The sequence below is a fragment of the Hetaerina americana genome, unplaced genomic scaffold, assembly GCF_022747635.1.
Source record: "Hetaerina americana unplaced genomic scaffold, ioHetAmer1.1.p SCAF_3, whole genome shotgun sequence".
Lineage (NCBI taxonomy): Eukaryota > Metazoa > Arthropoda > Insecta > Odonata > Calopterygidae > Hetaerina > Hetaerina americana.
The window spans coordinates 43,441,323-43,585,501 of NW_027286874.1; the positions used below are offsets into that span (position 1 = coordinate 43,441,323).

Genomic DNA, 144,179 nt, shown 5'->3' on the forward strand with positions numbered 1-144,179 from the left:
GATGAGTGAATATCACCGATTATGTAGGGCTTAGTACATAAAAGGTGACCTCCACTCTCAACTATAAAACTAGTACTGTATTTTCCATAAGATGCACTTTTTTCACTCCAAAATCTGACAACTGTGGACTAAAATCAGCCTGCAGCTAATGGGCCTGGGGGTATACAGGTTGGAGTGACTTACTCCAGAGTAACTTTGACAGAAAAATACTATATATCATGTTTTCTATATCATGCATAGAAAATGGTCTTTATTACGAATTTTACTAATATCACTGTCTTGAGTAAATAGTAAGCAACAGATTTTCAATATTTTGTTTGAATGTACTGCCTGAAAAAATTCCCAAATATATCAAAAATATATTGTTTAGTTGCATCTTACATGTGGTGCTGCTGTGAATATTAATATGTGCTGGGCTAACAGCGATGTAGCCCCTCTGCTAATACATACATTGTATCTCTCCTAAAACTCAGAGACCACAGGTATTCAAACTTAAGTAGTATTACAGTGTCATCAAGGAATAAAAAATGATTACTTCTAATAAAAATTTTGATGATTTCAAAACAATAACAGAAATTAAGCATTGCACAAAAAGTTCAAATGACAATGACTGCATGTGAGCTAAAGGTAGGAGATTGTCACACAGTATTGTTTGAACTTGAAGTCATGAATTTGTAAAAAATCATTGCGGTAAAGTAATCTTCATCTGGGTAAATTGGAGAGTGAACAGAGCCACCCCGGAGTTGAACCCTTGAACTCTGTGTTCGAGCAGTACAAGATCACCAGATGATGGTGTGAATATTAGATAATGGAAAGCAATAAATAGATAACATTGTTAAAAATGAAAGAATAAGTCCAACTTTGCAACAATTAATTTGAAAAGCTCAGTGTGATTCACCTTGGCGATCAAGTTTGCTATGAAATGATAGGAGCGCAATAACTGCATATCAGAGTAGTTCTCTGGTTTTAATTAATAAATGAATAGTATCTAAAAATGTACATGTGTATAGACGGTAAATCAAGGAAACTATAGTAAAGATTATTTAAAACTTTTAAGCATTGCCATACATGTATATTGTGAATAAATGAAAACATTTTTTTGAAAAGTTAGTTCTCGCTAGGTGGTTTGCTGGTGGTTGGTGTGAAAGCCTACCAGTTTTGCCTTGCTAATTTAACCTGACAGACAGAGCAACATTGGCTTGCATTTCGGCACAGTTTCCATCATCCCAGGGTGGCTGAAAGGCTCGTGAATGTCCAAAGGTCTGTGTGGTGGATCGTGTGGCAAATGCTGTTGGGTGTATATCCTTGACATCATCTGTTTGCCCAGGTGGTTGCATATACACAGTAACTGGTGAAGCAAGTAGAGGCATGGCTCAAGTGGCTAAGAGGTGGTCGTTGTTCTGTGAGGGGAGACAGGGGAGGTGATGAGGGGGATAGGGACCAGCTGTGGTGATGGTGGGTCTTCATGGGAGGGAGGGGAGGGCAAAAGGGTGGTGATCGCCTGAAGGGGTGGCTCTCTCCAACAGAGGAGAGGGAAGGTATGCTGCCCTAAGGGGTGGCTACCCCTCTTTGGGGGTGGGGGGATTTACTATAAGGGGAGACTCTATATTCTTCTATAAAATTAGAATTATCTGTTCTTACTCTCTTAATATGTCAAAACTATATCTATAATTTAGGATTTATGACAGTCTGGTAGAAAAGAAGGTTGGAGAATGAATAAATAGTTGGTGAAGGGTCCATCCCCTGAGCCATGTTGGCCATTTTTTATTTAATCTTCTATAGTGTTAAGATGCCAGCCTGATAGATTAAGTATTTTGGTTCTGAGGTTGTCTAAGAATTGAGAAAGTGAATATTGAGTAAAACGTCCGGAAATACAATGAGCACCAAAGAGAAGCAGAAGTTTCTATAGAATTTTTAAACCATCTTACCTAAATGGTCTTCTGCATGTTTGTCTTGGAAGTTCTAGCATACATGCATAATACAAAATGTACTAACACTTAATTTTTTTAGAGCTGAGTGGTGAGACACACTGAAGCACCAAAGAGAGACTCAGAGGATGAATGCAGGAAAAAATATTTAATGATAAGTTTCCTAGTGACGAGAAATTTTCTAATTTAAAGATCCTTTATTCAGCACATTGCAAAAATAGGCTCCTCGAAAACAATTACCATTGAGGTAAAATACAGACATTCATTATTTTTAAATAAATGCATTTTCCAGCATGAAAGATATCCCCATGCAACACCCCACAGTCACAAACTGACTAAAATGATCTATAAACATTCCAAGATAGATTTCACCATGCAAAAAATGCACATTTTCTGAAATGATGCATACCTTTTTAAGTTTTGTGATACTGAAGACTAGTAAGTAATAATGTATAGGTGACATAAATACACATGAGATCACATATGACACAACTAAAGGAATAAGAAGTCATAAAGAAAAAAAACTATCATCGCAACAAGTACAACATTAACTTTGATATGTTGAAAATAATAACAGCAACAGTAATCATCTAACAGAAAGAGGCTTTCATAAAATACATTTCAAGATTTGTATCACAGATTACTCAAACTTGTGAGCAAAATCACCCTTTAATAAGACCATATAAACATGGCAATTTTATTATCAATAGAAAGAGAAAATGAGAAAAAAATATGCACACCAATAAATGAAAATATCAGGCCTAGCTAATTCAGAGGAGATTCACCAACAGATTTTATACCAGCCAAAATTGGTACTGTCATATGGCCAGTGAAATCAGCCATGACAGCAGCAGCTTTCAGTAACTGTGCCAGTGATGGAATACAATTTCCATCATCACTCTCCGCAGCTGGAAATTTAGAAAATATTTGTAATTAGGGTTTTGCTAAAATTTTAATTGCCACAAATGACATATTATTAAAAAAACCTGCATTTTTGTGAATCCAAGTATATTTTGATAACGTTCATTTTTTTGGGAAAAATAAATAGGATATATAATAAAAACTCAAGAAATTTACAAAACAGGCCAACAACCTCTCTGTGTGCTTTTTTTATAGTTGAGACTACATATACAGTCACAATAATTATAATTCATAATCAATCCAAAGACATAATATGTTTTGTTCTTTTTTACCAAAAATCACAGGCTCAAAATAACGCACCTTTTTTCTACCTCATTTCCAACTAAGGAGTAGTAAATTATCAATCAGAAGGTGCACATGAATAAGAAGTCATCTGTTAACATTAAAAACCTCCCCTATGGGACTCAACCTTAATGTGGTGAGAAAGATAGTGTATTTCTGTGGCCCTGAGAGCTACGTTGGCAGGAGCTTAGGCAGTAGACAGCTCCTGGGATAGGTTTTATTATCAAAGCTAAAATGAAACAAGGCTACCTTGGGTTTGAGCCACTGGGAGATAGAATGGGTAGGTTAAGGCTCAAAGGACAATTTAGAAACATATCTATTACCTTGGCTTTTGCACCCACAGACGATACCGATGATGAAGAAAAGAAGGATTTCTAAGATAAGTTAGAAAGAGAATGTAGCAAGATACCTAAATATGATGTGTTAATTCTCCTTGGAGACTTAAATGCAAAAATAGATAAAGAAGATTTTGTACAAAATATAGCTGGAAAACACATTACATGGTGAAACAAATGAAAACTGAAAGATGCTATGTCAGATGGCAGAAACTAATAGGCTGATAATTGAAGGTACCTCTTTTGAACATAAGGATATACTCCAAGGGACCTGGAGAATGCCAAACACAGGAGTAGTCAATTAAATCAACAATGTTCTGCTGTCCTGAAGGCATGCATCCTCAATCATTAATGGTCTAAGGTAAGCCCCTAACTACAACTCAGGTCATTACTTAATAAAGATTTGGTTTAATCAGGGACTTGCAAATATAAAATGATTAAACTTTGTCACCCAATGTCAGGAGATACTGAGTGAGAAGGTAGCAGAAAGCACAGAGGGTATGGCAGAAAATTCAGTAAGACAAAGTAATCAGGAATAAAATAAAAGGCCATAGAAGTGGCTGCAAAAGAGATCGTAAGCAATAATTAGAAAAGGTTGAGGAATGAAGAATGATTTGATGATGAGTGTAGAAAAACCATTGAAAATAAGAATAAAGACAGAGTGAGCATGATTCAGAGAAGGACAAGACGGAACAGTGAGAAGTATAAAGAAAGCAGAAGAATAGCAAATAGAACATTGAAAAAGAAGAAGAAAAAATATTTAAAGAGTTATATGAAAAATTTCAAAGGGCAAAACACCCAGAATAAAATTAGAAAGCTATACCAGGAGAGCTAAAAGGATGAAAGAGTTTCAGCTAAGGACTAGAGCCTGTATTGCATAAGTAAATAAGACTGAACAGCTAAATACTGTGGAGGAAGAAGTTCTGGGAAGGTGGATTGAGTATTTCACAGAACTGTTGAATTGGATAAAAGGTGATGATGAGATTAAAGGGCCAATGTATATGAATGTAGACCCAAGAGTTGATACACTATTATTAGAGGAGGTAGAGATAGCAGTGAAGTGACAGAGAAATGTGAGAGGATCAAATCATCGGTGAACTGATCAAGTGTGGAGGAAATGAGTTAATCAGAAGCCTTGACAGACTGGTATGTGAAATATGAAAGAGAAAAGAAATGCCAGCGGAATGGAGGAAGGGTCTCTTATCTGTCCTACGTACAAGAAGGAAAATAAACAGCAATGCAGCAACTACTGGGGGGTCATATTATTAAACGTCATTCTCAAGATCTTCTCTAGAATACAGAAGAGACTGAACATATATGCAGAGGAACTTCTTGGAGAGAACCAATGTGGCTTCAGATCAGAAAGAGGCACAACTGACAAAATCTTTGTAATTAGCTATAAATGGAGAAATGTTATGAATATAATATTGACCTACACATGCTATTTAAGGACTTTCAGCAAGCATTTGATATTAATATGAAAAAAATGTTGAATGCCATCGAGGGCTTTGGAGTACCAAAGAAACTAATTAAACTGTTAGATATAACTATGAAAGGATCCCAGATGAACGCCTTCATTGGAGGGAGGAAAGACTGCTAAAGCCTTTGAGGTAACAACAGGTATGCCACAAGGGGGTTCTCTTATGGCTGGATTATTTAATTTGATGATACATGAAACAATAAAGGAACTGAGATTAGGATGAACAATAATATACGTCCTCCCACGCTTATGCTGCTAATATGGCACTGATGACAAGGAATATCAGTCCCCTCAAAGAAAAATATGAGATACTAGAAGAGAAGAATTGACAGATGGAACTCAGAATTGAAGGAAATACATAATAGTATACGAATATTCCTCCATTGGAATACATGAGAAGAAGCCAAAATATAACATTAGGAAAACACAATTTTGAAAGGGCAAGATGTTTCAGTTACCATGGCACTGTTCTAAATAGTGAAACCATAATGACAGAGGAGATTAATGAAAGGACCATGGCTAGGAATAGAGCTTACTTCACTAACATTAAGTTACTGAAATCAATACTCCTATCAAGGGACTTGAAAGTTAAGATCTATAAAATGCTAATTAGACCACCATGGCCAAGATTAGATCACCGATGAATCTGAAGCTTGGACTTGAGTCAGCTAAGAGTGAAAATTCTTTATATGCATTTGAAATAAAAGCCCTACAGATGATCTTTAGACCAATGAGAGAGGGGGAAAGATGGAGAATATGACCTAATATAGAAATAGAAATAACTCACAGGCAAGTCAATAAGAGGAGGAGAAGCAGTAGACATGTGAAGCTCCAATGACTGGCTTGGCTAGGTCATGTGGAAAGAATGCTGAAGAGGTTGCAACATGGGAGCATTGAGGAAAAGAGGAGGATCAAGGAAATGATGAGTAGAGGACAGAAAAGGATTTGAAGATCACGAGAGTTACAAGATGGCGGGAGAAGGCTCAAAATAGAGGAGAATGGATATGCATCTTGAGGGAGGTCACAGCCAACACCAGGCTACAGTGCCAAGGAATAAAAACAAGAAGTATTTAAAAGCAATTAAAAAATAATCACAAGATCAGTGGTGCACAACCTGTGGTCCACATGCAGGTCAATATTGCTTTTTATACAGCCTGCAATCAATGATGTTGATTTTCCACAAAACAACATTTGACATCTCACATTATAACTTATTTTCCTGGAGTTTTGTTGTAGAATATCATTTAAAATCCCAGTACCATAGTTATTTCATTTATTAACTGAAGTAATAAGCTAATTCAAATGCATGAAGTAATTTCTCTATTTATTACAATTTTACTAATGCCAATGGCAAGCTTGAAAATTATAAAATTGTGCAGCCCATTGAGAGACAGAGGCTGTGCATCCCTGCCTTACACTTACGCTAAATGAGAGGTGAAACCAATATTTTAGTTGAGATAATACATGAATTACTCTGATACTTCGTGTAGTCTAAAGAATGTATTTACTTACTTGGCTTATCTGAATCCAAAGAGTCTAACACTTCTGTGATAATTGGATGAACATTTTGCAGTAACTTCAGTTGAATGAAGTACTCATGAAGCTCAAGAACAGCATTTTGAAACGATATCCATTCACAAGTTTTGTTGTAGTAGAGAAATGGGGGCATTTCCACTCCTGAGAATTTTTTATTTCTGTGTCAATGTATGTTTAGGCATTGAAAAATATACAATACACGTGACACAGACATGCAATACAAATAAATTATGAGTTTCTTACCTTAAACTGCCATTAATGATAACATAGTTACACAAACACTTCCTAAATAAATTACCACCTCAAGGCAAAAAATTTTCTATACACTAACGAAAAATATTGTGATTTGTAGCCTGATGGGCATACTACGATGTTTAGCAATCTCACAATGCTGGTGGTTTTAAATACAAATATCAAGGCTTCCAATATCATTAATTATTCAGAAATAAAAATGTAAATATATAAACTTGTTAAATCAATAAACATGACCATTATACCCGAGGACAAAAAGAGCAGTTTGAATAAATCTATTATTATCATTGATATTTTACCAGTTAAGGTAGGTATTCGATGGACACAGCATATAAAACAGTACATGATACATACACTTACCTCTCCTGACAAAACACAACCTGACATCTGACAATACAATAAACACCTCATCATTCATTTCCACTTACTTCCTTCATTACATTCAACATGCCTATCCTGTTTCTATACCTCTCTCATTTGTCTAATATTCTTCCCCTCTATCACAGTCTTCAACATCCCATGGCCAATCCAAATGCTCTGCATCCCTGGCTCCTCTGGTTTTCTCCCAAAACTCTCCTCTCCTCCCTCACAATGCCATTTACTTGTTTGTTCTCCTTTGTGTCCATTTCACTTTTTACATGCCGACATTTAACAGGCCTCCAAATCTATGCCTATTGTCTTGCTTCAATGAGCCTTTCTTAAAACCATTACCCTATGTCCCTTACATCAATTCCCTCCTACTTGTAAAATCTCTTGGCCCATATATATTTCTTCTGCTTATGTTCCGGCTACTTTGAACAAATTGGTCCAAAACACTTCCAAGATACTTCCGATGCCTGGTTAAACTTTTCCACCAACCCTAGTTTATGAACTCCTATTTTAATATTTGACTAAGTTTTCTCTCACTCAAAATCCACAAACCTTTGTTGTGTTCACATTTATTTTCATCCCATACATTCTTATTAAACTAACTTTCCAATGCACTCAGATATACTTGCGACCCCTTGGCTGAAAGGCAAACTAAGCTTAATCATCTGCAAACCTAACTGATTTTATTCACTGTCCACTGTCTTTCACTCTTATCTCCAGCTCTTCCCAAGCCTCTTACACCATTTCCTTCACATATACATTGTAAATCATGGGTGATAATGGAAATTCCTGTTGGACCCCATCCCACTTCTCCATCTGTCCCTTCCAACTGAGCAGCCTGAGAAATACAGGGTTCGTCCAGAAAATAAGTGTACTGATTTTTTCCCGCCGCTCCAGGCGCGCCCAGCACCGCTCTGACGGGCTGCGATTGGAGGGGGGTTTGTTGGCAAGCGACGCTGAAAAAGGCAGTCGGCTCTGAGCTGTGGTGTAGTGAGGAGCTCTGTTAACGCGAACCTCCACGCTCGACCCACGTCACGGAACGCGATGCCGAAGTTTTTGGAGCAGCGTTATTCCATCAAATTTGCGGTAAAGCTTGGGAAATCGTCTACCGAAACTGTCGGTATGATTAACCAGGCTTACGGGGAGTCAGCCATGTCCAGAAACATGATCTTTCGGTGGCACAAGATGTTCGTGGAGGGCAGAGAAGAGGTCGACGACGAACCACGGCCTGGACGCCCATCAACGACACTCACCGACGAAAATGTGCCAAAAGTTCGCGATGTACTGAACTCTGATCGTCGTCTTAGTGTTCGGATGATAGCAGAGCAGTGTAATGTGCCAAAAACAATAGTGCACGAGATTATTAGGCACCAATTACAGATGCGAAAAATTTGTGCAAAGTTGGTGCCGAAAGTGCTCAGTGATGATCAAAGACTCAATCGTTAGGAAATCGCGACACAACTTGCGGATCACTGCAAAAATGATCCACATTTTTTAGAGAACGTTGTTTCGGGTGACGAGACGTGGATCTTTGAGTACGACCCGGAGTCGAAGAGACAAAGTGCGGAGTGGCACACCCCATCATCACCCCGTCAAAAGAAAGCTCGCATGAGCAAATCTCGGATCAAGGCGACGCTCATTGTATTTTTTGACAAAAGGGGAGTCGTCCACTACGAATTTGTACCTGAACGACAAACTGTAAATGCTGCATTTTACGTCCAAATGCTCGACAGGCTTCGAAAACGAGTCGCCCGCGTCCGGCCAGCGATCAAAAACATCTGGCGGCTGCATCACGACAATGCGCCGTCTCACACCGCGCTTGTCGTGTCGGACTTCTTGGCCAAGCACGCCGTGGCAACGCTGCCGCACCCGCCCTACAGCCCGGACTTGGCACCACCGGACTTCTTTCTGTTCCCGAAGATAAAGAGGAGTTTGAAAGGAACGCGATACGGGACTTTGGACGCCGTCAAAGAGGCCGTGACGACGTGTCTTCGAGAGGTTCCCGATGATGCCTTCGCGGGAGCGTTCCAGGAATGGGAACGCCGCTGGAACAAGTGTATCGACTCACAAGGGTCCTATTTTGAGGAATATTAGCTTAAGATATGTAAAAGTGTAATAAATTTTTTTTTCCTGAGCTCAGTACACTTATTTTCCGGACGAACCCTGTATATAAGTTAAGGATAAGTCTCCTATCCCTTCAATCAACTCATATTTTCTGCAATACAATCATTAATTGTACGCAATCCAATTGATCAAATCCTTCTCAAAATCTATGGAAGAAACAAATGCATCCTGGTTGTATTCTATGTTCCTCTCCATTCCACTGACCTCATAGCATCAAGACACATATATGTGCCTTTCTCCTTTCAGAAACTGAACTCATCACCCCCTAGGTAATCATTTACCCTTCTCTCCATCCTCTTTATTGATGATCATGAGAATCACTATTACTACATGTGAAATCAAACTTATTATTCCATAACCCTTACATATGGTTGCCTTTCCCTTTTCTGGAATAAGAATTAACCCTGACCTGATGAAATCTTCCAGCCAAATTCTTCCCTCACGAACATTAGGAATGTTTCATAAATAATAAACTAATTGTTTTAATTCTTTTGTGCTTTGATAAATCAAATTTATATTGCATGTAGGTTCATTCTGAGATAGAAGAAAATATGAAGGTAATTCATGATCCTCAACAATTTATGCATAATTTCCTTTGAATAAACATTGTATATAATCTATTAAGGCATGGAATTCACTATCATAATTTACATTAATTTAAAGGGGAAAAATTGTTTTGCTTAATGTGTGTTTTGTTTTATGAGAAAGATTCTGGAATGAATTATTCTCACTGTGCAATGTTCCCTTGTATATTAACTTTCATCATATCATTATGAGAAGAACCTTTATCAAAAGATTACAGAAAAATCATTACACACCTAGAAAAACTGAAGACATGACTAAAGGATGCCAGCATGGAGACTCTTTCCAATTAAATTTTTTTTGCATCGTTAATTTCTTTTGCACATAACTAAGTTTTGGCTGATCGAGTTCATTTTTCAGATTGAACTTGGAAGAACACTGTATGGAATGGAAATTTTCCTCCAGCTTGTTGATGGTATCTTTTATGTTGCTCATTTCCTTTGCTGTTATTGTCTCATTCTTTCCATATACCCATCCACAATATGGTAGTAAACTGGTCAAAATACCATGCATGTCTGGTTCCAAGTCACACCTTGAGGTCTAAAAGAAAAAACCTATATATGACTTAAGGCCTTCTTCAATATTCACATACTAATGCCCCATTCAAGAAAATACTTACTGAAGAATTACACCTTTCAAGGAAGTTTTCCTTAAGCATCAGTTCCTTTTTACCAGCTTTCCTATTTGAACCAGCTAAAAAATGATAAACCTCCCGCAATACCATTAAAATTTCTCTGTGCCTGAAAAATAAAAGAATATACCAATTTGAATTTTGTCATTAAAAAATACTAATATAATGACTGAAATATGAGAAAAAATTTTCCACTGATGAAATGAAGGAAGAGGAGCTTTGCATATTCACTTATAAAAAGTAACTTAGTTCATTTTAACATTCATAACAGTTCATTTTAAGTTTTACATATTCATTTACAAAAATTAACTTAGAGGGTAAAACAGTGTGTGTCTTTATGGAGTCATTAGAAAATTTTATGAAAAGGTATGGACAACCAAAAGAAGGTAAAAATAGATATTTAAGGGAGAGATAAAGGGAGAAAATCAAAGAAACGAAATTCACCATGTTTCCACACTGTAATTCTAATATATTATCTCCCATGCCACATTAATTGTATATTAACTTTATATTCCCCAATAAATTTAGCAGCTCATTAAAATCATATTAAAATCAATATAAATCATGGGCTGACTGACTACACTATGCAAAATTGGGCATGCAAAGTTCACATATCAGTGTCAGGGGGACCTGTTCCTTTCACTATACTGCCAGCAGTTTTTCAGAAAATTTCAGAACTTGGGCTAGGGCATGTACAAAGTTATTTCTTGGGCTTGAACCCAGGGCCATTCAGTCAGAAGCCAAATTATTTACCCACAACTGTAATGCACTACCAATTAAAGATGCAATCATGAATAATCTACCATACACTATAACCTAACTCAAGAGAGTGTCTGAGCATACAAAAGAACCAGTTGATGTGCATAGTAATTCAATCTCACTCTCACTTAGCCAGAGGTGAGCCTGGATGGTGACATGATATTTCCTCAGATGATAGATAACAGTAATGGTTAAGAGTGCTATTTAAGACATTGCCTTATTTTAAAGACAGTTCTCCCTGACATGCTATTGTACAAAAATGAAGGATCGCTTTAATCAATACCAAGGGCAATGAGCATGAATTGAACAACTGATATTTTAAATAAGCATGTATCAACAATTTTTTTTATCAAGAAAAATACTTGCTACCACATGAAGTTGCCATACATTTATCCTATGACACAATACACAAAAGTGTTGTACGTAACTCAGGATAAATTTTGATAAAAAATATCCAGCTGGCAGACCCACCCAGAGGGAATTTATCCTTTTGAAGTTAAAAATAAGTATCCAAGAATTATAGCTGTTTCTACATTATTCACAAAATAGATTTATTTTAAGAGTTATGACAAATCATCAGCACACTGTGTAAAAATTAATTATTACCAACTCATTTTTTTGCACTTGATCATTTTAATTTTTCAAGAGTTCAACTTCTAACTTAACTCAATATCTCAAAAGACTGGGTGGAAGTCTAAATAGAAAAATGCAAGATAACTATGAAGTATTATTAAAAAAACAGACTCTTACTTCGGAAGTTGTGACCTTAAAGTTAATGCTTCACACAGCATTGACTCATGATCTTTGGAGCTTTGAAGAAGTCTAGTTGCCAATGCTGAACCTTCTTTATTATTATAAGCCTCTCTTGTGGTGTCCTTTTTCTCCAAACCAAGATTTTGTTTATTTATCTTTATGAAGTCCTTATTATTCCTAGCAGCACATTGCCTACTATTAAGTCCAACAGACTTACATTGCATAGGACCCTGTAGAATAAATGTTTTTGGTCAGCACTCATTGGTAAAAATAAAGTATGATACCACAGTAATCATTACACTCCTAATCACCAGGATGAAGATTGCCTAAGTTATGGATTAACCAAGTATTATACCTGAAGTGCTGTTGCAAATCAAAAGATTTTTGAAATGATTCATTACCGTACTTAATGGAAGAATTAATACAGTCAATCAAAAAGTGAATTCAAGGAATTTCCATTACGCACTTGGCAATTCAACACTCATGTTCAATTCAGGATTTAAACACATGACCTTAGGGTTTGATGGCACAAATATTAACAATCAAGTTATAATGTTACATTCCCCTAATTATACTAAATGGCTGATGCACTGCACCAAGCGTAACATAATCATTCAAGGAGAAAGGCAAAATAATTTGATTTTGTTACAAAAATATATTTCCATACACCTATGCCAAGGACCCAAATGATGGTTTGAAAGATGAGGGTACAGCTCTCCTGACCCTAGAAAAAGTAAACTTCACATATTCAGACCATATGGCCGGCCAGTTCATTTCTTCTTCACATGACACTAAAAATGTTTTGGATCTCAGAAAATCACCCAGCTTGGGACTAGGTGAGGACGTGTGCTAGGGAGGTTATCATTGGATATCAGTAATGAATCAGTGAAGCAGAATCATTTGAAATTTAATGAAAACATTTATCTAAAGCCGATGAATTCCAAACATATGCGTCATTCTAAAGAAAATAAAAATTATGCAATTGATGAATATTAGCTCAAAAAATTCAATGGTATGAATAATTGTCAAAGTTTTCTCTCGTATGATTCACTAGCAAATACATGTTTGTCTATCATGAGCTATTATAGTTCATGCACTGACAATATAACATTGTACCAGGCCTGTCCAATTCAAGCACTATGGGAGCTCGGTGTGGAAAAGATATATATATGTTGATATGCTCAAACAATAGCATATGTAAATGTGTTATTCTTTCGTTAAGTACATAGCACTCCTTTTCATTTTACTTTTGCTGCCTTCCAGTCTTATTTGACATCATTGATGGAGCATTATAAATGTATGATCTTCTAAATGGCCATTTCTATCATTTATTGTTATTTCACACAACTGTCCACAAACTGTAACAGATTATAGGCATTGATATATGAATAACAATGTGTCGAGGAATTAAACTATGTGAGGTAATTTCTCACGATACAACCACTGAACAATGACTAACTCATTATGACTCACTGAACAAAGTATTATTAACTGAATAAGATGAAACAAAAATCACACAGTTTTATGAAGTCACCTTTGTGCTTGATTTAATATAAGATGACACGTAAAGGATGAGTGAAAAACAAAGCAGTTTGCAAAATCACCTCACTCTAATCATGCTTCATTTGCTAAAAAAACAATAGGCAGATGGCAGTAATCTGTAGTAAAAGAGAATGCTAATTTTGAAGAATGACAACTATGCCATTTGGGTAGTTTGGGCAAGGAGACACCATGGCAATCAGGAGTGCTTGTTGGCAAGCCATCTGCCCAAGCTTTCTCAGGAGTGGATCCCCAAAATGAGAAGCAGCAAGATATGAATCTGAAGGAAATTTGAAAAATATATTAGAAATTTACCTAGAGACTTTGTCATAATGAACATAAAACATTTTCACTTAATTAGAGTAATGCCATATATAATTTCTTATAATTCACCTATGCAGGTCAAAGAACCCTACACTCCTCACTGTCACTCTCAACTTTCTTTTCCCAATGATTTCATCATTATATTTACTCTACTAGCACTGTAAGAAGTCATGCATTATACTGATGAAAACCAATGTGAGTAGCAGACCTTGAGGTCTGTAGCATCAGTGTGCTTTGGAGTCATCTCAACAGTCAAATACCATCGAAAATACTATATGTCTATGATTAAAAGTCTTGATTTAACTCATTTTTGGACTTATTTAAAATTACAGATCATATTATGAAATGTAAGATTTTAAATTTAGAAATGTTACTCATACAGCACATAATATGCTAGACTTATTTAGTGCTGAAAAATTAGATAACATCCTTCGCTTTTATTTATTTAAACTTTATAGGAAAATGACAATATTATATGAATATTGAACAATGCAACATCTTAAACAAGAATGTCAAGTAAAAAATTATAAATTTTATACCATTTTCTTGTCCAGGTGACAGTGGTTCCTTTCAAGTGTCCTACACTTCTTAACTTCACTGTTCTTAGATGCATCAACCAGAGATGGCATACTTTTAGATTTAGACAGGGAAAAATCTTTTTGATAAACAGTTTTTATATCACTTTTTGTCACAGCTTTCTTTGCAGATTTCACACCAGAAGAAATATACCTACTTTTAGGTGCTGGGCCTATGAAAAGATTCTCTTATTACTCAATGATATGCCTTGAGCAGCAGACAATGTGAGAAATTAGTACCATAATGACATGTTAAAAAATATATTAATATACAAATTGTGAAAGTAAAATAGCAAAAATAAGAAAATCATAAGTACGGATGATATGTACTCTGAAAATAATTGCTGGGGAAAATGGCAGAGGGTGCTGTACCGGTATTGTATACAATTGAATACTGGGACATTATTTAGTTCTCACTCACATGCTTATCCCAGCATCTCTTTTACTCTTCAAAACAATAAGCAAAGTGCTTTTATGGAGTGGTCATATCAGCTGCCTCATTGCATTCTCCTTTATCTCATCAACTGACCATTGGGAAGACTAAGCTTTTATTTCAGGGTCATAGCTGTAGACCCATGACTCATCTCCCGTAATGTCTTATTTTAGAAAACCAGGGTCCAAGTCCCTTGCAACCGCAGTACAAATTCTTGACATTGGTTACAAAAAAGAGGATGTGATGAGACAGCCGATGACCATTTCGGAGAAGGACTTATCTGGTTGTTTTGAAAAGTGGAAGAGATATTGGGATAAGTGCATGAGGCACAAAGGGGAGTACTTTGAAGAGGACTAAGGACTCATCGTTCTAAGTAGGCTATTTTTCTCCAAATATTGCATGGCTGAATCTTTCAGAACAGACCTCATATCCGCACTGTTAATGTAATCAGTCTAAAAAGCTTTTTGACAAAAGCTCACATGACACTCATTGCTGGCCTCATCCACACTTTTCCATGTTAAGGCTTAGCCTAGTTGTAAGTTTAACTACACCATGTGCTAAGACTAATTTGTCTAATCCACTATTCAATTACATCACCAACATAATGTTTACTTTTTAGGGAAATGTTATTTCCAAATACCTATCTCATTGTTGGACTCTAATAACCAGGATAACATCATGTCACTTAAACGACAGCACCCTCAATTACACCATTTATTACAGATTATACAGTTCTAACTAAGTAAAGTAAAAAAATTAAATTATTTCAAATACCCTTGACTCCAGATGGGTTAGTGGTTTTGGTAATTCTTGTCATTTTATTGTCCATAAATGAAAAAACTTTTGACTTGTGACTCTGTTTATTCACAGCTTTGTCTCTAACATTTTCAGCAATCTGAAAGGAAAAACTAGGGTAAAACCTTAACTCTTGTTGTTTTATTAATTATTAAATAAAACTGCATCATTTCAGCCTGTGTGAACTGTGAACTGATTTTTTATATTACAAGCTGTTTGAAAGGTCTAAATTTCTATAATCAATATATAACTGATCACCATTGGGATTATTTCAAATTTAATGAACACTCCTGATATATGTCACCATGAGCAGGGTGCATTTCTCATAAGACATTATAAATGACAATGCAACAATCTAATACGGCTTTATGTTTTCAACTAATGACCACCATTTAAAACACTACACTCACAGGAAATTTAATGGGGCAAGAATGATCTCTGAGACCTTTATATGCTAACAGATGGCTTCAATGACAATAAAATATTGGATGCTAGTTGAATGGGTACAACAGGTAGAATTGCAAAGTAGCATGAAATGCTGAAGGTATAGTTTTCTAATGAAAATAATGATTCAGCACTGTTTGTCATTGGTTAATTAAACTATACAAAGAGATTATGGGGCAACTGGAATCCTTAGAGCGAGGAACATCTTTTTTCCATAAGATTTTCTAGTACTTCCTCAACACTTTTCACATTTTGGATAGTAAGTGACATAAAATACAACTTATTACTTGAATAGCCCTTTAACATTCTTCTCAGTTTAAATGCAATTCCTCAATGGATTAAATTTTGCAACCTGCAGAAACAGATCACAATAAATGAATTACAGGCTGAAAATGCCCTTACACAGTTTGGAGAAAAACATTTAGCCAGCTACTTTTCTGTTAGTAACTGGTTAGTGCTGCTAGGAATATTTAACCCAGTTTAACATTCACCATTTTAATTTTATTTATACACCAATGCCATGACATAGCCATATGGTGGGTGATGTCCAACTATTGAGGGGAAGGTCCCAGGCTAAAATCTGGTAATATCTCTCACTACCCCAGCTTCACTCAGCCTTTGTGGTTTTACTGGGCATCAGATCTTCCTGGGAAACCAAAGGTAAAGGAAATGTCCCTTATGCACTCTGTGTCAATTTCATTAGTCAACTTTATGGTCCATATATATTTTTATAGGGTAACCCTGGAGTGTGATGGTCCAACAGGAAGAGCACTGGGTTATTGATTGGAGAGAGCGGGTTGCATTCTGGGAGGTACCTCTGGGCAACCTCTCCTACATCTAAGCCGTGCGATATTTTGGGTACCAGATCTTCCGGGGGACTCACAGGTGCCCCAGGAAAGGAACTGCCTACCTTATCTTGATATGCGAATTCATTTACTGTATAGGGTTAAGTATAAGGTGAGCTCTACCTTTACTTATCAAACCAATCTTTGGGTTAATTACTGTGGCTTTTATAAAACAACCCTATGGGCTTTATCACTTTCCTCATCTATTAAAATAACCTCCTAGTTGATTATTGTGGTTCTTACTTAAGCCATGTCATGAAAGTTTTATACAGACAAATATTTGGTGCTCTGATAGTCATGGAGATAGAGCTTTTAAATGCCTCTCCATGAGAGTTGAATGACCAAAATATGTTTTGGAAATATATCATAGATGTAACAGCATATCTTATTAGCCATTAATTGTTTTTTGAGTAGATACTTATACATGTAGAAATGATAGATATAAATAGGGAAAAAACTCAAATCAGTGGTCAACAAAATTATTTTTCCAAATGGTTATCCACAAGATATACTTAAATAACTTCTGAATGGATTACAACCTTGATGTGGTAGAAGGCTTGCATGATCTTATGACCAATAGAGCTGTGCTGATGGGAGCAATTATCATTGCTCCTAGTCGGATCACCTATGCTAGAAAGGTCGAAGGGTATGAGGTGGTCAAAAGGTAGTCTAGGCAGCATCTGTTCCTCAGTGAGGTGGCTGCAAAGGTGCCAGACCCCAGTGGGCTGGCTACATCAATGATGGTGTCACATTAAAAACACTATTGAGGAAAGCAACATGAAGCCACCTCAAATATTTATCCTGAGAAATGATAATGGACACAAACAAGGAAATGAGTCCTAGCAGCTTAGTGACTCAGCCCACAGGGATGATACAAGGGATGGATAAAGGAAATATAGACATGTCAGGTCTGTGTGAGGTGAGATAGAAATATATCAGAGATTATTGGAGTGATAGTTGCAGAGTAATATAGTTGAGGGGGAGAGGATCAGTGTGAGATAGCATGGTACTGAATAGGAAACTGAGAAGGGTAGTGAACATGGAACAGGTGAATGATAGAATATTATTAGTATACATAAGAAGAGACTGGATCAGTAGTGGTAATCTGGGTGTACATGCTGAAACGCAGTGAAAGGAAGGAAAAGAAGATTTTATGATCAGTTAAATGAAATGATTGCAAATGTACCTTGAAGAAAAACCTGATAACTATGTAGGATTGGAGAGTGGTGCTAGGTGAAGGAAGAGTTGGGGAAGAAGTAGGAGAGAACAGCTTAGAAGAAAACGATGACTGAAGGGATATAACCGTAGATTTTTGTAGGCATAATAGGTTAATTAAAAAAAAATAAAACATGGCTTAAACACCACAGTACGGTAGATACACGTGGAAAATGCCAGGAGATACAAGAGATATCCCTTGGGTAATATTATGGTTTCGCACATATGTATTTAGGTATTTTTAAGAAGAAAACTTTTAAGAGTTTTCCAGGAGCAGATGTGGATTCAGATCACAAATTGTTCAAGAAGGGTAATGTTAAATTTAAAAAATGAGGAAGAGAAGGAGTATTAAAAAATGGAATGTAGAACACTTAATGGGGCTAAAAGAAAAGTGAGCCAGGAGGCAGTTGATGAAATACAAAGTTAGGATAGGGGGATGGGAAAAGTAGAAGAAAGATGGGATTATCCCCAACAAAAAATAAAGAAACAGCATACAAAACCAAAGAAATGAACACAATTGGGTAGAAGAAAGCACAAAAAGCTAAAAAAATTGTGGCAAGAAACTAATATGGGAAAGTAAACATGATGGAAAGAGTGGTACAAGGATTTGGAGACTTTACAGAGAGAGAGAGATAAAATGAGTGTGCTATACAAAAAGATGAAGGAAATGCCAGGATGTAAGAAAGAATATTCCATCTATGCTATTAAAGCTGTCAAAGGTAAAATATCAATCGAAAAAGATGAGGTTCTGACCAGTTGGATTGAATTTATAGAGGAATTATAAGATAAAAATAACAGCTCAGGAAGTTTGGATATGAAAAGGGAATAAGATTAAATTAAGGATATCTAAGAACCAGGAATACTTGATTGCAAAATAGAAAAGGCATTTCAGGAGACAAAATTGAAGGCTATGGGAATAAAAACATCCCCACAGTACTACTAAAGAATTTAGGAAAGTGAGGAAGGAAGAATTTTTAAGGGCTCATTTTTACCATTCATAAGGGAGGCATTCGACCAGAGGAAATTGTTAAATCAAAACTCATATTCAACCCAATAAAGGAAGAGCAGCAGTATGTAAAGACTGTGGGACCATACATTTGATTTCACTAGAACAAGACCAAGATTTTAGACACTTACGAAATGTTTTGGAGTGTTTGGGTGGGCAGAGTAGTAGGGAAATAATATAACTGAATTAGATAAGGAAGCACTTACAAATATGCAGTAGCTGATAATATGCACCTTAAGTAAAGACAAGGAATAAACAAGTGACAACTTAAATATGAAGCATAATGATTTCTTTGTGTCACCTTTGTCAAGGCTGGGGAGTAACATGCTTTGTATTAACATAACTATAACTTTAAAAAATAATTTGACAAGGAATATATACATACATAGCAGCTATACTATAGTTAATTTAATCTTCCTTGCCTGAAAGATTAAAACAATGGATTGTGATTCTCTTCAGGCGACTAAAACAACACAAATCACAATCCTAAAATGATCTCAATGAAATAATTTTTCTTTAAAAACCAGTAGAATTAGAAAAAATGTTGCAACAATGAAAAATTCTGCTTTTAACTGTCCATAACCCTCCAATATGCTCGAAAAATGTTCATGCATATAATACTGTCCATCTATTGCGGCAAATATTTCACTCATTAATGAAAATTACTCGGAACAAAGGCATTACTATACGATACGAATCGCATAACTCCTATTTTGAATGTTTTCCAAATTATGCAAATTCAACTTGACAAGTTTTTGGGGTATTTTATCGCATAGAATAAATTAATATTAAGTGTATACCTGCAATATCTTTTTAATTTCTTCTTCGAGCAACATTTCTTCATCTTGGTCAGAGGCCTGTCCTTCACCATCCACTAAATTTTGATGAGTGTCGTTTGACTGCTTTGTCGTATTTCTCCTGAGCAAATGTGATGACGGTACATTTATAACATCTTTTGCAACACAAATGCTTTTCATTGATGTATGGTCATAGTTGGAAGACATCTCAATCAGATTCTCCAACTCCTGAATTAGGCTATTATGAAAAGAACCACAGAAATAAGGTATAAAACATGATTTAGTTCATGGTTTTGTATATGATCTCTGTAGAATAACAAAAAGAAATTGGGAGAATAAAAAAAATCGCCGAATTCTATACCGGTAAAAGTAATGAAAATGAATCAAATTTTTTAACTATAACTATACACTTATTTCAGAGAGATGTTGAAATTAGAGACTACTGAAATTTACCATAAGATGAATGTCTTACCGTTGTAGCGCTTGACTTTCAGCCATGAAGTACCAAAGTTTACCTTTCCTACAGCTACTGGTAACTCACCAAAGGTACTAAATGACACGTGAGAATATATTAGTAACTATGAGCATTACATGCTTTTTTGATTTCTATTCCATTCCTGCATTTATTCGGTGTCTTCCTCGACGCTATAATAGTCTAATTCAAAAGATTACAGAGGTTTCGGATTCTGTTCGTCATTTTATAGTATATATTTTTCAAATACCGAAAGCATGTTTCACGATTTAAATTTTCCAAAAAAGACTAAGAAAGGAGTGGAAGAAAAGGTCTTGTGATCAATAGCTAATAGGAATAATTAGTTATATCATATCAAATTTCTCAAAATTCCCGGTACTTCATTGGCATGTCTTACCGATTATCATTCAATTCTTAGAAAAACAAACTAGTTACGGAAATGAAGAGACGGCCATTTAAATATGATTCTTAAACAAAAACGAATATGATATTTTTCCCCTGTTCGTGGAAATGATTTCCCTTCTTCTTGATTACTACTTTTGAGTGAATCATATTGCTTAGTTTTCAAGTTTACTGTTGGATGTATCCTGCTTTATCTTGCTAGCAGTATACGTTCGTACGGTAGTGCCTGATGTAGAGACCAACCTGAGTAGTATGCAGGCGTCGTGTGGAAAATAAACGTTTGACATGCTATTTCGGACTATATATTTTTGGAATTGTGTCGGAATTTCCTACGTTAATATATTAAAATAAAAATTTAAAACTAACGTGCAGTAGTGATTGTAATTGAAAATTGTTCCTATGTTTAAGAGCGATGGTTAGCAGAGTAGGCAAGTGTCTGCTTGGAAAATATCTTTGGGTTACGAATACATTAAGTAGCGGTGTATTGCTCTCATTCGGGGACAGTATTCAACAATGGCTCGAGAAAGTATCAAATGAGGGAAAAGAGAGACCTTACGACTGGAAGAGAACAGGTTAGACATTTATTTACATGAATCCCCTCGTAATTGATAAAGCCACACAGTTATACTTGTCATTGTGTTCAATTACAAGTATGAAAGGTTATTGCATGTAAAAGTTGAATCAAGTTATTTATTCAAGATTCATCTACTTTACAGGACGTATGTTTGTCGTAGGTTTATCCCAGGGTCCTCCACATCATATTTGGTATACACGGTTGGACCGTGTATTTCCAAAAAAAAATTTATCATCAGTGAGCTATAAAATCTTAGCTGATCAAATATTTGCTGCTCCATTTTTTGCTTTTACATTTTTCCTTGGAATGGGCATAATGGAAGGAAAAAACATCCGTGCAGCAATAGATGAATTCAAGAGAAAATTTATTTCTCTGTACTTGGTAAGTTTGAACATATATACGCATTTGTTGAAAATATTCATGTCAAGTGGGAAATTAAAAATTTTACACCCATCCCATTATCTAAAATTATGCAGTACCTAACGAGTGTATCAATCACATCACATAGCTGCTAAATAATCATGGTATTTCTGGTCAGGGGTAGGGTCTTTGATGGACCCAAAAACTATTCCAGTACCAGTCTCATGGGGACTATTGTTGGTGTGGAGGGGCTTTGGTAAGGCCTACTTTGTCCTTACGGTTTGTTTTCCAAACCATGTTAAATTTGCCTGCCACATATAAGTGGGAGTAATGTCCCACGGTACTGGTATTGAGGTCAACACATCCACCCTCTGTCCACTCACGTTACTTAACTTTGGTAATCTTACAGGAACTGGAGTGTCAATGTGGCTAAGACCTCATGGGAAACTTTAAAAACTTGCCTTTTACAACAGTTAACATCCTGCTCCATGTCCAATTCTTTAATTGCACCCACTTTCTACCTTACTTCATACCATCTAATAAGCCTAATTTTTTCCTCCCTCCACCTCTCGTACCTCTTTTCTTCAGCATCCAATTACTGCTCAGCACCACCTCCATCCAGTTTTCCCATTTTTGTCGATTGGATTTTTCAAATAAAGTAAATATACTACCTACTAATTTGGGCTCACCCATTTTGCCATTATATTTAACTTAGATTTCCGATTTCTGCGAGGTACTTTTTTTATGCTTAATTTTCATATCTAACTCTCATATTGATTTTGTAATGCACTCTGCAGTGATTGCTCTACTTCTTTCATTGAGTGGCTAACTGAAAATTTATCACTGATAAATGACTTCAATTTGCCCTTGGCTTACTTTCATTCATACCTTTGATCCATGGCATGCGTCTCTTACTATTACTTGTATATATCAAGTACATTTGAAAAAGCTCTAGGAAAATGGACATCCCTACCTTACCATCTATCTTTGCCCCTCATAGTTCTCAATCTGATAATCTTACCTAACAGTTTAGGGTTTAAGCCACCTATTCTTGTATTCTTTCCCTGTCTCCTGTAATATGTTAATTGAGTTTGCCTACTGTTCACTTCTTAAAAACCATGAAGTAAGCAAAAATTCTTGATATTCTCTAACCTCTTCACTTTCATGGTTTTATTTGTGTGCCATCGATTTCTAAACCTAATGACATTCATCACAAGTTGTAATATCTTTCCATCCATCCTTTTGTTGATTATCCCTAATACTTCCCCCACTGCATGCAAAAACTCCAATAGTAATTACATACTGCTACTTTTCCATTCCCTGAGAAGGAAATTAATGGCATTGATAGTTCTTCAGTTCTAACTCCTCCTCTATAAACCTATGAACAAGCCCTTAAAACCTTTCATTCAATATTTCCTCAACACTGGAGTAGTTCCACAGAGAAATGATCTATTCCCACTACTTCGTTTATTTTTATTTCCCTATACATGCGGGGGTTATTTGAAAATTTCTTGGGATGGAATAGAAATAAGCGACTTAACTCATTGTAATAGTGTAACTATTATATTTTTCTTTGTAATCTCCCTGTACACTAATGCCCTTGGTCCAGCAATGTTCCAATGCCTTGATCCCATCTCAAAAATTAAATTCTTTCAGGCTTGCAAAATACCCATCTACTTCGGCTATTAGTCCTTTGTTTTAAGATTATCTCCATCCATTGAGGAAAATTTTGAGCTTGGGGAAGAGATAGAAATTGGATGGAACCTATTCAGCCAAATTAGGTGGGTGTGGCAACAATTCATACCTTACATCACGTATTTTCGCCATGGCAATGACACTTGCGCTTGGGCATGCATTGTCTTGATGAAAAATGACTTCCTTCTTTGCCAAACCTGGCCTTTTTCGTGTATCTTTTGCAATATAGTTGGCTAGAAAGGTGATTGCTTCAGTTTTCTGGGATGCGAAAGTGATTCTGTTGATAGATTATCTTCCCACCAGTGAAACAATTACTGGACAATACTACGCTAACCTCCTGGAGTTGGTCTCTGGGGTGTAGTAGAGGACCCAAGTGTCATCTGTGGTCAAAAACAGATTCAGAATATCTTGTTGGTTGCTCTTGAAATGGGTCAATTGTTTGAAAATTTCCATTCTGATGCATTTTTTATCCTGCGTCAAGAGCGGCACTCATCTAGCAGATAAGTTACTCATATCCAATTCCATTGATAAAATGTGATATGGCCATTCAGATGACATCACTACAGCTTCAGCAATTTCTCACACTTTCAATCAGCGACCCTCCATACCCATTTTATGCACTTAAGCAATAATTTCTGGAATATTGGCATATTTTGGCCAACCACTACGTGGAGCATCATCTAAGCTGTCTCAACCAAATTTAAACATGCTCGTCCACTTGGAAACAGTTGAATATGAAGGAGCAGTCTCCCAGAGTATTCTGAAAGTTGGCATGAATTTCCTTTGCTCTCATATCTTTTTTTATCAAGTATTTAATCAATGCTCGAATCTCAATTTTGTCCATTTTCACAAATGATTACATGGGCACAACAAGAGAGTCTTCTGCACCATAGATATCTTCCGATAGCACTGATGCATTATGTGCTTACTCCTAAAGAATAACTTATTGCTACGCAGGAAACTCATGTTGCTAGCACACGCATCTATTGGTGATTCTGAGAACCTATCACATTGCCCTCTTATTTCTACTCAACTATAAAGCGTGCCTGGGCTATGTATGTTAATTTATTTCACATTTTTTGTCTATACTCTTTGGCCTCTGGGGTCATATTAAATATATTAGGGTAACATTCTGAGAAGGCATATTTTAGGTTAATAGAGAAGGAATTAAGCACAAGTAGTGATTGGTCCTCTTGTTTCCAAGGTGATGATTATTCTAAGAAGTTTTTTTTCAGGGTGCTAGTAATGCTTCTTTTACAATATTGTTGACTTCTAAGATGAGTTGGTGGTACAATATTGGAGCTTATGAAATGTTTCAGTACTTGGGGTATCCAAGAGGGTGCACCCAAGTTAAGTACTATTTTGCAATTTAGTGACATATTATTAACGGCATTTCCCATAATTCAACCAAACTAAAACCATGAGGGTCATTGTGCCTAATTTATTGGTGTGATTTTTTGCCAAAAAACTATGACCAGAGGTAAAATTAATTTAGCTCCAGAACTTTTTCCTTTTAGAATTCTTGCACCCTAAGGTAAGATGTTCACATAATTGATGAATTTTAGTTCTGAGTTTTTCTATGCCACTTGGGATAGATTCTTATGCAAATCACTAAACAAACTATAGCTGCTCATGGAGAATCGTGCATATAGGAAACAGACTTGATACTTGAATGGCACAATGTAGGAAAAATGTGATCTAAAAGCAGAATTATAAATTTCTAGAACTTCTACAGGGGTATCTTTCTTATTATGAAAGCTTTCCCCAGTATCAGTCAAACCCAGAGTAATAAATTGAGTTCAGAAAATCATTTATTTGGAATTGGTCATGTGTGAACTATATACTTGGGTCTGGGCAATGAGTAATATTATTCTGTGAAACTAATGTAATTCATAAAACAATTGTATGAACTTTTCATGAATTTTTTACTCTATTAAGAATATCAAATGTTTTGTAATATAATATTTTCTCATGGGGAACTTTTGTTATGGGTAAGGGAACTTCCTGTTGCCTAGTATTTTGTATTAAAATTTGTATTATGGCAGTGTGCACTGATCATTGGTTTTTACCAGCAGTGCTTCAGATGCAGCTGTTATCTAATATATTTTCTATTTAAAATGAAAACTCCTCCACAATTTACATTGTTATCACAATGATGATGTTGAATTTTGGGCATTCACAATTTCAGAAAATAGTATGAAGGAGAATAAGTCTTGAAAAGGTGTGATTTTGCACAAGTGGTATTTGGCAGTACCATCTCAAGTTATCCAACTAATATTCTTTAACAGCATCCAAATATGATATTGCAGCAACACTTTTCTACATTTTTGAGTGTGTGAAAGTCTATTGAATAGCAACACTTAATGAATTACAGATCATAGCACTTTTCCACTTGATAAAATTTATTTTTACAAAAAAATAAATTTTATCAAGTGGATAAGTGCTACGATCTGTTATCCATTGTCTGACTTCCACCACATCACGCCTGAAGCTACTCAATGTGAACACTTAACTTGTTCTTACTTTATGTTGTGATTTACAGTTTGATTGGTGCTTTTGGCCTCCAGTGCAGTTCATAAACTTTGTGTGGATTCCTACTACATACAGGGTCATCTATGTCAATGCAGCCACTGTAGTGTGGGATGTTTTTCTGTCTTACATAAAGCATTATGTGAGTGTGGCTACTATGCATAATCTAATTACTGTAATATTGTTTCTTTAATTATTTATATTTTGTGGAAATAAGGAGCCAGTGATTGTTGACTGAATCTGCATCACAATCTCATGAAAGTGGGCTATTTAGCTTATCACTGAGTCAGGAATGGCGGGAGGCAAGGGACCTTAATAGGATTCTATAATGTTTCTTTGGACAAACAAAATTTTTGTATGAAATCATCACTGCCAATTATCATATCCATGGAAATCATATATCACTAAATACATAGTTATTTTTCTAAACAAATATATCATCCCCACTTGAAATGTGATGTTCAATTGTAACTTCAACTCCTTACAAATTCAGGCATTGAAATGGTCAAACTTATGATGTATTTAATATTTAATGTAATTAAGGGGATTTGGAGAAGTCAAGAATTAGAATTAACTGAAAACCATGTGATGTACCTAATCAAAGTTATTTCATGCAACAAAAACAATAATTTACCTCTTTAAAAACTATTTTCAGGATCAATATGGATAGATTCACCTGAATGGCTGGCTTAAGGAACTAGAGCCAAAATAAAATAAGGAAATAATATATATGTAATTACAAGATGGTATTTATTTTGTATCAAAGTTTGATAAAACATCAACATTTGATTAAAAAGATGGGTAATATTGTTAGTAACAATTTATACAGTTTATAAAGCTCTGCTGTATCTACAATTATCTCATTTAAATAAATGGATAAACCACAATCTTGATCTTACCAAAACGAACCAATCACATTATCACTAAATAAGAGGTGTAGAACTTTGTTTAGAGCTCTCTCTTGTAAAAAATAGTGTTTCACATTCTGTGACAGACTTTTTTTTTAATTGTTGGTTTTGAATTTCATTAAGCAGTTAAAGAGCTCCTATTGAGATTCAGCTTATTCGATAACTCATGTTGCAAACAAGAGTCATCTAAAAGCAATGTAACTTTATAGGAACGTATACTGATTTCCCTAAAAATTTCAGTAGTCAATCATCCTTACACAAAAATATGGCATTATTACTCATTTTCTTTCTTAAGATGCATATTCCCATTATTTTAAAAAGGAATTTGAAAACACTGCAAAAATTACGTGATTTTCTTGTGAAGACAGACAAGCAAATTTCAAAAGCTGTACAAATAAGCTAATTAAAATATTTGAAAACTATAATGCCATTTTGTTTAGGAAACCACTTTAAAGATATTCATTAGGATCTGTAACGACCCTGATTACCTATCTGCATCAAGCCATGACTGTACTGACTATTCCCTCTATACAAGTAATAAATTATTATGGAAATGAATGACATCCAATCAAAAAAACTTACATGATTAAAAACATTTCTTTAATCACTTGGAATCTGGCAAGTGAGATAAGAATTTGATTGCATTATGTCTTTTCACTGGAATTTTTAAAAAATATTTGAAGTTTAAATTTTAAGTGTAAACCAACTAGATACCTTATTGCTTTATCATAGGTAAAAACTTCCAGAAAATCTTATACAATAAATAACGCTGCTACCCACAACAAAATTATGAACATGAAGCGGGGAAAGGGATTTTCCTCCGTCAAGCAGTAAGTAAGAAATTCGAACTGATAAGTCAGAGAAATATAAATGAATAACATTCTGATGGGAATAATCGTGTAATAATACAAAGTGACTGTATGGTTTTATGACTATACATAACAGTGCTTGATTTTCTAAAAATCAAGAGAAAGCATGTAAATAACATGAGCAAATTTCACAAAATACTCGGCCACATTTAAATAGTTTTTAAGACTTACCAACTACCGCATAAAGATGGTGAGAATGGGATATTTTACAGAAGTAGTGGCTACTAAATAGGCTATATTACATGGGAGTTAACACACAAGTGAAATACCATACAAGCCAACCCAAAAAAAAGTATTCATTAAAATTTTCCAAAAAATAGCATATATGTATATAGGAAAACATTTTATAACTGAATGGCCACTAAATTAACTGTTTTAAGGAAAATTTGTCAAATAAGACTTAAATAGACTCCTTGAAGAACTGTACATAGTAAATGATCAAGTCTATTTGGAATAAACATTCTCCACCAACACCATTATATACATCTGCAGAGGTTCAAGGTTATTTGACACTCTGATTCAAACTTTTCCTATCACCAAATTCATTTGCATCATTACAAAAAATAACAAAAATAATTACAAAATTTCATTTTCAGTTCAATCCAGGACATTCAGTGATAAAAATTACTGGGTCATAATCATCCTGCCCTTTAAAGGCCAATCGTACTGCCACCACAGTTGAGGCACATGCTGTGAGTCACTCTAAGACTTTTCCATGATTCTTAGCATATCGGATATAAAAAATTAAATTCACAGCATTCAATGGTGTGGTAATGTCCTTACTGAAAAAAACTAATTAAAAACCAATATGATAGTTACACTTTGATACAAAAAAAAAGAAGATGGGAAGAGGAAAGCACATTTTTATCACTTAAAGAAGTACAAAAACGTAGATGTAGTAATCTTTTAAGGCGCTGTAGAGAGGGACGGATGGGAAGTGAGCCAAAAGACCACAATACTTGGGAAAGCACTCCAGTCCTCTGCCTTTACACCTCCCCTCCCCAACACACTATTGACCAAAAAGTGTTAAAGAAGGGCTCCCACAAAAAAGCTGCCCCACATCCCACCCGTTTTTATCCTCTTCCCCCCTGCTGTCTCGCAGCAAATCTCTACAACAAAGGGGGAGAGTCAACATCATGAAAGGAATGGGTTTGGCCTCTGACTCTCTCCTATTACACGACTTCCACCGCCTGATGAATTGGGAAGAATGGGGGTTGGCAGCACTGGATTACCCCATGGTCTTGGTTCCACTGTTGGCAATGGTACAAAGGCATCCTCAGGTCCCATGAATGGACTCTTTCTGGAAATTTGCTGAGGGTGAAAAATGGCTGATTGCACAGTTGATGAGGGTGGAATCACTGGTGTGGGTGAAAACGGATTGGATGTGGCAGCAGGAACTGAAACATAAGAGGAATAAAAAATGTTTAGCTGAACTGATGATGTAACGCCTCAGTTTGATGTAAAAGGGATGAAATTACTCATACCACTGGGAGCTGGAAGTTGATGTGGTTTAGATGTTCCAGGAGGTACAGGCACAAGGTTGTCAAGATTGACTAAGGATGAGTTCTCTCCAAGGAAGCTAGCTGGTGTCTTTTTCTGGTTAGTACTAACTTTATCTTTCCCTCCAGCAGGTAAGCTGTCATCCAAAGAAGACAAGTCGAATGGGTCAGGTGATGACATACCTGAAGTGCAGAATTAGAGACTGTTTATAGCACAGTATTTTTCATAATGAACAAACAATCAATAAACTTGAAAGAATTCTAGGAAACTATTTCTAGAAATACAATTAATCCAATTAATGTTTGGAATAAATTCTTTTAAAAAAAATCTCCCTTACTCTTTTATGTTATCTTTAGATCTCTTCTTGACATTATCCTATCAAAATATTTTATGAATCATACCAATAATAGAATATGGCTACAAATCTTTCACATACTTGGACTAATTTGGAGATAATAACATTATAAAATTAATAATTTATTTATTAATTCTTCTAAATTATAATTGATCAAAGCACAAAATGATGGAAGAAGTAGGAAATAAAATGCTATAAGAGTACAATTTTTCCAAAATTCACAGGAACAGAATGAATTTTCAAGCAAAATTCATTCCATTAGAAGTCATTATATTTATATATACTACTTTGGCAAGAATAAACATAAACCAAACTTATGCCTGGTAAGTTATATAATACTCTTAGAGTTATATTCCCTAGTACTAGAGCTACAAGGTCGTACCAATTTAACTAACAAATCCTGGTCACTTTGGTCAATGACAAGCCATTAAGATGATAATCATCACTGAGAACAGTATAATTGGGAATTTCTGCATCATGCCCTATACTGTAAGGCAACAACTACAGATAATTTTTAATGTGTTCTTGGAATGATTCCTAATGGATGGCCATGTTGTGACTTACCTAGCTTTTCACAAAAATGGCAAAAATTATCCTTACCTCCTCTATTACATTTGTATTCATATTTACCTACTACTTACTTACTACGTTATAATTATTCAACGTCCATTTTAAGTTTAATTTGCAAAAGGTCTTGGCCTCTTTTATTAGATGTCCACATCTTCATATAAAATTTAGAAATTACATTTAATTCTCCACAGTAAACTTTCCGTACGAAGTGAAACTTTGCTTAAAAAACACCTCTAATTGCGAGTAATCCGCATCACGAACAAAATTGTTGGCCTCAAAAATGACTTGCTTTATGAGTGAATTTTCAAATAACATGTGATGAGGACAGAGGAATTCCCAGAATGATTACATGCCAGCTACTTCAGTTTGTGTTTACCACTTGTTCTGCTCGCATCTTGGTGTTGTTAGTGATCACACATTTTACCAAACTTCAGTTCAGATTGATTATTAGTTATTCTTTGGCAAAAAGTTTAATAATATTTTTTGGATAGTTTCACAAATGACCCCAAAGAAAAATTCATAAGAAGAAAAGCCTCAAAAGAATAAAAATAACAGCAGAAATGAAAAATAAGGTAATTGAAAATCAGGTACAAGGCATGACAATGACTGATTTAGTACACACATCAGCAATCAATTGACATCAATGAGTTGCATTTTCTTCAAGATAAAGACAAAATTAAGGAGGTAGATGCTTCAATGAGGGTGAAAAAAAAATTGCAGCATAATGGGTATGTATTCTCAACGATGTTCAAAGGTTGCTTCTCACATGGATTAAGGAAAGGCCATTGCAATTCGACACTATTAACATGAATATCATTTGTGAGAAGTGGAAAGTGATTTTTGCTGACTTTGTCATTAGATGTCAGGATCATCAATGGCTGAAGAAATATTATTAAGGAGCTGTGCATGGTCTGAGAAGTTTACGAAAAGAAGCGGCATCCACAACATTGTGAAGCAGCAAGCTCTGAGTCAAAGGCAGCAGAGAACTTCATCCGTGATTTCAAGAAACTCATTAATTCTGAGGGTTATCATCCCAAAAAGGTTTTTAATTGTGATGAGAGGGGTCTCTTTTGGAAGAAGATGCATAAGCAAACCTATTTCTACCCATAACAGCAGAAGAAAATGCACTGCCAAACCACAAGCCAATGAAAGGCCATCTCATAGTGCTATTTTGCACAAATACAAGGTGTTATCAAAAAAAGACAGGACTGATTTTATAACTTGTTTATTTCGACGGATACAGCTTAATTGAACTTGTCACCCTCAAAGTGCATGCCTTGGCTGATGACACACCTTTGCCAATGTTTCTTCCTGTTTTAAGAAACTCTGGGTTGGCATTGGTTCAATCCAGGAGTTCTTGACAAATGTCCACACGTTTTTGTCTCTGTTCATCAGTCAACACCCATGGGATGAATTTTGATGCAATGCACGTCGTGCCAAAAATGTCTGTCAAAATTGTCTGACAGGATCCAAAACTAATGTTCACTTCCTCGGCTATCTCCCTAACAGGTAACAGGTTTTGCCAGCACCAAATCGTTCACCAAATTGACATGGTGGAAGTCTGTCCAAGTGGAAGGCCACAGTTAGCGAATCTTCATCTGTCGAGGTTCTACCCGATTTAAAATGACTGTACCACTCAAAACACTACCTTCAACTCATAGCTTCATTTACAAAGCCTTGCCGAATCATTCCAAATGTCTCCGTAGCACTTTTGTCAAGTTTGAAACAAAATTTCACGCACACATGCTGTCCCTCTAGGTCCTTCATCACTGCTGCTGCATAACGACTAGACACAAACAAACGCAACACCTCTCGTTTTAGTCACCAGATGTGTCGCTAGATGGTGCACGGTGTCTCATTTCGATCCGTAGACCGGTTTGCAAAGAATAAAATCAGTCCGGTCTTTTTTTGTTCACACCTTGTATAAGTGGTAAATTGGAAATTAAACCCATGCTTGTTTACCATTGAGAAAGTCCACGACCTTGCAAGAAGTATTAAGTCCAAAACAGCAAGCCAAGTATGATGTGGAGATCACAGGCAACTATTGCATCATACCAAACATATAAGGCATCGCCCTAATTAGGCAATGATAATTCTTGCGTCACATTTTTACAAAATTTGCAGTGCTGGCAAAAACAAATGTCTTTAGACAGCTTTCTAGTAAAAAGGTATTGAGCGCATATCATAAATAATAAATTAGTTATTTTGATTTGGTTTGCTTTTACAAATCAAGTTTACATACCTGGTTGCTTCATTCCACGATAGAAGAAAAGGCAAATATGATCTATGATCAATAGAACACAAATAAAATAGATAACTCTTAAAAGGACACTCACATTGTGGATTGTTTGAGCTTTCGGTTTTCTTCAAATAAGACAACATTTTTGGAGAGAAGTTAGGGGTCTGGGGCGGGGATGGTGCAACGAATGCTAGGAGGAGAATTAAAGATGGCGGTTAAGGGTGGGAATTTTAGAAGATTGGACAGCGATATGTGAATGTACGTATGTATATATATGATATGGTATATAAGTGGATTCACGAGTTCTCACCTCTATATTGGTGGCTGAAAATTCCCTCACTCCCTGATACCTTCTCTGTTTTACATCCTTCTTAATTTGTCCTATGAACATGTCTCTTGGTCTTCCTTGTGGAATCTTCCCTTCTTTTTTTCCTTCTATTATATTCTTAATCAATACATTGTGCCTTAGTGTGTGTCCAATCCATCTATTTCTTCTTTGCCATAGAGTTCTCCATATGGTCCTATTCTGTTCTGCTCTTCTATGCACTTCCTGGTTCCTTCTTTGTCCATTTAGTCTTTAGCATTCTCCTCTAGCACCATGTTTCAATGGCTTCTATTCTTCGCTGGTCCACTTTTTTTAATGTTCCCGGTCTTGGAACCATATAAGCGTCATGCTCCACACTTAAGTCTTGACGAGTTGTTTCCTTGTTTACAGCCTTAGGTTCTTTGAGCATAGTAATTGCCTCTTCTACTTGAATGCGTTCTTAGCTCAGGCTAATCTTCACACGCGGTTGTGGTAGCGACCACAAGCGAAGAATAGCATATAACTAATAAATTAGTTTATACGCAAAAATTTATTTCAATAAACGAGTGTTATGCTGTATGAGAAATATAGTGGAATGAATAATGCTTGTTGTATGAGGTTCCACTATACTTTTCTCAACAGCCCTATGAATCAAAACTTTTTTCCTACCACGGTTCAAAAATACTAATTATGTAATCTGTGGCAACACAAATTTGGCCCAAAACAATACTTGAAATGGACAGTGGACAATGCTGAAATTGATCATTTTGTTATTTACCATTATTGTTATTGTTGTTGTTAACAACTCCATTGGTGTTGATAGGTTTCTCTCTCTGGTAAATTGCATCAAACTCATCTAACAGCTCATTTCCACCTTGTGTAGGAGCACCGGCCCCATTACTCGCAGGGGATGCAAGCGGCGATGGCGTGGTTCCCGAGTAGTATTCTGATGTGTCTGCACCTCCTGTTGGAGACCACGGACTTTGATGCGGCTTGGGTTGAGAGGGAGTGGGAGTACCTCCAAGTGATCTAGGGGCAGGCTCAGCTGGCTTCCACGGATCAACTGGTGGAAGACAAATGTAAAATTCAATTTCACGCCTAAATAAAGCATTAGTGTCATTTAATGTTTTATTCTCATTAACATCAATTCCTTTCCTTTAAAAAATGCTAATAATTACACAAATTTAGTGTGACGTCAGCCAGTATTGTTATGATCAAGCACTATTTGCTAACAAAGAAAATTAAATGAAAAATTCAAGTCAATTTGCAAAGCAATATAACTTTGGTAAACTATAAATGTAAATTTTGCCACCACCAACATTATCATTCACTGCTGTATTTGACAAGTTTTGAGAAAAATGTATACAAGAATAGCCATATGTCAACCAAGAATATTAAGTAAGAACTTCTGTTCAGAAGAAAGTGGATATTGCTGAATATGCAAATATTGAGAATAACATGACATTTTAGGTATTTAAGGAAAAATTAACCAGCCGAGAATAATGCAGAAATTATGGCAAAAATGATTTTTGAAATTTTTGTGGGAATTGCCTTTATAAGCAGCTATACAGATGTTCAAAGATGGACTTCAATGCCAGAATTTTTTATATTATCCTAGCAACCAATTATAAATATTTTTTGTACATCTTCATATCTAATGAAATCAAAAGAAATTACTTGAGTCACGAAGTAAAATTTTCTGATACTGTTTATTAATCTAGCTGCCATTACCTTTTGCCATCAGATGATTTCAATCAATTCAAACCTTTACTAAAAGTATGTATTCATAGAAAAATGCATGTTAGGATGAACAAAATATGTACTGGAAATTTGTGCACAGAACTGGAGGAAAAAAATTGCCGCACTTCTTGGCACAAATAACAACCGAGTGGCTTGTCAGGGAAAATTGGTCCGTTTTCCAATCATTACACAAGGATAGCCTGAGTACCAAAAGGATAGATACTTATTTGATTATGCAGTGTGTGTTGATTCAAATGGATGTGATAAGACTGTGTATATGATTTTGCTACCAGCCTGCCATTTTTAAAGTTGAAGTGATTGATAAAAGCTTATATTTAACACTTTTTTCTAGACATGTTAAAAGCAAATATTTTCAAATCCAAAAAAGTTTACTTTGTAAATTATGCCAAATTTTTAGGTGCAGTGCAAATCATACAAAGATTTATACACTATACAATACAAAATAAATGTACAAGTAATTTAGAAAGAACTGATTTTCTGAGAGACAGAAGGAATTTGGGCAACTGAAAGGTTGAGCATTAATGTAAATATAAAAATAATGACTATCATTCACCAAATTCCACGAGAGCATTGTTTAAGTGACTCCTGAACTTGGACATGAAACATGACTGCATGATACACATTTGCAGCAAAATCGTCGGTAACTAATGCCGACTAAAATTCCTCCATATTAAGAGAACACTAATGCACAAAATGGAAAACAGAAAAAAAATTAATGGTATGATGATTACCTGTGTAATGGCAAAGAAAACCACAATTTTTGCACAGTAAATGGCTAATTAGACAATATAAGGATTCCCAGATAACAATACAAAATATAACAATATAAATACATAACAATAATGTGTCAACAACATATGTAGAAAAAATATTGGAGGAAGTCTTGTTATGAGGAGAAGATCCATTAAACTAATAGATAGAATGAACGAATATTTAAGTGGAACGGCATATGCTAAGAAAGGGCGAGTTAGTGATGACACAAATATTTTTTCTCAGTTGAAATTTGAGATTTTTCCCCTGAATGCCTTCCCAAAAATCTGAGTGAGCCACACAAGGGTGTGGTTGAAAAGAGTCAATTTGATATCAATACCAGTAATTGTGAAATTCAAATATTAAAGCTCTTCTACAAATCTTTCAGAAAAATTACACTTTATTAATACATTACTTTCCAAATGTCAATACCTGGAGGAGTGGGAGTATCCACTGGTGCCCATGGATCCACAATGGAAGTAGATGCTGAACCAGTTGCAGGGCTACTACTCCAAGGATCATTCTGAAAATTAAATTTTACATTTAACAAAACAGTGATTACCTCCATTGACATAAATTTAAGAATAAAAGTATTGCATGGGAAATCTCTTTCAAAAAGATCTTGAAATCACATTAAAATGATGGTTACCACCAGAGTTGGGGATGTTACTTTTTTAGTAGTATTACCTCAGCTATTTCTACTCAAAACACATCTAAGAAAACTACAGCAACTGCTAAAATATGTGAAACTGTTGTTCCCGACATAGAGTACCACATTCCATTCCATTGCAAACTTATTATGTTATCCAAAAACATCAATTCCCATCACTCTAGGGAAAATTGATCCATTGAAGAGGAGTAAAGGAAAAATTCTTAAGAAATCAGTATGAGGGTTGGACAACAAAAAGGCCACGATAAACAAGACATTTCTTCAAATAGTGCAATTCAAATTAAAATTACATAAAATCAGAAAGATTTTTCACATTAGTAATTGTGATGAATAAGATAACAATATTCTACGAGGGTAATCCCAAAAGTACCCGACCCAACAGAGAAAACAAAAATTTTGGAATAAAATGTATTTATTTTTCAACATAATCTCCTTTCAGCTCTATAAACTTTCCCCAGTGATGTCCAATAAGTTTGATACCCTTTTCATATTAAGAACTGTCTTGCCCCTCAAAATAGCCATTAACTGCCGACATCACTTCTTCATGGTTGGAAAATCTTTGACCACCGAGCCATTTTTTTAAGTTTGCGAACAGAAAATAATGCGAGGGGGCTAAATCTGACGAATAGGGTATATGAGGTAGCAATTCAAACTTTAATTCATGAATTTTGACCATTGCATTAACGGATTTGTTAGCTGGTGCATTGTCTTGATGAAACAACACTTTCTTCTTAGCCAAATGCTGCCGCTTTTGCTTGATTTCTTCACTCAAACGTTGCAATAAGTTCGCATATTACTGGCCGTAGATAGTTTTTCCTTTTTCAAGAATGTCAATGAAAATTATCCCACGCTCATCCCAAAAAACCAAAACCATGACCTAGCCTGCAGATGAAACGGTGTTTGCCTTCTTTGGAGCCAGTTCTCCCTTTTGAATCCATTGTTTTGATTGTTCTTTTGCCTCAGGTGTGAAGTAATAGACCCATGTATCATCCATGGTTATGAAACTGCACAAAAAATCTGCTTTGTTGCTGTGAAACTTTGCTAAAAACTCAATTGAAACATTTTCACGACACTGGTTTTACTCAAGTCTGAGCAAATGCGGCACCCATCTTGCACACAGCTTTCTCATGTCCAAATTTTCAGTTAATACGCAATGTACCGCACGTTTTGAAATGCCTACTATGTCTGTTATCTCGCAAACTTTCAGTCAACGATCATCCAGTATCACTTCGTGGATTTTCTTCAGAGTTTCTGGAGCCATCAATTAATTTGGTTGACCAATGCGATGCTCATCTTGACAGCTCGTATGGCCTCGTTTTAACTCTCCTACCCAATATTTTACTGTGGTAAATGAAGGAGCAGACTCACCCAGAGTAAAATCTAGTTCAGCTTTTATATTGGTTGGGCTGAGGTCTTTCAAATTAAAGTATTGTATCACATTACGAGGACCAATATTCTTCATTTTCACAAATTCTCTGAAAATGTTCAGTATTGATGGCTGCCAAACAAATACTACACAACGTGGCATCTTCAAACTTGAAACATATGATTTATAGATTGGATACTTTCTAATACAGTGATATTTTGAAACAACTACCGCCATCTTTAGATCAGGCCGGGTACTTCTGGGTCCATCCATTTTGGGTTATCAATACAAAGCTGGTTGTACAATAACACTGGAGCACATTTACACTTTACATTTCTGGCATCACTCATTTCAAGTTGGCTAAGAAAGTACTGGACGACGGATTCTATCTATATATGTTAACCAACACACACACACACACACACACCCACACACTAAATATTCCACTCTAGCAGATATTAAGAAATTTTAAATCAAACCAAAAAGCAGTAACTCGCAATAACAATGATTAATTTCTTACCACAACATTCCAACTATGGTTTGAGATGTCCAGAGTCTTGGCAAAGGATTAAAACATAAGATGAAAATGGGAATAAAGAAATTTAAACAAATGTAATGGCCAGTAAAAAGAAGTAAATAAATAATACTTTGCTAAATATAAAAAAAATTAATGATTACATCTGACAACTTTACAAACAAACATAAAAAGGACTCAAATTCAGCTTGACCTCTACTTTTATCACACTGAACAGACTATATTTTTTAACAAGTCCTTAGTTGCCTTTATGCATCCAAATCATACATATTTTAAGCTAATGAAATTTAATATAACTGATTTTAATCATACAAAGAAAACTACCATTAACTTAAAACCATAAATAATCAACAATAAACTTTAATATTATTCTCAGAAAAATTTTAATTCAGTTTTTGAATACAATTAATTCTTTAAAAAATAAAAAAATATATACTTGATACACAAGTGTGGAACGAAGTAAATCAAATCTCAAGAAATACTAGAGTAACTTCATGCAATAATTATAATATTTTTCAGCACATTCATTTTTACTTTAAACTAGTTTACATCTTGTTGGCTAGAGTTAAACCAACAGCTGGAATTGAACCAAAATGGAAAAAGAGAGCTTTTGCTTACAATAATATCTTTGATTTAACTTGTTATGCATTTGTAAAGGTTTTTACTCCACCATCTACCACATGACCTTGATGCACAAATACCCAAAGCAGCACCCACGTAATTTACATGAAAACTGCATTGAATCTTTCTTCTTCCACCCTCCTCAATCCCCTCCTATCTTCCTTGATACATAATAATTAATAAATAAAATTATATCTAGCAAGCTTAATTGAAGTTTCTGCCAAACCAATTAATTATACCGAAGATGTTTTCCTGAAGCCTTAAAGTATTGTTTTCAGTAACTATGGTAAAACTGCAACATTACTTGACCATATACTACCTTGATCAAAAATTTCCCGGAATTTATTCAGAAAATTAAAAATACAAGTTTATTCATCTAAATCTATATTGTCCCCTTCAAAGTAATCCCCATCGACTGCAACACACTTATGCCAGCGCTTGATCCAATCCTCGAAACATTTTTTATATTCGGTTTTCGGTATGTCCATCAGTGCTTCCTGCGATTTTTCCATTACTTCCTCTCGGCTGCTAAAACGCGTTCCCCGTAATGGTTTTTTAACTCGATTGAACAGAAAGAAGTCACAGGGAGCCAAATCAGGTGAATTCGGTGGCTGTTGGATGGTATTTGTTGCATTTTTCGTCAAAAAATTACGAATAATGATAGCACTGTGCGACGGTGCGTTATCATGGTGCAAAATCCACGAGTTTTCTGCCCACATTTCTGGTCTCTTTCGGCGAATTGCTTCACGCAAACGTCTCATAACGCCCAAATAATACTCTTTGTTTACTGTCTGGCCTTCTGGCAAAAATTCATGATGCACTACACCGTTGTAATCCATGAAAACCGTCAGCATTGCCTTCTTTTTTGACTGAAAACGACGTGGTTTTTTTGGTCTCGGCTCATTTGGTGAACGCCATTCACTTGCCTGATGTCTGGATTGCGTGTCGTACTCATAAACCCACGTCTCGTCTCCAGTAATGATCCTTTTGATGAATGTGGGATCGGATTCAGCCTCGCAAATCATGTCTTTTGCGATGTCAACACGGTCTCTTTTTTGCATGAAATTGAGGTCTTTTGGCACCAACTTTGCTGCTACACGACGGAAACCCAAATCATTAACCACAATGTCTTGGGCGGATCCATAGGCAATGTTCAAGTCCTCCGCTATTTCTCTGATGGTTAATTTGCGGTTATTGACCAACATTTCTTTTACTTTATCAATTTTTTCACCGACTTTCGATGTCGATGGTCTGCCACTGCGTTCATCATCTTTGATTGACTCACGACCACTTCTGAACCGCTCGTGCCACTGGTAAACGACCGTTTTTTTTAGAGAATCGTTGCCAAAACACTTTTCCAACATTTCCAACGTCCGTGCGCCACTAAATCCATTTCTGAAATTGTAAAAAATCGCCAACACACACAGAGATAGATGTACTCTTGGCTACGTAACTTTTGCAAATGTCAAGTTATGACACTAAGATTTAAAGGGAATATCAACAACAGATGTACCAATTTAACAAAAAAAACAGAACTCAAATCGGAACGATGGGAGCGCCACACGGTGGTTATTCCGGGAACTTTTTGATCAAGGTAGTATTCTCCAAATTCTCACTTAATATACACCAAAATTTTGACTCGTTAAATCAGTCACTCAACTGAAAAACCCTAGATGAATAGTAGGGAAAAATTAGGCTTTTTGCTCATTCATTACATTTTGCTGCTGTGAGCAAAGAACAGGAACTTTGGACAGTCAAAACTTTTCTTATTTTGCAGAAAGGTGATCATTAACTTTAGAAATGAAATGTGATATGTTTTGCATATTTTACAGAAGTATAAATAACTGTCGGTCACCAAACATTTTCCACTATCCATTTTGAAAAGTTAACCAACATCCAGCAATACACTTGGCAATGTGGATGAATATCACAATCGTTTTTCATTTCAACAACGAGTTCAGCCTCATTGATATTTGGCATTAGATTGATATACATAAAAAAATTGATGTATCGCAGATATATGAAGATGCAGGCAAACCTTACATATTCCAAAGAGCATGGTGAAACACCAGAGAATTAGTTTTAACAATGATATAATTAGAAATTTTTATTGCATATTGCATTTGCACTTTTATCATGTTACTGCTCATATAGTTTATTGTTGCTAATTACTAATTTGGTCTTGAAGAGGGTGATCAACGAAAAGTGGTCCGAGCTATGCATTGAATTTTGGATAATGAACAAATTACAGTGGAAAGCCTTTCGTAGAAGAAAAGGTGAACATAAAAGATGATCCTAAATTAACTCTATACAATTTTCTTTGAATAAAATTTATACAAAAATTATTTTTTTCAGCATGGAATGCATAAATGTATCTTAAATTACCTTATATTGAAAAAATGATTAATTAAAGAGTGTTTCGTTCTACAAGATAGGTCGCGGAACAGATCACGCTTATACTACAAGGTTTCACCATCCATTTTAAAGCCACCACAAACTAAACTCTGCAGTGCATGTATATATTTTTTGTATGGAGAATATATTAATTGATTAACTGGGATTTACATTGAGAATGATGCTTTCCCTTTCACCCAAGATAACTTGAGAGTCTAATACATGCAAATCAACACATTTGAAGCTACTTTCTTCACGAATGTCCTCATTTTTTTTAACCTAAACACAACATGTTTTTTTAGCAGGATGAAAATTCACTTGAATGTCAAGTGCCAAATGTTTTCCAAAACTACGTCAGTTCCTTGGATTTATCCTGGTGCTCAAAACAGCAAACCCTTTCAATTCTAGCTTCAATCCAGTTTTTATTGAAGTTATCAATGGTAATTTTATCACATACCATTAACTAATTTTCTTTTATATTTTCATTGTAGAACTTAAGTTTTTTAGGTGCCTTGCTGGCTAAGGATGGATGGCTATGGATATGATATTCATCATATTTTCATGCTTGATACATTCATAACAGTGTACAAATTAATATATCTTCTTCCTTTTACTCTGTTGCATTACTTTATTCTAGCTTTTTGAATACGGAGCTAAATTAAATTACAGACATCTTTTCATTATACTATCTCTGGATTACTTTTGTGCAATTATTTGACACTACGAAAACCATCAATTAACGTTATTTTGTGGATAACATCATCAAAAGAGTTATATGCTTTGAATATTTAAAAAATTGAAAAAAATATGTACATATTAGGGCAATCTTTTCATGGAGTCAACAGCAAATTTAAAATTTTGAATTGGTCTGAAACTGTCTCAAGACCTTACCTTCAACACCAATGATTTTCAAAGCAACCTGCCCTAATTGATGACCTGACAACTGGAGGATGTTTACAGAGGATAGCTGTGCTAGAGTGATTAATTTTTACCTGTACTATTATACAATTACCATCTAGATAAGTTAACAAAAAATACAAATGAGAATTGCTTAAGCAAATCATTATTTAAGTTAACATAGTATAGGCATCACTGTTTAAAAAATAAATATTTTTTTAATATTTTAAGAAACATATCTCCATACAAATGCTTTTCCTTGCTTCATTATCACATGTTTTAAAGTAGTAGCGTTTACTCAGTATTCACTGCCCTACTACAAGTAGTAAATCTAAAATATCATCACTGGTTACCTGCGGTCTGGCTACAGGTGATCCAAGAGGTGATGGATGCTGCAGGACCCTCTGATGTGATGGAGGATGTGCCACTGGAGGAGGAGGTACTGCAGCTGTGGGCATTCCCCAAGGATCAAGGCTGACAGCAGGTACAGCACCACTCAGACCATGCAGGCCACTGGATGCATGATGCTGCGGCTGCTGGACGGTTGGCGGAGTCATACTACCAAGGTTAACATCCAAAAGGTCAAGCATGTGACTTTGCTTCTCTGGTGGCTCGTCCTGTGCATGTCTGTTTTAAAATCGAGGAAGATGAAGCAACTAGATAAAGGATCCTCCCTCCAGATAACCACAGGGGCAATGAAGCTGAAATGTTTCTGAAATTATGTTGTTTGGAAAGAATTGGTGAAAATGGAATGAAAATAAAAGAAAAGACAGTGAAACCTTGCTTTTACACCTAGGTAATGTTTGCTCATCATTTAATAATGTTTTCTTTGAGAAATTAGAATACAGTGGACTTTTATTAGTACATTAACAATGGACCTCAAAGTCTGACTGTACAATGTTTTTATAAAAAGTATCGGGGAAATTTTAGGAAGAATAGGTTTATTTCAGATATTGCTGCAATGCCTCAAAATTATTTCATGTACATCCCTTGATCATTGACGGACATTAGTCTAACGTTAGACGTTAGGTTTTTCTATGACTCAAAGGCTCCCTGGTAGGTGGAAGCCGAAAGTTGCTTAAGGGTATGCATGCAAGCCTCTTTGACTTCTTCTAGGGTCTGATAGTGGTTTCCTTTGGGGGAGGATTTCACTTTTGGGAATAGGAAATAAGACTGCTGGTTCTGGTTACAAGGATGCAAAAAGTGATGGATCGTCAAGGCGACCATGTAGAAAAATAGCTAAATTCTCATCCTTTCCTCCCATGTACACAAAGTTGAGAATAAATTTGATTTTCCATGAAAAAACAATTGGAGACCTTACTTTTTGAATCGCCCTTGTAGTATTCAAAATAATAGTGAAAAAATTCAGTAGATGTTCAAAAAACATCACTAACTACTATTTACATTGGAATCACACATTTGGAATTGACAGGCACTTTAAAGGAACAACAAAACTTTCCAAAGCCCTGTGTTTATATTTAAAATTAAACAAAAATGAAATATTACCATACTGAAACATTTACAGTGTTATAATGCCTGTAGGGTAAATTCTCTACTGTTACTGTAAGTTACTTTTCTGTGAAGATTTTCATTCAATTCAGTCGAAATTTATCTGTAACCACTAATGTACCAGTTTGATATTAATGTATTTGCCTTGCTTCTATTAACATAAAATACTTCAACTCAATCTATTTTGTTGACACAAACAACAAATTTCTCAAACCAAAAATTATTATAAATGAGTGTTGAGATGAGATCATAAAAATAAAATAGGGTGTTCAAATGTTGATGAACATAACTTACTACACTTTATGTAGTTACTACAATAATTTCTCAAAAACACTTTAACAAAATATTATTTGAAGTAATTTTGATCATTTTAATTAAGGATCTTTTAAGATACAATTTTGCCGATTTTACCAATGGTTGTCCTACTTATATATGGACAAATTTTAACATTGTTCTTTCATTGAACATACAAAAGAAGCGACTAAAATCTCTTTATGATAATTATCTACATGGTCTAGAGCTGGGGCCTGATGGATTGGATGTGCTAATGACAGAAATGTACTAACAATGAACATACTAATGCAAGTCCACTATATCATCAAATATTATCCAGTTACACTTCTGAAATTTGTAACTTCCCCAATTTATGCCAAAAATGGCAAACTACTAAGGCATGTTTCAAATAAGATATGACAAAATGAACGGACACAAATCTGATTTGATTTCATAAGTAAACAATGTTACTTTGTGATTTAACGCCAATAATATTTACAAATGGAATATGGCAACCAATAATTCCATCTGAGATATTTTTTTAATCATACATCACTAAAAGTGCTATTTTAAAACTTTAAAATACAAAATGAATGCATTAATTAGAAGCGATTTGCCAAGCAATGTACATAAATTAATAACTGAATATATAATTGTCAAAAAATTGATTTCCACAACAGAGTTGAATACCATAAATGTCATTAATATGCTATGAAAGCAGCAGGGCTAAGCATTTAAGCAGATTACAAACTTAATATACTTTTAAAGACTTACATACCAACATACACCAACAGAGGGAAAATATTTTCTTGAAAATTATCTGAGGTTAGTTTAACTGGCAGGAAAAATTGTATGATGATATAATTTCAGGAATTTTTAGTGCAGATAAGAGATTTTTCTTTCAATGCACCATCTCACAAATTCTAGGGTTTCAAAAGAGAACTTAAACATGAGGTAAAATCAGCAAGGCTAGCATCTTGTATCACCTTAAGGAAGTTCATCCATCACTGTACTAGTCAGTTACTCATAAGAACACTATCTTATTCAATCAATAGAGACACGATATCCAAATATTCTTTCATTCTGTGGCAAGAAGAAAAATATGCAACTCCAAATGCTTCATCAATTTTGAGCACATCTTAAATTCAGCAAGTTATTTTTATAAGACATGAGTAAATGCAACGCAAGCTCTAGTGATAATCACATGTGGAATTATACCAGACTAAAATAGTCACTTTTCAATATTTCGATTGGAAAATGCTAAAATAAGATGTTTTATTATATCTTGTGTCACTCTTTAAAACATAAAGTCAATGATTTATTAATTAACATGTAATTTTTTTACATAAAATCTCCTGGCCAATGTCTTAATCAGCAGATTACCTGCCAGTGTAATTTTATATAACACCATAGAAATAACGATATTTTGATGTCTGTTTTTGGACATGCTAGTGGTCCAAAAATTTTACAGACTTAGTTTCACAGATGATTCTAATAAAATAACCATCAACTAACATTGCAGTTAGCATGTTTGTTTACTAATATATGTGATTCATATAAGCGTGGTTACCAGTTCATATAATGAGAAAAATTCCACTAGGATTGAAATAACCCAATATTTAAAAAAAATTCAGCAATATTTGCGTGGCAATTCATAAATTACATTGGCGACCTACATGAAATTTTCAATCCATTGACATGCCTTTACGTTTCTGTAAATGTCATACAACTACCTTATATTTTGGTGAAACAGACATATACTTGAGATAACAGAAGAACCACCTTGAAAGACCATTTGTTTCTTGGAACAGCCAATTACTTCCCTAACTTCATACTTTTCTGTTCCATAAATTTTTCCTTTGTCCCTCAAAAAAAGCATAAAAGAGAGGTTTCACTGCACTGAATATTGTTATCAACAATGTAAACTTAAGAGCAAATATTTTTTGAAAGCAAATACAATTCAATGTATTTGTAGCACTGTTGTATTTGTGCATTGAAATAAATGTTGAATAAGATAATATAAATGAATATTCTTTAAATGAAAATTTGATAAAATACTTTGGGATTGGATTAGATGATAATATTCTGGGAATATATAATTAATTTTCTTACAATAAAATCCATACCAAATTAAAATGGTGGTAAAAATATGAGTGGAGAAAGAGTGGAATTCGTGAGATGAAATTCTATTAGTTTGCATGATTTGTGTTAGAGTAGTTTAAAATGTATGCTTATGCAGTGTAAACGTGATAAGGAAAGAGTTGTTTATGTTCGGACTATGATATGTCTTATTGTTTACTTTATTTCCTCTTGTAAGAAAAATAATTTCTATTAGCTTATTAATTTTCATGCAATACACACTTTCATGCAGGAACAGAATACCTGAATGCACAGCCTGAATTATTTCAATTGCTAAACAATAGATCAAATGCTTATCTACAACATTTAGCAAATTTATATTGAACTTAAGCCATCAAATATTACAAAAACAATGATTTTTAATTCTATCTTTTATAAAAAAAAGTTGTCTGTTTAAAATACAACTTGAAATTTTCATTTCATATGCCATCATACTAACTTCTTGGCAGATAACACTGAAAGTAATAAATAAATCAATTTCTCAAAATGCATGATAAAAATTATATTTTGAAGGTATCTAAATAGCTTGGAAGCATGTTCGAAATACATATAGATAAGAGAAAATATTTGGAAAATCTAGAAGAAAGATCTACATAGTGGAAAAATTAATCTATGTAAAACTGGAATTTTTCATAAAAGGAATAATACTAAAGCTGATGAGGCCCAAAAATTGTCATATTGCTGGAAAACATTTTGTCTGATCGCCGAACAATGTTATTTTACACTTGCAATTTCCACTATACTTTTTTGATGAATATTATTCTGTTGCACTATTTTAGATGAAGATTACACAAAATGTCAAAAATCAGGTCATATGATTAAAATTGTATCGCGGAAATCACAAGTGTTAAATATCATTGCTCTCTAATATGAACAGTTTCCACAAAGTTAAGCCTGAAACTAAACAGTTTAATAATTCTGATAATGGAAACATATAATTTTATTGCAACTGTCATCACTCTCTAAAATATTGATATCATTAATCACCTACAAGTTAAACAAGGCTAAAATCAAGTCTGTAGAAAGTTACACTACCTTAAATTACTATTTGTTTGGATTTTGCTGGCTTTTTCTTCTTTGTGAAACCATGGCAAGTAGCTAAGTATCTCAAATAGTAGAACAGTTTAGTAACTGAAAGTCTATAAAACTGAAGGCTGTGGTTCACACTCAGCTAATGCCTCGGGAAATCACAAGTCATATTGGGAAAGAAATTTCCCTAGCTGAATTTGTGAATTTTGCATTTTTCAATTTTAATTCAACCTTAGTAACAGTTGAGCTAGGGTTGAAGAGCAATTTTAAGCTATGAATTAAGCAGGTTTTGAACAAGTGTACACAAAACTGCATGCAAGAAATGAGAAATTCCACATAAAAGAGATGGAATTATCCTAAAACACTGTTAGGTATCTTCAAATTATTTCAAAAGAAGTGAAAGCATTTCAAGGGATTCACGTTAAAGAGCTAAATTACCATGCGGCAAAGTCCTCAGTTCAGTGATTCTTACGCAGCTTCAACATGAGTATCCTACACTCTCTTATCCCCAGCCAACATTAACACCAAGACAACATAGAGCATACAAAATGGTCTGGACTCGGCAAACTCAAGAAAGATAATAATCTTCTAAAAAAGAGTTAAATGGTGAAAGTAATATTGAAGATACATAGTATTACAAAAGGTAATTGGTTTTTTTTAACTCTCTAGAAGAAGCACCTACTTTCATGGCTTGAAGATTTGGAGTTCAGAGTATTTTAACTTTTAACTGACTAAATTCCATAAATTGTGTGCATACAAGAACACTGAATAAGTAAATACATAACATTATTATCTATCATGAAAAATGAAAAAAATGAAACATTAATGGTAGCTTCCAAATTAAAATTTGTCCAACATATAGGTACAACTGCCCCGTTTATGGTGAGATTTTCTTCTTATGTTTCCTATGCATTGGTATGTATGCATTAGTATATAGTTTATAATGTGATATTCTTGTCCCATGTACCTATTTACTACTACATCTTTGAGGGGTCGATATTCCATCCAACATAAGTAATAGTGAAGACCATTTGTAATGCAAAGATTTAGCCAGGTAAAGAAGTGAGGAATGTACTTGAGGTGAGAGAATCGGAATCCATTGTTGTGGTCCTGCTTCAACCACCATCATAAAAAGTTCACAGGAGGAAAGTGTTTTCACAAAGCAAGCCATTCTGACATTTATTGAGTGCTTAAGAATGAGAAGAACATAAAGAGGAAGTTCCTGAGTTTATGTCAGAATTCTCTGATTATTTTCTGGCTGGTCTAATGCCTGAGTTATCCTGCATTTCCTTGATGGGTGGACGCCCATGCATTTCAGAGAAAATGCATTTTGAATGCTTTACATTACTACTGGCACTTACAATTGTGTGGAAATTAAATAATTTTAACAGATGCATATAAAAAGGAGAGCCCACATCTCATTGATTAGAGTTTACGTGATCTGGTTAAGTCAAGATTACTAACTAGTTTAGCAATACTTTATTACTCATTCATTTCTGGAGAGTAACTTTGCCTTACTTAAACTCTTCTTCACTTTGCGAGAGGGCTAACTGCAAACGAACATCGTCACTCCTCCTCCTCTGCTCCTCTTGCTCAGCTTCTTCACGAGACATTGCGAGGGCTAACTGCAATTGGAGTTCTTCTTCGCCTACAGTCTGAGGGCGCGCACATTCAAGTTCTGCGGCAGCAGCAACTCCACTAGATGGGGACCGACAACCACCTGGAGATCCTGAAATCAAAAACATAAAAGCATGATAAAACATTAAAAAAATAACCACAGTTAACCTCAAAATATTATTTCATATTCACATGCATAAGTACACAGTACTATCTTAGAGTCAATTTTTTCTATGGTTGAATCTATCTAAGAATTTGTAAAAAATGATGTACCAATTAAACTAAAATGAAAGGCATTTGGAATAATTACGATAGTAAATTGAAGCCTGCAGGATTGGATGTAATGATTTTGCTTTCCTCAAAATGGTAAAGCAAAACACCCTATCTGCTTTTGGCCCCTATGAATCAGGAATGAAAATTAATTTTAGAAGAACAGAGTATGAACATTTATTTTAACTTCATAAACTATACAGTAAAATCTCATTTAATCCAGTGCAAGTAAAAATATTGCGCGATTCTAAGTTAAAAGTAGTCCCCAACCATTAGCAAAGGACATTGTGTGCTTTTTAGTACGGATTGAATTTAATTAACCTAAAAAAAAATTTGATGCTCAATCTAGTTTCCTAACTCACAACTATTATTTATTTGGAAATTTCTCCAACTCAATGAACATAATTGAGTTGAGTGGTTCAAGTACTGCTATGTTTCAGGCACACACATTTAGAAGGTAATGGGTATCTGCTTCTAATGTTTAAACAAAAAAAGGAAAAAAATTCACTGAACTATCTATTAATTCACTTGGTACCAGTTTATGCTGCTGCCATAAATGAGTCTTGCATTATTTCCAAATTCTTCTGCTAATTATTGGAATTGTGTATGATTTGACCTATGCAATGCAATGTCACAAATATAGTTTATACAATCACAACATGTGTGATTTCTTTAACTGATATTTTCCAGGTATTTCAAGCATTATTTTTCTAGATAATGTTCATAAGTGTGAGTTATGCTCTTCCATGCTTAATATTATTGACAAACATTAACAAAATTAATAATTTTTTTAAGGCATAGGACTTTGGTTTTCATGAAAGTTTCCATGCAGGTAGCCAGTTGTATGATTTCAGCTAACAAATCCTTTTCAGGTGATTCAATTTACTAAAATGTTTACTGATTCAATTTGAAATTGTTAACTATGCAACTTTGCACATGTTAAATTATTATACAAAATAACCAACCATCTCTTCTCATGATATAGCCTTACAACATTGTTTATACAACTTCAATACTCTATGTTTTATTATCTGAGACATTGTTGAAAATGTATTTCTCTACTCACCCCGAGACGGAGTATCTCCTTCACATGATGTCCACTGGCCATGGTACTGGAATGAAACAAATCATTCTGAAATAATCCATAAGTAATCAGCAAAAGGATAAATTATTAAGTTAGATTACATATTAGAAAGGAATTTTCTAAAAATATTTTAAACTTCTTGTAGAGGAGAAAAACAAGACACTTAAGCACATAAATTTTGATACACTAAAAAGTGAAAACAAACATCCGAGGCAGCAGCCCAAAAAAAATTCAAGCTCTTAATTCAAGGGTAGATAAAAAAGGTTCAAGGAATCATGTGTGTGCTAATTCAACGAGTTTCCCGCATTATCCGTTCCCATCTAATGATTTGTGAAGATGGCCAAAATTGAGATGTGAGTAGCGATTAAATACTTGGCAAAGAAAGATATGAGAGCAAAGGAAATTCATGTCAACTTTCAGAATACTCAGGGAGACTCTGCTCCTTCATATTCAACTGTTGCCAAATGAACAAAGGAGTTAATGCTTGGTCGGGACAGCTTAGATAATGTTCCACTTAGTGGTCGGCGGATATATGCCAATATCTCAGAAATTACTGCAACAGTGCATAAAATGGTCATGGAGGATCACAGACTGAAAGTATGGAAAATTGCTGAAGCTGTAGGGATGTCACCTGAACAGGCAAATCACATTTTATAAGGTGGAATTGGATATGAGAAAATTACCAGCTAGATGGGTACCGTGACTCTTGATGCAGAATCACGAAGGCATCAGAATGGAAATTTCTGGACAATGTTTTATACATTTTAAGAGCAACAAACAAGATTTTCTGTGCTGGTTTGTAACCACAGATTAAACTTGGGTCCACTAATGTACACCAGAGACAAAACAGCAGTCAAAGCAGTGGAAACATGTTGATTAACCACCATCAAAGAAATCAAAGGCAATACGGTTGGGCGGAAAGGTGATGGCTTCAGTTTTCTGGGATGCAAAAGAGATTCTGCTGATAGATTATCTTACCACTGGTCAAACAATTACTGGACAGCACCACACTAATCTCCTGGACCAACTACAGCAAACGATACACAAAAAAAGGCCAGGATTGGCAAGGAAGAAAGTCATCTTTCATCAAGACAATGCATGCCCACACACAAGTGTCGTTGCTGCGGCAAAATTATGATAACTAAGATATGAATTGTTGCCACACCCGCCTCATTCAGCTCCATCAAATTTCTATCTCTTCCCCTTGCTCAAAATTTTACTTGGTAGATGGAGATTCCCTTCAAACAAAGAACTAACAGCCGAAGTAGACAGGCATTTTGCAGGACTGAAGGATTCTATTTTTCGAGATGGGGGTCAAGACATCGGAACATTGCTGGACCAAGGGCATTGGTGTACAGGCATCGAAAAATAAATAAGTTTCACTGACGTAAGTCATTTATTTCTATTCCATTTCAAGGACTTTTCAAATTAATCACATATATCAGTCAACGTTATCCATAATTGTAATCAAAATTAATTATTTCATTAACCTCTATAATGTGAAGACCATTTTACAAAACAAAATTTTTCATTCACAGTAACAAGTAATCTATTAACCATGAAAGTTGATAACTTGTATCAAAATTTATTTTCCAAATTAAGATAGTGACATAATTTAAACTTCTAAAACTTTAATTGTTGGAATATTACTTATCCTACATTGAATTGCACTATCAATGCAAATGAATACACAGATTTTGTTTGAACCATTGAAATTAAATCACGGCTGTTAAATATTTCCAAAAATCAAGACTTTGACAATTTTTTTATAACTCACACTTTAACAATGCATTCATTATTTAAGTGCTTAGGGACCCTGCATATCATTCATCTTTAGCAAATGGGAAGGCAGATGATCAAGGATCAAAAAAATTTAAAATTTTAGTGTATAAAAATACATCTCCATTTCATGCAAAACTGGTCTTTCATTGTTACCAGTAGCTAATTTGTTTTTGCTACGAATTATAAAATGTTTTGTCCTGGTATTAAATTGTTAATTATTACTTAAATTTCAGCAATTTGAAAAATGTTTTAATTCTTTTTGCCTTTTTCCTTGACTGTGGTGGTCCATACTTTAACTTGGCTAATGATAGGCCTAAATTGTCTGTTACGCTATTGCTTTGCAGAGGCTTAATAACCACAAACTCTAAGATGTGTTGGAATCTATATAACCTCAATTTTAGCAGGCAAGCCCTCACTCACCAGACTAAGCCAAATGGCATTGATGAGAAATGGGCTGGGAAAATAGCAGTTCCTTTTCTTGGTTCAGAAGTGAGATGGGAAAAATATCAACTTATCTTTAATTTCAGAAACAATAATTTATGCATGAATGTGAGAACATGACCTAATAGCTTAGGGAAAGGGATTCTAAGAAAAGCTGAAATTCTAAGAACAAGCTTTTGAAATAAATTGTTTTCACATAATGTATTAGGGCACTATGTTCCTAATTTCATCTTCTTTTTCATGAAGAAATAAGAGTCGTACCATTTCCAGTTGATTAAATTAGTGCAACCTTAACAAACCTTAGAATCTGAAAGTGAAGGTAATCGTTTATGTGACTTCACAGATGTGTAAACTATTTTAAGATTAGTTAATCAACAATGACAGAATATTCAGAGAATTTGAAGAACATAAAATAATGTCATATTTTGACATTTACCATAAGTATTATTCTAGTGAGTGTGGAACTTATATAATTATACCAGAAAGTAATTTAGATATGCTGATATTTGTGTTAAAATAGACCAATTATAGGGAATCTGGCATTCCTGCTTCACAGTACCAATAAAATGAACCATAAAATACCTATGACCGAATAAACTTCAGCATAGATATGCAAAGATATTGGAAATTCAAAAGAATGTTCAAATTTACTTACTGAGGGAAAGCTTGGGCTGGAAGGTGATGTGGACTCCTGACCCATGAAACAAGCAAATTGGAAAGACACTGAATGACACCATATTAGACAAAGAGAGAAATAAACAAATCACCATTGCGTAAACATAACAGTTTCAGGCTTAACTTTTTCGAATTCCTTCATGATGAGGGTAGAGAAAGAAATCTTGCACTTCTACATAAAGATTTATTACTTCACTCGACCTTGGTTTCAATGATGATATGCAGCATTGAAACCATGGTCGTGTCAAGTAATAAATCTTTATGTTGAAGTGCAAAGTTTCTTTCTCTACCCTCACCATTACATAAAGCACACACAAAGCATACATCAACACGTGGAAAGCCAAAAAAAGTGGCAAAGGGGTGATTAATCTGTTAATCAACAATCTTAGTGAAGTGAGTCACCAGCCAACCATACAGAAACGTAAAGACCAGACTATAAAATGCACTCTTATTTCATCATTACAACCAATCAACTCCCTTTCAGTGTCACTTTTTCTGCCATTAACAATAGATTCAAAATATTAATTGAAAACAAGGGTAAAATCTAATGGCATTAGTGATTTAATTTTGTAAAATACTTCCTGAGGCATGGATTAAAATATTTAATTCCAAGTAAAGTTTACAACACAACCCTAAGAAAGGAAAAATGTAAAAAGCAAAATATGGAAAACTTTACTGCCTCAGAGCAGATACCTCATTAAGTAAAGTATCAGACATGTTTCATTAAGTTTTTTTCGCCTCTTTCGGGTCAGATATTACTATCAGGCATGTCTTATTGCCTTTTCAGAAAGGTATATGCAACAGATTTCCTCTCCCAAAAGATGAAGTGGTGTGGGTAGAGGGGGAAGACAGCATTTAATATTAACCTACATGCATATAATATTCCTACTCTTCTGGTAAATGCCTCTTATTCTAGTCCAGTCTGGCCCCCATTAATATTTATGGCACAGCTTGGTTATGGTGAGTACTGAAGTCATAGACTTCATAAGCAAAATGAGATTAAGTCCACAAATATTACAACTGTTTTGAGTGAGCAAAAAGAAATGAGAGAAAAATATCTATATCGTAACATTTAAGCCTAAATGAGAGAAATATGAGTGTGATAGCCAATATAAAATGGCTCACTTGGTAATGTCAGTGTACCAGTCAGTCGGTTTTTTGCACACTTTTTCATCATAAAATGTTTTTAATTTTATAGCAGTTAATACAATGGTATTCATTCAACAGCTCCTATAACTGAAGTGCAATTAATTTTACATACATCATTCCGTACAAAGAGTAAATATGTATATTATCATCTCTGAAACCAGTGAAAACTATTTCTTGCATTTCTCAAACACTGTATGATCTTACTCATTTAAAACACTCATTACATGGTGTTCAATGAAATCAACAAAAGAGAAAATACATTTATTTTGCATAAAACTCAAATGCTACAGTTTAAACTTCCATACATTCTTCCCATGTGTATTTCAGTGCCACAAGCTCGGGTTTTGTCTGCACTTCTATTAAATATTTTTTTTCAATTTAGATCTGTTGCAGTAAGTTTTTCAACAGCTGATGTCCCTTAATTAATTAATTAATTAATATTACAAGTCAAAAAACTATAGAGTCCCAAAAACTATATAGCTTGTTTAAATATTACTGTGGTTGAATGCTAATAAGGAACCATATTTAAGAATTTAGAAGCGTAATATTCTGCGGACCCTATGCAATATCAATGAAGACCATTTTCACTTAAAACATTCAAACTGGTTTTAAAAATTTGCTCACCTATGAAAATCCTATTGTGTATATTTATCTCCAAATAATAACAATATTATAGAAGAGAAAAGCATATAATCACATTTAGAGATGAAGCTAGTTTCTAACATTCTTATGTTCTAATGTAAACCTGCATCTTATACTCTGGTCATTTAATACTACTAGTTCTGCAAAATGGTTAAAAAATAATACATAAGCACAGATTTTTTCCATGGGTGATGTTTAGTACATATGGTAAACATACAACAAAAAACTGTGATAATTGTGCTCAATAAATGTATAGGTAAACTAAGTAAAGATTTATACCTGAGATATGCATTCATTTCGGATGATAGGAAATAACTCATGATTAGAGCACTTGCAAGCTATTAGTAAAAGAGCTTTTATGTTGCAAAACAATTTATCTCTTAAAAAATATTTACAAAAATTATACAAGTAGAAAGATATGGGTAGAACGATAAGAGTAGAATGATATGAGTACAATGATATGAGTAGAATGATATGAGTAGAACGATATGAGTTGAATGATATGAGTTGAATGATATGAGTAGAATTGAATTGAAGAGTGAGTATATGAGTAGAATTTGAGTTCATGGTCAATATAGGAAAGATAAAATAAGTCCTGGATTTAAATCAAACATGCATGCTTAAATGTTCAATGTACGAGCAAACTGAAAAGACATACATCAGAATTATTTTTATAACCGTTACAATTAATATATTCGCCAAACCGAGTTATTTCTAAGTTTTTGTCTGTTCTGTTTTATTTTCTTATGAAAACACACAAATGATTCATATATGGATTATGTACTTAACAGGGTACCAAATCATATTTATTTTACATGACATATTTACCGAGGTACAACAGAATAGGATGTTCATATTGAAAACACTACATAGGACAGACAAGTAGGTATATCCTCAAAACTATTTGAAGAGATACAATTTTAGGTGGAGGGAGTAGTAACATCAATTCAAGTTAAAGTAAAAAATGGGGTAAGGAAGATATTGCCACACACACTGTCAGTGCGAGACCTGACTGAAATATAACTGGGCATAATCTTTGACGTCAACTCTTTTCTTCAAATTTCTCCTTTGCAATTATAATGGCTGGATTAAAAAATTTCAAATTTTTTGAAGTATGTTTGAACAAATGATGTGTTAGAACAAAGTATGTTTTGAGAAGGTTATAGAATTCCATTAAGTATACAAAATACTGTCCAAGAGAAAGCAGAATTACTAAATTCTTGCTTTAGTGCCATTTCCTATGATGTTATGGAGAGAAAACTGATGAAATGCTTATGTTAACATTGTTTCAAGATATGATCCCATCTTCTGAATGCTAGATAGTTAGGGAAAACACAAGGTTGGTTTGTTTGTTTGTTTGTTCAAGTATCACTCTCACTCTTTGACCCACACTGAGATATAGCTGCCTCCTCATAAACATATGTAGGTTCCAGAAAATAACTACTGATCCACCCAGCAACAATTCCAACCAAAGGTTCTACATCTCTCATAGACTTGACTCGGAAAATATTTCTGAAAGGGGGTAGTATTATTTTCTCCCAAAGGGGGTATATAATAGAACTAGACCACATTTAGACAATAAAGAATGATAACTGGCATGGAAAATATAAAGGCAATGAATTTAACCGTAAAATAGAAAAATAAATATCTATGTATGAAGTATCTTTTAAAAACTTACTCAGACATTAGGAGAAAACTATTGATAACCATATCACTTTCTGGCGTGGACCTCATACAAAAACAACTAAAATCCAGACTAAGTAAATTATGGCCTTATTGTACAATGCTTATAGGTTTTGAGAAAACTTTTGATAGAGTGAATTGGGAGGAATTAATGAATGCATTGAAAACCCAGGATTGATTGGAGGGATAGGAGACTTATCTGCAACTGGTACATGCCATGTAGTGGTTAGGTGCTAGTGGCAGATGGAGAGTCAGGATGGGCAGGGTTAGGAACAGGAGTAAGACAGGGATGTGCCTCATCATATGTGCTTTTTTATGTATAGGTGGGGGCAATGGTAAAAGAGGAATGGAAAGAACTGGAATTAAGAATGAAAATCAAAGAGGAATTCATAAGATCAAGTTAGATTTGCTTATGATCAAGCTTTACTTTGACAGTCAGCCAATGGTTTGCAAACATTGCTGAGTGCTGCAAAAATCCAGGATCATAGGTATGGTATGAGAATAAATAAAAACAAAACAAAGGTTATGCTGTTTTCGAGAAAGAGGAAGGCTAAGTTAAACATTGACATTAGAGTTTATAAACTAGAGCAGGTGGAAGTTTACCCAGCTTGGAACTGTTTTGGACCAAAATGGCCAAAGTAGAAGGGACATAAATAGTTGCATTAGGCAGAGAGACTTCCACAAGGAGGGAATTGATGACAGGGATATTGAGTTAGGAGGTTATGAAAGAGATCGTCAAAACTTTCAAATAGAGCATGGTTTTGTACAGCACAGAAACATTGTCATTGAAGCAAGATGATACCATAGAGTGGAGGCTTTTGAAGTCGGAGAGTGGAGAAGAATGGGAAAGGTGAAGAGGACAGAAAGGAATACATATGAGGAAGTACTAATCAGGGTGGGGGCGGAGGGAGGATTGTTAGGAGAAATCAAATGGAGGCAGGAAAGATGGATTCCGAGTATTTTGATTAGGAGTAGGATTTTGAAGACTGTGATAGTGGGAAGAATGTTAGTGAAACAAGGAAGGGGAAGGAATAAGTTATGTTGGATGGAATGAAGGGAGGAAAAAAGTATGTGGAATTGAAGAGGGACTTACTGTTACGTCTGAAGTCAGGTTGTGTTTTTTGTTAGGGGAGGCAATTAAAGGTATTATTGTACAATTGTATAAGATTTGCCCATCAAAAACCTACACCTACTGGTAGTACAGCATACCTATAATAATTGCACAATGGCTTGGACTCACACTAAAAAACAATGGCCAACCTGATCTGTGACTTTCAAGTATAAATGGATTTGTATACTATTTCAACTTTTCATGGAAAAACTCTTATTACAATTTCCTATAAACGTATTTTACCATATGATTAGAGCTCTTTAAGTGCAAAGAGAAGTTTACTCTCCTCTAAGCCCTTAACTAACTAAATTTAGAATTTCCTTAGAAGAAACATAAAATGATAATCCTCTTTATATCATATTAATTCAAATTCAGGCTAAATGCTGTTATAATGAAGTTCAAGTTTTCAATTATATCTTTCCACCATTTACTTAAGCATTTGATTTTTAAGTAGCTGGCAAGTTAAAATTTGATTACAGATCATTTTATCCATTGAGAATACATTTGACTAACTGAGATACAGCCGGAATGTTGTGTGTATTCTATGAGTCAAGAATGTGCCATAATTAATTTATTTGCTTAATTATAATTAAATAATAGGATTCATTCAAAAGTTGTTACAGCTGCCAATCTGTTAATGACAACTTAACACTATCACAACTGTAGTGATGATATGAAGTAAAATGTGTTACATTTGAGTTTCGATTTTCCAAAACGCCATAGTAAGGTAGGAGACAGAATTTCAGTCTTTCAACTCCAACAATACAATAATCTCACACAGATATATCTAAGACTGACCATTCCATCACTTCCAAAACCTGAGGCAGCTTGAGCAAAGCGCTCCTTAGCCTTTAGGGCACGAGCACGCTCATTTCTCAGTCTCTCTTCATCTTTGAGCAGTAGCACCAACTGCTTGGCCTTTTCTCTAACATTGAGGCCATGATCCTTACTCTCTTCAAAGTACTGGAAATCTTTCAATGTTTGTATGGCATATATATTTTCTTTGCACTGCTGGGCAACCTATAAGTAAAAGCACTGGTCATAATATGATTCTAAAAAAACCGGAACAAAGGGGGAAGATGAATAGGCACTTCGTTTATGGTTTACCCTCAGCATCACTTTCTTCTATGACATAACAATATACTATGGAAGACACGTTTAACGAGTAAAATCATATAATTCACTCCAAATTTGGATCGAATTTCCATTACCTAATGACCAACAACAGCCAATTGTCAGAATACACAATACGGCTCATGGGTCTAAAGAAATTGTCTTAAGGTTATTTTATAAACTTCCCCATGAAATCAAATATGAAATATATGTACCCATTTTCAAGGAAAAGCTGTTTAACCTATTAAAAAATAATATGTTCTATTCTGTAAATGATTTCTGGAATTGTCACTAATCATCAATTCTGATTTAACCAAATAATAAGTAAATATAAAAGTACATTAGTATGTGTTAGTATACATGTTGTATTTTTTCTAAAATTGTGAGGTTTATACCTGATGTGTCATATATTCAAGAATGTATGAATGTGAATCAAATCTCTGGACAAATAAATGCATTATTATTACTAATTATACTCTTAATGGTGTTTTATTTATATTCTTACAGGGGGATGGGGATGGTGCGGTGGCTAATGTACTGGCTTCACACTGAGAGGGCCTGGGTTTGCATCTTGGAGACTGCAGATATTTTTCAGAGGTATCCCGATCTCTACTTGAGATGGCTGGTGGAGAGCACTTTGAGTGAGTGCACCGTCCGTTGGAAGGGGCATTAAACTGTGGACCCATTGGCGCCTTTCATTAAGAGTAGGCTAATACTGATGCCGGGTTTCTCTGCACCCTTCCTTTCCCATCCATCCCTAATAGCGAACCAGCGCAAATGACCTTAGCCGCTGGTCATCTTCCCTAAAACTACAACTATATTTCTCATAGAATAATATAAACATGAAAAAGCAAAACACCAATGAAGATTATGTACACTTGAGGACTATTGTAGCAGGCAACTACCTTTATTAGCATTTCCTTCATTAAATTAGGGTGGTGCACATTTATCATACCTTAAGTTCAATTTTTTTATCCCTAAAAGTGACAGGAATATTTTGGCACAGTGAACAGAATAATTTGGTGTATGAAATCCAATTACTGCTATAACCCAAAAGGGTAGACTTACGTGCAGATTATCAAATAAGAGCACCTCAGTAATATGATATTTGACAATGATAGCAATGTGAGAGTCTCAATAAGAAGCACAGTTGGAAGTAAAATGGATGGTAGTGATATATACAGAACCAATGGACATCGTAGTAATTTAAAACTTTATAATGAACTATGTGGGTCATGGTAGTCCAAAGGGCTAAATGACTAAATATTATGGCTGGTGATAAATTTGAAATAAATAAATAAATAAATAAATATATATATATATATATATATATATATATATATATATATATATATATATATATATATATATATATATATATATATATATGTGTGTGTGTGTGTGTGGGTCGCAGTTGACCAGGGGTAGAGCATTAGACTACTGACTGGAGGGCCCAGGTTTGATTCCCGGGCAAGCCTCTCCAGGCTCCCTCAGCTCCACCCAAGCTCTGTGATTTTTTGGGCACCAGATCTTCCTCCAAAACCATAACTGGCACAGGAAAAGGAACTGGCCCTCCCACCCTGATGTGTGAATTTCACATGCTGTCGGCCTTAATACTGGGTGAGCTCTAATATCACCTACCATGCCTACCTTTGGTTGATTACTATGTTTATGATTTTTTATAATGAACTCTATCAGAACTATGATTATAATCATTTTAGAATTAAAACTGATCACAAATTATTTCATTAACTTTTACGAATTTTGAAATATTTTAGAGTGTGCTTTATGGTGATGACACAATTTCTAGGAAATGTTACCAGTTTAAGTCTGAAACTGAAGGTAGAATAGCCTGTTGTTTTCGAAGTCTTAACTTCAGTTAAGACTCTGAAAACAACAGACATTCCTACAGTGAAAAATATCATGCAAGGCACCAAATTACACACCTATTCCTTCCTGTCAATTGACAACATTGCCAAATAAATTACTTATAAAATCAAGCATTTTAGTCCGGTAAACTTAACTATTAGTGACCATGCATACGCGTAAGAACTGAATAATTAGGCTGTATATCCACCTCAAGGTGGACTTGACAGTTGATGGTTAAGTTTGCGCCATGCTAAATTCTACATGAAATTCATGAAGTTATACCAGAACACTATCTCTTCTCACTTCGCGCTTTAATTTCCCAGAAAATTCTAACACCCAAAAATCATAACGCTTAGGGCTAGCTGGAGGTTTTCAAACACATCACATAATGCCAACCCAGGACTCTCAAACAGCTTATTACTCCACCTACTCTAATATGACAACTGTTAATTTTAAAGGAACAGAAATGTTCACCACATTCTTAGTCTACCTACTGAATTTTAGAAATGCACATGGTATTCCCCATGATATTCACTTGCTTTCCATTAAAGTTCAGATCAAAATCCAAGAGAATATTTTCAACTACTTTCACAAACTAAAAATGTTGCCCAAATTATTAATTACACTAATTCCTATACTTCTTGGCTCAATGAATATTAAAGAAAATCATTTTGCATTTCCATGGTAATATCTCTCATAAATAAAATACAAAAAAATATCTCTCATGATAAAGGGAAATCAGGAAGTGAAATGAATACAAATTCTTAATATAAAAGAGGGAGAATAAGACAAAATGAAATCATAAGCATCATACTAGAATTAAGATGACATTGTTGAACAATGAAAATACAACCAAGCTTTAGAAATAAACAAGCAAGCTTTGAAAGAATGAAGAAATACTTACTTTTTCGGTACCAGTTTTAATGAGATATTCCAAGAGCACCAAAGCTTTGTAGACATGGCGCCAATTTCGACCATGATCATTTAATCTTTTCCATATCATTTGCATAATGTCAGTGAAAGCCATTACATTATAAGTCAGGTCTGCGATTTCTGACATAAGGGTACTAGATGGGCCCCAAGGGTCATTGCTTGTGGCTTCTCGTACCTTGACCTGTAATGATGAAAAATATTGAAAATTAATTCTATGGATGGAAAATCTTAAGCATGCATACAAATTTCTGCATAATAGAACCTTATTTGAATTATAATTCTTGTTTAATGTTGACCATAGGTCTAAGGCCATACTGCTGACAGCCATAATGCATGGGGACAGTGAGAACTCCTCACAACAAATAACTACCTCAGAATTTGGGAAGTAACAAACCAGATATGACCTTTTATGATAGTGTGCTAAATTCTTTATGAGGATATTAATTTAAAATGGAATGGGATTCAATATATTTTACAGTGACAAGTGTGACAATGATAAGACTAAAATGTCTGAGTTCACTAGGTGATAATATAGTAGCATGCGTGCCACAGTTTTTTTGTTATCAATGTGTCCCAAATTCAATTGATTTCAAGAAGAAAATAACTTAGAAGATAACTGGTGAAACCTAAGGTGAATGACACTGATGAATTCATTTCATGGAACTTATACCTTGACGTATGAGTACCTACTCTCACATGGCATCACACGATGAAAACCTGAGGTCAGCCTTAGTTTATTAACATTCCATTTGAGTGGATTTTATTTATCATACACAGAAATATGTGAACTGTATTCAACTGCAATAATGAGTGCAAATATGAGTAGTCACTATCATGTAAAAAAATTTACAATGGTAGCAGGAATATGACTGAGGCATCCAATACTCTTGATACACGTGATCTCACGCAGATATAACTCTTAATTCAACCTGAAGGGGACACAGAAATCAAATTGTTAAATTTTATCATTATTCATGAAGGTCTGAATACATATACTAAGGGGAAGATTAATATATAAATTTTAACTAAATACACTTCCAGATCTAACATCATGGAAGTTTTCCACTTTGAAGGGTTCAAGTATTTCAAGTTTGATAAGTTCAAGTATTGAATCCTTTAAGCAATTTCATGCACATTTTTAGGTATGTATCATTGCCATATCATTTTTATACTACTTTTAATATGATCCTTTAGACAATGCTCAAAATCAAATTGCTGCATCCCTAAAGAACGTGGTGGAATATTGCCAACTGATTGATGGGTGTCATTTAACCATTATGATATATGATTATAATTAAAGATTAGGAATACAATCTGGAAAAAATGTGAAAATGAAAAATATGAGGTTGAAATGCTGATATGGTAATACAAAATTATTTACCAGCAGTATCAGATATTAAAGAAGGTGGCTGACAGCTGAGGTCAATTTCTTCGTTAGGTGAAGGTTGATATTCTGCTAGAGATGAATGAAATCGGCGAAGGGAGAAAATTGTTTGCACTTGCCTACTCTTATAAAAAAATTGAGGATAATGTCCACAATTAAACATTGCAATGTGAATATAAATTTGAGGATTTGATAGCATTGATTGATTGATAGCTGCCTGCATAAAAAATAAAAAAATGAGGATAATTTAAATTTTTGGTCTGTACATAATCGCAGGTTTCAATAAATGTATGAACTTAAAAAATATTTTCATACGTATTCACAAACTCAGCTGGTTGCTTAAGTTAATGTAGTTGAGACTATTTCCCAAGAGCCATTGTTCCAATTTAATTGATGTTTTACCTTTCCCTGAAATAATGTGCTTAAAAATAATTTTGGAAAATGATAACTCAAAAGACACTACACCTAGAATGAACACAGTAATAACATAACCATAAAATCTAAACTGAGAGCTAAGGATGGACTTGAAAGGTATCCTTGGCTTTTTGGTTAGCTAAAGTATAGACAAATAAAAATTAGGGGATTTACAGCAATTATAAGAATATTGAACACTATGCGCATAAGTTTGTAGAGGAAATTAAATTACTTAAACGGACATATGGATTTCAAAGGATCACCTGGAATCAACTTCCATGAGGAATTAAAAATGAAAATATCAAAATTGCATCATATGTGCGGCTGTCTCAAGGGAGCCATGACGACAAGTACTGTCTGCAGTAACTACTGTTAAAAGAATTTCATTTCAGTTGTGCCAGTGATACTCTAAAATAAGTGTCACTGCATATAGGTTATTATTGATCCCCAAGCTTATTTTCATGATATATTTTTATTTGGTCTTAAATACTTTCTTCTTAATCAAATGGTAGTTGATACCCAATTCTGGGAGAGAATTTTGCAAAATAACAAAGCATTACAGAGAGCTTCAATGCTACTTGAGTATGCACCCATCATAGATGTATTATTTTTTCTTGATTGGATCAAGCAAAGAAAACTATAAAACCACTTGCCATTATCAATATATGAAGTTCTAGTGAACCTGAGCCTGATAACTTCGAAATCTGCCTAGCAGTCTACATTACAATTGTCACGATATAACCAACCATAGAGAATGATCCAGGATCTGATCAATAGGAAATTGAACCACATTAATAATTATAAAAAACGACAATAATCAACCATTAACTTGGTTTGATAGGTGAGGGTAGACTACACTTTATACTGTAACCAACTTGATCTGAAATTTAAACATCAGAATAAAGAATACTCTTCCCTTGTTATCCCTTTAATACCCTGGGAAGATCTGGGGCACGAAAAATAAAACAACTTGGGTGAAATTAGCTACTTGAATTTATACTAATCTTGAGTATGGCTGATTTTATGGCTTCCAGCATAAAGTCTTATCTTAGTCAACATCGGAATGAAAGTGACTTTTTACATTGCTAGTGACAACAAAATCATATTATGTACTACCCTTTATCTTGAAAACTCAACATGCTCACTGTTCATCATTAATATAGTTAGCCGTAGATATTGATGTGAATAATATAAAAACACTTCATCCAATTCTTCAGGGTATGATTTAAAGGGTATACATTTATGTTGGTGGTTCAAAAATATGTAATAGGAACAAGCAATGATTCAACTGGAAAACTTAATGTAGCATATATGAAAATGAAACAACCATACGTCTTTCTACCTAAGTATATTTTCTCCAATTGTCATTATTATATGCATTGACCAGGATTTGAACCCATATCCCTCCATTTCCGGCCAAGTGCTTTGGACAGTTAAGCTACCAAGGCATCCTCTTACACTGGAATTATTGCATCGTAATGCGCATTAGTGGATGACTCCATTAAATGTTACTGTCACAGTATCTCCTGCAGTTTTTTATAATTTGTAAGTCTATTTTGCTTTCTACCCGCATTCATTACAAATACTACAATAGACCTGAAGGTTGACTGCATTAAACTCTGAGATATCATTTATGGTAAATTTATTTTTTATAATGCAGTTTCTGAGAAATTTTGAATTTATTTTCTGTATAGTAGCAACCACCAAAAAACCACTCACAAATGGATGCATGCCAAAATAAAGCTCATTAAAACTGAGAACAAGCAGTTAAGCAACATTCAAAATCTTAAATCAAATTTAAAAATATTTCACCTCGAATTGTGCATTAATAAAACTTTTCCATCAACTAATTTAATTTACTGGGAAATTACTGGAAGATTCTGATAGTTGAAGGTTTTAAGCAACCTAAGTAAAATAAAACATGGTGCAATACTTAAATGATAAATTATTCAATAAAATATGAACAAGTAACCACATAAATGATGTACATAATAGAAAGAGGCTGATTTTTCGGTCCATTTTTTCCAATCAAAAGTGGGTTTGAAAGGATTTGTTTTGCAATTTCTACTGTCATCAATTGAATCATGGCCTCAAGTGCCTTTAGCAATTTATCATAAACGATATGGGTCATAATGTGAATCACTCACTCATACCACAAAATATTTTCATGTTTAGGAATAACTATTGTCCATGTCGTCAAACACGTCTTCATCTAACTAACAATTATCACCAACAATTAAGGCATAGAAAATGCAACTGTGTATTCATAAAAGACTTCCCAAGGGATATTCAGCAGAACATTTTCGTATTTTCGTAACTCCCAATTATTCTTTATGTGACCTATTGTGTGCTTATCCACATACAAAATATAATGTATCAGAATTAGAATCACTCAATCATCCCACAAAATATTGCCATGTTAGGAATGACTATTGCTCTTGGTTTCAAACAGACAACTTCTGATAACATACACCGATATTTAAGGCATGACAAATTCCACTGTGTATGCAGACAAGATTGACATAGGAATATGCAGCACATTATGTTAATTCTGATAGATAAAATAACAAAATATGTAACTAAATTACATACCTGAGCATCAGAGTAATTGTGAGCTAGGTTCTTTAAATTTCTTCTTATCCCAGCCATATTTGCTTGCATAAGTTCCTCCCTCACCGTGGCTCCCTTTCTCATCTAAATGGAAAAGAAATAATTCCAATATAGTCCAGTGTTAATATAATTTCTTAATGCTCTCAGTAGTCTTAATGATGAGGGAGTTTGCTATCGCATTTGAAAATACCAAAAATGCAAACAGTTTCACTTCAACATGTACTGATGACTCATATTCTTTCCCCAAAAATATGACTCTTCACCGAAGTACGACTGAAGGTGTTTGTTCTCCAATGGACACAGTATGTTTTTATTATAATAAATACTGGCTTTATGGCAAGATTTTTCCCTCTGACATCCCATAATTTTACACAGATGGTATAAATGGTATCAAAACAATATTCCAAATAAACATTATAAAAATAATGAATGGTCAAAACTATGCAACTACCGCAAAACAAGGTTATATCAAAAATTAAACAAATGCAAACACTTTAAATTTCCATGACAGCAGGCTATAAATGTATATCAGCAAAAAGATAACATTCAACTAGCACAACACCGTGAAACATTGCCGTCTGCGCTCTCAACTTTTTTCGAAGTAACGGATATGAACGCTTGTATGCCACTTCTGACTACACTATGGATAATATAGAAGATAATGGCAAAGAAATCGTCCTTATCACAAACTAAATTTGACATTTTCAGTACTCGTCATCGTCACGAGGAAAGCGAAGCGTATTTTAACGATAAACGGAATACTTTATCTTACCTTGAATTATTTGCACTATGCAACAAATGGAAATAAATCTCAACAATCCACTCCGGCAAGGCTATCCTTTCCGTGTTATTTCAATGGTGGAGAACTGGAAGCTAACAGGGCCCGTCATGTAAGGACAATCATGAATAACATTTACTCAAGACTCGGCAAGGCCAAAAAATTCCTCTAAAAGTAAACACTTCCACCAAAGCCTGCTTCACATACAACTGCACTCTCACATTAACTATTCACTTCCATCTTTTCTTATTCCATCGATTTCGAGTGACGTCGCTAATTTCATCAAGCTGCACGAAGTCTACCTCCACCGTTATGTTATGGTCCGATTTGGAAATATACTGACATCCTTTCAGCGGAGTTAAGGACTTAAAGGTATGAAATGAACATGGGAGTTGGAGAGAGCATAACAAAGAAGCCCCATATAATCTAATTTTTGTGGTTATTTCCCATAGCTTCCTTCCAACGATCGTGATACTGCCTTTTCCCTAGGTGACGCAACAAGAACAGCAACCTTGCAGGTGCAGTGTTAATTAGATAAAGCTACAATTGGCTTTTCACTGCGTCTAGGGAAGAATCACGTGTATTCTGCGCCTCCCAGTTTACATAACTAAACCCTCCCATTCGCATCATAATAACACTCTTTTTCTCATTGCAATCAAGCACAAAATTCAACATTAAATAATGTGATATACTTACTTCGGTAAAATGATATCCTACGTGTTTGTATAAATGATGAAGCGATCACGGTAGATGTTACCCTTTATCGATTTACTCGGAATTGACTATACCCACACAGAAACACTCTGCAAGCTAGTACCAACATAAATCAAAGGAAAAGTTTACTTCATTAAATTTGGAACCCTGGATTGCTGATAACTTGGTTGCTCAGTCTCGTCAAGGCAATTAACTTGCAGAAAATCCAAATTAGTAAGTTAATGTCGAACTCCATTCATAAGTCCAAGAAAAAATTACAACAATAAAACATACCTTCCTATCGCGTAATACCTTAATTACATTTCGGCAGTAATATTTTCTGTGAACATTCAAATTGATGAACTGTACTTCTCCTTGGAAATGACGTTTCACATTACTTATAACCTAAAAACCAGCAAATCGCTACTCAACCTTAACCTACTCTCGAAGGGGAATGCTTGTCGAACTAAAATGTTATATATCATAACATGAAGTGATACCCTGGGCATTAGGTAAAATAATTTTAAATTAAAAGTAAATGAAAAAATTAAACTAAAATATATCAAACTTATAAACATATAATATTAGTAAGATATTAGTTATCACAGTGACTGGCATATTTACGACATCATCAGCTGGCGTTTACAAATGAATTGTGGCACTACCTTAATGCAAGCTTGTGAGTAAATGTTTTGGAACAGGCAGGAATTTAGCTGACTGAGATTTAATCACCTGATATATCACAGACTAAGGACTAGAGCGTCTATGTTGGGAGGGAAGGACTAGTACTTATTACTTTTGTACTGAATTAATGGAGAAAATAAAAATATTTTCTACTCTTCAAATGGGTACTTACCTATTATCTATTCGCCAATGTGTCAAAGTGAATGAATTACTACGAAACATATAAAGAATGAGGGAGTGTCATCCACCTCCCCTTTTACCTCTGACGAAAACACGGAAGATTAGCACCGAGTTCAAGATGGCGCTTGTTTCCGGGACCCGAGAGAATAACGGGTATGAGAGGATGCTTGGTAGAATGATATATCAATGCAGATTGGTTTCAGAGCTATCCATCGATTGAGTGATAATTTGTAATGCTTACGACTGACGAATTATACTTGCAGCGAAACTGGAACATCTTGATTGCGTGCTCTAATCTTGCGATGACATTGACTATCATTTTTGGAAGCTAGAATCGAGGTATTGATAATTGGATTCATTATGAGCCACGTAAACGCTAGTGCTAGAACGTGGTAAAGTAACAACTGGAATAATAACAATAAATAAAATTTGTAAACCGTTTATTAAAATGAACAAAATCACCGAGATCTTTTTAAGGCAATCACAAAACATTACAATCAAAGACTTAATCTGAACCACTCATTTCGTGAACAACAGCACGGGCCATGTTTCTGGCCAATGCAACTCGAATCATGGCTTCTTTACGCTTGAACGCTCTATCCAAGCCTCCTTTATTGGTGAAATTAGCCTTATCTTCCTGATCATCATCTATGTCCATTAGTAACTCGTCCCAATCTTCCGAAATCTGCATTGTATCTTGATCCTCATTCTTGATGGATATGGGAACACCAGACTGTTTGTCTGATATTAATTCCTCTAAGCAATGCATCAGAGCATAGGAGTCATCTGATGTCAAAGCTACATCGTTTGATTCCAGTAGGGGCACAGCATCCATTAAGAGTGTCATCCAGAAACTGCAATATACAAAACAAGCAGTAAAACATAGGGAGATAATGCAATCAGAGAATGACAATTATGAACTATTAAACCTGTGTCTACCAATGGTATTGCGGCGGATATTGTTAGGTCGACAATGAATAAAATCTTAAACTAATTTCTTAAATGTTAGTTGTTAGGTATACACTCAAAGAACCTTTTTGGTTATTTTGTAATATCAAGCAACAAATTACTCATAACAAAATCAGTTTGCTCAACTAGGCACTAATTATATTCCCAAGAACATCATACCAAGCTGTAGTAGGTATCACTTACTATTTGGGGGCCAAATGTGATGATAGTAATGATACAAGTAAAGCAGCTGCTTCTCTAAAGTCTCCTGCATTGTACAGTCGATGGAATTCACAGTATTTGCCTGTAAATGAATTAAATTTTATATAAATAAGTAAGTCTGCACCCTTTACATAGATATGCTACGGATAATATTATGATTACATTTCACACCTTGCTAGTACAGCAAATTGCAATTGCTTTAAAATAACGCTAAAATTATGGGAATAATTATAATCACACACAGCATTGGCATCCAAAAAATCATTTTCCTGATAACAACAGTAGACAACATCGGAATCCTTCCCCATTTTTACAAAATTACAACAAATTTTTCATATAGCTAACTTAACATTCCCAATTATAGTAAGCCTATAGACAGCCAAACTATGAGAAGATGAGACTTAATTGGATCATTGAAGATTATGGGATTAGGAACTCTGATAATTGATGGGTTTTGTATCAACTTTTCCTGATGTGAAAAACTAAGTATGGCATGGATATATAGAGAAAAATAATATTTGGAGAGAAAGTGGTAGCCTCTTAAATTCATTGGTGAATCTTATCCAAGAAACTTTCAATGTGAGGATTGTATCAATGTGATAGAGGAGAAAGAAGGATGCAATGATATGGCAGTATGGAAGACAGTACAAAAGATATTTTATGTAGTAATCTATGATATAAAAAAATGTTTTTTTAAACTGTGTCTAACCAAAGGTAAGCATAGAGAAGAGGCTGCTGAGACACGGGTGAGGAGAAAAATGGAAAGGAAAAAAATATTATGAAGTTCTTTTTCAGAATAAAGGAAAATTGTGGGGAGAAATTCAAAGAAAGCAGGGCCAATGGATGCAGATGAGAGTGAGATGCTGAAGACTGTACTTGTATAGGGGAAGGGAAGGTATGTGGAGTAGAATATGCATTTTGGAAGAAATTATGGGTGCAGTGGGTATACAAAGCTAAAGAATGAGTCATTGTAATATCACATTTTGAGTCACATCAGTTAGAGCTTAGTACTACACACAGCATTGTGGAGAGCCATGGTCCATCAAAAAACTACATTAACCTGGTGGACTATTACTATTAGCAATGAACCAAATGGGAATGACGTGAAGCACTTGCATATTGCTGTTCATTCCTTTCATCTTTAGATAGCTGTGATACCACTAAATTTGGCTTAAAATAACCTTCTTAATACATATCAAGGGGCGCATCTTTACATAACTAGCAGTGATAGTTGGTACTATTTTTCTAGATACCAGGACTAATTATTTATTTCTATAAGAATTGAAGCAATTCTATCTACTGCCTTAGTAGATGGATGATGCAAGCCAGTTACATATACATGAGCATTGCATCTTCCATACAGGATTTTAGAAAAGCACTAATCAATGCAAAATTATTTCAGCAAGTTACTTCAGTATTCTGAAAGATATTTCGTCTGAACTTGGCACATAACTTTGTTTTGCAGCTGCTTTACAAATAAGTTCAGTGATATCTTAAGTTGCTCAATAGTCCAAGAGGTATTTTAACCATTTTAGCATACTTCAAATAAGAATTTTAATTGTTCCTAAAATTAATCAATGTAAGTGATATTGTATAAAAATGTAAATGCACCAGGTGTATTAAGAAAGCAACTACAATGATGAGTCGAAGGATTGACCTATCCATCACATTATCAAGAAATTAGACTCAATCTGCATTCCTGAGAACAATAAAAATACGAATTATTGTTTCACATAAGTTTATTTCAAGATAAGGATTATTTCTCATATTATTTTTTGAGAATTATACATGCACATAAATATACTGATTGAATTATGTTATTTACAACACAATTGATAAGTATGATGCATAGAGCTTTGAAAAAATTCTGGACCGCCATGGTTTGATTCCCTTATTCAGTGATGAACGTTTAAGCTCTGCCCAGGCTCATCAGTTAGGCACATAAAAACTCAAATTTAAGGAGGATGTCATCTGGAAGGGTCTCCAAACTTGTTAGGCAGCAAGAGGGCACACAATTAGGTACCTATGTTGACCCCAGGATATTGCGACCCCATAACCTTATGCTAGAAGTGCAGCAACTAGCAAAAGAATACTCGCCACGGTGGGAAGGTATATAGTAAGTTGGTAACAATAATACTGGTCATTTCTTTGAGAAAGTACACGTTTTTACTTTATTTACATGAGGTGGGAATAGGCAGCACTTTTCTAAGATAAGATAAATTTGGTATCATCCACATGAATGTAGTTTAATTCTTGTAATAACTTTATTTTATCAAGTTACTGAATAATGATATTTGAAAAGCAGAGGTAAGAATATATTTCTTTGTTTCGTGCTTCAATTCATGACTAAGAACATCGTTTTTTAAAGTTATTCTGTTTACTCATATTTCTGCATATTTTCCCAGGATACCACCATGATTTTATCAATGCCGCAATTGTGTGCTAGTTAAATCTTATTTCGGTATCTAAACATTAAGGAAAATATCCTTCAAGTGTTGTGTTTGGAAAGTGTAAGCATTTGATAACGCCCTTAGTAAAAACATAGCTGTCTACATTAATACAACTGGGTAATCATAGGCCGTCTGCCAAACTTTGACAAAGGGATTCACTGTTTCACTACATACACAAAGCCCAAAAATAATAAAACCAACACAAATTAAGAAGGGCCAAAAAAGAATAATGGTGGGATAAAAAGTTAATTGATACGAAGTTAAACTTGAAAAATATTCAACCTTAAGTCATAAAAGTATGTATAAATATAAATGAACTACACATGATCCAAAGCATATCTTAAAACAATCACTGATGAGGATTAACAACCGAAAAACTAATCTGGAGCAAATTAAAATATAATAAGATAATAAGTCTTAAATTATTCACATGAAATATTACCTGACCTAATAATTTACAGCAAGATCTAAAAAAACAGATTCCAACAGAGAGAGTAAATATGGTCTGATAATAGAAAATAAATAGGAAACCAGACTCAAAAATCGCCAAAGTTAACACATTAAAAGGAGGAAATGGAAAATTTGAACAAAACACTACTGAAGGAATAGTAAAGTGGACTTAGAATTATGCAAAAACCATTACATGGTTTTTGCAACTGCACGCAATGCTTGCACAAGCTATCTCAACAGTCAAAATATTTACATTCGTACATCATCTGAGAATTCCTTATTCTCAGCTACATGGATGGCAGTACTACTGCATAGGGTGTCCAAACTCAAGCTGCCTTTTCATTAGGCGCCTTAAATTTAGGCACCTAAAAGCATGCTCCCTAATGCCTAACCAGTTTGGATGGAGCTTTAATATTTTATTTGCTAAATAATGCAACTGAAATTATCAAAATTAGAAGAACAATGATATGGTTACAATAAAGACAGAACTGTCCTCATGAAGAAATTATTTTTTATGAGTCCGGAGCTTTAAGTGGTCACACAATGAATAGATGTTGCATAAAAAATTGAGGAGAAATTCTTATTCTATGCCAGGCCACATGATGATATATGAGACACAATTGATGTGTATTGATGAATAATTAGCTGAAGTTTAAAGATTGGTTTTTGGAAGGGGTTATATTCACGAAGGCCTATGGAAAACATGAACTGATATAAATGCACAACTATAAATAAATATAACAACAACATAAAATGTAAATGCAGTAATGCAAATATAACAAGCAATGTAAATATAACAACACATAAAATGAGCATTGCTCTTATAAAAAAATTACTCTTTCCCATATTGTGGTGGTCACATCAAACTTGCAATAAAAACATACTTGACCTACTTACATAAAACTTCCATATATGTAAACATCTGAGAACCACAGTGGAGAATTACATGTCTAAGAAGTCTCTATCACCCCTGTTGACCTCTTGACTCCATAATAATTTTGCATTGAATTGCACACCTATTTTTTTTAGAAATTCTGGGGTTTTTAGAAATAACTGTATTTACATATTTAACCAATATATTTTTTCACAAATGTCGGTAAAAAGAGAGTGTCATTTCACATGGATACAGCTTTTGTGAAAGCTTAAGGCATTGGGACCAACACAATTTAGGATTAGAGGCAACTATTACTTAAGAACTGGTTGCTGCAGAAAGCTAACCCTAGTGCATCACTGTTTACAATTATTGCAGTATCTTCTTTGATGACTTTGGAAAGTACAGTATTCTACCTCTAGCTATGCCGTGGTACATCAAAGTGGTGGACAAAGAGGTGGTGAAGATTCCTCAATGACTCATATTGGTACTTTTATTGACAATAATACATTTTTTACTTTAGCATTAATTAAACACAAATTTGTATTTAAGTTACTTAGTGGCTGAGGAATTCAGTTTCAAACTGGGTGTAATTGTATTGATTTTCACCCATAAACTCGAGAACAGTTTTTGTAATAGAGGTTATTCAGGTTATAAACCGAAATAAAACACTTGATAAGCTAAGAAACAAACTGCAATTATGAAAAATTAATGATAAAGTAGTGACTTCAGTTCCAATATTTTCTTTCTGAGGGCCAACAGAGAGTAATACTTGATTAACTCTGTTTTGGTTAATGCAGTCTCTGATATTCTGCAGGGATGTGTAATCGGCCACCTTTTTCTCACTTACGTAAATGACTTTAATAGTGAAGTAACCAGGAGCATCATATTAATTTACTGATGATGTATCAGCAATTAATCTGACATAATTGATGATTCACCATCATAATATATATAAAAAACTTATGCTGAAAATTGAAAGCTATACCTCGTGCACTCTTTCTCCTACTGCTGCGTAAGAAACAAATACATCATTAACACTTACCACAATTGTTATTCATTCTTATATTTTGTTATTTTGAGATGCTGTTGTCTATTATAAATCCACTTCGAATAGTAAGAGGTATATAAGTTGTTGTCTATTATAAATCCACTTCAAATAGTAAGAGCTAATATATTGAGCTATCCTCTATAGCATAACTTAAACATTTAGCAATAGTGTAAAAGCTAAAAAATTGTAGCAATGATAAAAATTAAGCCCATTATTTTTAAATAATGGTTATACTGGTTTCAATGTTATGTATTCTGCTGGACTCATTGTTGTTACTTAAGCCGAAACATTACATAAAGAAATTTGAAATATTAAGGATTTCTCTACAGTGATAAGTATTGTATTCATGGAGGACCTGCGTAGAGATATACTTGCACCAAGGTGAACTAATAACTGGATGTGAAAATATGAATCCATGCCTTGAGCCTCCACAATTTGAGTACAAACAAATACCATTAGCAGTTAAGAGGTGAAAATAAGGACTATCAAGTAGATTTCTGTAAGACTAGATTTAAGGAACTAATACAATACTTAGCCATGTTTGAGGGAGAATATTCTTTACTTAAGTGAAACATATTTTGAGAATTTGTAGGTAAAATAACTTAGTCGGGTCAAAAGACTTTTTCCTTCCAAGCCAGTCCAAAAATGGAGACATGGGGGTGATGTTTCTCAACAGTTCTGACTAACATGAAAGATGACATTATAGAATACTGTGGTTAGTAATGACTATGAAAGATAGATTTCATTAATGAGAAGGTTTACGCATTAAAGAGATACATTTACTAGGTTCAGTTGCCAGATTTGGGGACTTACGAATGTACGATACATAAATATACATTTATGAAAAATAGCTAGCCATTAATTAATGAGAAGGCATTGAAAAAAACTATAGTCAAATTAATTAAAATAGCATTATAATTTTTCATTCAACTCTCAAAAGTTTATATCCAGTTTACTCATCAAATGTTATGTAGATATGCATCTTTTAGAGAAAAAATAACAACTTATTTTCAGTTCACACATCGCACATCCCCAAAATCAAGTGTGAACATGTTTGGTTATGCCATAATTTTCACAATCACCTCATCATTTTGTATGTCTCTCCAATTTTTTCGCTGGGGTCACTTTGCACTTAGCTTTAGCTCTATGACTCCAACTAATGCACCCTTTTAGCAATTAAGAAAACATACTCAGCAGCTCATGCTTCGAGTAGACTCAACTAATTTTGAGAATGGGACCCTTGTCATTCAGGAATAACATCTGTAGAGTGATTCTCTACACTTGTTTAGAATTTGAGTAACATATTTTAATATTAAGATGAGAGCATTCTCATATTCTGTTGAACATGAGGTGGGTGAAAAAGCAGGATCTAATCCCTATGGAGATTGGAGACAATGACGACGCAGAGAGGAAACTTTGAGACCTAAGCTTTGGGAAGTTGATGCTGCCCTGGATACAATCGAGGCATTCATGCTCTCTACAAAGTGGTGTTTCAAGAATGCTATGAGGTGATAATAGAGGTGGAAAATGCTGCTCTAGGTGAGGAAAGAGAAAATTTACAGCAAATGAAACATTATTTCAAAATGATTTTTTTCATGAAAAAATAAATATTACTATAAAAGGACATATTGAAGTTATTCCCTGCTACCAGGATTAAGCTACAGGTCTTGCTACTAAGAATGGGATCACCAAGTTAAATCACAGCCAATGGATAGGAGGTCGAAATCTGTATGAAGTATAGAGGTAATGAGATTCAAATATCCTGCCAAACAGATGTTTGTTGTGGTATAACAATGGGTGGAGAAAAGTGGGAAGAAAAGGCATTATCTGTAAATTTGTCATGGGCTTCATGTGATTCAAGGTATTACAATCAATTTCTTTACCAACATTCTCATGGATGCTAATCACTTTCAGACTAGGGAAACAAGATAAGTGAAGGGGAAGTCATTATGTAGCACGTAGTGATTATTAGTCACTGCATTTACACATGTCTAGCATCAGATATTAGATTAAATTAAAATTCCAAATAGGTAGAATAGATTTTAAATTGAAAACTTGAAATACCATCAAATAATGCTCATTGAATTTTTTTCCCAATAAGTTCCAAATTTAGCCATCTGTTGAGCAATTAATGATTTAAAAAGTAATCATTTTGAAATATAATTTCTCAAAAAAATCAATTAATCCATAGTTTGACACAGAAGTAACCCACATATTTTGGGTGCTAGCTAACTACAGTGGGACCTTGCCAAGTGAGCACCTTGCACAGTAAGTAAAAGGCATACTGAACAAAGATTTTTTTTTAAATGGGCTCGCTTAACAAGGGACAAGGAGAGGGGAATTCCTGGTAACATCGCATGGCTTCTGTTTCAATTTGTGTTCAGAACTCATTCTGCTAGCATCTTAGAGTTGCTAGTGAACACACAGTTTTCCAAACTTGTGTTCAGATGCATTATTTGTGATTTTTGGGGCAAATTTTAATTAGTTCTAAGGCATAGTTTTAAAAATGTTTCTGAAGAAAAACCTGCAAGAAGACAGCCAAAAGAAAATAAATATAACCATAGTAAAAACAAGTAAAATCATTAAAGCGAGAATGAGGTGTGCGCTTGGCTGATCTAGCAAGCACATACAATCGGTAGGCACCAACAGTTTGTACCACCCTGGAGAACAAGCAAAGAATTAAGGAGATGGATGCATCAATGTGAGTGACAAAAATATCTGGCCGAAAAAGACGTAAATATTTAAGGGAAGTCATTGCTGATTCAAGAAGTTAAAAAGAGGAATCGGCATCCATAGCATTATATGGCACAGTACAGCAGCAAGCTCAAGCACAAAGGCAGCAGAGAACTTCATCATCAAGAAGTTCGTAGATTCTGAGAGTTACCTGTCACAGCATGATTTTAATTGTGACTAAAAGGGTCTTTTCTGAAAAAAGATGCCGAAGCGAACCTATAAAACAGCTAAGGAGAGTTAATTGCCCAGCCACAAACCAATGAAGGACCGTCTCATGCTGCTATTTTGCACCGATTCAAAAATTAAACCACTCCTTGTTTACCATTCAAAAACTCCACATCTCTTCAAGAAGAGTGAAATCCACAGGAGCAGGCTAAAAGTGATGAGGAAGCCTTGGATATTGCTGCATTGCACATTCAAGAGCATTATCCTAATAAGGCTACGCATGCTATAAATTTTTGCTAATGATCATGCTGTGATGCATTTTCACAAAAGGTTGAAGTCTCAAAAAAAAATATCTACAGACTGCTATCAAGTAAAAAGGCAGTTGGTATGCATCATATTTAATAAACTAATTCTTTTGATTCTTTTTTGTTTTCTTCAAATCTATTTTGCATTCTAGGTTAGTTCATTTTGCAATAGAAGGACACATGAAGATGATTCATGATCCAAAGCAATTTTAATATAATATTCTTTGTACAAATCTTGTATGCGATTTATTTTTTCCAGCATGAAATTCAATATCATATTTACATTAATTTGGAGAAACTATTGTGCTTTGCGAGAAAGACTCCAGAATGAATAATGCTTCTTGTGCAAGATTCCACTGTATTATATTGTTGGGTAATCCTGCTTATATTGGATGAATGAAATTGAAAGAAAAGATAAAATTTATCCTTGAAATGGAATGAATTTTAACACATGAAATGGTTCTGGAGTGATCAAATTTTGATAATGTGACATATATTAGCTGTGATGTGCTCCTTGCTGTCTTTGGTGCTCCTTCCTCAGCAGGTTTTTTTCAATTTTTATACTCTAGTATTAACAGTTATTTCTAAAACATTCCTACTGAATACAAAACACCTAGAACTAATATAGGCCATCAAGGGAGTCTGGCATGAAATTATCATTAAATTAAACAATCAAATAACCAAGTTACAGCCATCTGGATTGCCATACTTCATATATAGCAATTAATAAGGCCCTAAATGTTTGCAACCCAATTTTCTTCTCAAACTAGTGAATTCCTCATTAAATAGTGGACCCAGACTCTTAATAGCATCTAAAATGCTAAATTATCTGGGAAAAAGTTTTTACTTAAATAGGATTGCAAAAATGAGTCCCATAAAAATATACTCATGCGAGGTTTCATTGCAATATTGGAATTATTACTACAAAAAATTGACTTTATGACTTACTTAAGATTAATTATTAATACAAATTTCAGGCCATAATCACCAGTTTTTTGTGTGAAGGCATGTGTATCCATAAATCATTATCATTTAAGGCATGTGTATCCATAAATCATTATCATTTGCTGTGTTGCCAAGACTTAGTAGCACTCAATATTTAGTGGAACTTTGCATAAAATCTCTAGTCTCTTTAACTTGTAAAGTGGCACTAATCATGTTCAAAGGGAAGACACATTAAATTTGAAGTAAAATATGCCTATTATTTTACACCAAATCTACTTATTTGAGTAACTTAATGGGTTTTCATACAAACTTAATAAATGGATAAAAATTGGAAGACTAATGATGTGTTTAAGAAATATACAGAGAAAATTACCTAGGAATGTAAGCCGGCCACTTATTAGCATACAGGATCCCAAATTATCTAGGAGATCCAGATAGGAGTGTGATTCAGAAGCAAACTCTCCAAGTGAACTGTATCCCTCAAGAAAGCGATCTGCCAAATGGGTAGCAAATCCAGCATCTTCCGAACGTAGCGCCCATGCAAGAGCCAAACCACACTGCCCTCGGGCAAGGGCTCTCTTTCCCATGACTTTGCAAGTAGTTAATACTAGGAAAAATAATATTTAGGCATTTAAGTCAAAATGAATTCAAATGATTAACATTACGCTAATTGCCATTTTAATATAAAAATTGAGTACTCAGATACTACGAAAATCCATTACTTCATGAAAATCCATGTAAATGAATACATGCTAATCACTTTAACTTTTCTTATTTATATCTTAGCACAAAATCACTAAGTCAAGAAACACTAATACAATATTTACTTTATTAGACATACATAGCACATTAATTATTTATGATAATATGACATAAGAATGAAAACTTAACCCAAAAATTACATACCTACATGCCTTAAATCTCTTTGTTTGGCAATTTGAATAACTTTTATAGCCCTTTTCTCAGAGGTCAGAGGTACTTGAGGTAGAAGCAAACTGAGGCAAGGTTCTCCTGAATTTGGACAGTGATCAAGGTAGCTGACACCAACCTAAAAGGTACATGCAATATTAAAACCAATCAAACTAATTGTAAATAACATTTTAGTCAAGTATCACAGAGTACTATGATTTAATTACCTTTATCCAGGAGCATTAGTCACCATGAACTACAATTTCCATGCATATACAAAGAATGCAAAATGGTGATTTAAGAAATAATACATTTGGGGCAAAAATATAGGGATAGTCAGCTTTTAAGATACAGTCCCAGGTCATTGTCTATGGTAGGGTATGGGTAGTATGATGAGAAAGAAAGATAGTGAATAGTAAGGGACAGTGTAGGAAGATAAGATGGCATTGGTGCTAACATGTATGCTGAATAATCCATTTAAAAGTAATTCTCATGCATCACTACTCACATCGAACTTACAGGCCCACAACTTTGCATCAGTATTAACTCTGATTAGTCATAAACTGAGGCTATTAATTGAAAATATGATAATGTGCAAATTTGGGAAAATGCAGAGAGAGAAATACACAATCACAGCCAAAATTAAATACATATACAGGTATGCATGCACTTTTGGACACCACTTATGAAATGAAATTCAGAGACTACAGTTATATAAATGCTCGAATTTTAACCATTGGGTTTTCATTTTATTTATTACTTTTACATAATGGTCTCTTGGCATACTACTTTGTAAAAGCTCAGTCTCAGTATTAGCGGTCAATCAGTTTTTTTTAAACATGCACAACGTCACAAAAGATTCAGAAATGTAACATTATACAGTACATTAAATGAGAATTTAGATAAGAATAGAAATTAAGTAATCAACAACTGCATAATGGAATTCTCACCTGCCACAATGAGTGATGACCAAGCAACATAGTACCATAATCAAGAAGCAGGAACTCTCTAAGCTTATGGGCTACACTGTAAAAAGATTATAAAATTTAGTTAGCAATTTTAAAATTCAATTTTAATTTGAAAACCTAATTAAAGGATTCTAAAAATGTAAGCAAGACAGTACACTTATGAATCCTAAGAAATCAACAATCAAGGCAATACTTGTCAAAGTTGTACTATATTCTGTTTTACATCCATGAATTCTTACTTAAGTATTGTAAATCTCTTGCCACTTCTATGTGCTATATGGTTTTAAAAAGACGATTGTGATTTTTCAACTTTTCACTAACATATTCTAACATTCTATATTTTTCTGATTTAGCTATTATTTAACATGGAATTTATTAATGGAAACACTGTCTAAGCTCTGAAACGAGTGAAAACTTGAATGGAGGGGCCACATTCACCAGGAGGCCATATCATATGCCCTATCCTGCAGTAAATTACTCATTGCTCGCATACATACTTAAGAGACTGAAAACTGGTTAAATATCACTTTATTTTATAACTGCCTCATGTATATCAATTGAAATGATACCAACAAAATAACCACAAGAAATGAACAATAAGAATCCTCTCCATACTCATTGGAAGCTCTATCCATGCAACTTAGGCCATGCAGCCAAGCTGAGCAGACTTCCAGTTAAAGCAATCTCTCTTGAGATAAGAATTAATGAAGTTTCACAAACAATGCCATTGATCAAACACAGAGGCTAGTTAGAGTGAGAATAATTTCATTATGATAAATTTATTGAGAAACAGAAAACTTCAAAAACATACTTCATTAGCTAGCAAAATGAATTCTTCATCCTTGTAAACATGGAAACTCCTAATTATCCATGCTTAAGGATTCGTGCTTACGCACGTCAAAGCACGGATAATAGGGAAACATGGATATCCGAAATACTTGACAAATAAGGTCATGATATTAACGGATACACACAGAGACTACAAATAGATAACCGAGAGTTAACTGTACATCAGAAATACAGCAGTTGGTCCAGCTCTAGCTCCAGCTATTTATTCCATAAACTTAGCACTTTCTGAATTCTAATGTTTTTGAAACAACATCATTCAAATTTTTTAGAACTATCAGAGTATTAACCGTTAACCATGGAACAGTTACTTCTCAATTATCTGGGGGCAGATTATCCAATTAGTGGATTATCCATGCAACTCTCTTCCCGGCACCTCAGAATGTTGATAAAATTAAAATCATGAAGATAATTAAATGCTTTGAAACTTTGCGATACTTTTAAAACAATAAATGTTTGAAACACCTCAGCTATCTTAGAAGTTTTTACTTCACAAAATCAAAAGTTGTCAATAATATTTAATGTTTTATATTAAAACATTTTTGTAATATCCGCACTTTCCCATTGTCATTTCACTCACAATCATTAGTTCTGATAATTCCATATTTTCCAATTAGGCAAGCAAATACGAGGTGAGTTCAAGAAGTAAGGTGACTTTTCAAATTTTGCAAGCAAGATACAGGATGCTTTCCAGAAGTAATGCAATTGAATTTCCCATGCCGCTCATATTGGTCAGAGTGGGATCGAACTACTTGGAGTAGGTGGGGGGGGGGGGGGGGGGGGCTAAGGTTTGCCACGAAACCAATCTCAGTGCTCTCCAGGCTGTGGAAGTGGCAGGATGCCAGTTACTGTAAACCTCTGCATGCCGACCATGTCACGAAAACTGAAAGAAATTTCAAGTGAACTTTTCCAATGTATTGAAAATGAACCTGATTGTTTGGGCAACGTCATCACCCGTGATGAAACCTGGGTTTTTTAATCCACCCTCCCTGAAACAAAATGCCAAAGCTCTGAGTGGAACATCAACTAGTCCCTCAAGCCCAAAAAGGCAAGAATGAACAAATCAAAAGTGAAAACAATGCTGATCGTAATGCAACAATTTTAGAGTGTAAAAATCATCATCAATCAACCGGGATCCCTTTATGTCCAGTCAAGTGCTTTAGCCAGCTAAGCTATCGAGGCGCCCTCTTAAACTCTGAAATTTTCAATTTCAATTGGCCAAGGTGAATAATTGTTACACTATGAAATCGTTGCATTGAAATGCACATTAGCGGATGACTCCATCAAAAGTTACTGTTGCAGTATCTTCCGCAGTTTTTTTGGGATGCTCATTGTCTTTTTCATCAGTAAAGGAGTGGTCCATATGGATTTTGTTCCTCAAGGACAGACAGTTAATGCTGCCTACTACGTGAATGCACTGGAAATAATCTGAAAAAGGGTCATCAGGACAAGAAAAGACATCTCTGCTACCTGGCAAATCCATCACAACAACGTGCCTTGCCACAACACACTAAGAGTCTGCGAGTTCCTGGCAAAACACCAGGTTCTAATGCTGCCCCACCCCCCCCTCGTGGGTGTTTTTCCTGCGTGGGTTTTTACTAGTTGAGCAATGCCACGCTCTCCCGTGCTTTTCCCACAAACCTCATTCTTTGCTTAGACTTTCCTCATTTTATTGTAATCCATCTTCACTGTCATTTAATTTGAGTATATGTAAGTGTATTCTTAATTTATATATGTATATGTATGTATGTATGGATGTATATGTGCATAATTATGTATGTATGAGTATGATTGCATGTATGTATGTTTATGTGTGTATATGTATGTGTGTGTGGATATGTAAGTAAATGTGTAGGTATGTGTATGCATATATGTATGTATGTGTGTGTATGTGTATGTATGTGTATGTGTGTGTGTATATATATATACTTTTTTCTTTCCGATGTGCAAAACTGCGCTAAATGAATTGATGTCTGTCTATATGTATTTATGTGTACATAGGAATGTAACTATAAGTTTAATGCCTAACATAATATGTATACGACTATGGGTTAAATGGAAGAAGGGACCATTTGGTCTCAATTTCGCCCAAATAAAGACCACTATCTATCTATCTATAGTTCCGACATTGCTCCAGCAGACTTCTTTTGTTCTCTCAAATTGAGGCAGCCCTAAAAAAAACCCTTTTTTCGTCCATAGAAGAGATCCAACAGCCATCACAAAGACCTTGTGAGAGGTCCCCGATGATGCCTTCCAGGTTGTGTACCAGTAGAGTTGCTGGAAAAAATGTGTAGAGGCCCAAGCCAGTACTTTGAAGGATTTTAAGTGTTTGTGCAAATCTGTTCAATAGATTACCTAAAAAAAAATAATTGCATTACTTTTGAGTCACACCCTGCACATTCAATTTTTTTGTTTTATTGCGTTGGTACACATGTCCCAAACCTTTTTTTACAGTTTCAACAATATAGCATATTTAGTCTGCTACTGACAGATACAAATGTTAAATGTGTTATGGTGTGCTCGGCGATTATCTGCTATAATAAAAATGAATCAAAGAATTTGCATCAAAGTTTATGTAAAAAATGGAATTAAGTACTCCAAAACACTTGAAATTTTGACAGTGGCACATGGAGAGTATGCTCTGATTAAAACAAATGTTTATAAGTGGCATAAGCTCTTCCAAGATGGCCGAGAGGATGCCAATGACGAATCTCACTCTGGACGCCTCAGCACGTCAACAACAAATGAAAACGTTGTAAAGAAAATTGTCGAATCACTGTAAGAGAAGTTGCAGAGGATGTTACGCATCGGTTGGCTTGTGATATGCATATTTTTCAAATGTTTTGAGCATGAGATGTGTGTCAGCAAAATTCGTCCTGAAACTGCTTAATTTTGACCGGAAGAACCGTTGCATGAACATGGCTCAGGAGCTGTCAAATGACATCAATGATGATCCTGATTTGGGTCATAGCTGGTGACAAATCATGGGTACATGGTTATGACGTCAAAACCAAAGCCCAATCGTCCCAATGGAAGAACCCAGGAGAACCAAGACTGAAAAGAGCACACCAAGTTCGATCAAATGTCAAGGGTTCGCTCACTGTTTTCTTTGATTACCATGGCTTAGTGCATCACAAGTTCTTACCAAAAGATCGTATGGTCAATAAGGAGTATTAACTTGAAGTTATGTGCCCTTTGTGAGAAGCAATACGAAAAAAACTTCTGGAATTGGGGAGAAACAATTCAGGTCATTTGCAACACGATAATACCATTTACAATAGTAATGATTTTTTGGCCATAAACAACACAACAATCAGGCCTCAGCCAACATATGAAAGGATGGAGATTTGCAACGATTGAGGAGACAAAGACTTCATCGCTGGTAGAGCACAAGGCTATACCAAAGAGTGCTAATCAGAATTGCCTCGAAGATTGGAAAAGGCATTGGCACAAGTGTATTATATCTGGGAGAGGATTACTTTGAAGGGGAAAACTTAAATATTGAAAAATAAATAAATATATTACATAAAAATATAGTCACCTTACTTTTTGAACACACTTTGTGCATGGTTATAGTATGCAACAAGTAAGTCATTAACTTTCTACAGTGCATTATTTTAACTGATATTATATGATGAATATGAATCTGCTTTAGTAATCCTTTTCTAACATTTGTCCTTTGCTAGTTGTTTTTTTCCTGGGTAAGAGATTGGTTTAGCTTTGAGGAAAATACACTCTGCTATTCACTTTAAGATAATCATATGTCCTTGTAATGCTGTAATATCACCCTAATAAAAAGACAGAAAAATGGAAAAGAATGTACTTTCCATCGCTGAAAAATCAAATTAATCACACGGAATGAAAAGGGAGAGTTTCCATATATATATCCGTTTATATCACAACCATTTTTTCAGCGTATTCTGTTATCCATGTTACTCGATTATACGTGCGTCATCATGTATCCATTAACTTATTTAATCAAGAGTTTACCGTAAATTAATGGAATGGATTAGGCAATAATTAAGCATTATTTCCCTATCTATCCCTCAGTCTAAGGCATCTGTAGAGAATTACTTCTTTCATATAATGCCTAGGTTTCTATTCTTAAAGAAGAATAGGACTAAAACTGTCTTGGCAACCTATGAAAAGGTTAACTCTGGTTCAATTTGAACAAATACATTCAAAATTATTAATTACTTGTTTTGTTGTCCATCAAGAATGTTCAACCTTCCACAGTGGTACAGCAAGTCTGTTAGGTGAGTGGCAAACCATCCTGATTCAGCTGTCTGCTGCAGTTGCTTAATCACCTGAAAAAATGAATAGGCAAATCATCATTCATTCTTTAATGAGAAACACTATTTGTGTCTTACAATCCAGTTTAGCATGCTCCAACTGGGAAATATGCAAGTAATAGATATTCCAGATAAATGTCAGTGAAAATAGTATGCATGTGTCAACCTACTCAAGGAAAATTGGACTCATTTTGAATTTGAAACCAAAATAATTATTACCAACCTTTCAGGAATATTACAAAAGTCCTTTTCGTGGTTTTGATCTCATCACCGACCCCCATTATTTTCAATTCAATCTATACCCATATTAGTATTTTTATTTCAATTTGAATTTTGGGATTTTCAACATATAAAAACAATAGCAAAGGTTTACTTTGTCATAAAATAATATTTTTAGCTTATATACAATGAAAACAATCAGGAGCACTGTTTCTCATTAGTCTCCAATGAAATCATAACTGACAGCCAGAAAAAACTTTTTCCCCTAGCTTTTCCTACCTTTCCCAGTATAAAAATTTCTCATTTGGCATCGAAAAAAATGCTCTACCATCAAGACTGTGTAAGGGTGCATACCTATATTGTAAAAACGAATACCAGTAAATTATTTCTTAGTATTTTTACTATTTACATTCTACACTGAAAACTTATTAGGAAAATTAAAGGAAGATTGTACACCTTTAATCATTGCCACCAAGGCCATAAGATTAAAAGTTGCACTCGTTTTTTCCCTGCATTTTTGTTCTACTTGAATGTCAAATAAAATGGTATCATGGCCTACAAACAACTCTACATATGAGCTTTTCAAGATATAAACTTATTCTATGTGAACTGTGATGCTTTCTAATTAAGCATATTGCAGACTAATTAATTTGAGCAATATGGTAGTACAATATGTTCAAAGGTTTGTACTTCCAGTGATACTATTGCGCACACTATGTGAATGTAATTCCTACAGCACACTTGAAGCACTGCGATTCAACTCTTATAATGCAGCATATATTGCATAGCATATGAATGATCAGGGTTATACCTTTTCAAGGACATTAATAGACATTACTTTGTCTGTACGTTTATGTGATGATATATTGTATCTGCAGTTTTTTTTAAACCTAAGAGACAAAAAGGCACCCGATGACAACTGATCAAAAACTGAGCTACAAAACCATTCATAAGAAAGTTGACTTTTAAACATTTGATGGAAGGTCATTTTTATACAACACATGTAAAATTAAAGATTTTTACATATATAAAAACATGCAAATATTGTACACAAATGAAGTTTTGTATTTTTTTTTCACAAACATCTAAATCTGGAAAAGGACTAATCTCCATTACAATAAATTTGAAAATTGGGTTTTGAAAAACTTCAGACAAGAATGAATTATGTTTGCAATTAAGACAGAATGACCAATGAATATCAATCACGTAAAGTCTATATGTAACACATTTCATATTTTCATTTCAGTTTTGATTAATTATAATCACTTAACTTATATATCTATGTAACTCACATTTTGAAAAATAAAAAAAAACTGACAAAGAATCGGCATACACTCTATGAAATACCATTGAAAAATCTAAGTTATAAGAATAGATCTTTCATCAAAAATGTATATGTACCAATCAAGCATCAACAAATTCAAAATTATTACACACCACCGAAGTTTAAGATATTTACCTGGTGTAGATTTGATTCCATCAGTGAAATAATTAGGGAGTCAACAGGTTTTGGTATGGCAGCTCTTCCACCATGTCCTCTGAATTGTGATATACACTGCTGTGCATGGGAACCTAAATGAAAGGACTTCACCGTGGGATCTGTGTACAGTAACCATGCTGCTAATAATTGCTCCCATGACTCGCATTCTTTCACTGCCTCATTGAATGCACCATCATGTCCAGTCAATATCTGACAAGAAAAGAAATCCTTTGAGAACCTTAAATATCATATTGCATGTACATAGTGTAGAAGAAAACCTGAGCTTGAAATATTCAAAACAATGTGTGGTTATCACACTAGTTCACTCCACTAATATAGGGAGGCTTGAGACAACATTTTCTAGAAATAAATATGAAGAAAAAAAATTTGCTGTTCAGTTGATGGGCCCTAAAATTTTTGTTGATAATTTTACAAGAATGCATATTTGAAATTTTCACAAGTTAACTTTCTGTTGCATTAAGCACTGCACATATACAAGTTAATATTTTTTTATTTATTTATCGACTAAATTGAGCGAGGTTGAGACTTATAGTCCCTTCTTCTTTTGAAAGCTAATTCAAGATAACACTTTGATGAGATTAGATTTAAGTGCAAACTTACCGGCAAACTGAATCAATAAATGTAACTTATAATGTTTTGCTGTCTAGTGAAAAATATGAAATTATAAGGTGAATAATTTTTTCTAATCAAAGAAATTAAAGGTATGCAAATAGTAAATAATAAAAGATTATACCAATACCAGGGGTTACTTACGTTTAACTAATACTATACTTCTTATCCAGTTGAGTCTGAACTCAACTGGATAAGAAGTTACAGTTAATGCAACTTTATAACACTTATTATAATATGAACAAAGAAATTTAGCTGTACACCTAATCAAGTTCATGTAACTTCTAAATGTTCTCACCAGTGCAATAAATTCCAGTTGAGGCCAAGACGAAAATACACCAGCATCTATTTTGTTGTTACAAGAAACTTGCCAACATTTCCAACGCATTTCAAATTCATTCACCGAAAGCCCTCCATAAACCTGAAAAAACAGACACATCGTTTTAAAGGCAGGTTATTTTATAGGGTAATAATGAAGGTACCGTATTTTATTTCATGTTAGGTGGTTTTTCTCTAAAGTAGTTTATGGTAAATCAACCTGTACCTTGTGTTGTCACTAAAAACTGTAGACATAAGCAACCTTCTTATAAGAAAACTCACTTGTGGGCAGTTTGTGTACATGGATTCAAGAAAATGTGGGAATATAACATTTTGAACAACATTTGTTATATTTGTTGGATAAATATCCTCTGAAGGCCATTTTTTCTACTTGTCTTCTTTTCAACAACCAGTAATTATCTTTCTCTCTTTCAACTATTAAATCCCCTTTGAATACAATAATTTTCATGCACTAACAAAGGAATGAGTCAACGAGAAATATAGATCCCTGAACCCATAGTGAAAGGCAGCAGTTTCATCATTAGGCATTGGTGGCAAAGACTGAGTGGGTCGGCCTTCGGCTGCCATAGCTGTGGGCAAGAGTGAAGTTCACAGTATTGGCCACAGTACTGCGATTGGGAAGGCAACCAGAAACCACCACATTATTCTCCCTAGAATGTTCAGCTTGCATTCAAATATGACTTCATGGTTTTCCTCCCGGTAAAATATTCCGATGGTAAACTAGTCCCCCAATCGGATCTCCAGATGGGGACTACTGGGAGGGGAACATTAGTCAAGGTGGATAAATTCCAATTAGGGTTATGGGACGTTAGGTCATTAGGGAGGAGGGGGAAATTAGAAAATACCAAGATGGAGATGGGTAGAATGGGGATAAATAGATAGACCTTCTACTATAATGGGCCTAATAGTTACGTACTTTATATTTGAAAAATTCTTTGCAATTGAGTCTTGAAGGTGATACTTATACTTTGATGGTCAGACAGGAGGTGTTCAATTATACTACTAAACAGTTCAGGACCACAATTGGTATTTAAATTATCCTGGCAGGCAGAAGTTAATTTAGCTGTTTGTTTTCCCAGAATAAATTATAAGAAAGCAGATTTTAAGGTACATGACAATCAATTTTTCAGGGTTACATCAATGTGGAAATTCCCACAAATTATGACATTGACCCTTAAAATTGAGAAAAGGGAGAGTACTAGTTCCAGTTTATTTCAGAAATGTTCAAATACACCGTAAGGGAAGCAATATACAAAAACTATAATTAGATTCAGGTTCTTCAACATGATTTGTCTAAATCCATGACTTTAAAATACATACTTTTAAGACATAAACCAGGTACCATGACTTTTAGATAGACTGGCAGTAGATACATAGATAGAGGTCTTTATTTGGGGGAAATTGAGACCAAATGGTCCCTTCTACCATTTAATCCACTATAGAAGAACATAGTAGAAGTCAGTGGAATGATGCCAAGCTAAAAATCGCTAATTTATGCATAACAACTTCTTTTTTTGCAAGCCAATGTTCACAGAGACAGTATATTGCAGCCACCATGTGTAACAACTGCTTCTATCTCAGATAACATATTTTGTAAACATTTCACATTTGAAAAAATATGAAATATACACCATTGCCCAATAAAAACACTGCATGCCTTTACCATACATAGACATCCTCACTTGTTGATAAGTGTTAGTGGAAATAAATGCATATTATGCACAGACAATGATGCTATTGATATGGTAACTATTTCTCATAATCTGCAATAATCAAAAGGGTGCACGTAATTCCCTTTGGCCTGAATATTTCTCGACAGTATACACAAAATTCTTTCAATTACCCAAAGCAATACAACCAGCAATTAGGGCGTGCAAAAAACTGAGGTAAGTATGCAAATGTTTATTCACTTCATGGTATATCAACCTTCTGATCTTAAAAATATACCGACACTGTAATTAAAAATTAAATAGGTTAACTCTAAGCAATAAATGAAAATAAGTAGTCCATACATACAGCATACACTGGCATTGTTCTGAGAGCCTCATCTAGAGCACGAAATGGATCTTGGCGAGAGGAAGAATGCAGACGAAGAAGACCTCTGGCTTCACCAACTCGGCCTTGTAGTACTAGCCCATTCAAGGCTTGCCAATACTCTGGATGACTTTCTGCACCTCCACTGCCCACTAAATTACTGGAAGAAGTTCCTTCAATAGATGCGACAACTCTGTTGGTCTGCTGATCACACTTTGGAAAATGAAACCGTATCCATTCCAATAACTGTGGCAAGATTGTATCCCCTAAAGTAAATATGAGAAATTAAGATTAGTACTTAATAGTTCTTAAAATAATATATTTACATTACCTCAGTACTTGTGATAACTGAGATGTGATCTGGAATGCATTTCTATGGTAGATGATCAAATATTAAAATACGAGGGTAGTTCAAAAGAGTCTCCAAATAACTTATCAGATATTAGTGCTAGCACTAAGAGTTTCCCACATAGTAATCGAAATTCTTTAAGAGTAAACAAACAACCCATCAGTGCTTTGGGAAGAGATTTGTGGTGTGGACACCTCTCTGTTGTTGTTCTCATCTAGTGATTTGTGAAGATGGACAAAATTGAGACCTGAGCAGTGATTAAATACTTAGCAAAAAAAGATATGAGAGCAAAGGAAATTCAGGCCAACTTTCAGAATACTCTGGGGGACTCTGCTCCTTCATATTCAACTGTTGCCAAATGGACAAAGGAGTTTATGTTTGGTCGGGATAGCTTAGATGATGTTCCATGTAGTGGTTGGCCAAAATGTGCCACTATCCCAGGAATTATTGCAGAAGTGCATCAAACGGTCACTGACAAAGTATGAGATATTCCTAAAACTGTAGGGATGTCATCTGAATGGGCATATCACATTAATAAAGGTGGAATTGGATATGAGAAAATTATCTCCTAGATGGAAGCCATGACTCGACACAGGATCACAAATGCATCAGAATGGAAATTTCCAAACAATATTTGACCATTTTAAGAGCAACCAACAAGATACTATCTAAATAAACAATGAACCTAATTAATGTTGATGGATAGGCAATATAAAACTAGAAGGGATGTAGTACTGTTCTCAATCTCAGAACAGTAAACTTTACTCGATAAGAACCTCTTCAGCTTAACTTCAAAAGGCTTCAAGACTTTTAAATTCTTAAAATCAACACAGAGTTTAGACGAGCACACACTCATTCCCCTTGGGCCTAAATGTATACATGCATTTTCATGCTCTTGTTCCAATGACAGCTCAATATTTAATCTAATATTTCGGCCATTATGTACCACAGAGAAGAGATGAAATACTCAGGTCTTTCATAAAGGTCTAAAAGGATGTCTGAACAATAACTGGTTTCTGGAAAATTATTCCATCAACTCTGTTTTACAAAGGAAAGATAATCAATGAACAAATTGAGGGCTCAAAGAGAATAACACTAGAGTATGGATAAGAATTTAATTCACCATGATATACTTTCACCAAGTCTTCTTAATTGCTGGAACACAATTTTATCTTGATAAGAAGCCAATGGAACTTATATTAACATTGAGAGGGAGACAAACATTGCAGGCAAGCAATATAGAAACTTGGACAAACACCCAGAAATTTACCAACTGTCATTTGAAAAATATTTTTCTTATTGCCTACAAGAGTGTTTTCTATTGTTCTTCATGGACTGGAAAGTATTCTGCTTTTATTAGTAGTAACATTAACTAATCCACATCCTCTTACTGAGTACACCGGTCTAAAATTTTCAATTAGAATATATGATATTTTCTATTATGGCATAGCTTTATTACTAATGGACATTATTTAACAACTGAGAGCAACATTTGCTGACACCATAAGAATTGCATATGATGTACTAAATTACTAACTGGTTTACAGCTGTCATTCAAAAGGTGATTTTTCATGTCTAAGTCTTTCTCCCTTTTTTAATGGAGATCTATGGAAGATAAAACATATTGCTTTCTAGCAAAAGACGTTTAACTACCACAAATGTATACACTTGATGACCGGTTCATTCGAAATAAAATTTTGGTGGTGTAATCCACAGCATAAAATACTATGGTGATATTGGAAGAAGTTTTCAGGGATTAACCCACCGTATTATAGAATTATTCTGGCTCATATTGAAAACCATGCAAACATACTTTGCGGCAACATTATGAAAGTATTGATTTTAATCCTTTCTTTGATAGCACTATTCAAATGAGTTCAATAAAAAGGACGAATCATAAGTTTATACCATAAATATTACTGAAAGATAACTGCATTACATAAATCAAACATTTCTAGTTATACGAACGAAAATCATAATACTATAATGATAACTTCCTCACCTGGAGTAATGTTAATAAATAGTATTTCACATAAATGCCAAATATATTCTATATTATAGAATATAGCAACATATTTCTGGTACTGGTCTCTCTTGGAAGGTGAGGTAGATGCAATTTCCTGGAGGTTTTCCAGGCAAGCTCTCACTATAGACCTGAGAAGTAAGAGAAGATACGAATAATAAAATACGAAGACACACACATTGTTCAATAAGGAAGTAAAATGAACAACTTGAAGTGGTAAGTTCACCTGTACTGCCTGCTAAGCTTCAGAAATTCTGGCTGAACGTCACTTTGGCTATTTTTATTCTTTTTCAGATTCTGAACGGCAAGGAAGGTCCCGTTTGATTCGTTCACAAGTTTTCTCATAACAGGTTCAAATAGTACAACGTCTAACTTAAGAAGATGTACAAAGACGTTGCTGTTCTCGAAGGCGCTCGGTTTATCTAAAATAAAATAATTAACGCATATAAAACGGCGAAACATATTTAAAAAATTGGTAAATACTTTCATTCATACTCATAAACTCCGGGGTATGTGAATGTGCGCTAATCAATTAAACAAACAGTTTCATAAACATCACATTCAGCAGCTTCATTATTAACAAACAAATCTTACCTGGGGAATCGGCAGTGACATGACTAAACGCGTGTATGCCAAGCTTATCACCTGAAATCCACTTCCCAATAATTCCAGCTCTCTCGCAAATAGGATCTGGAATACCCTATAGTTAAAACAATTAGATAATAGGTTCGTAAAGTAATTTATTACCATGAAATACTAATTTAAATACTTACGAAAATTTTCGGAACGTAGGGCGTACTGATTTCATTCATTATAACTTCATGTACACCGAAATTTATAAATAAATAACTTCAACAGACTCCGCGGTCACCGCGGTTTTTACAAACATAAAAGGCACGATATACGGTAGAGCGACAACGCGACATCTTACGGTAAAATTATGCCCCCTCGTCAGCGCGTGTTTCGTTTTCCATACCAAAGTTAATACATTATTTTTTAGGTTACTTAACGATATATCTGTTGAACTTTTGCCTTGTAATAAGATGATAGGTGATGAGTTATCTTAAAAATTAAATATAATCAGCTATTTTGTCTTCAGCTGGGTGTATTTTTCGTTGCCTAAGTTTTAAAGGCATATTAGAAAATTCAAATATCATCATACTCATCAATATTTTATGCATCTTGGATTATTCATTAGATGACCATCCGATCGAGTAAATATAAGAAAATACTGATGCTGTCAGATATAGCAATATTCAATGATAAACGACGGGGACTCTTTAATCGACGTTAGGTTTCTATCTGTCCTCTGCTACTTAAACAATGCTGGTCCCTTTAAATTACCGAAATTTGATTTCTTCAAGCATTGAAGACTATCAATTCTAAAATACTTGCTTGTATCTACAAAAACCAATAACCCTACGTTTGCCAATATATAATGAACTATTGCTAGGTCATCAAGGTCTTTATTAAACAGCCTACGATTTACATTATCCTTAGGGCTTAAATTTACATTACCTTTTCAAGCACTCTATAAATTAACGTAATAAAATAGACGTATTGTTTCCGGCGATTAGATGGCTCATATGTAATTTCAGACTATGATAAAAAGAAATTTTAACTTTTCAAATAATAGAATTAAATTCAAGGATTTGGCTAGCCAAATAAACACCAGGCGAGTTTCGTTACCCGACTATTTCGTTTTACATAATTTTTCCATGGTGTTTAAAATACCGATGGGGCCAAATTATTAGTAAACTGCATTTCGTAAATTGCTCCTCAATAAAGCTCAAGGGGAGCAGGGCTCTATCAATCTTGAAATAGATCTGCTATAATCTGATTGAAGTACTCTCAACCCTCCGAACAATCGACCTGATTTCAATTACTAATTAGGTAGCTTAAGATATCATAAGTTATACATCTACTTGCATTACCAAATACCTAGATTTTATTTGATAGAAAACTAAAAATGTGAAATTTCCTAACACGAATACAATTAACCATAACCAAAGCGGTACAAAAATATACATGACGAAAACATTCTTGCGGGAGATAAGTTCATACACATGTCATAGATATTCCCAGGTTCACCCAATCTGTGATTTTTTGGTATTGATTCTTCAGCGGAAACCTCGGGTAATATAGAATACAAATCTGACCTTGAAACTCGATGCATGAATTTCACTCATAAGAGGGTTTAGTAGCTGGTCACAGGGTTATGGTGAGCCCTATTCTCACATAATATCCCAAACCTGGGTTGATGTTTGTACTTTTAGTCCGAGTGCAGGACGGATATTATTTATTGGAATCATATATTTTCAGTCAGACATGCAGTATTGGTCACTTAGATTGTATAGGTGTTTTCCTGTTGAAAGGTCATTGCTATAAAAATGATTTATCTAAACCATATTTTATAAAGTTTTGAAAACTCATTTATTAGTCGAAATATATGAGTATCGAACAGAAGCTGAGTTATTATCAAATGATGAAGCTACTTTAACTCTTTAAGGACTTGGTATCAGTAAAGTAGAACTGGCAGTATTCTCTAATTCCTCGAGGAATTAAAGATAGAGGTCAGAACTTTGGAGGATGCCAAAGACATAACTATGAAAGTAGTTCACGCATACGTGCACCAACATTTTCCAGACCAGATACACTGATCGTTTAATTCATTTTAAATCCGAGTGGGGGAAAACTTTCTCCCGTCATCCTTTTCGATTGAGAATAATCAATTTATTTGTGAAACATCCTGTACAGTTCAAAAGCAAAGCAATCATGACTTTGGGAAGTCCGGCTGGTGGTTGAAATGCGTTCTCAACGGCACTTAATGCATATTCGCTTTTCACGGGAACGAAATGGGTGGGAAATTTCAAAGGGGAGGGGTTCATCAGGGGAGGAACGGAGAAGGGGAGGGCGGGGGAGGAGAGGCACGCGAATAGGGCGAGGGTTGGGGGTTACTAGTTCCATTGAAGGATTCCAGGGCGGGGGAGTGTGGACGGAGAGAAGAGCAGGAGGGAGGGGTACACATGCGAAAGGACTGGAAGGGGAGACGGTTTAGGTACACAAAGCGCCGATGAGGAGATTCAGGAGAGCTAGGGGTTTTGGCCTGGGAGGTATGGGTGCTGATTCCATGCGGCGTGCTAGTATGGGTCGGTATTTATGGCCGCGAGCCAGCGACGCGTGAACTCGCACTTTTGCCCAAATCTCATTCTCTCTCCACTACTCCTTCCCTCTTTCCTCTCACTTCGCTTCAATTTTTGCCCCTCTCCTTTACTCCGCTTTTTCACAGTTCCTCTCGGTCACACCCGTTCTCGAAATGTTTCCGAAAGCCCGACTTTTTTTCCCTTCACGGCTCACACAACTAAATAACTTGTCCTACCATACCACTTACCGCATAACTTTACCCCAGGTTAGCAGTTCTATTTTCAATGCCATCTTTGGCTATACATCTCGCCAGTTCTATTCTATACCTGTTTTCCATTCCCCTAAAACGTATAAAATTAAGGTGAAATCTGGATTGTCAATGGGTGTATATATAACCCCAGACTGTGGTTATGGTTTAATATTTGACGTTTTTATGAGGATCATCACTATGAAATCAGAATTATTCCTAAACTGGCCAGATGTTTACACATATATTTATCAGTTAAATGGGGAATGTTTTCGTAATAAGTTTTCTTAAGTTTTTTGGGACGTAAAAAGTTTTAAAATGAAGCACATTTACAAATCACCTTCATGAAACTTTTACTGCGTGAATGTGCATAATCAATCATTTTAAATACTAATTATTTAATAAGATTTTTTTATCTTTGGCTATTGTCAGCATTAAATAAAGTACGAAATATATCATAACGAGCCCTCTTTTAATGAGAATATCGGAGACAGATTTATAGATACTTTCATAATATACTTGATTAAGTCGTCTCACTTTAAATATTTAAATTTTATTTAAACATAAAAAAAATTCAACTAACCTATGCTTGGTTTGATATGAAAGGGTAATAGGCAAATGTGTGTAAAAACAGGTTCATAGTGGAGGAGACGCTTCTTTTTTTTGGTCTCCCAGAAAGACACAATATAAAGGTTCATTTTAAGTTGCATAGAGGCATGAAAAAGATTTGACCCTCAGATATTTTGAGAAATGCCCTTAAAATTTTATTTTAACACACAGCTTTATTCTAAAATCGAAAACCATGATATGCAGTAGCTGAATTATATTTTGATTCATAATGTTAATGCTTCAGTTTCCGAGATAGATGGTCTGAAATTTTACCGATACCCTGAATTAAACTGTATTTAATTTTCATAACTTTGGGTTGATATAAAATTTGACAAAAAACTCGGTATTTAGTTACTCTAAAAAGTGCATCTCCAAATGTGACCTTTGTTTTATTGACCGATTTTCGGCTATCATGGCTTTTTCCATTAAATAAATGCACAAAATGAAAATTAGAGGGAAACAATTATTATTTAAATCGACTAATCGCCTATCACTACCACTAATTGTGACCATGTCGGTTTACTTTGAACTAAGTCCTTTATAATTATTGTCATGATTATTTTTGGTATGAATTCGTTATCAGAAAAAAAGAAAAACATACAATTCGACACCGCTTTTTTGTCACCTAGTGGATTCGAGAAAACAGGTTGTTTAAATTTAGGGAAACATCAAAAACCTGTCGGTAACTATGTAATTAATCGATATGGCATATCATACTTATTTTATTTTTGAATGTATCTTATATAATTGAACAACGGATAAAGGCTTGTGATAAATTCTGTTGCATATCAATGATTTGTTCAGAGAATGGGCTATTTTATTAAGTTCCACATTAGAAGAGTGTTTCCAATGGCAAAAATAAAATTTGGAACTAAATAATTAACGTTACTACTGTTCACCCAAGCCTAATTGTAGTGATCTTTACACTATCCATACAATATTCGTCTATTTGATCAATTTATTGACATCTGTCACAAGCTCACTCACACTGTGAAAAGTTAAATTTATCTATCTAATTTATAGTACATCATAAAATTATTGAAGGAAAATTAAGTCTAGCACACAAATAACTCATTCATGAAAGTTTAAAGGAAAATAAATGAACATGTTAAAGTAACAACAGTAAGTATTCACTGGTCTGCCCAGTGTACGGATATTGCATGAGGATGAAAAAATACGTTTTCCGGAAAAACATCTAAAATGCCTAGAGCAGTAAAAATGAATCGAAAACTTACAATGACCGAAATAATTAAAACTCTTCTAATATTGTAGCGACCCATTTAATTTTGAAAATGCAAAAAATACGCTATACACTCTGATGAAAACAGTCAGTATTTATGAAAGAAGAATTATTATTTTCACCTTACAAATAAGTTTGACAGCTCATATATTCCGGTCATAACCACAGGAAAATTTCGGCTTTTGATCAGGCCGTAGGAAAAATCGCAGTAGTGCAAAGAATATTAACGGCTAAGGTGGGACTTGAACCAGTTATATCTCTGTAGGCAGCTGGAGGAATTACTTACTATACTATCGTTGTTGGAAATCGTTTCAGAAAATATTTGGTTAAAAACTCATTATTTTCAATTTTCGAGTATCCTGGATTACATGATTTGAGATTAAGCTACGATGGTCCTTTGAATAGACTGTGACGCAATCGACAGAAATCATTCATTCATGCGGTGACTCGGAATCTTCGCAGTAAAGGGTAGATAATCAAAGGGTACCTGCGGATTGAATGTAATCGGAGCAGGTGGAGCTTTGGGAAGAGATTGAATAAAACCATAGCCCCGTCCTTTTGTCAGGGGATAATCTAACTCGTGGGTGGGGAGTGTCACGCTGACCGGGAGAGGGTCAGGAAGCGACGGCGAGGGCACGTTCCTTTGGGGCCGCAAAAGAATCAGTCGACTCGAGCAATACTTCGTGCGGCTGCCCTCGAACGCTTTTTTCTTCTTCGCTTTCCTCCAGCGTCCTCATGTCGAGGAAAAAAAGGGAGACGCTTGCGGAGACCCTGTCTTCGTACGGGAGAGGGCACTCGGGTGCATGCAAGAATTACACGCGGAGTCTCCATTCCTCCTCTCCAACCCCACCGTTCTGGACGCCTGACTCTGGGGGAAGGATGTTTGGGGAAGGAGGAAGGATTTGCCACAGTGAGCCGCGGGAGTCCGGCTGTGAGCCCTTCCCCCTCGTTGTACACATACTCTACCACCTCCTACCCCCCCCCCCGGCCCCCACCCACAGCCATCCTCATTTCATCTGCGCTCCCCTCTCGCTCGCCCCCCCCCCCCACGTCCTCCGTCTCACCTTCGTTCCCTGCGGGGTATCCATGAGACGTTCCCCGTCCCACAACCACTTCGACCCCCCGGTCCTCCCGCTTCTCTCCCCCCCCCCCGCTACCAGATTGGAACTCTCCGGCCTCATCCCTCTCTCGCCCTCCATCCGTCACTCACTCACACACAAACACACGGCACACATACGCCTCTCCCATCCCTCCATCCTATCTCACTTGACCCAAATCCCTTTCCTCACCGCTAATGCTGAGTGGAGCTGGGGGGAGCTTGCAGGGAAGGGGGTGAAGGCGGAGGAAAAGTGGTCGTGGCGGTGGTGAGAAGTGAAGTGCGCGTGGGGGAGGAGGTTCGAGTGGGGGTGGGTATCGTGAAGTTGGTTGTTGAAGGAGGGATATGGGAGTAGTGGAGTGAGGTAGGGAAGAGAGGTGGGCGGGTGTGAAGGAAAGCTCCTCCTCCCTCACCAAGCGATGGGTGAGAGGGCACGTCGGGCGAGAGAGTGGGGATGGTACGGGGCGGGGGAGGGCAGAGGCGTCGGAGGGAGGTAGTGAAGGCGATAGAGTTGAGGGCGGTTTAAGGACGGGCGGGGTTTTTGGAGTGGGGAAGCGGACGACAAAGGTCGAGGGAGATAAAGGGTGAGAAGAGGACAAGGGTCCGGGGTGAGGGAGAGGAGCGCTGGGAATCGTTATCTGCGGCTAGGGCAGGTCATTCTGTCCGGCCTTTTTTTCAAACGTCAATTTTTTCCTTTCTCCTTCGTGTGATGATGACCGTTCGGGGCGAGAAGGGAGGTGCTCCGGCTGAGAGCGATTCAGAAGACGTCACATCGTTCTCTTCTCCTCCCCCTCTTAGCAGGACGCCCGCGTGAGGTTTTGTAGGAACATACTCTGAGGGATTATTCGCTCTCTGACGGGAAGGAGTAGGCTTTACCTTTTCATCATTTCAATGAGGGACTGTGGCAAAAATCGCCGAATTTTTTTCCATAACTTTTAAGCTTTCGTACTGTAGATTGATGTTTATCCTTAATTCCAAATTATTATTATTTCTCTGTACCTTCTAAGAACACAAATTAATAAAGACTTTACTCAAATACAAATACTAAGAGTAAGTATTATTAGTTTCACTAAAATTTGCTGAAAATTAATTTAACTGGTGCCTTAAAGCTGTTGAGAGGAAAAAATCTGTTCCTGGTGGGATTCTCTGAAACTCATTCATGACTATGAATGAAAGATAACTGTGTGTTTCCACATATCAAATAATTATTTCGCGACCAGAATTTGTACGACGTATCATCATCAAGTGTTCAACCTAACGTTGTCATCACGTATGATGATACTACGCTGCAACGGAATCGGATTCCATAATAAATAAATTCCAAAACAAGTCGGGACTGTAATGTGGTAGGGGAATCGTCGTGATGCCGTTGCAGAAGGTCTTCACAAGCAGACACTCGACACTGATTTTGGTCGCCCGTCAAGACCTTCGGGACGAATTTAGCGCATATCTTTCGCATCGCCAAATTTTCGGTGATAATTATGTGCACCTTCATCTTATCAATGTCAATATGATCTGCGATCATGTGCAGCGGTGTAAATTCAGCAATTCACGCACAAGTCAGGAAAAATTGTTACCAGTACTTTTTATATAAACCTTTTTATATGCTCATGAAGTATTGGATTGGTCATGTGGGAATTATAATTTTCAGTTTTTTTGCATTTAAAAGTGGAAAAAACCTTTCAGAAATGTCGTTAGGGAATATTCTAGAAATACTATATTAATTCATTAATTAATTCATATGTTTTGAAATTTTATTTTCTCTCTACTTCCTCGATACTTTTGACGATATTGTAAAAAAATGTCTGGACAGTAGATATAGTAAAGAGGAAAATATTTTTTTCTGGAAAGTGGGTAATTATTAGAATGTATAGCATGACAAGAGAGAAAGTTTGGAGTTCAGTTAACACAGGAATTAATTCATGTAGATTTATTTATTTCAAGCTCTGGTTCGCTCCAATAAATCATACACCGCAGACTACACCATTTATTTATTTGTTTAGCCAAATGGACTTCATAGAAGACAGTTTTTATGCTGTCTGAAGACGGATTTACAAATGCAACAGTTTTGAACTATTCTTCTAAAATACTAACCAGAGCTTTTTTTAAATTTTAATAAACTATTGGGTTTTTTAATAAACAAAAAATGAATGAAAATAAGTTAAACTTTTGTGGCCACAAAACCATATTGTTACATATAGTCTGTAAAAAAATGAGGGAAACATAAGTCGGTTTAAATAGTTTAAATTAGTATATGCATATAATAAATCAGCACAATTTATTTACGCATAGAGAGAGCATTTTGAATAATTTATAATAAAGGTAGCATAGTTATGCCTTTATTAAAAAAGCATTGAAATCGTCAGAAAAATGCTATGCAATCTTCGACTCAGCGATATTGCCATGGAGTAAGATAACTTTCAAAACTGTAGAGCTATAAAGGGGCCGAGTAAATTAGATGCAGTTAAAAAAATGTCTATATACTTTTCCACAGTCCTTATCATTTGAAAGAGCAAATGAACTCACCATTATCTCGAGGCAAGGAAATTTAATTACGTCCCGAGACGAGCAAATTTAAAACAATACATGCGCTCAACAGATCTTTTGCAATGACGACAAATTTTGGCGGCGACAAACTTTTGCGGCGAGGCTTGTAATGATCTGCACGCCAGCTAAATTTATCGTAAGTTCATGAGAAGTTGACTTTTCATTGTGATTACGACTTTTAAATATTCTTCTGCTGATATTGTCGAACAATTTTATGCATGTTATCAGACGATATTTTATCTATCGAATCTGGGAATGGCGATATGGAATAGTTATGTTCCTCAAACGAAATTAATTCAATTCCAAAAGAAATTACATTTAAAAACGTGAATAGTGTGGTAAAGTCACGTGTTTCACGTCTATAAATCAGGATTGACGAACATTATCTTAGAATAGCTCACCAATTTCTGTGTGGGATTTTTTTTACCAGTGAATGTCGTAGTTTCATTGATGAACTCTTCGGTTCTGTAAATTAGTGCGCAGTCGGCCTCAGATCTTCTATTTGCCGTGTTTGAAGAGCTCTTGTACTCTCTTGACTGCTCATCATGAGGTTTTCATATCTTGCTCGTTATCTTCCTCTACTAGAAGTTGCAATCAACATGACACATGTAACAAGTATTATGCTGTGCATGTACATATCTGTGCAATCAAAAATATGCTCAGTCGATGGAAAATACTTTTTTCCATCCAATACAAATATTTCAATGGCATTTTTAAATACACATCCAGGTAATTGTAGTTTTAAATATTCCCTTATTTTGTTTTAAAATTAAATCCGTGTATCTCTTGACTCATTCCAGTTCAATTTATAGAAAAGTTACGTTGGATAGTTTAATGGTTTTAATGCACTGGGATAGTATCTTCTAACACTGCTGCGTCATTTGGATCGGTAGAGATACGAGATGCCCAGTGGACTTAATTTACAGAATGAGCGATTAGTGACTCGGAATAACATGTTTATGCTGATGGAAGTTACGTGCTAACATACATCAAGTATACGCCGTCCTGAGGAAACATATTCTATTATTGCTGCCGTTTCTGCTGCGTTGGGTTGTAAGAACGAGAGGGAAATATGTTCGCAAGATGGCGGGTAATGATCGATACATGGTTCAATAACCAAAATTCCCCTTCCGTCACCATCCACGGATCACTTCTCGAAGCAAGACGAAAGACACTTATTTAAAGGGAGTAACTGCCACCTCATTCACTAAAGCCACGACTCCCTTCGCTTTTCCACACCCCATATGGCCTTCCGTCCCTCTGGCCAATTGTTAGTTGGGGAAGGTATTGGAATGTTCCGTTTCGTAGACCGGAAACAGCAACTCATTCGCTTCGCTCCCTTCCATACCCTCACTTACCCGTCGGCCTCCGAACCAGCCATCCAGCCACCCCAGGATCCCTCTCAACCCCAGTTCACCTCCTAAACTCTTAGGGTCACTGCTTCCGATTGAAAACGAAGAGCCCCGAGGAGAGGAGGGGTGCAGAGGGGGAGACGGAAAGGCCTCCGGAAAGATTGAGAATGCGGGGCTGGGGCTGGAAGGGCGAGGGTGCGGTGGCTCGCTATGTGGGAAGGGTTTAAACCAGCAGACTTTCGTGGCGCGCTATCGGCGATCGGCAGACCTTCACAACTCTCTCCCCTCCCTCCTCATTTCCACATTTTCCCCTCCCCTCCCGTCATCAGTGGTCAAAACAGAAAGGAATCCCTCTCCCTCCGCACCCTCCTCCAACTCTATCTCTCTATGTTCCTCATTCCCCTCTCCTCTAACTAGAATCCCTCTCCTTTCCGTCCCGTGATCCCTCTAAGGGATCGGAAGCAGCCATCTCGTCCATTTCCCATCCAGAGAGAGAGAAAGAGATCGGGGCGAACTATTTTGTACGGATCAAAAGGGGGGTTCTGTTTTCTAGCCTGCGTTTTCTCATTCGCCCACTTCACGACACCGTTTTTTATTTCTATCATTTTGCGCGCATCGCCTCGTTGTTTTCCTGGTTTGTTTAATACATTTTTTTCGTTATCTTCACCAATGAGAATTTTTTAAACTTAAAAAACCTTTCAGAGCTTATGAAATACGTGGAATACTTCGCGGATACGGGTACATATTATGCGTATACGTGCATGTGGTTCAGTGTTACATGCAAAATCCCAATGATGCTACTTCTACACAAATATTAATTTGATCTTTCACTCGAAAAATGTTAACAGCACGAAAGAAAGTACTTCAACGCCGGGCAGCCCGTTTTGTAAAAAATTCCTACGATAAAACGCAAAGCGTCACCGAAATGCTCATGGATTTGGGGTGGGAATCATTGGCTGAGAGACGATTCAATGCAAGATTGAAATTATTAAATAAATTTAGATCCGCATGTTTCAGCACCGAGGTCTCGCAAATTATTCGTACTCCTACATACATTGGTCGCTCGGATCATGCATATAAAATTCGGGAAATAGATGCCAGAACTAGCCGACTCAAGGACTCCTTCTTCCCACGGACAATACGGGATAGCAACTGCAGGGTTATAGATAGCAAAAATTCCACTTGCCACCCTCAGCGTCTAAAAAATAATTAGTTGTATTTAAATGCATGCTCTTCCACTAACCTTATGCGTTTTGTTATAATAACCCATTCTTTCCGAATGACCTCATTCGTGTTCTGTTCATCTGTTTTTAAGTTTCCCTTTCAATCCCTCGTCCCTCTCCGCGGGGGGAAATTCCTGCTACCTGCAACGTTGGGTCGCATTCCTTGCCTTTTACAGACTCTTTGGGGGTAGAGTGTTTCGTGGTACATTTTCATGTGGTAGTGATGTTTCAATTTCTTGCTTGTTGTGTCCTGACTTCCGTGTTGTAGGATGGCTTTCGTGCTGCATCATGGGGTGCAGTTTTTTAGTTGTTTTGCAGTATATGTGTTTGCATGAGTATTGGATGAAGGGATTTTTGCATGAGTGTGTGCGCTGCTGTGGGTGTAATTTTCCGTGTTGTTTCTTTTGCATGTGGTATTTTTCCTTTTTACGGTTGGTGACCTAACACCCCCCGCCACACGCCCTTGCGGCGGCTTGCGGGGTATTATGTAGATGTAGATGTAGATGTACTAAAATACAATAATATTTAATAAAAGGATACGTATATTCAAATCATGCTGCAGAACTGTAAAAAGATGGGTCTATTAAATGAAAAAATATATACATTACCAATCCGAATTATATTTCCTACGCGATTGTTCACATCTATTACGATCCCTAATGGTACGTAGAAAAACATTTTAAATCTATCCGTTCTAATATCTTCCTGATTTTACGTTGGTGATCAGATCTACCGTAGTAAGTCGGGGCCTGCAATAGGAATGCCTTTAAAATCTTCAGATAAGTATCCTGCCTTCAATGTACCGAGTAAATTTAACCTGTATTTAAACCTACGGTCAAATAATGGCTCCAATCCTAATTCTTCTAATAGTGTTGTGACATTGCTACGTTGTTCATAACAACTTTTCACAACCCTAGCTGCTCTACGTTGCACTCGATCTAGTTCCAAATTCAAGCTTTCCTCATGAGAATCCCATACACTTGTAGTACGCATACTGAAGGTGGGGCCTAAATAACGTGAAATAACAAAGCTCCTAGACCCTTTCATGACGATTCTCAAGTATCCTTTTTATTAATCCTAACTTTTTGTTTGCTATTCGGCAACTTTCACGAATGTGTTTTCCACAGGACATAACCTTAGTTTTCGTTACATCCAAGTATTTTACCGATTCTACGAGTGCTATGTTGGTTCCCTGTATAGTGTTGTTTGGAACTAAGTTTTCCACTAGCATGTAATCGATACAGTAATAATAATATTAGTGAATGAACATTTACGAATATGTTTCTGATCGAAGATTTGTTCTTCTGTTAAAATATTTCAATTCTCTTTCCTACTTTTTGTAAAATATATATTACCTGCTTTTAATTTATTTTAATGTAAAGACGTGTATTCTACTACTACGTATTAATCCTCAACGGTTTCTTAATGCTCTGAGTTCTTAAATCAAAGATTAATACATTTTAAAGGGCTAGGGAACCCCGGTGTTGACATTTCTATATTGGGATGTCATAACTTAGAGGTTTTAATTCAAACGCGGGCAAATGAACCAACACCAATTTCACAATAAGCCGTCGGTTCCCTTATGGTAAAGATGTATAATAAGACAACTTCAAGACCTTTACCGACCCTCTCCAGTTTGTTTTTTTCGAATCGAATCCGAGAACCATTTGAGGAATCTTATGGTTTCGCGCAACCTTTTTTGGTAAGATCGTGATTTTATTCATGGGTGATAATGGGTGACTATTTATTCACTCGCATTGTTATATTTACTTTACGAAGAAGCGAATACTCTATTCGGTGTTCTTCTTGACAATCGAATGATGCCGATTAGATATGGCACCTCGGAAGTCTACTTCTTCCAATCTTACTCGCCACTCAATTTTAAACCTCACCGGTTTCACCGAGAAAAATAAGGTCGAGTTGAGATCAAGTCCGTGACAAATGAAAACCAATGCCATCACAATTTCTCCTCCCAAGATACCTCGATAGAATCATATTCATGCACGTATTTCTATGCAAAGCATGCTTGTTTTATTCCATGCGTGTGCATTATGGGTGGGAATTAAGCTCTCTTAGGAGTAAGGAGTAAATCACACGCCATGCATGTGCGTCCCTACCCTCTGTCGCGTGCAGCGGAGATAAGACCGTGTTTTGCGGACTCCTTGAAATTATGTCATTTCCCGGATTCATGGCGCGCCACGTGAGACAGTTTCGTTTTGCCCTAATGATATATTACGCCGGGACGGCGTGAAGGTTGGGCGCTCAGCGGGAGTCGACCGCTGGGATCCCGGGGGACAGGGGAGGGGGGAGCCAAGGGAAGTCGGGAGGAGAAGGAGAGGGCGGTGGAAGGAGAGTTACCTCCGCCACAACTTCTTGCTTCGCGATAAAGGATACGTGGTCGAGTGTTAGTAGCGGCGGGGGAGGAAGCGGCGGCGGCCCTGGGAGTGGTGAGGTCGTCTCTGGTGGTGCCTGGGTGGGGGTGCCGCTTTGGACCCTGGGGCGGTAGGGTAAGGGGTGGGGAAGGGTCTTCGGGTGGAGGAAGTGGTAGACGAGCGAGAAAACGAACGTCACGGAGGGGGGCAGGAGGAGGGGGACGTCAGGGAGTGGCGTGGGAAGGAGCCGGGGTGGAAACGACTCCTTCACCCCACCCTTAACCGCTCCATTTTGTTCCTTCATTCCGTTTTTGCACTCCCATTCCCTCAATCCTTCCCCCATCCTATTCACTCACCCTCCCTCGCCTTTTTACGTCTCCTCGACAAGTTTGGAGACTGAAACGTCATTTTTCACTCTTGAGGTCTGACCAAGGGTCTCACAGCGGCGTTTTTGAAAGCAATAAGCGGGCGGCGAGCCCCCTTTGTTTTTCTCTCCCCCGTCGTTTCTACCTCCCCTCACCCTCCTAATCCTCCGCCCAAAATTGTTCGGGACGAAGAAACAATATGCCACACGATACAATAGCGGCCACCACTCCCTATCCATTCCTACCCCTCGCGCACACACGCTTCAATCAGTATAAACACGTAGAGTGATATTTTTTTTCACACTCTGTGGTCAACGATTCAATTGAAAATCATCGCAAAATTTCATGCCGACGGAACCTCGACGAAACCAAGGTTCTGTCGGACCCATTCTCAGGTGAGTGGACGTTTCACGCGGGAAAACGCCCATCGTTTTCGCCCGTGAGATAAAGCTGACCATGTGACGATATCCGCGTAGTCGCATAATCGGAAATTTTTTGCGACGCGCTGAACTGATTTGTACCGGTGATCGCGCCAGATTTTTTTTACAACCCCTTCGCTTACTTCGAGGAATTTAATTCGATGGAGTAAAAAAAAAATAAAACAGCCCTTGTGTCCAGGGGTTTAGTCAAAGATTCGTTTATGAAACTCCGACGAGATTCCAAAACGAAAGGGGGAATCTCCCTGAGGGGTCGAACCCACGGCCAGCGTACCATCGGGAAAATAGATCAGGCAAATGGAATTAAAAAAAAGAATCAGGACAACACAACCCGGGATCAATAAGAAACAATTTAACCAATTAGCCCTCTCAACACCAAAATATATTTCTCCCGGCGAACAAGCGGAAAAAAACGAACGGGGAAAAAGGAGAGAAAATAAGAGCGCTGGCAGCATCGCTCACTTTCAAAACCACGGCAGTCCATCCATCAGCGCTATCGCCGGACTCCCTCTCGCCGCGTACGTTCGCTGGTGGTGGCCACCAAATAGAATTTCTGTTCGCCAATTCGCTTTCCTCTCTCTCTCTCTTTCGCTCATTCTCCTTTTGCTCTTTCCCTCCTCTTCCATTCTCCCTCCCCTTGTTTCGAAGAGGCGATCGTCCGATCCGTCTCCCCGTCCTCAGCTCTCCAGCACCAACACGCTCGCCTCCCCTCCTCTCACACCCCCCCCCCCCAAACCCTCTCGGACGCGGTCCCGTCATTTCAATTTTCTTCTCGCTTCCCCATTCTGCCTCTCTTCCTCTCGGTCACATTCCTCCCCCTTTCCTCCCTACATCACTTCTCCGCCTCCTCCGTAACGTGATTTTATTTCGTTCTCATCCCTCTTTCTGACTCATTTTACTCTCCCTCCTTTCTTTCCGAGAATCCTTGCCCTTCAAACCAGAGATTCCCACATTGCGTGGAAAATTCGAGGATTTATATGCTGCACCTTATCCTAAAGCAAAAGTGGGATTCATACGGTTTCATTCTGAGTTAGGTGCCTTTCATTTAGCCCAGGCCGCTAGGGAGGAAGCCCGCGGTTTTCTTTGAAATGAATAGTTTGTGTATGTATGTATGCACATACGAATATATATATATATATATATACATATATATATATATATTCGTATATATATACATATATATATATATATATGTATATATGTATATATATATGTATATATATATATATATATATATATATATATATATATATTTTTTTTTTTTTTTTCAAACATGAAATCCCATCATATGGTGAACAAATATTCATTCACATGGAAATAGATAATAAGGAAAAGGGGTGTCACATAAAGGGCTAACACAGGAGAGGTGGGGAAGGTGGAATCGAGCAGATCGCAAACGCAAAAATCTTTCTTTGACCGAGACTTGAACACCGGATCTTTTGACCTGCCGGGTAGATACTCGAACCACTTGAGGTGTCGAGGAAACGTAATTTCCAACTGAGATCTGCGGGTCTTCATGCAACCAAGTGCTCCGTTTCTTTGGCCAAGAGATGGCGTCAGGGAGCTGTTTCACCCACCAAAGGAGAAATAGACGACAAACAAGAGGAAAGGTCATTAAGAAAGCAATCATACAATATCATGAAGAATAGAAACAGTGCGTTTCGTGGCACGCATACCAAGAAGAAAGAGACGAGCCACATTGGTCAAATACACATTCAAACACGAAATCCCGCCAAATGGCGAACAAATATTCATTCACGTGGAAATAGATAATAAGGAAAAGGATGGGAACACATATAAAGGACGAACACAGGAGAGGTGAGAAAGGCGGAATACTGAGGGTGGAAATATTTTTGCGCTAGTGATCTGCTCGATTCCGCCTTCCCCACCTGTGTTCGTCCTTTATATGCGTTTCTATCCCTTTTCCTTAGTATCAATGCATCTATTTCCATGTGAATGAAAAAAAAATAAAATCAAAAATAGAATGATTTCAATCATATCAATTATGAAAAGTTACACAGAAATACTAGTAATGCAGAAATACAAATACATGTATATTAAAATAAGACACGAATGCAGTTGAGTAATGCCACAACCTAGTGTACTTACAATCAAGCTGCACAAGGTGAATTAGTGTGCAGTAATTTAAGTTTCCGAACTCATTTACCTACCAAAAATTATCAGCATTTGCACATTAAATGCATATGATTTTTTGTTTGCATTATTTTCTGTCCTCTTGCATCATACTAAACACCGACTCTCTTCCCCTCTGCATTGTACACCTATCACGACAGATTTTATTCCCAATGGAGTTCTTGCCATTTTGGGAAGTTAATCTCATTTTCCTTATTATTTACACTGCCTTGAGGAAAGTTTCGTTACACCTACTCTCGTTCTTTTCTCCGGTAACTCATGAGACTCAAGGGCCTCCATGAAACCCGTAAATGCGGCACGTTCATGGATGGGGGGTTCGGAATGGCAATCGTGCTGCCCGCCATCTCTGAGATTACGTATTTCGCTTCCCGAAGGAAGAGAATTTTTCAGAGGGTGTTCCGAACTTTACTCTTGGTTTTCGAATGAGCAGAACTTTGAATACACCGTACTTCCGATGCTCGGTGCTAAACCTTGGACCCAACGGGGCATCTCGTTAAAGGTGGGCTAATGCCGACGGCGGGATTTTCTCCACCCTTCCCAATCTTCCTAATTGACCTGCCGAGCCCTAATTAACCACCTGCACTCAATTAAGCAATTGACCTCATCAGCTCCCCAACTTCCATATAATGACTAATGCTGCTATTACCGATACCGTATCTACTCATAGAAAAACCAATTTTATTCTTAAAAAATATAGGAAAGAAAATATATAATGCCAAAAGTAACATAACCTAGAAATAAGAAGATAAATATTAACTTTATTGTAAAACTTATCATACTTTTTTACATGACATGACATGATTTTTTAATATTTTTTTAATTAACTGAACTAAGTGTATGATATGCAGATCAGAATGTAGCATTATATCCCTTCAAACTCTCACATAGGAATATATTACGGACAAAAATCAAGAACCGCGTCAATTTAGCTGACGACAGGGTGTAAAGCAATATAGAAATTTATATAAGAATTAGACGATTCGATAGTGCAATGGATACATCATAAGACAGTCTCAAGAGCAATCGATATCCTGAGCGTCTTATGGAATATTTTTCTTATGTCCGCACGTTGGATTTGCCGATTATGTTTTCTTTATACTAATTAATGCATATATTCTTTAATTTATACCCTTGAACGCTGAAGTTTTTTTTACTCTTCTTTAACGTGTAGATTTCTGTGGGCCCTGCCAAGGCGTCCACGACGCCAACACGTATTGGGCCATTATTAGTAAATTTCATTCTGAAAAACTTCGATTCTTTGATGAATTTGGAAATTAAGATACCACTCTCAATCTAAACCGAGTTTCCTTTCCGCCTTCTGCCTCCTTTCAGGTACCCTTGGTGAAAATGAACTTTGAATGTAACGGCCTTCTTTAAAAGGCATAACAGAATCTAACACACTCTTTTGCCTCTTGGACACAATGGAGTGGGACCCTTCTTCCCGTGTTGGAATTTTACTCCTTCCCCTGTCTCGTTCTTTGTCTCTCCTTTCAACTTTGACGTGAACTTAGTCTCTGACCTTGTCTTTGAAAGCACAATGCCTTTTGTCCCTTGTTCCACAGACTAAGTGTGAAAAGCTATAAAAATTAGAATTTTCACAACGACGTGAAGAAGGTTTAGCTACAAAATAAATATTTTAAAATGAAGTCTATATACTATTAACTAAGTTGTTGAAATACAATATATTTAGCCATGTACTTAAGAGATCTGGTTGTGGGAAAGGTGCAGGAGGGGCAATCCCTTCTAACCCGACCCAGGTACAACATTAAGCAAAGAGCAAACATATTTCTTTGCCACTCCCAATTTTACCACCCAAAACCTTTTCCACCACCATTTCAACGTTCGTCCCGTGCAGCCCTCTCCGCGATTTATTCCTTTCTTAATCCATAAGGCTTTCCCAACTCGTTTGACTTCCATTCATCACTTCCTCCACGCTTCCGTTCGTGATACCGACACCGTCTCTCATTTTCTCTCTCACACCATCATTCCAATCACTCGCTTGGATCACGATCTTCTAAATGCTCTTCCACCCTCGCCGCTCCATCCCTTCGTGGTTCCAGGGCTGCTCCTCACTCTATCTCGATCCCACTCCCTGCAGGCTCGCTATTCGCCTCGGAATACTCCACACTTCAATCCCCGATTCGTCCCGACCCCTCCTCTCCATCCCTCTCGCTTCTTCCTTCCTTTTCGAGTCAATTAGTCGACGCTTCGCAAGGTTCTGGAGGGGAAAAGAAAAACCCTTTTTACGCTTGCTTTCCCACTCCCCTTCCCCCACCATTGTAACACATTTTTGCCCTCTCCGACTTCATTATCACTTTTAATTTTCCGTCAGGAGATGGCGTTGACTCCTCTCTTTATCCCTTCTCCACCCCCATCTCAACCTCCCACGCCCGTGCATCCCTCTCTCCCCCCTCATCGTTCCCCTCTCACCGTTTATGTCTTCCTCTCTCTTTCTCTCTAGTTCCCTTCTGTGGCTCCTTCGCCTCCCTAAAACTACTTCACCACTTTTATCTTCCTTTCTATTCACCTCTCCCTCATTCGCTTTCTTCAATGCACCATGGTTCGAATTTATGTTGATGTATTCAAACTAGTTTATCACGACAGGGGGTGCATTGAGGCTCACAGCTTCGGTGTGTGATTTTTATCTCTTGTCGTATCCACCTTCAGAACGCTCAATTAAAAACGTAATTATTTGGATAAATATTAGTAGAGAATATCCACATGAATCCTTACAATTCGTTATGCCTGAATTCCACATTGAGACACGACTTAAGTTTCATTTCGGTGACGGCAAAGTTCATAATATTCAATGTATTTCTGATAAACAAGAACAGAATCGACAAAATGAGTAGAATTATGAAAAAAAGAATGATTATCCAACACATTACCTTATAGACCTTGAATTTAAGTTTGGGAAAACAACATTTCCAAATTGGTTTCCTAATTTCATTGCCGAATAGATGATACAGGCGCATCACCTTGAGAGAAAATTATTGCAGCACAGAAACTACGTTTCGTTAGTACTTAAGGCACAGCGTATTCTGAGCGCGCATTAAGTGCGGACGAGGCTCTGGGTAAGTTTAGAATCATTCACGTAATATTTCAAGGAGCTTACGGACACGCTTCACGGATATATCGAGCGAACTTTGCCCACCCAGTTCTGCCTCATACATGGAGGTCAGTATCTTCAATCCTCCCTCAGGGCCCATAAATCCTACTATCTCCCGGGCTCTTGGCTTATTTTCTGGAGTTCTCCAGGCCAACCACCTTACCCCCTCCTCAGGCGAGATTTTTGAACACGGTATCGTCGTTGAACAATAATTTTTAATCAGTCTATTTTCTATTTATAGATTGCTCATTTTCCTATTGCGCCTCACTGCTCCACGGTATGTGTGCTCGTTTCCTACTTTTTGTTTATCAAGAGAGATGGTTATAACGAGGAAAACTAATCGGTCTCGTGGTACACTCGTTATAATTTGGTTTTTATTCGGAGTGTGTGCATATTTTTTTTCCGCAGCCTTCCAACACTTCCCGCGTGCGATTCTCTCCGCCTCGTTTGAGCCATCGCCTCTTTATGTTCGCCATCATTTATTGGATTTCTCCCTCTAAACCCTCTCCCATCCTCGTCGCTCCTTTTTCCTCCCTTGCATCCTATCCGCTCAATGTCCATTGCTCATCGCCGGGTGTCTATTTCTCTTCGTGCATCCAGAACATTCCAGCCTCCCACCCTCACCCACTACTCTCTTTCCCTCAACGAGCAAACTGGCGTGCATTCGCTCTCTCTTACGCTTTCGACGTTTCGTTCACCTCTTTTTATCCTCTCTCGCACCGTACTTTTTACGTGTTTTCCCTCTCTCTTTCTCCTTTACACGCATCCGCCCTTTTTGCTCCTCTTCGCATCCACCCTCTCCGACCGGGGTTGGCTCTCGCCGCCCTCCCCCCACGGCACTTGAAGCGCGGCAACACCCCCCTCCCCCCACCTCTTCCCACTCCCAGCCTCCTCCTCCGCCCACTCCTCATCTCCCCGCACCACACTCGATCCCCACTCCGCTTATCCCCCTGCCCCTCTCCTCCTCCTCCACCCGCACTCCCTCGCCTTCCCCTCCCTCGCCTTCTCCTCCCATCCCTCGTCCTCCCATTCTACTCGCTCTGTGGTTCATGACAAACATGGCGCGGGGTGATTACCATCGATGCTGTAGCGCCATTAATCACTCCCTCCCTACCACTCACACTCCCACGCAAACTACCCCTTCCCTCCCCCTCGTACCTCCCCGTGTGTCCGGATTTCTCCTCCCCCCGCCCGACCCCCGTTTCGCAGCCTCATACCCCCCTCATGCCAGTCGCGAGGTCCAGACCCCCCCCCCCCCCTCCGCCTCTTCACTCCCAGGTCGGCTCTTCTACTGCACGCGCGCTTCACCCGACACTCCACCCTCCACTACCCTCCCCCCTGTACCTACCTCCTCTCTAGCCTCCCTCCCTCGTCTCGGGGCATCCCTCTCTCTTGTTTCCTCTCCAACCTCCCCTCCTCCTCCGCCCCGTCCTCCAGCAGAGTACTTGGCTGCCACACCTCAGCCTAAAACCCATCTCTAACGCCACATTCACCTATTCATCCTCGTGCGGCACGGCGTTAACCGTGCCACGCCACATATCCCCCGTACGCGCCCCCTTCCGGTCCCCCGCCCGCCCCGCAATGCCAATCGCCGTTCCACCCTCCCAACCTCTTCCCATCTATCCATTCCCCTCCTCCTCTCTCAGACTCTCTCTATCCACCTCTCCCAATGCCCTTTTTTTCTCGTCTCAAACGATAACTCTCGCGCCCGCCGCCATCTTGTGATCATCCCCTGCTTCCCCCAGCGCAACATCGCCCGAATTATTCATATAAGTGACGGAATTCATGCGGAATATTAGGTATACATGCTTTTGTTCGTGACCAAGAACGGATGCAGAGTGTATGTGTCTTCCGCCGGACGCGCCGGTGTATCCATCGCTCCTATTAATGATCACAAGAGTCACGTTTGTTCGTTAAGGATTCGAAAATGTTTTGGCATAAACATTTCAGAACGCTTTTGCAGATATCGATAGCAAAGTTCGCATATGCAGAAAAGACTGAGATGGTTTTATTTTCTAATGCGTCCTTCAAGATGCGTAGGTCATGGATGGCGTGTGTCTTTTTTCAAAATTTTGTTTCTATATCGCCTCAGCGTGTCTCTTTCTGTTCGTTTTCTCCCTACCCTACCGTCGGCTTCCCTACTTGTTTACGACCCATACCATTCCCCCCCTCCCTCCATTTCCACCCCACCCCCTTACTGCTCTTTCCCCCTCCCTCCCGCCGTCCATATTTACAACCGCACACAAATCTCCCCGCACCTCCCCCCACTACAGCTCCTTCCCTCCCGCCTCGTCCTCGACGATGCATCCTCCTTTTATTGCGGTCCTCCATCTCCCCTCGTCACGTTTTGCCCGACCCCTCTCCCCTTCCCAATCCAAACCAACACCCCTTCCTTCTCCTCCACCCCAAGAACATACATGAGCAATCGACGACTCCACCTCCCACCCCACAGCCCTCTCCTTCTCTCTGTCCCCCTCTCGGTCCGTTCGCCACCGCGGTCGCGGACCCCCACTTCCACTCACCTCTCCCTGCTCTACCCCCGTAAAGCTCACGTCTCCCCCATTTCTCTCACCCCCACCCTCATCCTCCTTCCCCACCCACTTTCCAAACCACCCCCGTGGTAATTGGAATTGGCCCCTGTATTCGTTTAGGTCTGCTACGGTCTCTCTCTCTAACCGTGACCCAACCCCTTCCCTCCTTGGTCTTCCCAAAACGATTGATAAGGGAACCCGTTATTGGTCCTCGGTGATCTTAAAATAATTTAAGGGGCTAGTGGGGTGGTGGAGGGTCACGCGGTAGATGAGGATGGGTAGGAAGGAGATGGGGGTCGGGGTGCGTTTGGAGGGATTTGGTTTCGGGGGCCTGCGTCTTTTTGCGCGTTATGAAGGTCTTCTTGGATGAAATGGCCAATTTGGCCGAAAATCCTGGCCATTATTTTAGGTCCTCCCCCACCTCGACTCTCCTTGTCGGCCGTCAACCCCCTCCCTCTCCAAAACGATCCCATCTCGGTGGTTTATTTTAAAAAATAAAGCCTCCGGCGCGGTGAAAAATTCTTTAGAGATTCTTCATCCCGAATAGGAGTTCATATAAATGTCTGTGGCCTAATTTAGTTGTTACTTTTGGAACGGCAAAGGATTTATCGGCCAAGGACATGTTTATTGGCACGTGAATTGAATCGCTCAATTTGGTTTGGATTTTCAGCAAATTAAGGGAAATCGAAGAGAGATGACCTCATCGTACTCCCCACTTAGTATAAACTCTGGAGAGATTGTAGACTTTACAACTACACACGATCCAACGACTGCATTGAAAATGCGTAAAAACTATAAAAATGTTGATCCCTTATTGTCTTCAAGAAACGCATCCTACTAATTAGACAACACGACAATAAATGAAATATAAAATTGTAAAAAAAACTCGTCGTGAATAAAACGTAATAAGAAGGAAGTACGTAAGTTTGTTCTCTTTCTCTAAGGCTCTACTATGAATTAATGTCTTCACATAAATAGCTATATATATATATATATATATATATATATATATACATAGGATTTGGATTTAGACGTTATATAATTTGAGCAAATTGAATGTTAATTCAAACGTTTAATTTATGTGTAAAACAGCTTCTTAAGAACTCAGTTTATTTTCTCCAAATCTGTGACATTGGAACTTAATATCAACTCTTCTTTTGCAAAGAACCTGAGTTAACTTAAGTAGAACCGTATTTATGGAATTTGTAATAGGTAACTTCATAAAATAGTTGCTGGCTAAATACCATTTTACCCTTAATGTTAGGAGGGGCCACATTATCAGAGATATCCACAAATGTGAGTCAAACTTAGTCCAATACTTATGAAATTTAATACATATATCGAGTTATCATAATGACTTTACCAATTGTTACCCCGAAAATATGATGAGGCTTCCCAAAATTTTAAATTAACCAACTTTGAACTATTTTATCTACAGGGTTCGTCCGGAAAATAAGTGTACTGAGCTCAGGAAAAAAAATTATTACACTTTTACATATCTTTAGCTAATAATCCTCAAAATAGGACCCTTGTGAGTCGATACACTTGTTCCAGCGGCGTTCCCATTCCTGGAACGCTCCCGCGAAGGCATCATCGGGAACCTCTCGAAGACACGTCGTCACGGCCTCTTTGACGGCGTCCAAAGTCCCGTATCGCGTTCCTTTCAAACTCCTCTTTATCTTCGGGAACAGAAAGAAGTCCGGTGGTGCCAAGTCCGGGCTGTAGGGCGGGTGCGGCAGCGTTGCCACGGCGTGCTTGGCCAAGAAGTCCGACACGACAAGCGCGGTGTGAGACGGCGCATTGTCGTGATGCAGCCGCCAGATGTTTTTGATCGCTGGCCGGACGCGGGCGACTCGTTTTCGAAGCCTGTCGAGCACTTGGACGTAAAATGCAGCATTTACAGTTTGTCGTTCAGGTACAAATTCGTAGTGGACGACTCGCCTTTTGTCAAAAAATACAATGAGCGTCGCCTTGATCCGAGATTCGCTCATGCGAGCTTTCTTTTGACGGGGTGATGATGGGGTGTGCCACTCCGCACTTTGTCTCTTCGACTCCTGGTCGTACTCAAAGATCCACGTCTCGTCACCCGAAACAACGTTCTCTAAAAAATGTGGATCATTTTTGCAGTGATCCGCAAGTTGTGTCGCGATTTCCAAACGATTGAGTCTTTGATCATCACTGAGCACTTTCGGCACCAACTTTGCACAAATTTTTCGCATCTGTAATTGGTGCCTAATAATCTCGTGCACTATTGTTTTTGGCACATTACACTGCTCTGCTATCATCCGAACACTAAGACGACGATCAGAGTTCAGTACATCGCGAACTTTTCGCACATTTTCGTCGGTGAGTGTCGTTGATGGGCGCCACAGGCCGTGGTTCGTCGTCGACCTCTTCTCTGCCCTCCACGAACATCTTGTGCCACCGAAAGATCATGTTTCTGGACATGGCTGACTCCCCGTAAGCCTGGTTAATCATACCGACAGTTTCGGTAGACGATTTCCCAAGCTTTACCGCAAATTTGATGGAATAACGCTGCTCCAAAAACTTCGGCATCGCGTTCCGTGACGTGGGTCGAGCGTGGAGATTCGCATTAACAGAGCTCCTCACTACACCACAGCTCAGAGCCGACTGCCTTTTTCAGCGTCGCTTGCCAACATACCCCCCTCCAATCGCAGCCCGTCAGAGAGGTGCTGGGCGCGCCTGGAGCGGCGGGAAAAAATCAGTACACTTATTTTCCGGACGAACCCTGTATATTATGTTGCCCCACAGAACACCAAGCTCAAAGTATTTACGCGCCAAAAAAACTTGCATTGAACCGAAGGAAAACTCATGCAAATTCATCTGGGCTGCTATTAAATTGCTTTTAGCCGGATAGATATCGATGGAAATATCGACGATTATGGGCGTATTTCCCCGAAATCACTATTATGCTTCTCCAAAGGTCATGATGACGACATCAGACAACAATGTACTACTTTTCACTCAAAATGAATGCATTGATAAATTCTATGAGAGTATTCCTGATGTTGTTCTGGAATGTATAATTTGGCTGTTTCAGATAACCGTGGTTACAAGAAACCCTTTCGAATGGAATTGGCCTAGCCCTTAAAGAATTGCAGAACTGGAATCTGTATTTTGTCAATCTATATCACTTTCAGCTATCACACTACACTACTCAACCGAATTGGGTTGAAATATATTTACGGATATAAATAATGGTTTGCTTTGAACAACTTTATTTGTTTTTGAATACGTGTCCATCAAAATTTGATTATTCCTGTGTCCTGCATAGGCTGGATTACTGCTTGAAATAAAACAAAGAATCATGCAAACTAAGGTGCCTATTTATTCAAACAAACGCATTGGTTGAGTGCAAGGCTTTTTTTTAGATTATAGCTAGGATCAATTGTGTTGCAAAGATAGATAAAGGATGGAGTAGAAATGTCAGAGTCAAAGTTATAATCATAGTAAAATGTTATAAATATGCTTGGAAATAGATATACTTCGCTCATAATGCGGATTCAAGTCGAAGCATGCACTTCTTAATAAATATATTACCTTCATATCATTTAAATATGGTTTTCGTTTAAATGTGAGTGTCCTTTTCGGTGTTTTCTATTTATATTTTTGTATCCTATTGTGCCGTCCAATTGTTATATTGCTCTCGTGAGTGATTCTATGACATCGATATATATATATATATATATATATATATATATATATATATATATATATATATATATATATATATATAAACCGACCTTCGGGTTGATTATTGTGTTTATGGTTTATATATATATATATATATATATATATATATATATATATATATATATATATATATATACACACATACATACATACTTATGTAAACATACGATATAATACACTTGTGCCAACGCTTTTTCCAATCCTCGAATGTATTCTGATAGGCACTTTTTGGTATAGTCTTCAGCTCTTCCTGCGATGCAGCCGTTATCTCCTCAATCGTTGCAAGTCTCCGTCCTTTCGTGTTCCTCTTCAGTTGGGGGAACAGGAAAACGTCGCAGGTGGCCGAATATGGTGCCTGAGGCATGATGGTGTCGTTGTTTTTGGCCAAAAAATCTCTCAAAAGCAACGACGATTGAGGAGGTTCATCATTGTGATGCAAAAGCGGTAAATTGTTTTTCAACAATTCCAGATGTTTTTCGTATTGCTTCTCGCAAACGGCGCATAACGTCAAGGTAATACTCCTCATTGACCGTTAGACCTTGTGGTTAGAACCTATGAGGCACTACGGCATGGTAATCGAAGAAAACAGTGAGCAAAAACCTTGACATTTGATCAAACTTCGTACTTTTTTCGTACTTCGTTCACTTAGTTTCTTCGATTGGGGCGATTATGCTTTGGTTTCGGCATCATAACAATATAACCATGATTCGTCACCAGTTATGACCCATTGGCGCAAATCAGGATCATAATTGACGTCATTCAACAGCTCCTGAGCGATAATCATGCGACGGTTCTTCTGGTCAAAATTAAGCAATTTCGGAACGAACTTCGCTGACACATGTATCATGTTCAAAACATCAGAAAAAATGCATGGCTTGAGCCAACCGATATAACAATATCTTTAGTAACTTCTCTAATAGTGACTCGACTTGGAAATATACACAGTCACCATAGATTTTGCCTTTATAAGGTTGGTATCATTTCCCTGCTATTGTAAATTAATTTAATTGAATTTTGCCAATAGTTCAGACAAAAATGCTACGTCAATCCTAATCTATTTAAGGTTGTCGCTTAGAAAAGCATCTTTCCCCTCAAAAAACTGCACAACAGTGTCAAAAAGATTATAGAAGCGCCTAAAACAATTGCCTTTTAATAGACAACAAAATTCCGTGTGTGGTAGCAAACGCTTGAAATCTACGTCGTTATGATCCCACAACTCTCGAAAGAGTCGATCATTAAGAGAACGGGTTTTGATTTTTTCAACCGCTGTAATTGCAATGTTTAAGGACTTGTAAAGGCGATCACTTGGTAATTTAGCCCCTAGATGTTGTCGGTGAATGACACAATGAATAATTAATACATTTGGTACATATTTTCTCAAGTATGCAATACAACCATGGTGACGAACAGTCATTGACGGAGCTCCGCCTGTCGACACAGCAAGTATGTTAAAAGGTAGATTTTTTTGTCCCTGAACAACTGCTCTCCAATACGAAATATTGATTCCCCTTTTGTGTCAGTTTCTAATTTCCTTGCAAACAACAACTCTTGAGGTAGATTTTCATCTTTAATAAAGCGTACGTAAGCCGGAACACGGATTAATTGCCTGGCAAAGTTGATTCGTCCAAGTGTAATGCAAATTCTGTTGATCTCAGGATGCTGCACAATATACGAGTATCTTCCTCATTTTCAGCCTTTTCATATATTCATCGTTAGTTGAAGTGGTGGTTAGGGGCATAACTTTTATTGTATTATAAGGTGGCTAATATACAACATTACTCAGTAATTCACTTACTGCTTGTAAAATGAGTTCTTCGTCAATTGTATGCGGCTTCCCGGATTTAACAATTAATTATTAATTATTGTATGATGCACGCAAACTGTCAGTGATATATACTTGAAAGTACTGAGATGAAATGAAATAATTTACTTTGTAATTCCACACACTTTATTTAAAAAAACACGACCCAGGTTTCGACGTTGAACGTCATCATCAGGATGATGACGTTCAATGTCGAAACCTGGGTCGTGTTTTTTAAAAATATTTTTAAGTACAAACTAAATTATTTCATTTTATTTCAATATGTAATGCAAAGTCCATAAAGTGACGCCTGAGACAAAAAAAGTTATACTTGAAAGTGTTGGACAATGTTGCAATCCGTCACGAAGTGACTGAAAAAATGCTTAAGTCTTTTTTGTCTTGTCAGCATGTGGCTTCCTAAAATGGGAAAATAATCTGGAAGGTTTCACGGCCTCATTTGAAAACACCCCTTCGTATAGTAAGCACATAGGCATGCGTTTGTTCATAGGTGACTCTATAAATCCGTACTTAAGATAATCCACATTATACTGTCTACATTCCATCTTTGATGAGTAATTTCCTGCCATTCTGTTTCTACAATGAATGTTTAAATATCAAATTCTGTTAAAATAAAATTTAATATATTTAAATAGAGTGGGTCACGGTAGTCCAGGGGTAGACCGTTGACTATGGAGGGCCCAGGTTCGATTCCCGGGCAAGACTCTTTGGGCATCTGCAGCTTCACCTTAGCTATGTGATTTTTTGGGTACCAGATCTTCCTGGGAAACCAAAACCGGCACAGGGAAAGGAACTGGCCCCCCTACCCTGATGTGTGAATTTTACGCGCCGTATAGGTGGAATCGAGCAGATCGTAGGGGTAAAACATTTCCTTGACTGGGACTCTAACCACGGATCTGTGGAGGAGATGATTAAAGAGACATGGGAACAACTGGAGGTAGGAATGAAAGTCAGCGGGGAATTCGTAAAATCAGTTAGGTTTGCTGATTACCAAGCTTTAGTTTGTCGGTCAGCCAAGTGGTTCCAAGCATTGCTGATATAATTGGAAATTCAGTGCGATAGATATGGGTTGAGAATCAGTTTAAATAAAACAAAGGCTATGCAATTGTTCAGAGAGAGAAAGGCCAAGGTTAAAATTTAAATAGGAAGGTGAAAACTAGAGCAGGTGGAAGAGTTTACGTATCTCGGAAGTGTTTTGCACTAATTCGGTCAAAGTAGCATATACGTAAGGAGAAGATATGCGCTGGGCAAGGAGACTGTCACAAGGGGGAAGGAGTTGATGACAGGGGCGTTGAGTAAGGATGTTAAGAAAAGGCTCGTCAAAACTTTGATATAGAGCATAGTTAAGAGCAGCGCGGAAGTATGGTCAATGAGGCAGGAGGATAGTTGTAGATCGGAGGCTTTTGAAATGTTGGTGTGGAGAAGGATGGAGATTGTGAAATGGACGAAAGTAAAACAAATGAGGAAGTACTAGGGATGGTGGGCGAGGAGAGGGATTTGTTGTAAGAAATCCTAAGGAAGCAGGAAAAATAGATGAAAAGCATATTGATCGGCAGTGGTATGTTGAATAATGTAATAGATGGGAAAATGTTGGCAAAACAAGCAAAGGGCAGGAATGGGATAGGGATGTTGGACGGGATGAGGGGAGGAACGAAGTACAAGCCATTGTAAACAATGGTGAAGAGGGACTTGTAGTGTAGGATTTGGGTTGTGCTTTGTTAGGAAAAACCAATTTTTTTATATGGCAATTATGTCCATCCAAAACCTACCTAAACCGATAGATTCCTTTATTATATATATATATATATATATATGTGTGTGTGTATATATGTATATATATATATACACACACACACATACACACATATATGTGTGTGTATATGTATATAAGTGTGTATATATATATATACACACACATATATATATGTATTTGTATACATAATACCTAATGTTTTATCAGCATTTTTCAGATTATTTAAAGATTTTCATGAGAAAAATCAAATAATATATGCAGAGAGGAGTTTTATGCACTGCCTGTGGAATAAAACGAGGACGAGTCATGACAATATAAATCTTAATACATTTCCCTCTTCGAGAAGATTGGAAGCTTCTGGTTTTCCCAATCTTCATAGGGTTCAGGGTTTCGTGGAGGGTGGTAAGGACCTATTGTGTGCTCATGCACGTGAATGCAAAACCGATCTTCTCTTGTAATCCGTCGTGCGCTTCCTCTCGTAATGCTCACGTGCACGCAAAACGAACAGTTTGAGCAACGGAGGATACATCGTAAAAGCTCTTCCTCAGATCCTTGCATTGCTGCGAGTCTAACTCTACGGTCGCCATAGGGTAAAGCAACGCTCTTAGGATCCGTTCATGCACAAGGTAGGCGTGCGCGGGCACACGAGTTATTAGGATCGGACAATTTATATTCTTGCACAGAGCCCTGAAACTCCTCTGCCGTCCAAATAAACTTATCTTTGTAATATTCTCTTTTTCCATTTCTTTCCCCCAAATGTATTAAAGAACGGACGTAATCAAATTCGTTCAACAACCAGAAAAAGTTTAACCGTAATCTTTCTTCAAATACCGAGAATAATGTTGGTTTTATTTTCAAACAATTCTCCATTTTGAGTCTCTCATTATTTACAGCAGGCAAGCGACGTCGAGGGGTCCTCGAGAGGATCACGTAGAGAAGAGGGATCGGTTATTTTTCATTCCAAATCGCATGACTGCCTCCACCGGGAACGGGAATAGCACGGGCCGGGGCTAACAAAAAAAAACATTGACGAGATGACAGACATTCCGCCGCAATTTCCTTCGCCGCCAACTCTTCCCCTTCGCTGACAGTCTGTCCGATCTACCCGCTCCATTCTCCCTCCCGGAGAATCCTTTGATCGGACTGTAGAGATATAAAAGATGACATCCTTTTGGCGCACACTTGATAGTCACCGGCTTAAAGCCCCTCTCCTTCCCTACCATCCCTTCCGCTTCCCCCATCCGTCTTTGTCCCTCTGGAACGATTTCTCTGTGGTCCAGCCGATCAAGGGGTAGTTGGTGGCGCCGGGCAGGGTGAAACTGGGAGATGGTAAGGGGAGCTAAGGGAAAGGGGTAATGGTATTCCACGGAATGTTAGTAGGGGGGCAGGTTTGTGGATAAGGGGCAACTTCTGGGGAGGGGGGGAATAGGGGAGAGGAGAGAACCCTCAGCTCGAAGGGGGGCGACGAGGATTCTGGAGGATCGGTGAATGGGAGAAAATACTTGAGAGTCCATTGAGTTAAAGCAAATCAAAGTCAACAGATATACATTTTAATGTCGCTGGTAAGGGCGAGGATGGGCCGTGACTAAACGTAAGTGGTTCGTTGTGGACCAAAAAGGTTACCCCGAAGGGAGACAGTTCAAGAGAATTAACGCAATAAAAGTTGCCCTTTTAAATGCAAATTGTCCAAAAATGTTTTTATAGAAGCAATTTTGCTCGACTTTCTGGGTATATGTTAAAGTTTTCCTTCTGTCACGAAGTAATTAAAGGCGAAAAACACGATGCCGCCTAATGAAAACAAACCGTTTTGGATCAGTGAGTGGATGATCTAAATTTATTTTAGGTTTATGGCACACGTAGGGAAGTTTCAAGTTTATAGTACGAGCCATGTATTAAGCAAAGGATAGTGCTAGGGAGTAACATCATTCTAGTTGCTTCAATAGCACGGACCGTAACATGACTGCCCTGCTTTCGGACCCACGAGCTACGGGAGATGCAGTGAGGACAAGACCCATCCATCCGGAAACTAGAGGAGAAAAATGTGTACGTGACCCAAATAATTTTGTGAACTCACCTAATTTAGAAGCGGGGATACTGGGGGCATGGAAGCGAACCGTGACACGTTAAAAATTCAGGCACCTCCACTATGCCGTGGCTCAGCCGATCTAGCGAGGCATTTGGGAATTGATATTCTAAAGGATGGGGTCTGGGAATTTTACGCCCACAAGTTTGAGTAAGTTTCAGCTATGTGAGTTTAAGTTAAGGTCTCGCTGAAGGCCAATTATAGTGCTTTAGAGTTTCTGCGTTAGCAACAATAAAGGGAAGAGGTGCATGGGGAGTGTGTGCAGTGAAGTAGCGAGGAAGGTCGCAGTGGAGCCAATGTGTGGAGACAACTGGGGACATGAAAATTAAGATTGCGGGGCGCTTAGACGGAGAAAGAGAGGATAGGTAGGATGATGAGAGGGCAGAGAAAGTGGGATTTAGGGCAGTGGACGATCGGCAGCACTTAGGTAAGGATTGCGGAGACGCGGAGGGAAGTGGACCAATAGGACGAGAGAGGAGTTGATGCGGAGATTGGGGACGAACAACAAATCGTCTTTGGAGCGTATTGTATTCTAAAAAAGGATTTCCCCAGAGTCAAGGAAAAGCTTTGCGGCCATCGTCTCCTCCTTAAAATTCCACCAGCTCTCGGGGTAAGACTTTTGTTGTTGTCGACCGAAACTCGATGGTATTGTAGGCGTCTTAAAATTAACCACAGTGTATATTAATTCAGTCTTTGTAGTCTCATTCATTCTTGCAATCACTTCGTACCTCTCTTTGGGAGCATTAAAACACATCTACTATAGTTCATCAGATAAGACTGTGGCTGTAAAATCGTAAAAATCACCCCCTATAATTAGTTTTAATTAAATTTTCCAGGTTTTTACGAAAACGAAATATTTATCAAAATGAAGTCTGTTCGTCCGAGAAAACGTGACCGAAGATAAAGTAAATGAGAAATTCTGGGAAAAAACATATGACGAAGGCAAGAAAGTTAATTTATGATTTTTATCATTATGAAACCCCCGTTGTAATTTGAAAACCCTTTTTATTTTCAGAGCGTGATTCCGAGGAGTTAATTTTCCCGCGCTGTGGAATTAATGTGCAAAGCAGATTTTTAATTATAGATATTTAAATAAATTATAGATTTAATTCACTCCACGGGTTGACCCTAGTGACAATGTCCTCTCATTTTTTTGAGACTTTGTAAAACCAAAGAATAGAGGTGGAGTTTAAAGGCAATGTAAAGAAGAGAAGAAATGTTAAAAAAATTGCTGAATGGATTGTGAAGGAGAGAGCAGAAAGCCCTGATGGATATAGGGTTATGAAAAAAGGATAATAATCCAAGAGCATATTTTACATGCCTGCTGGTTTATCGGTCGATTACCCAAGGCCATGTATCAACGTTATGCATGCACCAATGCACACCATTGTAATTTTAAGTGATTCAAGCTTTGGCCGTTAGTCCAATCGATATCACGGCCGTCGAGATAGATTTAAACATAAGCGTTTATGTAAATATAAAATGAACTTACCAACTGTCGCTAAGCAATGACAACGGGATAGCCGAGGATGGGTCACTGTATCCCAAACTCACCCAAGTGACCTAGTGTGTGTCCTCTATCCCCTTTCCCCTTACTTGTAAGGGGAAAGGGGATAGGGGACACACACTCATTTCCGTTTACCTCCCTTCCGTTTACAAACCTAGTGCCAATCATGTTTACGGTCTCGGCTATCTCGTTTTCATAAGCGTTTATTTATGGCATTGTCATTTCGATAATTCTCTATTGATAAATGGTTCTACATAATTGGTAGTAGTGATAGTCGTTAATTGAATGCGATCGAATATTGAGTGCATTTTCGCCATCAGGAATAATTTGGGCACGTTAGGGCTATTAATAAAAGATAGAAGGGTGTAGGTGGCGGTGCATCAGGCAAATGTTATCGGAAGACGCCGAGTGTTAATCCGGCGGACGTACTTAAGTTAAAATATTTCCGTCAGTTGAAATCATTAATTCGATATACCAAATTTGTTCCCGTTATCCCATCCTGAAAATCCATATGCTTTTAATTCCACCGAAATCAACTTGATAGTACAATGACATGCCTTATTTTCGTCCATATATTTCATTCTATTTTTTAAATTTATTTGCGACCTCGCGCGCAGCTTCGTCACTTTTCTCAAATAGCGACTGAAGAAGGTTGCTTATTTAGACGGTAAGTAAAGTAAGTAGAAGCTCTCCGTTTGCATTAATCCAACGGTACTTAGTTACGACTGAGAAGGCTGTATTCTTAGAGGTAGTTGGCAAAGGGATACCTCGGAGTTGAAAAATGTCCTTTCGCAATCACCTAAGTGATTAAGAGAGAAGAAAACAATAATACTTTTAAGGAAATTCAAATAATTTAATCCCTTAGTATTTTAGCGATACATCGTAAGATTTCCACTCTCGGTTTGCCTCGAGTGCAATTTATGTGTCGTTCTAATTTTGTAGATGCCTATCTCTTACCGATGAGCATATCCATTCATTAATTTTCTAGTTCAATGAACTTGTTATTGCCTCTCCCTTGCGAAAACCCAAGATCTGCAACTACCGTTTTTTTTTAGCAAAGCTATTGGAATGTTTTTTTTGCAACTCCTGCGGATTTCTGGCACTACCATACAAACCTGGGTGCCTCCTCATGCGTCGTAAAAGAAACACCCCGTATTTAGAAAAATTATTTCCTACAATAAGATCCTTGGTTTGTAAATAATGTTCTCCTGGATGAAGCCTTCTCCTCAAGGGGATTATGGAAGCTTTTATTTCAAAATTTCATCTTTTTCAACGTCCTTGACACATATCAGAGCCATGTAGAAATGAGATTTCCAAACTACCTTTGGTGCGTTCCACTGCAGATATATATTTACATATTTTGTAATTAACACACGCTTGGGAATCGGGTTTGGATATTTAATTATTTCTCTGGATTGAAAAAATTTTATGATAATAATTTACAAGTTGCATAAAATAACATAAAAGGGTGTTGAGGGGAAATACTATTTGGAAATAGTTTATTAACCTAAGCGCTTATTTATACTCGTAGAAATGATCGAGATTTTCCTTTGGAGTCATGTATAAAAATTAATTCAATTAATTTAAAACTGCGGAAAATAAATTAAATACATGAATATTAACTAATTTACTATCATGAGTTTTACTTAAAAACTGAAATTCTGGATGGCTAATCAATAAAATAAGTTTACGATGAAATGGCAAATAAAAAGGTAAACTGAGCCGAGGAATAAAAAAACAGTTTAATCCTCTCTCTATTAGATATTTGCCTCTTTCAACTCATTTTAAGTTTGAAAATAAATTTAAAAACATTATATGAAAAAGTATTTCAAATAGACAGAAAGGTTGATTGGATTTTTTATGTTGTCCCCATTTAATCAACTCCAAGAAAGTTAAAGTGGTGAAAAAATTGGCAGATATATTTTCCGGCAGGCGATTTCCAAGAATTAAAATGAAATAACAGCTATGAAATAGGTAAAGTTCTTGCTGACTTAATTACAAACACTGAATTGACTGTAGTAAATTTTCACGCATGTTACACTTGAGTTGTGATAAAAGTAGTCTTCATAAACTATAACATTCAGGAATAGCAGTATGTTTAATATTTAATTTACTAGATCCATAATATGGAAAAATTTTTCGAATTCCATGATAATATAAACGATAAGAGAATTATTATCTTTAAACAACAATATTTAGAATTAATTCCTTAATATTTTGATGCGCTCTATTTGGTGAACTAATCTAGGATGAAATATTATTTGATAAAAGTACATATTTTAACTCGACAGGAAACAAGATTTTAAATCTCATTAATATTGGATGCCCTTCCCTCCCCACCCCTCTCCTCTCTCACCCTACATACATAGAGTTACTGCTGTAATATCCTGTCGCCTGATGATGATGCACAGCATCGAAACAATATTCATCATCTATAATATAGAAATTCCACCAAGTACACGTAAAACCCGAGACCACTACCTTCAACATTTAAAATTTAATTTTTAGCATATTCCCCTCTGATCATGGAATTTTAGGGTTTATATTACCTAACAGCATCATAAAAAATTGATATAATAATTACTTCGTCGGACAAAAATTATATATCCTGGGATAATCGAATGAATGAAAGTTATTTCATGAAACTTTTTTATGGGAAGAAAATTATAGGAAATATATAATTTTATGAAAATTATCACTTGTGTGAAGGAGGTAGTGCTTCTTTATTCTCTTTTATTTCAAACTTATATATCACCATAATTATGCCCCCGAACAATTAGTATTGAAATTCAATTAATAGGTTAAGCGTAGCGCAGTCAATTTAGTTAGTATTTGGTAGTGGAGGAGAAGGAAATACCTACCTTACGAAGCTGGAGCACAACCTATATAATGTATTGAGCTAATTAGGTCGATTGTTCTGCTCCCACCGGACCCTTTAGGACTTAATGCTGCTAATCCGACCTCATCTCTTGTTATCGGTTAAAACCACAACACCAGTTCAACTACTAGAGATTAAATTTCAAGTAGATATGCCAATAATTTTATTCCGAATACCGTAATTTTAACCTTCAAATTCATAATTCCATTTCTTCAGTAAACCATCCAGTAAAATGAGATAAAAGTTAATTAGATAATGGTAAAAACATAATTTGCATGACTGAAGATAATATACGTTTTCCATCATGTATGATGTTCATAACTTCTCGCTATTTAAAAGAAGTAAAAATGCATGAACCAAGGACCTTACTCCATCTATGAAGGATCACGGGAAGTAGCACATTTAAGAAGAAAAGAATATTCAGCGACGAATACTTGAATTTACAGCAGTTGACATGATATACAATTATATATATACAATAGATAGGTACCATTTCAAATATATACGCACGTTTTTCATTTATTATCATTTTTAAATAACTGTGACTATTATTACATAAAATGATTAGAGGAAAATTATTTTACCCTGGGAATGGAGACTTCAAGACCAACTCCGAATTAAAATTGGGAATAGATACCACGAAATTTTGGAGGATTTAAAGGAACAAGATGTTATGACGAAATACGGTACATGAGAGTAATAGGACTCCTTGGCAGTTTAACTGGATAAACTAGGCCGAACATCGAGGGATCCGGGTTTGAACTCCGGTCGAGGCGAATGATTTTTTCACTTTGACATGTCTGCATTTCTGTTTCCAACCCGTGAGTCGTATTTAATATCAAGGAGTGATATTTTATCTGAGTGAGAAATTTCTATGCTTCTAGAAATTTCTAAGAAAATTCTATGCTTTGTTGATGTTAATTAATGCAAAAGATATGCAATGTTTTGAACTTTATTATATGATATTTTTTAAGTGCATATTCTGACGATGTGCGTGCCCGAGGCTTAAGAGGGGGTGTACTCTCGAGAATACAACCCTCACTTTTGCGCAGCCCATCCTGTGAGTGGTAAGCATCTTTATACGGCCATATCTCCTAAAACGAATCTCTTATGCTTGAGAATACGCTTAACCTCTTTGTTTACAAACTTGTTCCTGGCTTAAAGGTATTTCCATGCTAACTTTAGGTTCGCGGGAGAGGGATGGTTACCACTTTTTCCGATCCTTATGACTGACGTCAACCAAGTAACCATTGCTTTTAAGTGTGATCGCTCATGCAGCTTTCTGCACAAAGTATACATCAGCACCATTCTTGAGTTTGGAAGCGAGAGATTCCGGTACATGGGTCAATTATTATAATTCCTACTCACGTTCTCCTACGTTACATTGTTAGAACAAACGGGAATTTTTCGCTGTAGTATATGGGAAAAAAGCCGCAGAAAAAACAGACTTTACAGACAGACAGTCTACAAGATTTTTAGCTTTATTATTTAACCATCATTTTGTAGCTTGACCAAACGAGTAAAAGGCCCAAAGGTAATTTTTATCGATTTATTCTCATTATTTGTCCACAATGCATTCGGTAATCTGAGAAATAAAAATCTTTTTTCTGCTATTATCGTCCGCACGAATAGAATAAAAAATTGTCGCTCAATTTTTGAAAACGTAATGAATAAGCTGGTATGTAGGAAGAATATTTACAAAGTGCTTCTGCAAGAATAAATAAATGACACAACATGCAATATAACCATATTTTGCAGGCAATATAACCATAATTTGGAAAATTTGTGGATGTCTTCTAAACTGTCATTATTTTTATTCTATTTTTTCATTTTTAGGCCATGGCTAATAAATAAGTACTTGAAAACTGCTACACTTTGGTACAATTTACTAATTAAGAATATTTGCAAAGTGTTTCTGAACACAGATTTTATTATTATTCCGTGAATAAAGATCTCTCAAGTCTTCAGAAATGGCTGCAGGTTTATCAGGATGTTCAATTTATAATAGTAAAAAACTCATTCTTGAGGTATTGGGTTGGTTTTCTTGAAATTAGTTTGATTCCATTGGTGTTACTTTAGTAACAATGAAGTTAGAAAAAATATGCAAATTGCTGTCCATATACTTTATTTCACTCTTTAAATCACAAAAAAATTGACATCTTGACGGTGAACTCATTTAAAATTCTCCCCAAAGATTAAGACTTCACATTCATGCCAATTTAGCCGTATCTCACAAAATTGTTCGTCAAAACGAAAACTCTTTTTTTCGTTTTCATCATACTTTCAGCTGGGTAACCCACGACTCATCCCATGGCGTTCCCATATCGGCTTTCCTTGCCCATAGTTCAAAGAATAATTCGAACTTCGATAGCTCTGTCATTGTTACTGGGCAGCGCGTGCTTCAGATCAAATGTTGTTAACCACCAATTATTTCATTTAAAACATTTATGACGGAATAAAAATGGTAGTACTACGAGTCGCAGAATAATAACGGACATCAAAGTTGGTTCGTCAAAGGTGAATAAAAATTAAAATATAATATAGATAATAAAATATACAGGTATGTATTCGGGAATGGAATATTTCCGTGTATAGGCTCATTCATATAATTATTTATTAAGTTTTCCTTCATTTGTGTTACGGATAATGGTAAAAAATCTAACCACAAATTGGAAAGAAGTATCACTATGCTAATACTGATAATATCTATCGCTGTTTGCCAAAGTTTCCCCAGATGAAGTTTTCTGTTTCAGCATACATGCATTCTGTAACCACATAGTTACTGTGAGCATAATTTACTTGTGCATTGTGTGTATGTGTGCAGGTGAATGCTATATATTTTTCATCATTTACCTGCCTCTTCGCCGCCCGTATAATCACTGTTTCTATGGCCATAAGAGTAAACATTATCAATATATCTACTAAATATGACAGAAATATAAAAGAAAAAGCGGATCCCCTTTCTAATTGCGATGGTGTTCAATACAAATTTGATTCAGAATTTATGCATATGAATCCCAAATTTAAAAAATTCCATGAACCAAGGTAAAGCAAATAATAGGTAATATAAAGAATTATGCTTTGATACCCATGCAGTCCATGCTATACCTGGTTGTGAAATGAACTTATCTGAACGTATGACTATTTTATTTAACAACATTTAACTGAATTGTACCGGAACATCAAGAAATTTAACTAACTCTCTCATTTGTTTTAAGTTTACCCGCCGTTAAAAAGTGCTATTGCCTTCATAATCGGTAATAAATATATCAGCAAGTAATTATTTGGTGACCGAATTTATGAAAAACTACTAAGAAACTTGAGCAGCTAAAAGAAAAATAAAATAATACCTGGGAGCATTCTATTATTGACATTGACGCAGCGCAGCAAGGGAAGGGAGAGGGGGAAAACCAATGGATGAAATATTGCGTGAGAGTGCTCCATGTTTGATACGAGTATTGGTAGGTATTTAAATTAAGCGATATGTTTAACGTGAAAATCACGCACCTCGTTGGGAGTAGTAATAAAGGAGTAAATGAGGTGGAGTACTATGCAATTTTAAAGGGCCAAAAGAAATATGAGCTGACTCTGACAGTGTGTTAATTACCAAATCAATGCTTATGTTCAATTAGCGCAGAGAATATCTAAACTTATTTTATAATTAATTTCTAGCTTGAATACACTTTTAGAATTTAATGTTTTTTGTGGAACTGACCTTTTCCAGTCGACTAGCTCTTTATAATTATGTAATTAGCTGGGCACTTGATTCTCTTGCTTTTATTATTTGATAAAATATTCTGGGTGCATGCCCCTATTAACTGACTGTCGGAATTTGAGAAGAATTCGCTTACAAGCTATGAAATTTTAAATCTTTGGTAGTCATCCCCTGAAACATCTTTCACAGAATATGCTCTAATATTTAAATTAGGGAAATATATAATCAATAAATGAAAGGGCCTATCTACGTAAATCCGTGCGAATTTGGAACTTGAAGCTTTTTTCTTACAGTCCAAATGTTTATTTTTCGTGAACAGAGTAGACCACAAATAATTAGCAATGGATATTTAATGAAAACACATTTTCCAATGTGCTGATTTATTTTATTGTTTCCACAAAAGGTGAAAGGGTTCAAAAAATGTCACAACTTTCGACTTTGTACAAAATCAAATATAAATATTTATACGGAAAATCGGCAACATTTATATACATCACCATTGCATACCCAAGCCATTGCACGAGTAATAAGAGTTTGGCTTGCATTATTTGACTGTGTCTGCTCGATAACCAGAGGTAATTAAATTGGTTTCAATCGGAAAACAGAAGGGTCTTAAACTGATTTTGACGCAATACATCATACTTTGTTCAGGTATCGTTCACACTGACTCACAATTAAGTAGCTTTGGGCACGATCTGAGGTCTTCACGGAGCATTGTCGGCTTTCTATTACCCGTAATGAGATTTTCCTCAATATCACTTTTTACGACCACGGAACATACGGTACAGCTCCAATAATTCGTGGTAGCGCCAGGAATTACGTTAAGTCGATTCCGTAAGGCCACATTTCAGGAACTTTGTAGTAAAAGCATTTTCGTTACCCACCGCATAATTCATAATGAATGCACGCAAGCATTTTGAAGATCTACGACTCTGCATAACTGAGTGGCTCTGAAAGAAAAAAAAATCGTTTGAAGTCCCAGTTCAGGTGATGTTTCACCACGTAATCCTCTCCGGAAACAAAATAACGCAAGTATATATTTAACTGCCAACCTTGTACCTGGTTCTTATCCGAGGTCCATGAAAAATGCGCAAAACTTATGGGAACATTTAATACCCGAGAAGGGGTCTCCGATTGGTTAACGTGCGTTCAACAATAGTGGTTGCCGCTCAAACGCCCGGTTGCAGGAAAAGAGACCCGTTCGAATATCGAGTGAGGAATGAAAGATAGGAAGGAACGAGCGCTCTAGAAGAGGCTTTGACGAGGCTTTTCACATTCACCCAAGGGGCGAGGGAGGGAAGTGGGCCGGGGGCCATTCTTAATGGACGGAAATCCGGGAAAGGAGATTGTAGGAATGAGGGGAATGACGATTGCGGGAGGGGGAATGAATTGAAAATGTTAAGTAGGCATCCGCGGTACCGTTTTGATTAAAATAAGGATTGTTCGAGTGGGAGGGTGGAGATGAGGGGGGGGGTTGGGTGGAGAGTCAAAAATAAATGGAGGCTGGGTGGATGAAGCAGCAGGGGGAAGGGGTGAGAAGTCGGATGATTGGGCGCTCAGGGTGTCTCAGAGAGTGGTTTGGGAAGGATGGGGGTCGAAGATTGAGTCCCGAGTTTTCCACCAGGACCTCTCCGCTCTCTACTCCTCTTCCGTTTACTCCACTTCGGATTGAAGAAGGGCAGAGAGGAAGGGCAGCGGGTGAACGGGGGAAGGGTGGAGAAAAAGGAACATGGCGGGAGATTGCACGAGCCCTGGTGGAAATAAAGGGGCCGAAGACGGAAAATTCGGCAGGGGTTAGAAAAAAAGGGAGGGTCTTTCACGAAACCAGGGTCAGTCTCCGGAGGGGAAAGTGAGAGAAGTGACGAGGAGGGAGATGAATCGACGGCAAGTATGGGGCTGTTTGGCGTGGGGGGAGGGATAAATCAGAGGGATGAAGAGGAAGAGGGGAATTAAGAAAATGCGGAAGGGTGGATTAAGTGAAGTAGGGAGGAAGCGGCGTGATTAGGGGAGAGGAAATTCTTTAGATGGGGTTGCTGGAGAGTCCGTAGGTGGGGAGGGAGGGTAGTGGAAGGGTGAAGGGGGAAGAATGGAGCAAGTAAGCAAACCACCGAGGAAACAGAGGGAGATCGCTTTTGAGGAAGCGTCTGAGTTTGGAAGGAGAGAGGAAGGGGGAGGAGAAAGAATAGATGAGTGAGCGGAGTGAGGCGAGGAGATAAGGGCGGCGGGAGAAGAGGGAAGGAATTCGAGGATGGTTAAGTTAGGGGAAAGAGGAGATAAACGAAGAGGAATCTTTGTGAGAATAGTTCAGCGAGCGAACTGCACGGAGTCGGGGGGGAGTGGCGGGGGTCGGGACGAGACGGGGTGGGATGGTCCGAGCAATGCCGTGGCGTAAGAGAGAGAAGAAGATCGGGAGGGGTGGGTATTGAGCCTGGAAAAACAAGCTAGACGTCAGGGTGGGTGGAGGTCGACGCGAGGAGAGAGGGTAGGCAACTAAAGGAGGTTCGGCGGCGAAGGGTGAAGACAGGCGGAAGGTTTGCTTGATGCATGCCTTTATTTAGAGCTTGACCGTAGCCAAAGGGAGCAGTCACTGTTTTATCCTCCTCGCAGAACGGTGAGGATGGGATGTCAGGAGATAGGAGATACATCTCGTGGAAAAAAGAAGCAACAACGAGAAAGAGGAAAATGGTTCAGTTCTTGGCCAGAGTGAACATTTTTTTGTCGATATTGCCGTGTCCCCTCGAGGGCAGCGCGACAAGGGACGTCTCAGAAAAGGATCTTGACTAACGCTGAGGAATTTCCGGACGACGAAGGTGGTCCAATTGACGAGTTGGTACGGTGAAATAAAAGAGACGGGGTCTTTCGCTAGGAGTTTGTATTTAAACAAGAGCGACTCCGGCGCGAGTATCTCGTCCTGCGGCGAACCCCGGGTCAATCGACGAGTCTCCGCTTCCACGGCTCTCGGCTCCCCATCCCGACGTGTACACGGCCCCTCGACGAAAGACCCGGAATGAAGGTTCCGCGGGGTTTTTATTTGATCGCGGCATCCGGTCGCGCCCCGGATTCAGCATTTTACTGCGCTTTATTCCCATATTCAGTCATATTCGCGAGCTGCGTTCGCATGCTTGCCCCCTCCTCCCTCGAGGCGACGCAAGCACCCGAGTGACAGGTAAGCAGTGGAAAAATTCCAATATGCGAATTGCGCAGCACACGAATAGACCTCGCGAAAGAGGATTGAGCCACGTCGGGGAAATTAACCCGGGACATAACAATATCCTTCACCTTCCCCACCTAGAATGAGCTGTCGCCCATTTTAGTGATTTCTAGTAATTTCCTTCGTTCCTTTAAATATAACTTGAGAGCGGATGTCTTTGAGTACTACTTCATTTATGAAAATCTTCGCAAAATCGAATATAAGTATGGCGGAACTGACGGTGGATCAAAACCCAGAAAAACGACGATCATGATTTTGGTACTTAAACATAATGGCGGAATAGCCAACTTGTTTTGCTGGAAGAAAAAAGTCAAAGTATGGGTGGTGGGCGAGAGGGGAGGGCAGATGTAGGAGAAGGGGAGGAGATAGGGAGTGGCGATTGTAAAGAGGTAAAGTCAACGGAAACGCATCGTGTTAGAATAAAGGGAGGTAAGTAAAGTATATGCTGAATTAACAAGGATTCATTGTAGTTTTGAGTGCCAGGGTGTCTTATTAGGCTAAGAAATGTAAAGTGCTGTATATGCCCATCCAAAACCTATCATAAACCAATATATACAGGGTCGCACCCAAAAGTGGTAGGACTGGTTTTTCTACAAGAATTTTATTGTCGATACACTTGCATCGACTTAATAATCTTCAAAGTATACTCCTTGAGTACTTAGTATAACGTTGCTCCCATTCCCCGTACGCCCGCTGGAAATTTTCTTTGGGGATGCCGTTGATGACCCTCGTCGAAGCCTCTTGAACGGCCTTTATCGAGTCAAAACGTCGTCCCTTGAGCTGTCTTTTCATCAGGGGGAAGAAGAAGAAGTCCGGTGGTGCCAGATCGGGAGAATAGGGTGGGTGCGGCAACGTGGCAACGCCGTATTTGGCCAGGAGCTGTCTGACGACGAGCGCGCCATGGCAGAATTTTCGGCACCATCCTGGCGCACATCTTGCGCATGGCCAAATCCTGTGAAATAATGCGTTGGACGTTGTATGCAGACAGACCCAACTGGTCTGCAATTTCTTCACTGGTTAAGCGTCGGTCTGTGCTCAGTAGTGTCCTCACTCTGTCCACATTCGTGTCGGTTCTTGCCGTCGACGGCCGTCCAGAGCGATGGTCGTCTTCAACGAGCTCCCTACCCTCTTCAAACAACTTGTGCCACTCAAATACTGTGGAACGGCTTAAGGCAGTGTCCCCATAAGCCTGCTTGATCATATCGAGGGCCTCAGTCTCGCAGACGACTGAGGTTGGTGTCGGTCTGTTGCTAAGAGCCCCCTCCACCTTACCCTGCCAGGCAGACCCCCCTCCACAGCTCCTTTCGCGCCAGAGAAAATCAGTCCTACCACTTTTGGGTGCGACCCTGTGTGTGTGTGTATATATATATATATATATATATATATATATATGTGTGTGTGTGTGTGTGTGTGTGTGTGTGCGTGTGTGTATACATATATCTTGACACACACACACACACACATATATATATATATATATTCATTCACATGAAAATATACATAAGGTAAAGGGAAAGGAACACAAATAAAGGACGAACACAGGAGAGGTGGGGAAGGTGGAATCGAGCAGATCACATGCGTGAAAAAGTTTCCTTGACCGGGACTTGAGCCACGGATCTTTTGACTTGCCGGGCCGACACTCTTAACCACTTGAGCTATCGAGAAAAATTAAGTTACTGTATTACTTTATGTCCTCCTATCTCTTTGCCTTATATCTATTTCCATGTAAATGAATATGTGTTCGCCAGTAGGCGGGTTTCCGTGTTTTAAATGCATATACAGACAAATACAGGCGTTCTAATGTAAACATATATTATATATATATATATATATATATATATATATATATATATATATATATATATATATATATATATGTCGGGGTTTATATTCGAGGTGGTTCGATTCGGTTGTGTTTAGTGGTAGGAAAAAAGGTTGAGAAAGTCAGGTGACTGAAAGATTTTTGAAAGATTTCAGGCAACATTGAGGGATCAAGAAAGGACTGGGAGATGGGGAAGAGTCGCCTCCCCCAGTTTTCCAACACCCTCCCAAGGATGGGTGTCGCACTAATGGATACGGAGCTTTGAAGAAAACAAGAAAGGACGGAAGGAAAGAGAAGAGCCTCTACAGGACTTCATAGGGAGTTAGTTGCTTAGCGGGGGACCGAGTGCGGGTTGGAGGCAGTAGCCGGGGGGAATAATGGCAGAATCGAGTGAGTGACACACGGAGGAAAAGTTGGGAATAAGAATTAGATTGCATAATACATAATAGGGAGACGGAAAAATACTCCTGGAGAGGAAATTCGGGGGGAGGAAACGTTCGAAGGGGAGGGGAGAGAGGGACGCGAGGGTGGGGCGGTACATGAAAGAGAAACCAAGAGAGCTCTGAGCGCCCTTCACGAGAGAGCCCGGGATAATCGGGAAAAAGGATGAGGTTTTAAATAACTTTCGGAGCTAGCACTAATTGGGAAAATTAAAATCAGGATCGAGGCCAAATCGGTATAAAAAAAGAAAGGCAATGTCCTAACTGTTACCGAGCGAAGTGAAGGGAAAAAGGATTTCTCTCTCACAAAGAGTTCGAGCATTGCTTCCCTTTCTCTCCTCTCCGCATTGGTATGCGCATTCCTTTCCGCCACCCTGACCTCATCTTCCCTCGGAAATTCAGCACCAGCGGTACGAAAACACTCACACGCCCACGCAGTGATTAATGAAGAATCCCGCTAGGGATTTTCCGTCTTAATCACACGCGGGGTGGGGAGTATCTGCGGGTGAGAGAGGCGCGGGGCGAATGGGGAATAGCGGCATGAGAGGAGGGAATTCCCCGGGCTCGCGAAATGGAGGGACGGTGAGGGAGAGAGAGAGGAGTGGTGGCTGGGTGCAGGGGAAGCTGAGCTCGTGTTTACGGGTGAGGGAGGCATGCCATGGAGGGCTTGGAGGGGAGAGACGTGAAGAGGAAAGCGGGAATGAGGAGGAGGAAGGAACTCGACCACCTCGACTTGTTTACCTCACGGGCCTTTCGAGCGATAGGCCATTCAGCGAGGCGTAGGAGATTTCGGTGGAGGAGAGCGGAGGCGGTGTGCGGTATCAAAATAAGTAGGAAAAACAAGTCGGAGAGCGGGGGAGGATGACTCGAGGAAATCGGAAGAATGGGAGGAATGCCTCGCGGAGGAAGGAGTGGGGCGGAGGAAGGAGTAGTCCGGAGGCGGATACGAGGGGGTGGGACCACATGGGTTGCTTGGAAGGATTCGAGGTGGATGTGGGGGTGGAGTAAAGGCGGCTTGCGCGGCCGAGGGACGGTAGCCGGCCAGGGACGGACATGAAATATTCTCCATTCTTGAGAGAGAGCGACTCTCTGGGGACGCTCGTAAATGCGGTCCTGCTTGCCCCACATGTATGTATATACACTGATTATCAATAGTTATGCCGTCGGTGGGAATTGAAGCGACGAGAAGAGCCCCCAAGCTTTTTCATTTAAAGCACTGGAACTTGAGTTAAAGTGAGAGAAAACAGTTTACCTCTTGCGGTTTCCCGGATCACCCTGGGGGGAATCAAAAATGATGCGACGGGGAAGGAGGAAAGCGATACACTTAGTAAATGCGAATAAAAATCCTTAAAAATTGCGTGATGAGTCCCGTTGGTTTCAAAATTGATTCGAATGTATTTATCTATTCCAAGTCTTGTTTTTCATCGAGAAAAGGTCAAAGTTTGAATGAAAAGATACGGCTCACTCAGTGGAAGCTACCGAAGAAACGAGAAATGGCACACGAGTTTCGAGCACAAATCGTAAAGAATGGTCCAAGCATTCATATCAAAGCAGCAATATCTAATTCAAAAGTGCAAGGCCCAACCGCAAAGAGAAAAGTAACAAGAGTAGGGAAAATTACAAAAGAGATACGGGATCCCGAAGAGAATGAACGAGGGGAAAGGAAATAAAACGAATGAATGAAGGACGGGACGTGGTTTTGTTTCCTCGAAAGACAGTTCCACAGGAAAAAAGGAATGGCACGGATAAAGGTAGAGAGAGAGACGCAGGGAAAAGAAAGGGAAAAAAAGAGGAAAACTTTGGTGGAAGTGGGAGAAAAGTAAGGAAGGGGAGGGAGTTCCCTGGATACGGAGGGATCGGAGGGTCGAAGGGGGGAGGAGACAGGAGAGTAGGCGTAGGAGGAGGGAGTTAGAGAAAGAGATATTAAGTCCGGGGAAAAGTAAGCCAGTTGGAGAGGAAGGGAGAGGGAGGGGAGAGGAGGGAAAGATTGAATTAAGGGAAAAAGTTGCCGATCGATTGTTGTTAAGGAAGGATTTCTGGAGGGTTTATATTGGAGCTGCGGAGAGGGGAATTAGAGTATGTGGTGGGGGAAATGTGGGAGGGGTTTGTAGCTAGAAGGAGCGGTAAGAGGGCCTAAGAGGGAAGGTGGCGGGGCGGAGAAAGAATGAAGAGGTAGGGCGAGGCTCGGGGTAGTTTCTCTGCGGGGCGGGAGACGAGACGTGATGGTGGTGGGAAACGCTTCAGTCGAGGTGGAGAGAGCTGGCGAGAAGAAGAAGGAGTGGGGCAGGGGATAGATGGGGGAGAGTGAGAGGGAGAAGTCAATTTGGAAGCGGATGAGGATCGTATGTGTTTAACGGGTAAAGTTAGTATCAGAAACGAACTTTGTTTAGGCTGGATTCACGGCGAAAGGAGCCGGAAAACATTTATAGGAAGGAAGGAAGAGGAGGGACTAAGGAGGGATGGGGGCTTGGTAGTAACTCCAGTGGGAACTGACTGGCGGGGGAGAGGGTTAATTCCTCCCCTAAGGCTTTACGCCAATTATTTTGTTCCTTCGATTTCGGGTGGAGGGGGAGTGAAGCTTTGGATTCCAATTTGTCCCGAGCGTTGGACTTAGGCGGCAGAACAATAAGTTGGATTTTGGAGAAGGATGATTGATGACAAAAGAGCAAGATGGTGCCGGAGTAAGGAAAGGAATGTGAGTTAGGCAAACGGAGACAAGCCCGCTTCGACCAACGGGTGTGTTGGTGGCGATTATGATTAATAATGCGAGGGAAGATTAACGTTGAATGCCATGAGAACTACTTAAGCGTGGAGTTTGTTTGCCTCGCAGGCGAAGTCGCGGAGTAAATCAGTCGATGGGTTTCAAAAAACCTATTAAAGTTACAAATCCAAAACTTCTTCCTACGAGGAAGGGATATATTGCGTCATGTTTTATTCGGAAATATTCAATTAAGTCATTATTTGGAATTTTATTTTATCACTTCTACTGAAAATATGATGGGAAAGGTGGACATGTTAGTGCATTTTATTATTATTCAGTAAATGTTTGATAAAACCAGTCACGTGGTTCAAATGATAATTATGTAAGGTGCAAACTCGATTTTTAAGTTAATACGCAACTAGTTCTTGAGGCAAGCCCACGGATCTGACATGAAGAGTCGTTTTGCAGGTTGGTCATTAATCATCTACGAGACATCTCGTAGTTATCTGGTGTATAACGCTGGCCTATACAGGTCTTTCTATAGGATCTGAAGAATATCCTTGTCACAGGAAGAGCTTCAAACATTTACTTAGCCCTAAAATATTGACGTTTCTTCCGTAATATAAATTGAACCTCTTTCATAAACATTGCGTACTTATGTGATCACACTCCGTGAAAAATATCATCATGCAATCCACAAGGTTCATAATATTCAATAAATAAACATTAACACCTGGTCAATTAATTTGCACAGGACTTGTAACTTACATGTTTTTGTACATACATACATTAATTTATTTTTCTCGGGTTTTAACGCTAGTATGATCTAATATATAGAAACATTTTATTTTCCGATAAAAATGACGTTGATATCCCAGTACTATTGGCAATTTCTGTAATCACTTTAGTTAATATTTTGGCATTTTTCCTAGGTTAGTGATTTACTGAGTGTCTGACCGCAAAAGTAACCAACTCCTCTCTAAGTCATATGGTTTCAGATTGCCGCGTAGTATATCGGAGCCGAACATTGCTAGCCTTTTCTTTATACTTCAAAAAAATAACAAAGCCCTCCGAGATATTGAGAGAAGTTGGAAACGTATACCGTGTACTGATTAATATGTGTGGCTGAATTTCTAATAAGAGGAAAGATGATAGTTAATATTTTCATATTTGATATTTTTTCTCTATTAATAACCATTATTTTCTGCGATAATGGCAGGAAATATATCCGTTACTAGCCAAGATATGAACAGATAAGGTCTTTATGGCTGTCAATCATGGAAGTTCGTATGAGCGCATATGTGTGTGTGTATATATATATATATATATATATATATATATATATATATATATATATATCTATAAATATATAATATTTTGATAATACAGAAAAATCACCGTTTTCATTCGTGAAAAATGTAGATCTTTATTTATTCAGACTAGAAAATACTAAGTTCCATATTGTTTAATAAATTACAAGTATAAAAACGTTTTGCACGCTAAAAGTGATTATTACCACCGGAGTTTTAACACTTTTTACCAATTAAAAACTCGAGTCCATGCAATTACCACAGTCTTAGTAAGATTGCACCCGCTGGAGTCTTACAAAAACGCCTGGAGAAACCTCGTGGCTCGGATGACCCAATCACTCCTCTGCTCCCATTTTTTCCCCACCCCCTACTCCTCAATTCTCTTCCCTTTTGAAAGTGGTCCACAATTTTCAGGGTAGGCGAGAACAGAATTCTGATCTCCGAAATGTGCCGATTCGGCGACTGTCTCGGGCTTCATGGCTCTCAAAACGCAAGGGATTCATTCTTTTCTCTCTGAAGTATTCTGTCTCTCTCTCCTCTGAGCCCGTCCATGCCCACAAAACCACCTCTCTCATCTCCTCGCATTAGTCGAGGAATTTTTCGCTGAGGAGACTATAAGAGAATCAAGGGAAAGGGGGGGAAGGTTGGCGGGGAGAAGGATTTTTGGAAAGGTCGGGGGGAGAATGTAGTGGGAGTGAAAGTGGAAGAGGGAGAGAGGAAGTCGGTATTTTTGGTGGGAGGGAGAGGAGAGTACGGCCATGGGCGTCCCGAGGGAGGGAAGCAAGCGTCCATCTCAATTAATGGGACGGCACCCGCCATCCTTCTATGGCGCGGGTCAAACAATCCAGGATGGCGAGAGAGGGTCGGTGAGGGGAGCGACCCAGAGGGGAGTGTAGGGGCGGGAGAGGAGACGAAGGATATGGAGGAAGACGGTGGGCAGAGAAAGGACGGCGAAGAATATGCAGATGGGATGAATTCCCTCCGAGATGTAGTTGCGGGGGCTTGGGATGGGAGGCATGTGATGAAAATGAGCAGGAAGCAGAGAGAAGGGTGGAGTTGAAGAGGGGAGAAGAAAAGGAAATGGTATTTGCGGAATTTGCGACAATTAATCAATTATATTCAGAATGACGATTATTGATAAAGGGAAATTGAGGTTGCCAGAGCTTGTCAAAGGGGACGGGAATGTTATAGAAGTAAACCCTAAGTTTCACATGCACACATGAAGATAAATCAGTATGTTTTTTCCCATAAGTTCTTGTTCTTATTCATTATTATTATTGACATGGTCGTCGATTTGGAGGAAGTTAGACCTCTTGATGAGATGGAGAATGTATTTTCAGTATCCCCATTTTTAGACAGCATAGGTGCTCAAGAATACATGGTATATCGTAATATACGTCATGAACGTAATATTTTGTGATAATAACTTGATGCATTTACTCACGAAGGCAAACATAATATAGAAAATCCACTTCAAATAAGAGCATTTTTGTGCGCGGGATGTTGACACTGTTAATTGACATCAGAACGTGATAGAATACCTACTTTTTACTTACATTAGACATGAATTTAATATCAACTACGAGTCAGTTTATAAAAAAATAGCCATTACCTATAGTATAAAAAACCATCCAAGAATTACCATCAATTAATTATCAAGGCTTAATTGACTTTTAAAACCATCTCTGATATAACTAAACGAAATCATTATAAAAATAATAACTTTTTGGAATGACGCATTTAATATTTTTAGAACTTTAACCGTCACATTAATACGTAGTATAATTCTCTAGATACGTACTTTTTGGAAGTAGCAAGTTCATAAATTAAATCGGAATTATATAACTCAATGAAGATAATGGAAACAAATAAAATAAGGTTTCATTGGATATGGCCAGAAATGTCGACAATTTCAACGTAATTCACTTGATTGGAGGACTTCACACAATGAAATATTCTATAAATTCTGGAAAAATGTTTACAGAGGGCAAAATAGCAAATAAAACCTTACAGGAAAACGTCATTCTATGTCTATTCTTTCTCTCCTGGTTCTTGAGGTGTAGATAATTCACAAAGCAGACGGGAAGGTGAGTAGACGGTCTTCCTTCGTAGAATAATCTCGTGGGAATTCACAAGAGTTAACTGCCATAGCTTCTAAGAAAATACTGATTTCCACAGAAACGGTGGAAGCTTTGGGTCAGCTTTCATCGACAGCTTAAGTGGGTCTCCAAGGAGGCCATCAAACCGAAATCATGGCGTAATACGAGTAAGTGGAAAAAATCTATGAAGATTTCGATTAATGTGAATATAAATGTGATAAAAATATCAAGTGAAAAATATTAAACGACTGGTTCACCGATACGACTCTTTCTCTGCCAAAGGACAATTAGAATTGAGGGAAGTATAAAAGAAATAAAAGGAACGGGATGAGAGGGGGGAGATGGTAGGTGAAAAAACAAGAGAAGGAACCGCTAAAAGGCGGTGATTACAGATTAGTGGAGTGGGAGGGGCCGAGGAGAGAGGAGGGTTCGTGAGGGAGGATTCAGGCAGATAAGGCATACAACAAGGAAGAAAAGGGGAAGGGGGTTGTTGGACCAGAGAGGCGGGGGGAAGGGGTGGGGAGGAAGGAGAGGGCCGGGTGCGCAGGGCGGGATTGAAGAAACACAAGGTTTAGTAGATGGTAGGGGCTGGGGATGATGGCATGAAGAGAGGACCCGGAGTGGGGAAAGGGATAAAGAAAGGGAATGAAGTAGAGAGAGGGAGAGATAAAGAGTGAGAGATAAAGAGTGAGAGGGATGAAGAGAGGGGAATTT

At 37.1% G+C, this 144,179-nt stretch overlaps 4 protein-coding genes across 12 annotated transcripts; 1 reads left to right on the forward strand and 3 right to left on the reverse strand.

The window, feature by feature from the left end:
• Positions 1–2,128: 2,128 nt before the first annotated feature.
• On the reverse strand, positions 2,129–20,774 carry LOC139691094 (uncharacterized). 2 transcript variants are annotated; one of them, XM_071588851.1, is made up of 9 exons: positions 20,398–20,774; positions 19,929–20,163; positions 15,598–15,718; positions 14,355–14,563; positions 11,950–12,182; positions 10,429–10,549; positions 10,046–10,349; positions 6,459–6,623; positions 2,129–2,836 (listed from the first exon to the last, which is right to left on the reverse strand). In XM_071588851.1, the coding sequence occupies exons 1-9, from the start codon at positions 20,421–20,423 to the stop codon at positions 2,694–2,696; spliced, it is 1,557 nt and encodes a 518-aa protein (XP_071444952.1). In that variant the 5' UTR covers positions 20,424–20,774; the 3' UTR covers positions 2,129–2,693. The 2 variants fall into 2 exon arrangements, with proteins under 2 accessions (XP_071444952.1, XP_071444953.1); XM_071588852.1 differs by lacking the exons at positions 14,355–14,563; positions 15,598–15,718.
• Positions 20,775–20,845: 71 nt separating this feature from the next.
• Positions 20,846–26,719, forward strand: LOC139691096 (mpv17-like protein 2). Of its 2 annotated transcripts, none has more exons than XM_071588854.1 (4): positions 20,846–21,371; positions 21,534–21,754; positions 25,971–26,099; positions 26,613–26,719. In XM_071588854.1, the coding sequence occupies exons 1-4, from the start codon at positions 21,212–21,214 to the stop codon at positions 26,625–26,627; spliced, it is 525 nt and encodes a 174-aa protein (XP_071444955.1). In that variant the 5' UTR covers positions 20,846–21,211; the 3' UTR covers positions 26,628–26,719. The 2 variants fall into 2 exon arrangements, with proteins under 2 accessions (XP_071444955.1, XP_071444954.1); XM_071588853.1 differs by having other exon boundaries at positions 20,850–21,371; positions 21,516–21,754.
• Positions 26,689–67,864, reverse strand: lqf (epsin homolog lqf). Of its 7 annotated transcripts, none has more exons than XM_071588845.1 (14): positions 67,751–67,769; positions 66,196–66,296; positions 65,406–65,507; positions 60,987–61,196; positions 57,899–58,120; positions 52,496–52,531; positions 49,600–49,645; positions 48,165–48,375; positions 42,050–42,323; positions 37,770–37,805; positions 35,646–35,736; positions 33,481–33,765; positions 29,219–29,416; positions 26,689–29,131 (listed from the first exon to the last, which is right to left on the reverse strand). In XM_071588845.1, exons 3-14 carry the CDS (start codon positions 65,505–65,507, stop codon positions 28,869–28,871), a joined length of 1,974 nt encoding a protein of 657 aa, XP_071444946.1. In that variant the 5' UTR covers positions 66,196–66,296; positions 67,751–67,769; the 3' UTR covers positions 26,689–28,868. The 7 variants fall into 7 exon arrangements, with proteins under 7 accessions (XP_071444946.1, XP_071444945.1, XP_071444947.1 ...); XM_071588844.1 differs by lacking the exon at positions 67,751–67,769 and adding an exon at positions 66,423–66,655; XM_071588846.1 differs by lacking the exon at positions 66,196–66,296 and having other exon boundaries at positions 67,751–67,864.
• A 317-nt stretch (positions 67,865–68,181) lies between these two features.
• On the reverse strand, positions 68,182–92,868 carry Nup75 (nuclear pore complex protein Nup75). The gene is made up of 13 exons (XM_071587743.1): positions 92,761–92,868; positions 92,582–92,687; positions 92,214–92,409; positions 91,967–92,118; positions 89,598–89,881; positions 87,541–87,663; positions 86,592–86,822; positions 84,819–84,928; positions 79,758–79,833; positions 78,805–78,946; positions 78,272–78,505; positions 68,911–69,010; positions 68,182–68,612 (listed from the first exon to the last, which is right to left on the reverse strand). Exons 1-13 carry the CDS (start codon positions 92,797–92,799, stop codon positions 68,264–68,266), a joined length of 2,142 nt encoding a protein of 713 aa, XP_071443844.1. The 5' UTR covers positions 92,800–92,868; the 3' UTR covers positions 68,182–68,263.
• Between the last annotated feature and the right edge of the window lie 51,311 nt (positions 92,869–144,179).

Excerpts from the sequence above, each read along its gene's own strand:
- LOC139691094 (XM_071588851.1), bottom strand. The coding sequence starts at position 20,423 with ATGGCTGAAAGTCAAGCGCTACAACG. Across the intron at positions 10,350-10,428 it reads TTGAAAGGTGTAATTCTTCA|ACCTCAAGGTGTGACTTGGA; the intron begins GTAAGTATTTTC and ends TTTTTCTTTTAG. Across the intron at positions 6,624-10,045 it reads CATGTCTTCAGTTTTTCTAG|GAGTGGAAATGCCCCCATTT; the intron begins GTGTGTAATGAT and ends AAAAATTCTCAG.
- LOC139691096 (XM_071588853.1), top strand. The coding sequence starts at position 21,212 with ATGGTTAGCAGAGTAGGCAAGTGTCTGCTTGGAAAATATCTTTGGGTT. Across the intron at positions 21,372-21,515 it reads TTACGACTGGAAGAGAACAG|GACGTATGTTTGTCGTAGGT; the intron begins GTTAGACATTTA and ends TCTACTTTACAG. Across the intron at positions 21,755-25,970 it reads AATTTATTTCTCTGTACTTG|TTTGATTGGTGCTTTTGGCC; the intron begins GTAAGTTTGAAC and ends TGTGATTTACAG.
- lqf (XM_071588846.1), bottom strand. The coding sequence starts at position 65,507 with ATGAGAAAGGGAGCCACGGTGAGGGAGGAACTTATGCAAGCAAATATG. Across the intron at positions 61,197-65,405 it reads ACAATTACTCTGATGCTCAG|GTCAAGGTACGAGAAGCCAC; the intron begins GTATGTAATTTA and ends TCATCATTACAG. Across the intron at positions 29,417-33,480 it reads CAACAACAATAACAATAATG|GTATGTCATCACCTGACCCA; the intron begins GTAAATAACAAA and ends TCTGCACTTCAG.
- Nup75 (XM_071587743.1), bottom strand. The coding sequence starts at position 92,799 with ATGAATGAAATCAGTACGCCCTACGTTCCGAAAATTTTC. Across the intron at positions 69,011-78,271 it reads TGGCCGGCTTACATTCCTAG|GCAAATACTGTGAATTCCAT; the intron begins GTAATTTTCTCT and ends ATTCATTTACAG. Across the intron at positions 68,613-68,910 it reads TCACATTTGGCCCCCAAATA|TTTCTGGATGACACTCTTAA; the intron begins GTAAGTGATACC and ends TGTATATTGCAG.